Source organism: Oncorhynchus nerka, linkage group LG25, assembly GCF_034236695.1.
Source record: "Oncorhynchus nerka isolate Pitt River linkage group LG25, Oner_Uvic_2.0, whole genome shotgun sequence".
Taxonomy (NCBI): Eukaryota; Metazoa; Chordata; class Actinopteri; order Salmoniformes; family Salmonidae; genus Oncorhynchus; species Oncorhynchus nerka.
In genome coordinates, this window is record NC_088420.1 from 40,790,997 (window position 1) to 40,899,454 (window position 108,458).

Sequence of the window (108,458 nt, forward strand, 5' to 3'; positions counted from 1 at the left end):
AGTCCATTGAAGGGTCAGGGTCTTTTGGCTGGTAAGGGCAGTGAGGGGAGCGGCCATAGAACTGAAGTTGGGCAATAGAAGTTGAAGAACCCAATGAAACATTGGAGTCCCTTAATGGTGGTGGGTTTGGGCCAGTTACTGACGGCGGTGACTTTGTTCTCATCTATGCTGACCCCTCCAGGTGTCAGTACAAAGCCGAGGAAGTTTACCGAGGTTACATGGAGGTGCTCTTCAGTCTTCACATAAAAGGTTATGGTCAAGGAGCCGTTGAAGAACCTTTTGCACATGCTGTATGTGCTCCGTCAGGGAGTAAATGTCATCAATCTAGATGATGAGAAAGTGGGTTGATCATATCCTGTAAAACCTCCTTCATAAAGGATTAGAAGATGGCGGGGGCGTTCGTAAGGCATGACCAGGTATTCGTAGTGCCCTCGAGCGGTGATGAAGGCCACTTCCATTCGTCGCCTCCATGTATATGGACAAGGTTGTATACAGTTCACAGGTTGAGTTTAGTATAGATGTTGAAGGGATGCTGGGATCAGAGGAAGAGGGAAATGGTTCTTGACCGTGACGTCATTCAATACATGGACGGAGACCACAGTCCTTTTTTTCCAAAAAAGGAAGAAGCTGGACGCAGCCGGGGAAGAAGGACAAATGAAACATCAATGTAGTTCTCCATTACCTCATTTTCCATGATAGATAGGGGGTAAACACGGCCTGTGAGGACTCTCCAGGGAGTAAGTCAATAGCACAATCTTCTGGGCGATTCAGTGGCAGAGTGGAGGCCTTGATTTTGCTTAAGACATTGCAGGGTCGTGACGACAATGTGGGTGTCCGAGGATGAGAGTTGAATGGTTTCAGGGTGGAAGACTCCAATCTGGAGGGTGACGCTCTGTGTCATGTGCATGCCCAATGGCTTCCCGTCCAGGGTGTTAATCCTTAAGGAAGGGGTGACAGGTGTTAGATCAATGTCAAGCTCTTTTACTAGCTGGTGATCGATAACATTTTCTTGCTGCTCCTGAATCGGTCAAGCCCTCTACGTACTTGGTAACCCCCTTCAAGGTTATCAATACTGGGATGGAGAATTGCTTCTGGGAGATATTTAGAAATAAGGACACCCCTACCTGCATGGCAGCGGAGGGAACCTTCTCATCTCTCTGTGGGGGGCGAACAGGGCAATGCCCACAGTATAGGCAGAGCCCTTATTGGATCCGGTTTTGACGTTCGATACACGGGAGAGGAGCATGGCCCAACTGCATGGGCTCTGGAAGACTCAGACAGGATGACGAAATCATGGAAAGAGAAGGTTTCGGGTTCCTGGGTGGCAGAGTTCTTCGGCGGTGAGGTGGTCGATGGAGATATGAATGTATTGATTTAAATCCTGAAGGTGACCTCTACAGGCAAGCACGGCCTGAAGTTCCCTGTTGAGCCCTCTTCGGTAGACGGTAAGTAAAGCAGCCTCTTTCCATCAACTCCCTGCAGCCATGGTGGGGAACTCGAGGGCATACTCAGCAGCTGAATTGCGACCTTGTTGAAGTTTTATGAGGTCTCCTATAGGACGACCGGAGGGAGAGTGATCGAATACATCTTTGAAGTGTGAAAATGGGTCTCGGATCCGAGTTCTGTGCTGTTGGCAGGCCATATGGAGGTGGCCTAATCCAGGGCTTTGCCTGTGGGTAGAGACAACAAAATCCACCCTGCTCTTGTCGGTGGCGAAGTTAGTGGGGTTGTGACCAATGTATTTGCTGCGTTGGATCAGAAATCGCTGACATTTCCCAGGCGAACCGTTATATGTTCCAGACATGGGTGTGAACGAAGGAATGCTATGGGTTACGATAGCTGGCATCAGAGGAGTAGGGATAGGCTGGCAGAGAAGATGGAACATTTCCTCCATAAGCTCCTCTTGCTGGGGTAGGGCGCTGCTGTAGCTCCGCTGAATCCATTCTGTTTTTAGGTGATGTATTCTGTAATGAATACTCAGGGAGAAAAAGGTGTAGAATCTTGCGCACAGCGCGGCAGATATTTATTACGCCTTTGCAGAAGGCAGGAATTGTGGTCGCAGGCAAAGGTCAAACACAGGTAGGCAGTCAAAAACAAAACAATACCTCACAACCATACAAACAGAAAGAACTGAACTAAATAGGGAGCTGATGAGACCAGGTGAGAAAAGAACTTGTCTCTCAGGATAAATGGATGAATCACTTTTTGTCACTAAAATAAAGTATATTTCAAATGTTGGTGTACTGCCCCTTTAAATGGCAGACATTTTTACCACATAAAATATGACAATTAGTATGATTGCAAATCAACTTTTTAGTACTTATGTGGAATGTACTTTAGGAAAAAGCTGCACATTCTTGAAGGAATGTTAAGAATATGTCTGTTTTGGTCTTTCATTTTTTTTTTTGATAACACAACATGTCTAATGATGTTTTGATGAGAATCAAGTTGATATTTTGATTGTTGCTTTTTCCAAAAGTTTCTTCTTAGGGTCAAAATGACCTCAATGGTAATCCATGTGTATGAAATATGTTGGTAGTATGAGTGTTAAATCTACCAATATAGAGAAGAGCCAGGAGATACTCTCCATTCTTTTCCATCTTGTTCTGTTAGAGCTGAATGTTAACTTACACTCCTCCATCGAAACCCTTGTTTTCTGTCATTCCCTGTCCTGGTTCCAGCTGGAGTCAGTCACAGTGCTGTCATACCATTAAATCAAGCATCTCATTCATTAAAACGGATATATACAGTGCCTTTGGAAAATATTCAAACTCCTTGTCTTTTCCCACATTTTGTGACATTACAGCCTTATTTGAAAATGAATTAAATAAAACAAATTCCTCAACAATCTACACACAATACCCCACAACGACATGTTTTTAGAGATGTTTGCAAATTAAAAATACATAAAAACAGAAATACCTTACATACATAAGTATTCAGACCCTTTCCTATGAGACTTGAAATAGAGCCCAGGTGCATCATGTTTCCATTGATCATCCTTGAGCTGATTCTACAACTTGATTGGAGTTCACCTGTGGTAAACTAAATTGATTGGACATTATTGGAAAGGCACACACCTGTCTATATACTGTAAGGTCCCACAGTTGACAGTGCATGTCAGAGCAAAAACGAAGCCACGAGGTCGAAGGAATTGTCCGTAGAGCTCCGAGACAGGATTGTGTCTGCACAGATCTGGGGAAGGGTACCAAAACATTTCTGCAGCATTGAAGGTCCCCAAGAACACAGTGACCTCCATCATTCTTGAAGAAGTTTGGAACCACCAAGACTCTTCCTAGATCTGAGCAATCTAGGGAGAAGGACCTTGGTCAGGAAGGTGACCAAGAACCCGATGGTCACTCTGATAGAGCTCTAGAGTCCTCTATGGAGATGGAAGAACCTTCGAGAAGGACAACAATCTCTGCAGCACTCTACCAATAAGGCCTTTATGGTAGAGTGGCCATCAGAAGACATTCCTCAGTAAATGGCACATGACAGCTCGCTTCGAGTTTGCTAAAAGGCACCTAAAGTCTCTCTGGTCTGATGAAACCAAGATTGAACTCTTTGGCCTGAATGCCAAGCGTCACGTCTGGAGGAAACCTGGCACCATCTCTTTTCAGCGGCAGAGACTGGGAGACTAATACGGATCGAGGCAAAGATGAAAGGATCAAAGTACAGAGAGATCCTTGATTAAAACCTGCTCCAGAGCTCTTAGGACCTCAGACTGGTGATGAAGGTTCACCTTCCAACAGGACAACAACCAGAAGCACATAGCCAAGACAATGAGGAGCGGCTTCGGGACAAGTCTCTGAATGTCCTTGAGTGGCACAGACTTAAACCTGATCGAACATTTCTGAAGAGTATTGAAAAAAGCTGTGCAGCGATATTCCCCTTCCAACCTGACAGAGCATGATAGGATCTGCAGAGAAGAATGGGAAATACTCCCCAAATACAGGTGTGTCAAGTATGATGTCATACCGAAGAAGACTCAAGACTGTAATCGCTATCAAAGGTGAATCAACAAAGCACTGAGTAAAGTATTATTTTTATAAATTATCACAATTTTCTAAAAACCTTGTGGGGTATTGTGTATATGGGGAAAAAACAGTTAACCAATTTTAGAATAAGGCTGTAACCTAACAAAATGTGGAAAAGGTCAAGGGGCGTGAATACTTTCCGAAGGCACTGTATACCAATGTGTGTCTCACCAATTATGCTATTCACTTTAACTCTCATTAAAAGAGGCCCTGAAGCCACAGACCTCTGGTTTCTGGACGACCTTATAGTGTAAATTTACTGAGAATTCACAAGGAACGCTGGGAGTTGACAGTAGTATATTCACCAATCATACTATTTAGCTTGGCAATGTGACTGTTTGAGTTAATAAGTAATCATACATCAACGACACATCAACAAGTTACAGTGAATCACTTACAATCAGACCAGTGTTAATACAGTCAGTCACACATGGAAGTTTGCAGATGATCACTGATTATAAAGAATGAGATGCAATGTTTACGGGCATCACAACATAGATGTATAAAGTATATTGTATGGTACCATATATACATACGCTTCTCGCTGGGTTGAAAATATATGAGGTACTTAACCTCTTGCTCCTACCTGACACGCAGGCGTCCCATCTAGACATCTGGAAATGCAAATGTGCTACGCTAAATGCTAATAGTACTCGTTAAAACTCAAACGTTCATTAAAATACACATGCAGGGTACTGAATTAAAGCTACACTCGTTGTGAATCCAGGCAACAAGTCAGATTTTTAAAATGCTTTTTCGGCGAAAGCATGAGAAGCTATTATCTCATAGCATGTAACACCCCAAAAGACCCGCAGGGGACATAAACAAAATAATTAGCATAGTCGGCGCTACACAACGCACAAATAAAATATAAAACATTCATTACCTTTGACCATCTTCTTTGTTGGCACTCCTAGATGTCCCATAAACATCACTATTGGGTCATTTTTTTCGATTAAATCGGTCCATATATAGCCTAGATATCGATCTATGAAGACTGTGTGATCAAGGAAAAAAATAGCGTTTTATAACGTAACGTCATTTTTTTAAATGAAAAAAGTCGACGATAAACTTTCACAAAACACTTCGAAATACTTTTGTAATGCAACTTTAGGTATTAGTAAACGTTAATAAGCGATCAAATTGATCACGAGGCGATGTATATTCTATAGCTGTACGTCTGGAACGTCTGGAAATAATGGAGCTATTTCGCCTACAAAAATAATATTTTTGGAAAAAAGGAACATTTGCTATCTAACTGGGAGTCTCCTGAGTGAAAACATCCAAAGTTCTTCAAAAGTAAATTATTTAACTTGATTGCTTTTCTTATTTTCGTGAAAATGTTGCCTGCTGGTAGCAGAGCCTAGCATAGCATTATGCCATGATAAACTTACACAAATGCTTGTCTAGCGTTGGCTGTAAAGCATATTTTGAAAATCTGAGATGATATATTTCATTTGTTATTTTCATGAATAGGAACATTTTCTAGGAAGATTTATGTCCGCTGCGTTATGCTAATTAGTTTGAGGCTATGATTACGCTCCCACATGCGGGATGGGTAGTACTGTTTGGATATCTTCTTCATGGAAAGCAATGGGAGAGTGTTAAGTGCAAATTGACTCTTAAAGTTGAGGTGAACAGATATCCTTAAAATATTTCTAATAGTTGACTATTAATATATCATCTTGTTTTTCTATAGCTCAACATATGTTAACTCAAACATCTGTCCTTGTTGAAATTGAAGGCTAAAATATGTTCTGTTTTTGTAGCCTGTGTTACTAACGCTTGTGGCATTATATTTTCCATGTTTCCTCTTAGCTCCTTCAAATGTCCCATTAGTTCCACGCAGTAACAATTGTTGCGTTGTTGCCTCAAATTGGACATCATTAGACTCAGCCATGATCTCAGCTGAAAGCATTGCAGATACATTTTTTATAACGACTCTGAGTCTACTTTTTTTCATTGATCTCTTTCGCAGGCGAGGAAGCAGAAGAAAAAAGGTGACAGTATGAAAAAGCGCTGATCACTGTTGCCTTGGTGAAAAGACATCACAACAGATTTCACCTCCACCGCAACCAGAGGAAACTAAACATTAAATTCTCACCTTCATTTAAAAGGAAGTGAGTTGTGCAAAGTGAGGGAATCACTCGTTGGCGCCGTTAACATCTTCAATGGCTCTGATTGCTGTTCATTGCTCGCCTGCTGGCTGTAGTAAAAGAGTCAGGGGTGTGAGGTGGTGCCAACCAGGGTAGCAGAGCCAGGAAAGCCAGGCAGGCACTCCCTTTCACGGCTGCTCCAGGAAAACAAAGGCTCTAGCAGGAAAACTCAGAGTAAAGGGGGGTGGTGCAGTAATGAGCAATTTACAATATGTTTACTTCCCATTACTTTTGAGTGGAGCCAAGTGAGAAACCTGTTGACTAGTTTGATATGGAAAACCCAGGCCTGGCTACTGCAATGAAAACTTTCTGGCTGGACTAAACAGAAGAAAACTGGATGACTGAATGGTATAAGTGACTAGCTAAAACAAACCGTGACAATTGGCTTCTGAAGATATCCACCTTTTTAAATGGCATTGCAAGTGAAAAGATACTTTGTCAACAGACAATTTTTCACTAGCAATACTTTGGCTGTAGACACATATCTGTTCCCAAGTTTATTCAAGGTGTGGAGTTCGACAGAATATACAGTGCATTCAGAAAGTATTCAGACCCCTTGACTTTTTCCACATTTTGTTATGTTACAGCCTTATTCTAAAATGTATTTAAAAAAAATGTCCCACATCAATCTACACACACTTAACAAAGCAAAAACAGGTTAGTAGAAATTTTTGCAAATGTATTAAAAAACATAACATTTACATAAGTATTCAAGACCCTTTACTCAGTACTTTGTAGCCAGCGATTCCAGCCTACAGCCACACCTGTATTTGGGGAGTTTCTCCCATTCTTCTCTGCAGATCCTACCAAGCTCTGTCAGGTTGGATGGGGAGCGTTGTGAAACCGCTATTTTCAGGTCTCTCAAGAGATGTTAGATCTGGTTCAAGTCCACTCTGGGCCACTTAAGGACATTCAGAGACTTGGTTTTCGTTAAAGATCTCGCTGTACTTTGCTCCGTTCATCTTTCCCTCGATCCTGACTCGTCTCCCAGTGCCTGCCGCTGAAAAACATCCTCACAACATGATACTGCCACCATCATGCTTCACCGTAGGGATGGTGCCAGGTTTCCTCCAGACGTGGCACTTGGAATTCAGGCCAAAGAGTTCAATCTTGGTTTCATCAGACCAGATAATCTTGTTTCTCATGGTCAACTGTGGGACCTTATCTAGAAAGGTGTGTGACTTTCCAAATCATGTCCGATCAATTGAATTTACCACAGGTGGACTCAAATCAAGTTGTCGAAACATCTCAAGGATGATCAATGGAAACAGGATGCACCTGAGCTCAATTTCGAGTCTCATAACAAAGGGTCTGAATACTTGTAACGGCCATTGGTGGAAGAAGAGGAGGACCAAAGTGCAGCATGGTAGATGGATTATTTTGAATATGTTATTGGACAATAAACAGGTATGGCTTATTAACCTATACGGTCTGAATAATGATGATCCAAGCTTCTTTGAAAATATATATAAGAATTTATCAACTCTACAAGCAACACTAGATTCTATTATTATGGTGGGAGATTTTAATATGGTCTTAAATACCTCTATGGACCGGAAAGGAAATCACACTACAAACTATCACCCTCAAGCACTTAAGGAAATCATGAATGTCATGGATATATTGAAATGAGTGGATATATGGAGACTTAAATACCCTGAACTAGTGAAATATACATGGCGGAAGCTTTATCAAGCTAGTAGTCTTGACTACTTTCTTATGCCATTCTCTCTGGCACCAAAAGTTTTAAACGTGTTGATAGGGGACAGAATGTGGTCGGATCATCACATAATTGGAATATATATTACTCTTACAGAATTTCCACATGGGCGAGGATATTGGAAATTTAATCAAAGCCTACTAGATGATAAATTGTTTAGATCTAGGACAGAAGAATTTATAACATACTTTTTCAGACATAACATAGGTACAGCAGATCCCGTTATTGTATAGGACACTTTTAAGTGTGCCTTTAGAGGCCATGCAATTCAGTACTCCTCAATAAAACAAAAGCAATTTAGATCAAAAGAGTCCACATTAACAAAGGAAATGGAAGGACTAACAGTACAGTCAGATAGCAATAAAAATGGTACCATAGAGGCACAGAATAAGTTGGAGGAAAAACAAAAAGAAATGAAGGAACTTATTCAAGAAAGATCCAGTGTAATAGATTATAAAAATAAAGCAAACTGGATGGAATATGGGGAAAAATGCACCAAATTATTTGCAATCTTCAATATAGAAATGCTACCAAAAAAAAGTATTAAAACTTGTTACAAATGATGGAGTCACGCATGATTCACCAAATTATATTTTGAAAGAGGAAGTCAAGTACTTTAAGAATGTTTTCATTTCAGGCTCCTCCATCTCCACTAACTGAAACTAATTGTATGGATTTTTTTCCTAATAATATTGTAAAATTAACATCTGTACAGAAAGACTCATGTGAAGGCCAAATTACAGAGGAGGAACTGCTTGATGCAATTGGGGCCTTTAAGGATGGGAAAACTCTAGGGCTGGATGGCATACCAGTGGAAGTATACAAAACTTTATTTGATATTGTAACGGTTTTCTTTAGGTGAAGTAGAGGCGGACCAAAACGCAGCGTTCATGTTTTTTAATAAAGGCACTAGACATGAATAAACGAACAAAAACAATAAACGTGGAAAACCAAAAACAGCCCTATCTGGTGCAAAACACAGAGACAGGAACAATCACCCACAAACACATAGTGAAACCCAGGCTACCTAAATATGGTTCCCAATCAGAGACAATGACTAACACCTGCCTCTGATTGAGAACCATATCAGGCCAGACATAGAAATAGACAAACAAGACATCCAACATAGAATTCCCACTCAGATCACACCCTGACCAACCAAAACATAGAAACATACAAAGCAAACTATGGTCAGGGTGTGACAGATATACTCAAAGGACCATTATTAGCATGTTTTAACCACTCCTATATAAATGGTAGATTATCAGACACGCAACAAGAAGGTCTGATATCATTATTACTGAAACAGGAACCAAGTGGTATATATAAAGATCCAGTCCATTTAAAAAATTGGACACCTCTTACACTTCAGTGTTGTGATGCAAAAATCCCTGCAAAATGCTTGGCGCATAGAATTAAAAAAGTATTGTCAGATATTATTCATCCTAATCAGACAGGTTTTTTACATGGACGATACATTGGAAATAATATAAGACAAGTACTGGAAACAATAGAATACTATGAGATATCGGGGACACCAGGCCTGGTGTTCATTGCTGATTTTGAAAAGGCTATTGATAAAGTAGGACTGGAGTTTATATATAAATGCCTAGAATATTTCAATTTTGGGGAATCTCTTATAAAATGGGTTAAAGTTATGTATAGTAACCCTAGGTGTAAAATAGTAAATAATGGCTACATCTCAGAAAGTTTTAAACTCTCTAGAGTAAAACAAGGTTGTCCACTATCGGCATATCTATTTATTATTGCCATCGAAATGTTAGCTGTTAAGATTAGATCAAACAATAATATTAAGGGATTAGAAATCCGTGGCTTAAAAACTAAGGTGTCATTGTACGCTGATGATTCATGTTTTATTTTAAAACCCCAATTAGAGTCTCTCCACGGCCTCATAGAGGATCTAGATATTTTTGCTATTCTCTCTGGATTAAAACCAAATCATATAAGTGTACTATATTACATATTGGATCACAAAAAAATGCTAATTTTACATTACCATGTAGTTTACCAATAAAATGGTCTGAAGGAGAAGTGGACATACAAATCCCAAAAGAAAGAAATGATCTCACTCCAATACATTTTTATAGAAAGTTCGCAAAATTAGATAAGATCTTGCTACCATGGAACGGAAAATCCCTATCTATTTGTGAAAAAAATCACCTTGATTAACTATTTAGTCATATCACAGTTTACCTATGTGCTTATGGTTTTGCCTACACCTAGTGACCTGCTTTTCAATTATACGAACATAAAATATTCAATTTTATTTGGAACGGCAAGCCAGATCAAATTAAAAGGGTCTATTTATATAACAAATATGAATTCGGGGGGCAGAAATTATTAAATATTAAAGCATTAGACCTCTCATTAAAGGCATCAGTCATACAAAAGTTATACTTAAATCCAAACTGGTTCTCTAGTAAATTGGTACGAATGTCTCATCCTATGTTCAAGAACGGCCTTTTTCCCTTTATTCAGATTACACCGGCCCACTTTCGATCGTTTGAAAAGGAAATAATCTCCAAAAGATCTTTATATTTTAAACAGGCCTTAGAAAGTTGGTTGCAATTTCAGTTTAATCCACCTGAAAAGACAGAACAAATAATACAACAAATATTGTGGTTAAATTCAAATATACTTATTGATTAAAAAAACTGTATTTTTCGAAGAATTTAAAAAAAAAGGTATCATTTTTGTGAATGATATCATAAATAGGACTGGTGGAGTTATGTCACACATGCAGCTAACATAGACACATGGAAATGTCTGCTCTACCCAAAATTACAACCAATTAAATGCAGCATTACCACAAAAAATGGAAGAGGCAATTAGAAGGGTAAAAAAGTAAGGCACCTGTATGTCGGCCCTGTATTAAAGAACATAAATGGTTCAAGAAAAGTGTGATAAATAAAAACATATACCAATTTCATTTAAGGACAAAAACTGACAGCTGTGCCATATAAATTGCTAAATAGTTGGGAAGAGATTTTCGATGTACCCATTCCATGGCACATGGTTTATGAATTGATACGCAAAACAACGCTGGATGCAAAACTTCATATTTTTCAATTTAAATTATTATTCAAAATTATTGCAACTAAAATAATGTTATATATATGGGGGATACAATCTTCCCAGCTCTGCAGATTCTACTGTGAGGAGGCAGAGTCATTAGATCGTTTATTTTGGTATTGTCCATATGTAGCTCATTTTTGGTCACAGGTCCAGGAATGGCTGGAGAATTGCAATATTTGCCTAGAACTAACGCTGCAGAAAGCAATACTGGGTGATTTGAAAAGCCATAGTCAATCAATAATATAATAATTATTTTAGCAAAAATATATATTTTTAATTTACAATCTGTAGAAGCTATCAGAATATAAAGGTTCAAGTCGTTTGTGAAGCATCACAGCACAGTTGAAAAATATATGGCAGATAGAAATCTAAAATGGATGATGTTGAGAGATAGATGGGAGAGGTTGAATGGAGCTGAAGGGTGGGACTAATAGCAAGATAAAACATGTAGAACATACGGGGTCTGTAAAATGTATATATGTTCAGAACTTTTGTGAAATAGCACAGTTACAAATAGAAATCAAACTGGATGGACATCAGAAATAGAGGAAGGACTAAAAACAAACAAAAAATAACTATTGTAAAATAGACTGAATGTAAAATGTGTATAAGATGTATAAATTGAAGGTAAAAGCAGAAGTGTTTATTAGTTTACTCCAATTGGGGGATCGGTGGTAGGGTTAGCGGGGAATAATAATAAAGGTATTGTAAGGGTTTTCCTCCTCCTCTTCGTCTGAGGAGGAGAAGCGAGAAGAATCGGAGGACCAATGTGCAGCGTTGTAAGTGTCCATGGTTCTTTAATAACAGAAACTCAACATGAACACACTACAAAACAATAAATGTGACAAAACCCGAAAACAGTCCTATCTGGTGCAGAGAACACAGAGACAGGAAACATTCTCTATAGGGGTGCCACAGGGTTCAATCCTCGGGCCGACTCTTTTCTCTGTATATATCAATGATGTTGCTCTTGCTGCGGGCGATTCCCTGATCCACCTCTACGCAGACGACACCATTCTATATACTTCCGGCCCGTCCTTGGACACTGTGCTATCTAACCTCCAAACGAGCTTCAATGCCATACAACACTCCTTCCGTGGCCTCCAACTGCTCTTAAACGCTAGTAAAACCAAATGCATGCTTTTCAACCGATCGCTGCCTGCACCCGCACGCCCGACTAGCATCACCACCCTGGATGGTTCCGACCTTGAATATGTGGACATCTATAAGTACCTAGGTGTCTGGCTAGACTGTAAACTCTCCTTCCAGACTCATATCAAACATCTCCAATCGAAAATCAAATCAAGAGTCGGCTTTCTATTCCGCAAGCCTCCTTCACTCACGCCGCCAAACTTACCCTAGTAAAACTGACTATCCTACCGATCCTCGACTTCGGCGATGTCATCTACAAAATTGCTTCCAACACTCTACTCAGCAAACTGGATGCAGTTTATCACAGTGCCATCCGTTTTGTCACTAAAGCACCTTATACCACCCACCACTGCGACTTGTATGCTCTAGTCCGCTGGCCCTCGCTACATATTCGTCGCCAGACCCACTGGCTCCAGGTCATCTACAAGTCCATGCTAGGTAAAGCTCCGCCTTATCTCAGTTCACTGGTCACGATGGCAACACCCATCCGTAGCACGCGCTCCAGCAGGTGTATCTCACTGATCATCCCTAAAGCCAACACCTCATTTGGCCGCCTTTCGTTCCAGTTCTCTGCTGCCTGTGACTGGAACGAATTGCAAAAATCACTGAAGTTGGAGACTTTTATCTCCCTCACCAACTTCAAACATCTGCTATCTGAGCAGCTAACCGATCGCTGCAGCTGTACATAGTCTATCGGTAAATAGCCCACCCATTTTTACCTACCTCATCCCCATACTGTTTTTATTTATTTACTTTTCTGCTCTTTTGCACACCAATATCTCTACCTGTACATGACCATCTGATCATTTATCACTCCAGTGTTAATCTGCAAAATTGTAATTATTCGCCTACCTCCTCATGCCTTTTGCACACAATGTATATAGACTCCCCCTTTTTTTCCTACTGTGTTATTGACTTGTTAATTGTTTACTCCATGTGTAACTCTGTGTTGTCTGTTCACACTGCTATGCTTTATCTTGGCCAGGTCGCAGTTGCAAATGAGAACTTGTTCTCAACTAGCCTACCTGGTTAAATAAAGGTGAAATAAAAAAATAAAAAATAAAAATTCACCCACAAATCCCAACACAAAACAGGCTGCCTAAATTTTTTACATTTTATTCAAATTTTTATTTATGATTTCGTTTAGTACCTTGAGTGTGGCTGAGGTGCACCCGTGACCGGCTCGGAAATATGGTTCCCAATCAGAGACAATGACTAACACCTGCCTCTGATTGAGAACCATATCAGGCCAAACATAGAAATAGACAAACTAGACACGCAACATAGAATGCCCACCCAGCTCACGTCCTGACCAACACTAAAACAAGGAAAACACACAAGAACTATGGTCAGAAAATGACAGGTATATTCTTTAAAAAAGTATGTATGTCTATATAGGTATGTGTATATGCATGGCTATATATATGGGTATATGTATGCATGTGTGTATGGATCTATATATTTACCCCAAAAATATATGGGGGATTGGAAATGATGCAGACAATTACATTAACGGAACAAATATTCTTTCTGCAATATTTAGCTGATCCACCCCTTAAAAATAATACTTTTTTTTTTTTTAAGTGCAGGGTGGTACGTGTCCATGTTAATATTTATTTAAACTGAACATAAAACAACATAACAAGAGAATGAACGAAAACGAAACATTTCTGTCTGGTGCAGACACAGAGACAGAAAACAACTACACACAAATCATAGTGGGAACACAAGCTACGATTCTCAGAGACAACGATTGACAGCTGCCTCTGATTGGGAACCATACCAGGCCAAAAGCATAGTAGTGGAAAACATAGAAAACAAAGCATAGAATGCCCACCCCAACTCACGCCCTGACAATACTAAAATAGAGACATAAAAAAGGAGGAAATCAGGAAATGTTTTGTGTCATTACATACAGCCGGGAAGAACTATTGATATTAGAGTTGTGGTAACTCACAAGAACTACCAGCATTATGACCAGGAATACGACGTCCCTGGAACAGATCCTTTGTTCACTCTTCCAGAGCAATTTAACTTATTCCAGAGACCGACCCAAAATATCGCCGGCGGAGGAGAGGCACTCGAGGCGACCTGCTGGTTCGACTTAGGAGGCGCACACACCACCCTCCGCTTCCGAGTATATTACTCGCTAATGTTCAGTCTTTGGATAACAAAGTTGATGAGCTTAGAGCAAGGATTTCTTCCCAGAGAGACATCGGGGCCTGTAACATACTTTACTTAACGGAAACATGACTCTCTTTCGATACTCTGGCGGAGTCGGTAAAGCCAGCAGGATTCTCAGTACATCGCGCAGACAGGAATAAATATCTCTCCGGAAAGCAGAAGGGCGAAGGGGTTTGTTTAATGATTAACGACTCATGGTGTAATTCTAGACACCTACCGGAACTCAAGTCCTTTTGTTCACCCGATGTAGAATTCCTCACAATTAAATGCCAGCCATATTATCTCCCAAGATAATTATCCTCCATTATCGCCACGGCCGTTTACATCCCACCTCAAGCAGTTACCTCGAAGGCCCTCAAAGGACTTCACTGGAATTTATGGAAACCATATATCCTAAGGCTGCATTTATTGTAGCTGGGGATTTCAACGAAGCAAATCTGAGGACCAGGCTACCGAAGTTCTATCAACATATCGACTGTACTACGTGCGCTGCTAAGACTCTCGACCATTGCCATTCAATCTTCCTGAATGCTTACCAGGCCCTCCCCAACCCTTACGGCAAATCTGACCACAACTCCATCTTGCACCTCCCGTCTTATAGGCAGAAACTCAAACAGGAAGGACCCGTGCTTCAAACTATTCAACGCTGGTCTGACCAATCGGAATCCACACTTCAGGATTGTTTTGATATCGTGGACTGGAATATGTATCGGGTAGCTTGCGAAAATAATCTAGACACACACACGGATACGGTGACTGAGTTTATAAGGTAGTGTATAGGAGATGTAATACCCACTGTGACTATTTAAACCTACCCTAACCAGAAACCGTGGATAGATGGTAGCATTCACGTGAAACTGAAAGCGCGAACCACTGCATTTAACCATGTCAAGGTGACTGGTAATATGGCAGAATATAAAAAGTGTAGTTATTCACTCCGCAAGGCAATCAAACAAGCTTAACGTCAGTATAGAGATAAGGGTGAGTCATAATTCAACGACTCAACGGCTACAGACAATCACTGACTACAAAAGGAAAACCAGCTACGTCGCCGAGACCGACGTCTTGCTTCCGGACAGGCTAAACACATTCTTGCACGCTTTGAGGATAACACAGTGCCACCGACACGGCCCGCTACCATGGACTGTTGGCTCTCCTTCTCCTTGGCTGACGTGAGTAAAACATTTAAACATGTTAAGCTTTGCAAGGCTGCCGGCCCAGACAGCATTCCTAGCCGCGTCCTCAGAGCATGCGCAGACCAGCTAGCTGGTGTGTTTACAGGCATATTCAATCTCTCCCTATCCCAGTCTGCTGTCCCCACATGCTTCAAGATGGCCCCCATTGTTCCTGTACCCATGAAGGCAAAGGTTAAATGAGCTTAATGGCTTTTGCCCTATAGCACTCACCTCTGTCATCATGAAGTGCTTTGAGAGACCAGTCAAGAAACATATCTCTACCTTACCTGACACCCTAAACCCACTTCAATTTGCTTACTGCCCCAATAGAGCCACAGATGATGCAAGCGCCATCACTCTGCACACTGCCCTATCCCATCTGGACAAGAGGAATACCTATGTAAGAATGCTGTTTATTGACTATAGCTCAGCATTCAACACCATGGTACCCTCCAAGCTCATCATTAAGCTTGAGGCCCTGGGTCTGAACCCCGCCCTGTGCAACTGGGTCCTGGACTTCCTGATGGTCCGCCCCCAGGTGGTGAAGGTAGGAAACATCACTCTCCACTCTGCTGATCCTCAACACTGGGGCCCCACAAGAGTGTGTGCTCAGTCCCCTCCTGTACTCCCTGTTCACCCATGACTGCATGGCCAAGCACTCCTCCAACTCAATCATCACATTTGTAAACGACACAACAGTAGTAGGCATGATTACCAACAATGACGAGACAGCCTACACGGAGGCGGTGAGAGCTTGGGATTGTGGTGCCTGGAAAAAACCCTCACTCAACAAAACAAAGATGATGATCGTGGACTTCAGGAAACAGCAGAGGGTGCACCCCCTATCTACATCGACGGGAACACAGTGGAGAAGGTGGAAAGCTTCAAGTTCCTTGGAGTTCACATCACTGTCAAACTGAAATGGACCACATACACTGACAGTGTGGTGAAGAAGGCGCAACAGAGCCTCAAAGAAATTTGGCTTGTCATCTAAAACCCTCACAAACTTTTATAGATGCACAATTGAAAGCATCCTGTCGGGCTGTATCACCGCCTGGTACGGCAACTGCAAGGCTCTCCAGATGGTGGTGCGGTCTGCCCAACGCATTACCGGTGGCAAACTACCCTCCCTCCAGGACACCTACAGCACCCAATGTCACAGGAAGGCCAAAAAGATCATCAAGGACATCAACCACCCGAGCCACTGCCTATTCAGCCTGTTATCATCCAGAAGGCGAGGTCAGTACAGGTGCATCAAAGCTGGGACCGAGAGACTGAAAAACAGCTTCTATCTCAAGGCCATCAGACTGTTAAACAGCCATCACTAGCACATTAGAGGCTGCTGCCTATAGACATAGACTAGAAATCACTGGCCACTTTGAGCGATGGAGCACAAGTCACTTTAATGTTTACATATTTGGCATTACTCATCTCATATGTATATACTGTATTCTATACTATTCTACGGTATCTCATTCACTTAATTATGTTTACATATCTTGCATTACTCATCTCATATGTATATACTGTATTCTATACTATTCTACTGTATCTTAGTCACTCCGCTCTGACATTGCCCATATGTATATAGTCTTAATTAATTTCTACTTAGATTTGTTGAAATATTAGTTTGATATTACTTGTTAGATATTACTGCACTCTCTGAGCTAGAAGTACAAGCATTTCGCTAATCACTTGTATGTGACCAATAAACATTTGATTTGATGTGAATTTGTGTAGCAAACCAAGCCCCCAAACCCCATACTCCCATTAGTACATCACATTGAGGTAAACTGTCAATACCACTAAATAAACTCAGCTGACCTCTGCTACATGTGCAGTACAATCATTTAGAGCAGTCTCCCTGGACACATCTAACCACCTCCCTCCATCTCCACCCACAGGTTCATGATGCTGAGCCTTGAGTTCGACCACTCCTGTCGCTACGACTATGTAGAGGTGCGTGATGGTGACAGCATCAACTCTCGTGTGATTGGTCGGTTCTGTGGGAACGACAGGCCTGCTCCAATCCAGAGCTCCGGCAACTCCCTACATGTCCTGTTTGTGTCCGATGGCTATAAGAACTTTGACGGCTTCTTTGCCATCTTCCAGGAGAGCTCAGGTAGGAACAGTACATGTCTGAGAGGAAATCTATGACTCTAATGGTGACTTAAGTAGATCACTGTGGATTTTGTAGCAAAGTATGCTAATTCAATATTATTATAATTGTGGTTTAAATGGAAATGAGTTTAGAAATTTGAAAAAGCTACCTGAATGTTAACTGTTATGATAACTAAGCAGGGCACACCCTTATCAAACTCCTGCCTGGGGATACTTGCTTGGCAGCCTAACAGAGAAACCCCTTATTAATTACCAATGTAACCTGTCACTCAGTTCCTCATTCATACCCAATCACTATGAACACACACTGTAACACAGTACTGCAAGCCAGCTGTACTCATGCCAAAAATACATACTGTAGTAGGCTACGGTACATTTTTAGGGAAGGGTGTCTTTACATTTTTGGCCATATCCGCAACATAAGCTATCCACTACAAACTTTCCCACCAGTTCAATGCAATACTAAGGACACAGCAATGGTTCCTCTCCTGGTCTATATATATTACTGCTGTTATGTAGTCCATTTTACCTGTCTAAGCATCCTTCCTGCTCCGTGTGTTTTCAGCATGCAGCTCCTCCCCCTGTCTCCATGATGGAACCTGTATCCTGGACACGTCCCACTCCTACCACTGTGGCTGTCTGGCTGGCTACACTGGACAGAGGTGTGAGAATGGTGAGTACACTAACCGTTGGGTTAGCCTAGTCACAAAGGTGATGTGACATATGTTACTGATGTACGTCAGATGTAGTACAGTTAAAACAAAGACCACAGACAACAAGCATGCAGAGTATCTATGTTGGACTTCTCCCCTGACCATATCCTCAGAGTCCCATAAGTGCTAACAACAGCGAGTGAGTCACCATCACAAGGGCTCTGTGGTGTGGAGAGCTTCCAGACCAGCTGCCTTCCCTACTGGTCATCTGGCCCAGGCCAATCAGCTGCTTGTAAAAACTGTCACGTGTTGACAGATGGACCATAAACCGCTATAACCACTTGACGGAATTAGAACTTCATGAAATTACAGCTCACGATCTGAGTTTATATAAACGTCTTGGAGAGAAAGAGGGACTGAGAGAGAATGACGAGAGAGAGGGAGAGACAGTGAGGAAGAGAGACAGATAATGATAAATATTGGCAGACAGAGAATGAGTAAGCAAGGCTAAACTTAGCTAGGCTTCCCTATGGCCATCTGTATCTGGGGCAGTCACCTGGCTGCCACCCACACAATGCCAGACAGCCCCCTACCTCATCCTAATAGAGGTCCAACAGGGCCCTCTATTTCTGGAGCTCCTTCTGTTCACATCTCCACCACAACCCTGCTTCTTTATGGGTGTCTGGACACAGGCCTGGGTTTCCATACCCACCACCACACCACTACCCTTTCCTCCCCCCGGACCCAGAGAAAACAGGTTGGCCAAGAACCCTATTCATTTTTTCAGGTGGTTTTATTTTCAGGGCTACATCTGAGTCTATAAAACTAATGGTGAAACAAACCTGCCTCTATAATCTAAGCCAGCTTTTCCGTTGGATGAGAGGCGCTCATAAAACGCATGGGAGAATTGGAGGGATGGAATTCCGTCCACGTTGTTCAGCTGGTATTCCCATGAGTAGAGCTGGCCTGCTCGTTTGTGAGGTAGATTTAGGATAACACTAATGTGGTATATGTTGTGGAAACACGTGTACATTACTCCCAGTTTATCCCAGAGGCAGTTAGTTAGACAAAAAAACTGAAATGGTGGATTTGGCAGCAGCTGCACTTCGGCTCTGCAATAAGTTACCTTCATTAAACAATATTTCAAACAACCTTCTTCAGGATAACATGCTTTCAAGACTCTTTCTTGACTCTCTGTATATTTCCGATGATGCAACAGTCTATATTTTAGATGATTATTGAAACATAGTTTCTGAGGCGTTGACAGGAGTTAGTGGGTGATTAATGAGGCTTCATTAATCATAACATCCTCTGTTAGCATTCTTTAATAATGGCTATGACTCATCCCAGTAGAGACAGCCCAGTAGAAGATTGACTATACTGGGGTAGACAGACAGACACTGTGATGGGAGGACAGGGGTGTGGGCAAACACAGAGGATATGATAGACTCTCATTTGAACCCCCCCACACACACACACACACACACCTTTCATCTGTTTTTCTAAGAAAGAAAATGACTTAACAGGGTGGTGCACCTTGTCCTTCTCCACATGCGGAAGGCCAAGTGAAAGCTCCCTGTCCCGTCCCACGTGCAGCTCGACTAGAGGATGGAAATGTTGGTAGGCAGGGAGATAGTGATAATGGGGAGGGTTCCTCTGATGGTTTTGGATCACAACGCTGTCCGACCACGGCCAGAGAGGGGGAGAGAGGCTGATCCTATGACACAGTATGGTCCCAAGAGGGGATATCAAATCAAAATCAAACAAATCAAATGTTATTGGTCTCATGCACATATTTAGTAGATGTTATTGCGGGTGTAGCGAAATGCTTGTATATCCACCATTACAAAGTGATATGATGCACATAATAACAGCCCTACATATACACACCCCATGTTCACGTGTGTGAATGGGGGGGGGGGTGTACATGTGTTTGTGCAGATGTGTTTGTGCTTGGTATTTTGCTTTGTTCCTGGCCAGAGAGAGGGGAACCGATAGTGAATTACAAATTGACGTGTTCTATTTGTGTCAATCAAGTTCTCTGTTTCAAAGTCAATCATTGTCTTTATTTTTTTTAACCTTTATTTAACTAGGCAAGTCAGTTAATAGCAAATTCCTATTTACAATGACAGCCTATTAAAAAGACAAACGGGCTCCTGCTGGGACGGGGGCTGGGATTAAAAATAAAAATAAAATAAAAATATATTAGACAAAACACACATCACGACAAGAGAGAGACAACACAACACTACATAAAGAGAGACCTAAGACAACAACATAGCATGGCAGCAACACATGACAACACAGCATGGTAGCAACACAACATGACAGCAGCACAAAACAGGGTACAGACATTATTGGGCACAGAAAGGGAAAGAAGGTAGAGACAGCAATAATAACACAAAGGAGCCACAATTGTCTGAACAATTACACCCACTATTCCATTCCACACTACCAACCCAAGCCCTACGCTACCAACACACATCGTAAAAACACTTTACTGCTGTTGAAACTAAAGCTTCTTTTTACTAGGACTGTTCTATTTATTCCTCTGTATGTCGCCTTGTGAGCTGTTCAGACTTTTCCAGGCCTGCTGAAATGACCTATTAATAAGGCAGCACGATGTGGAGGCTGTATTTATACACTTCTAGCTAGTCAAAGAGGTAATTCTGAGGAGGAAGAAATGGTTTGTAAATAACGAACTGGGTTCTGAGAGCCCTTAGGCTGTAGGTGGCTATTCAGAAAGAGTTGTGGTTATACCAGACAACACAATGCTAATACCGTATCACACAGCAGTGAACACACTGAAGTGGTGTTTATGGATGGCAGAAGATTGGTGACATTATAGTGATCAGAAGACAAAACACAATGTGCTCAGAAAGCATGAGAAGGGTTGTGTGTAATTGTGTATGTATGTGTATGGGTTTGTGTGTATCCCTCTAGTTGTAGGTTGTCGGAGGCCCCCGGTACCTGTCCATGGCACCACAGAAGGGGTATTCCATAACTCAGGGGCACAAGTCATATTCAGCTGTGACCCTGGGTTCAAGCTGAGGGGGGTCCGCACAGCCGTATGCCTCCGGGATGGCACCTGGAGCGCCCCTGCCCCCCAGTGTGGTAAGAGGCCCATGAGAGAGGGGCACAGAGAGAGTGAGGCAAAGCACAATGTATGCTGAGTGTAAAAAACATTAGGAACACCTGCTCTTTCCATGACATAGACTGACCAGGTGAATCCAGATGAAAGTTATACTCTCTTATAGATGTCACTTGTTAAATCCACTTCAATCAGTGTAGATGAAGGGGAGGAGACAGGTTAAAGAAGGATTTTTAAGCATTGAGACAATTGAAACTTGTATCGTGTGTGTGTGCCATTCAGAGTGTGAATGGGCTAGACAAAATATTTAAGTGCCTTTGAATGGTGTATGGTAGTAGGTGCCAGGCGCAACGAATTGAGTGTGTCAAGAAATTGCAATGCTGCTGGGTTTTTCACACTCAACAGTTTCCCGTGTGTATCAAGAATGGTCCACCACCCAAAGGACATCCAGCTAACTTGACACAACTATGGGAAGAATTGGAGTTAACATGAGCCAGAATCCCTGTGGAACACTTTTGATACCTTGTAGAGATGATGGCCCGCTGATCTGCGGCTGTTCTGAGGGAAGAAGGGGTCCAACTCAATATAGGAAGGTGTTCCTAATGTTTGGGGCAGTCAGTGTATATTGGGGTGCTTTGTGAAAAATCAAACCTGATTCACCTTAGTGACATTAACGCTGTAGGTTTGTTTTATACAAAAACATTTGAGACATATTAACACTAAAGCAATAGTGTCTGACCACCTCAATCCCATCTCACTGAGCCTATATGACCTCTCTGTTCCTCTGCAGTGCCCATGGTGAAGTTCTGTGCCATCCCAGCCAAGCCCATCCATGGAGACCACTTCAAGGTGTACGGTCCCAATGACGTCATCCTTGCCCTGCAGTATCTGTGCTACCAGCCCTACAAGCTGAGCGGAACCCACCAGAGAACCTGTCTTCCCAACAACACCTGGAGCGGAACACCTCCCACCTGTGGCAAAGGTTAGGGTCAGAGCATGGCATGGCAGGATTCAGAGTTTGGAGACAGTGGGAACATGTTTTGACAGACATCAACAGTTGACCTATTATTATTGTAAATTAATGACTATGTACTAGGTGACCAAGCCTGCGTGAAATTGACAATATTTCACGAGTAAAATGTGTACAACCATTCAGAATCGTCAGTCAACTGTATAACAACACTTATTTACAGCCATTTAAACCCAGTAATTCACTTTGTATTCTATTCTTGTTCTTCCAGTGAATAACACACTTGCTGAATCAGGCAAAGATACAGAAAAGAACAAAGACACGGATGCAGAGAAAGACAAAGACACTGACACAGACACACATAAAGACATTGAAAAATCCAAAGACAAAGAGATAGACAATACTACGGGTATCAAGGTGGACGTGGCTGGTAAAGAGCCAGACACAGGCCTGAGGAACACGACAGTGGACATTAGAGATGGTAAAGAGAAAAACATAGACATTACTCGGGTGAATATCCCAGAAGGAAGCAAGGATAAAACGAATGACAAAGAAAAAGAAACAGGGCTAGAGAAACCTACTGGAGGTAGCAAGGATAAAGTGGACAGTAAAGAAACGGATGACATGTTAAACACAGTGGAGGGAGACAGAGAAAATGACTTGGGGAAAACCACAGAGGACACAGATGGCAGTCCAGATACGGGGGGAGACACAGACGTGCTGCAGGAGATAGGCAAGACTACAGAGATTCCTGAGATAGTGGTGGTGGTGGAAGATAAAGGACAGGAGAAGAAAGAGGAGAAGAAAGAGCAACCGGGAGATACAAGCAGTGGTCCAAACATAGTTGATCCTAACGACTTAAAACCACGGGGAGACACATTTGCCATAGATTACACTGAGATAAAACCACGGGGAGACACATTTGCCATAGATTACACTGTTACGGACGTGTTTGGCACCAATGACATAGAGCAGGGTCTGAATACAACAGTGTCTAAAGACGTTGTGAAGAGTATTATTCCAACTAGAAGTAACAACACACAGTTCACCCCATATTCATCAGGAGGTCAGGAAACCAAAATGCCTGTGGGAAAACCACGCAAAGACATAGGATCGACTAAAGACATGGGATCAACTAAAGATTCAAGAGGAGCCAAAGACACAGCGGCAAGTACAAGCAAACCTGAAGAGGAAAATGCAGGAAAAGATTCAGAAAAGCCAACTAAAGAGTCTGAGGATGAGAAGAGAGAGAACCAAATCATCAACGGTAAGACATCTTAAGTGCGTGTTGTAAAATACACTGCACCATTAAAACAGATATTATAATGACTCTCAACATCTTAGGTTTTATTTCACACTCTCTCACTCCCTTTCCATCTTTCTCACTCCTTTCCACCTTCTGCTCTCACCACCTGCCCTCTTTCCCCTCTATCTTCCCTTACACCCTCCTTCCAGAGAAGCGCTGTCCTCCTCTCCCGCAGCTCTACCATGGGTACCAGCAGGTGGTGCCAGGGATGGTGCCAGAGACGGTGGAGTTCTTCTGTAACCACTCATACGCTCTTAGTGGTGACGCCCGACGCTCCTGCCAGCCTGGCAGCTCCTGGGGGGGCGCTCAACCTCTTTGTGTGAGAGGTAGGCACTGGAATGTGTGTGTTTGTGTGTGATTGCGGGCAAGCGTGTGTGCATGCGTGTGCCTCTACTTTGTGATTATCATCTAGGAATACACTGTTGCACCTGAAAGTTAGGCGCTACTTTTAGCAGCCTCTAATCAACCCAACATTGAGAATGAGAGCAGCTCCCTGCCTGACAGTAGGTTTTAATGGGAACCCTGTGTGTGTTTTTCTGCAGCCTGCAGAGAGCCCAAGGTCTCCGAGCTGGTCAGACAGAGAGTTCTGCCTCCACAGGCTCCATTCAGGTATGTCGATTTACATTAACATATGTTACATAGCAGACAAAAATATGCACAAGATATAGTCTACATAAATACGACAGACAAAAGCATTCTCCAACACTACAGATATCTGCTTTACCTTAGCGATCATCATATCTAAAAACCACAAACATGTGCATAATCATATATCAACATCATACACACACCATAAGAGAATATTATGTATGATCCTCATTAATGCACACAACATAGCAGAAGACATGACTCTATCTTTTAATGACTGAGGCACTTTACCATGTGAAGCCCACATCAAAGTTTGCCATTTAAAAACCTAAAGGACGCTACTTAAACACACTGCTAGCCTCTTAAAGAACATTATAAACTGGGTAGTTCCAGCCCTGAATGCTGATAGGCTGAAGGCCGTGGGATATCATACCACGGGAAAGCCAAAACATTTATTTGTACTGTTCTAATTAAGTTGGTAACTAGTTCAAGGCACAAGCAATAAGGCACATCGGGGGTTTGTGGTATATATTTTTTTATTTCACCTTTATTTAACCAGGTAGGCCAATATACCACGGCTAAGGGCTATATCCAGGCACTCCGTGTTGCACCTCCTTGGGCCTTATTGCTTAATTATACACTAGTTGTTTCTGTAAAGGCATCTCCGCTGACCCCTCTCCTCTCTCCCTCTCAGGAAGACCCCTGTGCATAAGCTCTACTCCTCCTCTGGGTTCAGGAGGCTCTTCCAGTCCGCCGGCCCCACCAAAGGTCCTCCAGTGCTATCCCAGCTGCCCCAGGGTTTCCACCACCTCTACACTCACGTAACGTACGAGTGTGCCTCTCCCTTCTATCACCACTCAGGCAGTGCACGCCGCACCTGCCTCAAGACTGGCAAGTGGAGCGGGCGTCATGTCTCCTGCTCGCCAGGTGAGGACAGCAGAGCCACATTACTTGATATAAAGAAAGGTTCTTCTTGCCACTTAGGCATGCAAGAATGACACTTTCAAACCACACCCAGACACTAAACAATCAAGGAAATTGGGCTGAAAAAGTAATATTCCAGGTTGGGTATGATATGGAATTATTTTTTCATAAATTACAATATCAATTGTTGTTGTATCACTCTGGAAAGGATGATGTTTATTATCTTCCTTCCCTTTCTTTTGTCTTCTCCTCCCTGGCCACACTTTCCTGTTCTCCACCCTTGTCTCCCCATCCTTCTCTTTTCCCAGTATGTGGGAAGCATCCCACCTTTGACCCTCAGAGCCCAGCCGAGTCCCACTGGCCCTGGCTAGCCGCCATCTACCGACGCTCCACCAACATAGCAGGGACCAAGCTAGACAAGAAGGCCAGCCTGGACAAGACACTAAATATGGGGCCTGGAGCTGTACCAGGAGCAGGGGCTGGGTCCCAGGGGCAGGACGATGCCTCAGGCTGGCAGCTGGTGTGTAGCGGGGCCCTGGTGAACCAGCGGAGTGTGGTGGTGGCAGCCCACTGTGTGACTGAGCTGGGGAAGATGTACCCTCTTGATGCAGCCAAGGTCAAGGTGGTGATGGGAAAACACTACCGCAGTGACCTCCGGGAGACCAAGGGCCTGCAGCATCTTAGGGTAAGAGAGGGGTTGGATAGGTCTGAGGCGGTTGGGGGGTGTGGAGTAGGGAGTGAGATAGGGTTTGGAGAGGGCTAACTGGGTTGGTGGGTGGGGGTGGCAAGTAAGGAATGAAAGGGGTTTAAACTATATAGGCTAGGGAGACCACCTGTACTCAGTTAGTCACACACTGCACTAATCACACTGAAATACAACTATGGTGTACAGTTCATCACACATGAGGTTCTACATTTACCAGCCTTATGGGATCTATATAATACCAATGGCTGGGTGGCAGGGGTTTTAAACCTGTGTCCAATTATAATGCATCATTTTACAAACATGACATCATGTGTACCACATCTAGCCATACAGCCCCATGTCTGTTTATGTTCAGTCATTGAATAGGTTCCACTTTGACTGTAAGGAAACACCAATGTGGTTGTGATACATGACTTGTCGATTTATGGTACATACTGCACTTTATAAAGGACAGTCAATTAATGTATGAGCATATGACAGAGGAGTGTGAGTTGCCAGGTAACAAGCCCAGCTAACATCGTCCCTCAGAGAGCCAAGCTGTCACCCTGCTGTTACGTTTGGCACAGTCTCTCTCTTTTTTCTACAGCTTTTCTTTTTGTAACACCTCCTTTCTCTCTCTCTATTCTTTCTCGAAACATCCCTACTCTCTCTCTGATCATTCCCTCTTCATTCCGACCATCCCTTGTCTCACTGACCATACCTCCTTGCTTGTTTCTTACTCTGACCAGTTTATGTTATCTGTCTACCTTGTGATCATTTATTTTATGTCTCTCTAAACATCCCGCCTCTTCTCCTCCAGGTGGCCTCTATCTCTGTCCACCACAACTACGACCCCCTGGTCTTGGACTCAGACTTGGCCGTGATCAAGCTGCTGGACAAGGCTCGTATCGGGGAGAAGGTCCTGCCCCTCTGTCTGCCTGACACCCAGGGGGAAGAGGCGACCTCCAGAAAGGGGCTGGTGATGGGCTGGGCCCCCCTGCCGGACCCCCGGATTGGGGAAGGGGAGAGGGCCAGGGTGGGCGTGCAGCACCTGGCTGACGTGGTGCCCTGCGAGCAGCAGTATGCCCGTAATGGCGTGCCTGTGAGCGTTACAGACAACATGCTCTGCGGCCGCCAGCGACCCGACTATGGCCCATCTAACATCTGTCCTGCGGACACAGGGGGTATCCTGATCCTTCCCGCTCAGACAGGCTCCACCCAGGACCCCTCTCTTGCCTCTCCAGGGGGGCGGGACATGTCCAAAGGGGAGTGGCGGCTGCTGGGTTTGGTGAGTTTCGGGTATGACCAGGGAGAGTGTGACCCAGACCTGTTTACTGTGTACACACATGTGGCTAACTTCAAAGACTGGATAGAGAGCCATATGAAGTGAGATCACCAGGATGTGACCCACCCTGTATCTCTCTTTTCCTCCCTCCAACCAACTACACCTGCCTTTTTTGCCAATCTCTCTCTTCATCATTATTCCCCGTTCCTTTTATTTGCCAATGTCTTCTCCATTCTGCCTTTCCCTCCTTTCTTCTCCCACCGTGCCTCTTCTTGTCAAACACAGGCAGGGAGTGTGATCAGTAAAGAGCAGAGCAACACTGGACTGCACAGGGCGGTGCACTGATGTTAGGGTGCCCAAACACAGCCTGATCAGGTAGACCCTCCACTCTTCACAGTACTTCAGTGTTCAGGCTTTACCTTCAACTTGGTGCTACAGACTTGAAAACGACTTGAAAACCAGTTCCCTCTGGCCTCTGGGAAAACCTGGTTTTCATTGTATTCTTTGATATGTATATATATATATTATGTAATGTATTATTATTATTATGGCTCTGCACATGGCTCAAGTGATGTACATATTGTATAGAAGGACAGCAAAGCCATGTTTTTAATTAACGATATGTGGGTGTGTGTGAAGACACAGTGGTCTGATTGGAGTTGATCACGGAGAGTGGTTCTGTGAGCTTTAATCCAGTATTAATTCAAGGAGACCCATATGATTGTAATAAATAGAGATGAAAGAGAGAACCTGGCGCTTGCTATGCAAATCAGCCAGCCGTTCAGCCAGGGCCAATTCTCCAGCGAAAGCCTATGAATGAATTCAGGTCAAATATACACAAAGAAAGGCTTCAATCGAACAGCAGCAACCTGATATGTTTTTAGAACAGCTCCCTCTTACATGACTACCCAGCTAATAAAGTATGTATAATGAAGTTAATCTCTTAAGTGTTGACCCCTCTGCTAGTATCTGAAGAGAAAATGAGAGAAGTAATTGACGGAGAAACATTTAGCCACAGGGTGGATGCATCAAAACATCCATTTCTATGGAGGGATGCTCACGGCCAGAGTGACCGAGGATCCACAAACACCAAAGTTATGCTCACTTCACTTCCTCTATTACCCGTGTACTTACAATACATGTACAAAAACAACTACAGAATAAGCTCACAAGTCCAGCACACATGTTTTATGCTCATCTATCATGACTACGTTCATGATTGATTCTGTAATATATATTTTCATATAATGGGACACAATAAACACATACATATAGAAATCTCCTGGATCATTAAAACGGACATTTACCCAATCACGACTAACCGCACATATCACTATAGAAACCAGAAAATATATGTTCCAACATACATCCAAAATGTCACCTTATTCCCTACATAGTGCACTACTTTTGAGCAGAGCCCATTGTGATCTGGTCAAAATTAGTACACTCTAGGAATTGAGTGCCATTTAGTATTCACATGTGGAGAGCTTTCCTCCTCCTGAAAACAAAGGAGCTGTCGCACTGTAATAACTGATGAACCATGAGATGTTGAGTGAGTGACTCCTCAGTCTAGTCGTCTATAGGAGGACCAGCCATAGCCACATCAGACCAAGTCCACAGCCTCCTAGGTGGGCGGAGGGATCAAGCCTGTCTGGAAAGATACACGCATAGATCAAAGCACACACCAAGGGGAAATAATGTGTGTGTCCATTGTTCTCTGTATTACATATACCTTACCCGACCCTGCCCTTTCTTTCACACACTCTCTGTCTCACTCTCTTGCACATGCACACGCACACGCACACACACACACAGTCTGAAGATGTACTTCTATCATGTTGGGAGAGCTGCTGTGTCTGTGGTTGGTTGATAGGCATGAGTCATGAGTTATGAGTCATGAGGATTCTGGGAATGATAATAAGCTAGTGTTACTGGTGATACTTAGGCTGGGATGCCATCAGTATCATAGCCCTTCAAAGCTTAGGAAAAGTAATCCATCGCTGCATAGTTTTAGAACACCTACTCATTCAAGAGTTTTTCTTTATTTTTACTATTTTCTACAATGTAGAATAATAGTGAAGACCTCAAAACTATGACATAGCACATATGGAATCATGTAGTAACCAACAAAGTGTTAAACAAATCCAAATATATTTTATATTTGAGATTCTTAAAATAGCCACCCTTTGCCTTGATGACAGCTTTGCAAACTCTTGGCATTCTCTCATCCAGATTCATGACGTAGTCACCTGGAATGCATTTCAATTAACAGGTGTGCCTTCTTAAACGTTAATTTCTGGAATTGATTTCCTTCTTAACAACACTGTCATCCCAGATTTTCAAAAATATGCTTCTCAACCATAGCAAAACAAGCATTTGTGTAACAGTATTGATAGCTAGCGTTAGCATTTAGCGTTAGCATTTAGCGTTAGCATTTAGCGTTACCATTCAGCAGGCAACATTTTCACAAAAACCAGAAAACCATTCAAATAAAATAATTTACCTTTGAAGAACTTTGGATGTTTTCAATGAGGAGACTCTCAGTTAGATAGAAAATGTTCAGTTTTTCCTGAAAGATTATTTGTGCAGGAGAAATCGGTCTGTTTTCTGCGTCATGTTTGGCTACCAAAAAAAACGAAAATTCATTCATCCAAACGCCAAACTTTCTTCCACATTAACTCCATAATATCGACTGAAACATGGTAAACGTTGTTTAGAATCAATCCTCAAGGTGTTTTTCACATATCTCTTCATGATATATCATTCCTGGAAGTCTCCTCTCTGTCTCAATCACATGGATGAATGCGAGCAGCTTGGAGATTACGCAACAATTTCAACAAAGGACACCGGGCGGACACGTGGTAAATGTAGTCTCTTATGGCCAATCTTCCAATGATATGCCTACAAATACGTCACAATGCTGCAGACAACTTGGAGAAACGATAGAAAGGGCAGGCTAATTCGTGGCACTTTCACAGCCATATAAGGAGACAATGAAAAACAGAGCGTCAAAAATCCTGCTCATTTCCTGTTTGAAGTTTCATCTTGGTTTCGCCTGTACCATCAGTTCTGGGGCACGCACAGATAATATCTTTGCAGTTTTGGAAACGTCAGAGTGTTTTCATTCCAAAGCTGTCAATTATATGCATAGTCAAGCATCTTTTTGTGACAAAATATTGCGCTTAAAACGGGCACGTTTTTTTATCCAATAATGAAATAGCGCCCCCATAGGTTGAAGAGGTTAAGGAACATTTCAAGAACTTGGAAAGTTTCTTCAAGTGCCGTCGCAAAAACCATCAAGCACTATGATGAAACTGGCTCTCATGAGGACCGCAACAGAAAAGGAAGACCCAGAGTTACCTCTGCTGCGGAGGATAAGTTCATTAGAATTACCAGGCTCAGAAATGACCAGGCCAAATAAATGCTTCACAGAGTTCAAGTAACAGACACATCTCAACATCAACTGTTCAGAGGAGACTGTGTGAATCGGGCCTTCATGTTCAAATTGCTACAAAGAAATCACTACTAAAGGACACTAATAAGAAGAAGAGACTTGCTTGGGCCAAGAAACATGAGCAATGGACATTAGACCGGTGGAAATTTGTCCTAAGGTCTGGAGTCCAGATTTGAGATTTTTGGTTCCAACCGCCGTGTCTTTGTGAGATGAGGTGGGGGTGAACAGATGATCTCTGCATGTGTTTTCTCCACCGTAGAGCATGGAGGAGGAGGTGCTAGGGTGTGGGGGTGCTTTGCTGCTGACACTTAACCAGCTTCCACAGCATTCTGCAAAGATAAGCAATCCCATCTGGTTTGCGATTAGTGGGACTTGTTTTTGTTTTTCTACAGGACAATGACCCAACACACATCCAGGCTGTGTAAGGGCTATTTTACTAAGAAGGAGAGTGATGTAGTGCTGCATCAGATGACCTGACCTCCATAATCCCCCGACCTCAACCAAATTGAGATGGTATGGGATGAGACTGACCACAGAGTGAAGGAAAAGCATCCAGCAAGTGCTCAGCATATGTGGGAACTCCTTCAAGACTGTTGGAAAAGCATTCCAGGTGAAGCTGGTTGAGAGAATGCCAAGAGTTTGCAAAGCTGTTGTCAAGGCAACAGGTGGCTATTTCAAGAATCTCAAATATAAAATACATTTTGATTTGTTAAACACTTATTTGGTTACTAAATGATTCCATTTATGTTATTTCATAGTTTTGATGTCTTCACTATTATTCTACAATGTAGAAAGTATTAAAAATAAAGAAAAACCCTTGAATGAGTAGGTGTTCTAAAACATTTGACCGGTAGCATATACTGTTTGAGTTAAAAAACAATTGTGGCCTCATGACAATGTGAAATGGAAATGTCAGTGAGATCGTTGATTGCACAGGAAAATGATAGGAAGCCTCTTTGGAGGTGCTTCGACAACACCTACAATATTGCATATGCATGCTGAGAGACGGCACATCAGAGAAGGCTGATGGGAGAAGCTATAGGAGGAAGGGCTCATTGTAATGGCTGGAATAGAATACATGGAAAGTTTTCAAACACATCAAACATATCGAAACCACATGTTTGACTCCTGTTATGCAGGTGAGTGAGGACCCAAAAGCGGTTTAACAGAAACAGAGTCTTTTAATGTCAAAACACAGGGAAGACATAGATCCTCTTCAGATGTATCGATTGACAAAATAGACAACCCGCAGAGAGGGCGACAAATAAATCATAAAGTCCTCTGATCTTTACAGGAGAGTCCCCTTCTAGCAGCAGAGGAGAATAGCAGGGTTAGCGGCAACAGACTGCTGGTCTCTCCGGGTAGGCGCGGGTTGTAGAGGACAGAGGTACCTGATCACACGTAGCATCTGATGAAGATGAAGAGGCAGATTACGACAGGACGGGACAAGGGTGAAGCAAACGAGAATCTGACAAAGACAGAAGCAGAAACAGAGAGAGAAATAGAGACCTAATCAGAGGGAAAAAGGGAACAGGTGGGAGAGGGTAAACGAGGTAGTTAAAGGAGATGAGGAACAGCTGGGGGAAGGAAAGGAAGAGAAGGTAACCTAATACGACCAGCAGGGGGAAACGAAGTGAAGAGAAAGAACAGGAACAAGACATAACATGACAATACATGACAACTCCATTCCATTGATTCCATTCCAGCCATTACAATGACCCTGTCCTCCTATAGCTCTTCCCACCTGCCTCCTCTGCATCATATTGTAGAAAACCTGATGTTGGCAACAATGACATTCTGGCCATAACCTTCCCTTGGACCCTCACTGCCCTGGCAGGAACAGCCTGTACAAAGAATACTTGGAGGGAGATCGAAGTTCAATAAAACCTTCGGATGGACGGCAACCTAGAGACAATTTACTTTCTCTTGTACACAGGAACAAGATTTATGAAAGCTTTTTTGTCTCTTTTCTCCGGCTGTTTACTGGAAATGGACAAGGGCCTCATTTAGGCCTCAAATTCCCCTGAGGAGAGATCTATTCTACCCAGGCTGGAAGCAGACTCGTTCTCAGGCCCCAGTTAGCTCACTGGCCATCATCAGTAGAGTGGGCCAACACTTCAACATAACCTGACTCATCTGCTGGGAACTGGAGAATGACCCTAAGACCAGTGGAAAGCACTTGACAATACTAACAAAAGGGATGCGATGAAGGCTCTATAGTGTGTTTGCACTTAAGAGGCGGAGGGGCAAGGCGCTTGACACCTGACATACACTAAATGTCCGTTCACAGTCCAGTTTCCCAGTCAAACCCAGCTGTAGTATGGATCCCACAAGCATTGCATGTTCTTTAGAGCTCAGCTCTGATGGCTCTACACAGCAGAGCATGTGAGCCATATGACTATGGGCTCATTGTAATGGCTGGAATGGTATCAATAGAACGGAGTCAAACACATTGTATTCATGTGTTTAGTACCATTCCATTGATTCCATTCCAGCCATTATAATGAGCCTGTCTTCTTATACTGTAGCTCCTCTCACCAGCCTCTTATGCTACACTGAAAAAAAAGGTTCTTAAATGGTTCTTCCTCAGCTCTTAATTAAGGTTCTTCAAAATTCTAAAAGGTTCTTTAATTAAATGTATGGAAGATTCCTGCAGATGTGTCCATTTCAAAGCACACAGCAAATCGTTGATTTTTCAGTTAACAATTAACATTCAGTGGCGTTAAAGAACCCCAATGTTCGTGTTAATGACCAGAGTTGAACCAAAACCACACCCATCACTATCATATTTCCCAGCATGATGCAGGTAGAATTGTCATTTTTAATATCTACAGTTGAAGTCAGAAGTTTACATACACCTTAGCCAAATACATTCAAACTCAGTTTTTCACAATTCCTGATATTTAATCCTAGCAAAAATTCCCTGTCTTAGGTCAGTTAGGATCACCACTTTATTTTAAGAATGTGCAATGTCAGAATAAAAAAAATGAAAAATCAAATGTATTTATATATACATCAGCTGATATCTCAAAGTTCTGTACAGAGACCCAGCCTAAAACCCCAGATAGCAAGCTATGCAGGTGTTGAAGCACGTTGGCTAGGAAAAACTCCCTAGAAAGCCCAAAACCTAGGAAGAAACCTAGAGAGGAACCAGGCTATGAGAGGTGGCCAGTCCTCTTCTGGCTGTGCCGGGTGGAGATTATAACAGAACATGGCCAAGATGTTCAAATGTTCATAAATGACCAGCATGGTCAAATAATTGGTCTGGGACAGGTAGCACGTCTGGTGAACAGGTCAGGATTCCATAGTCGCAGGCAGAACAGTTGAATAATAGTAGAGCAAATGATTTATTTCAGCTTTGATTTCTTTCATCTCATTCCCAGCGGGTCAGAAGTTTACATACAGTCAATTAGTATTTGGTAGCATTGTCTTTAAATTGTTTAACTTGGGTCAAACGTTTCAGGAGCCTTCCACAACCTTCCCACAATACGTTGGGTGAATTTTGGCCCATTCCTCCTGACAGAGCTAGTGTAACTGAGTCAGCTTTCTAGGCTTCCTTGTTCACACATGCTTTTTCAGTTCTGCCCAAAAATGTTCTATAGAATTGAGGACAGCGATTTGTGATGGACACTCTAATACCTTGACTTTGTTGTGTCGTAGCAGAATCAACCTTTTTGCCACAACTTTGGAAGTATGTTTGAGGTCATTGTCTATTTGGAAGACCCATTTGCGACCAAGCTTCAACTTCCTGACTGATGTCTTGAGATGTTGCTTCAATATATCCATATAATTGTCCTCCCTCATGATGCCATCTATTTTGTAAGGTGCACCAGTCCCTCCTGCAGCAAAGCACCCCCACAACATGATGCTGCCACCCCCGTCCTTCACGGTTGGGATGGTGTTCTTCGGCTTGCAATCCTCCCTGTTTTTCCTCCAAACATAACGATGGTCATTATGTCCAAACAGTCCTATTTTTGTTTCATCAGACCAGAGGAAATTTCTCCAAAATGTACAATCTTTGTCCCCATGTGCAGTTGCAAGCAATAGTCTGGCTTTTCTATGGCAGTTTTGGAGCAGTGGCTTCTTCTTTCCTCCAGCATCTTCACAAGGTCCTTTGCTGTTGTTCTGGGATTGATTTTCACTTTTTGCACCAAAGTACGTGGTCCCACTATTGTTTGTACAGATGAACATGGTACCTTCAGGCGTTTGGAAATTGTTCCCAAGGATTAACCGGACTTGTGGAGGTCTACAATTGTTTTTCTGAGGTCTTGGCTGATTTCTTTTGATTTTCCCATGATGTCAAGCAAAGAGGCACTGAGTTTGAAGGTAGGCCTTGAAATACATCTACAGGTACACCTCTGTTATGCACAAAGTAGATGTCCTAACCAACTTGCCAAAACTATAGTTTGTTAACAAGACATTTGTGGAGTGCCTGAAAAATGAGTTTTAATGACTCCAACCTAAGTGTATGTAAACTTCCGACTTCAACTGTATGTTTTTGCATTGATTGCTTTATTAATCTCATGCTATTCAATTATAAATAGCATGCATTTTTCTAAACTATTCCTATCTGTTACTTGGAGTTATCGCAACCGTAGATGTATCGCAAATGTAGTCTCATTTGTTAGTTTTCCCAACCCTGGCAGTCTTTCTGAATGCAAGTTGCAGGTGAATAAAAATTCCAAAAGTTGGATATCTCCACTCTGGCTGGATTCCAATAGGACAAATTCCAATAATGTGAATTGCAAGCCTGATATGGCCTGGAAACCATTAGTTTCAGGCCACTGTGTAAGGGTAAACTAGGCCAGCAAAAAAGGCTGCATGAAATATGTATTGACTAAAATAATACAATTTGAATTGTAATATATTCACTTAGGATCTCATTTGGTGAAGGCCACAGGACAGAATATGAATGTACTTATGCAACAAGCATGTCTCTGTCACTATCAGGAATCAAGGTAAGACCCAAGTCCGGACTGTGTGAAGTAACAATGTTTATTGTAACGCCAGGGGCAGGTAAACGACAGGTCAAGGAAGGCAGGCTCAGGGTCAGTTAGAGGCAGAGTTCAATAATCCAGAGGTGGAGCACAGGTACAGGATGGCAGGCAGGCTCAGGGTCAGGCAGAGGTCAATAATCCAGAGGTGGGACAAAGGTACAGGATGGCAGGCAGGCTCAGGGTAAGGCAGAGGTCAATAACCCAGAGGTGGGACAATGGTACAGGATGGCAGGCAGAGGTCAATAATCCAGAGGTGGGACAATGGTACAGGACAGCAGGCAGGCTCAGGGTCAGGCAGAGGTCAATAATCCAGAGGTGGGACAATGGTACAGGATGGCAGGCAGGCTCAGGGTCAGGCAGAGGTCAATAATCCAGAGGTGGGACAAAGGTACAGGATGGCAGGCAGGCTCAGGGTCAGGCAGAGGTCAATAATCCAGAGGTGGGACAAAGGTACAGGATGGCAGGCAGGCTCAAGGGTAAGGCAGAGGTCAATAACCCAGAGGTTGGACAATGGTACAGGATGGCAGGCAGAGGTCAATAATCCAGAGGTGGGACAATGGTACAGGACAGCAGGCAGGCTCAGGGTCAGGCAGAGGTCAATAATCCAGAGGTGGGACAATGGTACAGGATGGCAGGCAGGCTCAGGGTCAGGCAGAGGTCAATAATCCAGAGGTGGGACAAAGGTACAGGATGGCAGGCAGGCTCGGGGTCAGGCAGAGGTCAATAATCCAGAGGTGGGACAAAGGTACAGGATGGCAGGCAGGCTCGGGGTCAGGCAGAGTGGTCAGGAGGGCGGGTACAAGGTCAGGGCAGGCAAGGGTAAAGAAGCAGGAGGATGACAAAAAGAGAGGCAGGGAAAAGACAGAAGCAGACAGGACGAACGCTGGTAAACTTGAGAAACAAGACTAACTGGCAACAGACAAACAGAAAACACAGGTATAAGTACACAGGTGATAATGGAGAAGATGGGTGACACCTGGAGGGGGTTGAGACAAGCACAAGGACAGGTGAAACAGATCAGGGCATGACAGTTACCAGTGAACAGTCATGGATGGTACTGGTAACTCTAAGTCTAGCTCAAACTGTACTGGGAAATATGCAAATAAGGCTTAAAACCCTACAGCATGGCTATTCAATTCCGGTCCTGGAGGGCCGAAAAAGATCTAGTTTGGGATTTTTGTAAGAACCATCCCATTTATGGTTCTTCAGAGACCCTAAAATGGTTCCCCTACGGCATTGCTATCAAGAACCTTATTTGGTTCTAATTTGAACCTTTATTTTTAAGAGTGTACGTGCACACGTAACACACACACACACACACACACAACACATACAAACATGCAACACAGTCATTGGCGCTCCAGGGACAGGGAATTACACAACAAAGAGATGGCTCTCTTTCCTGACAACACAGGAGAGCTGTGGCAGTAGTCTTGTGATGTTCTCAGGGTTTTGCTGTGTCCATGGAGACCATGCATTTACATTTAATCTCTTCTCAGGTGTTCTGTGATGTGTTTACCTCCCCTCGCTATATCTACCACACGACACACACACACACACACACTCAACCACCACCACCCTAGCTCCGGATCTACTCCCCCTGCCTGCTACCCCTCCCTCCCCTCTCCATCTTCACCTTCACCCTCTGCTTGGCAATGAGGGACTTTAGGTACCAAACAGAACACATACTGTACGCAGTATATTATTCAGTCAAATACTGTACATGCACAGACAAATATATTTGCACACACAAGCATAAGTACTGTATATTCACATATTACTGCACACACACGCACACACACGTTTTGTTGTGCGTTTTAAGCCCAGGATGTGATTTCACCATCATCCATATGCAGGCCTCTGATGGAGGTTCCCAGGCAGAGGCAACAATGTAACTTAGGGCTCTATTCAAGTCAAATCCCAGAAGGTCAGCTTTAAATCGTGATAGAAATTTAAAGGCAATGTTCCCAGTTCAGCAGAGGCTGCATTCACGGTAAATGCTGCGTTTGTCGGCTCAATGGGAAATTACCTTCATATTTTTATCGCAGAATCTCTAACGCTTCAGCTTTACAGATTGAATAGATACCTTAGTTTATTTGGCTTCCACCACAGCAGAAACCATGTATGGAATTCTGGAGCAGGTAACTGCTGCTCACAGAGAGGGATAGAGAGAGCGAGAGAGGCCCTGTATACCTTGAATATAAACACAGCAACAAACCAGAGGTAGACTAGAGCCTACCCTTCTACTGGTTAACAGTAATACACTCTGTACTCCTGATGTTGTTATTGGATTTAAATCACCCATTCAAAGATGAGGCTTAAGCTTATGGTTCAGTCTTGTGCTACACCCACCTCACAACACAATATCTATATCTTCCTTCCCTAACCACTACCAGAGGCATTCCCCGGGAAACGATGCCTTTATTACTCTCTAACCTACTTCCGTGATTGCCCCTCGGAGGCCACAGGCCAAAGCCCACAGGCCAAAGCCCATTAAGGCTAAGGTTACTTTTCCTTTCATTACAGAGTCATCTACACTGAGTATACAATACATAAAGAGCTCTTTCTATGACATAGACTGACCAGGTGAATGCAGGTGAAAGCTATGATGCCTTATTGATGTCACTTGTTAAATCCACTTCAATCAGTGTAGATGAAGGGGAGCAGACAGGCTAAAGGAGTTTTAAGCATTCAGGCAATTGAGACATGGATTGTGTGTGTGTGTGCCATTCAGAGGGTGAATTGGCAAGATCCAACTCAATATCAGAAAGATGTCCCCAATGTTTGGTATACTCAGTGTATATAGCTGTGTAGCCTTTAACACCCCTCCCCTTATACATACAGTACATTAAACATATAGGATATTCAACAAGTATTATACATTAGTAAAAGCAGCACAAGGAACAGTCCACCTACCTCACCCATAAAGCACTTGCGCATGAAAGAGTGAAACAGTCGACTCCTGATAAACACAATGGCTTGGGACAAAATATGTACCAGCCGTAGCTCAACTAGCTTAGAGACGGAAATGCCAATGAATATCCACCAACAAACTTTATTCTCGAGCTGGCTGAATATGTTTTCACTTTGAACTATTTCAGGTTTGATGATGAATACTACCTCCAAACTAATGGAACATTGATGGGCTCCACATTCGCTCCGAGCTATGCTAACCTTTATGTGGGTCTATTTGAAGAACGTTTGGTTAACAATGAAAATGGAAATCCATTCTTGAATAAAATCCTGAAGTGGTATTGATATTGACCACATTGTTTCCATATGGGGAAGAATGGTAGAAGAGCTGTCAGACTTTATTACATTACTCAATGACATTGACCCTAGTCTCAAATTCACTGCTTAATGTGACACTAAGCGTGTTCACTACCTCGCTATGTGGATTGAGAAATCAAATGGAACCCAAACTCTATACCGAAAAGAAACGGAGAGAAATACTATATTACAGGGGGACAGCTTTCACCCAGAGCCATTAAAAGATGACTTCAAAGAAGCCAGTTTTTCAGGCTGCGCCATTTATGCCACTCGACAGAGGTCTATCTAGAAAAAGCAGTGGAGATGCGCAATAGGTTTCTAATAAGAGGCTACCGTACAAAATGCTGGATGAAGCTCTTAATATGGCACTAGGGAAAACACGAGATGAACTCATACAAAATATACCCACTAGAGCTAAAGAATACTCAGTAATGTTCAACACCACATATATTTTGAACTCGAGCAAAGTGGGAGGGAGATGCTGTCAAGAATCACGGGCGTGTTTTATCAGCTGATGCAGCTTTGCCAGCTAAATTTAAGAACCCACAATTTACAGTATATAGGAGAGGTCGCAATTGGCCCAAGCTAACCGCCAGCCACAAAATAAAATGTATGCCCTCTTCCGAACTGTAGCTATAAATGCAGAGGCATAGTGCAACAATATGAAGTGTGAATATTTCTGCCACCCACATACAGGAAAACGGTTCCAAATAAATGGCAGTATTACGTCCAACCATGTTATCGACATGATTAAATGTTCATGTGGGCTGTGTTATAAAGGAAAAACCTCTCGTTCTCTCAAACAGAGAAATAGTGAACACAAAAGTTAAATTAGGAGAAATGACAGGGATTGTCATGTCGCAGTGGATTTTAATGACCTAAAACATGGCATTTCTACCTTTAGATTTTGTGGCATAGAGAAAGTTAAGATATCAGACAGGGGAGGTGATATAAATAGTACACTGAGCAAAAGAGATTATTTTGGGATTTTCACCCTCCAGGCATTATTCCCAAAAGGTCTTAATGATGATGCCCATGCATGTACTGTTCTAAATGTGGACATGAACTAATGTCTTGTCATTAATCATTTCAGCCTACTCTATACCAAATGATTTGATAGGGTGAAGTCCTCATTGTGGTTTTACAAACGTGTTTGATACGTTTTATATACACACTTTATTCGAATATTTATGAAATGCACATTGTTATAGTTGGTAACATGTTCCTTTTTCCTTGATTGTGGGTGGAGCAATGTCTACATAAGGGCACAAATTAAAAATACCCACAAAAGCTCTGACAACAGCCTTGAGGCCAGTACATAAAGCTTAATAAAGAACAGGGATACATTGCACCTGCAACAAAGTAAGTTCAGATGTGCAAGTGCAGTTTGAATTCAGTTGCAAATACAGTGATTTTACTGCAAATACAGTGATTTTAGAAAGTATTCAGACCCCTCAACTTTTTTCCACATTTGGTTATGTTACAGCCTTATTCTAACATTGATTTGTCACGCCCTGACCTGAGATATCTCTGTTTTCTTTATATTTTGGTTAGGTCAGGGTGTGACTAGGGTGGGTACGCTAGTTTTTGTATTGTCTAGGGTTTTTTGAATGTCTAGGTCTAAGTGATTTGTATGTCTCTGGTGGCCTGATATGGTTCCCAATCAGATGCAGCTGTTTATCGTTGTCTCTGATTGGGGATCATATTTAGTTAGCCATTTCCCTTTGGTGTTTGTGGGATCTTGTCTATGTGTAGTTGCCTGTCAGCACTTGTTTGTATAGCTTCACGTTTCGTTTTGTTATTTTGTTTGTTCAGTGTTCATTCTTTAAATAAATAAGAATGTACACATACAACGCTGCGCCTTGGTCCGATCCTTATAACGAATGTGACAGAAGATCCCACCAACAAAGGACCAAGCAGCGTGTTCAGGAGGAATGGACCTGGGAGGAGATTCTGGATGGAGCAGGACCCTGGACGCAGGCTGGGGAGTATCGCTGTCCTAAGGAGGAGATAGAGGCAGCGAAAGCAGAACAGCGATATTACGAGGAGTTGTACCAACGAGACAAGCACGAGATTCAGCCCCCAAAAAGTTTTGGGGTCGGCACACGGAGTGGTCGGCGGAGCTGAGGGCTGAACCAGAGCCAGTCAGGGAGTCAAGTGAGCAGCTCGACGCAAGATTCCGGAGAGAAGTGCTAGCATTGAGAGGTTATGCATTGATGGGCAAGGTGTCTCCAGTGTGCATTCATAGCCCAGTGCGCTCTATTCCAGCTCCCCGCATTGGCCGGGCTAGAATGGGCATCCAGCCAGGAAGGATGGTGCCGGCTCAGGGCTCCTGGTCTCCAGTACACCTCCTTGGACCCGGATATCCTACGCCGGTTCTATGCACTGTGTCTCCGGTGCATCTGCACAGCCCAGTGCGTCCTGTGCCAGCGCCCCGCATTTGCAGGGCGAAAATAAACATCCAGCCAGGACGGGTTGTGCCAGCTCTACGCTCCAGACCTCCAGTGCGTCTCCACAGTCCAGTACATCCTGTGCCTCCTCTCCGCACTCGCCCTGAGGTGCGCGTCATCAGCCCGGTACCACCTGTACCGGTCCCACGCATCAGACCTCCAGTGCGCCTCCACCGTCCAGTACGTCCTGTGCCTCCTCTCCGCACTCGCCCTGAGGTGCGTTTCATCAGCTCGGCACCACCAGTACTGGTCCTACGCATCAGGCCTCTAGTGCGCCTCCACAGGCCAGTACGTCCTGTTCCTGCTCCTCGCACTCGCCCTGAGGTGCATGTCATCAGCCCGGTACCACCAGTACCGGTACCACGCATAAGGCATCCAGTGCGCCTCCAAAATCCAGAGCTTCCGGCGACAGTTCCCAGTCCGGAACCTCCAACGGCAGTCCACAGTCCGGAACCTCCAGCGACGGTCCCCAGTCCGGGGTCTCCAGCGACGGTTCCCAGTCCAGAGCCTCCGGCGATGGTTCGGTTCTACAAAGGCGGAGGGATCAGCGTAAAGAGGGGGGGCTGCATCCAGAACCGGAGCCGCCACTGAGTGTAGATGCCCACCCGTACCCTCCCTTATAGGTTCAGGTTTGTGGCCGGAAGTCCGCACCTTTGGGGGGGGGGGGGGGGGGGTACTGTCAAGCCCTGACCTGGTTAGGTTTTTGTAGGTCTAGGTGATTTGTATGTCTATGGTGGCCTGATATGGTTGCCAATCAGAGGCAGCGTTTATCGTTGTCTCTAATTGGGGGATCATATTTAGGTAGCCATTTCCCTTTGGTGTTTGTGGGATCTTGTCTATGTATAGCTTCATGGTTCGTTTTGTTATTTTGTTAGTTTGTTCAGTGTTCATTCTTTAAATAAATAAGAATGTAAGCATACCACGCTGCACCTGTATTTGGGGAGTTTCTCCCATTCTTCTCTGCAGATCCTCTCAAGCTCTGTCAGAAAAAAAATCTGTCAATGTGCCCTTGAGCAAGGCTGTTAACCCTAATTGCTCCTGGGTTGTGGTTGATAATGGCAGATCCTTAATGTGACCCCATTCTCCAAGGGTATCTCAGGGAGAGTGGGATATGCAAAAATCTCATGTCCAATTAATACACACCTAATTATGATAACTGTCTTTTCATGCTAGGCAAGGATAATATATTCTAACTGTATTTCCACGTGCACCATTGAAGCCATGTGTAGACTGTTAGACCATAAAACTTCTTATAGCACAAGCGTGTTTATGGTACGCTGTAGTATGCCATTTTGGCTGCTGTCCAGGTGTATTTAGCACATGTCCTTTAGTCCATAGGCACCTGAGCAATGAGAAAACGGAGCAGCTGCATCCCCCCTTTCAAAATAGGGGAGCAAACATATGTTTTTGCACCCCCCACTTTTTACCAGAAAATGATCATGATCTGTTGGGTCATCTGTCATTTTCAATGGTTAGTAATGTTTTGAGCTAGTCTGTATTCAAATATATATGTCCATTTTATTGATGATATAATAATTAACAGATTGCATCAAGATGAATGGTTTTGCTTGGCTCCTGCGCGCTGCTGTTATTGTTCCTTGCAGTCAGAATGCACTAGTTGTACCACTGGTGTTTAAAATGAAAAGGCACCTGTAAAAGAAAATTGTCTTTTGTCTTTAAGAACCATGATAAGCACGGGTCTGATTACCCTTTGCTGTAGTGCAGACTACAGCCTACCAAAGGATGCACCTTAGCAGAAAACTGCATGCTCCGTAGCTGGCAGGCTGTCAATGAGTAGCTCACAAGTAGATAGTGAGAAATAATCAGTAGGCCACAGGAGGCTGCTGGGGGGAGGATGGCTTGTAATAATGCTGGAACGGCGCGAATGGAATGGCACGAAACATGCAGTACCAGTCAAAAGTTTGGACACACCTAGTTATTCAAGGGTTTTTCTTTATTTTTACTATTTTCTGCCAGCTATGACCTTTCGGTTACTGGCCCAACGCTCTAACCTCTAGGCTACCTGCCAACCTATAACCTAGGGGCGATCAAACACCCCATTGGGCCCCTAGCACTCACTCTCACATCAATTGATCATGTTTCCTTCATCATACTCCACATAGCTAAAACGACTTTGATAAAGTTTCTTCTGCACTCAACATGTCTGTGCCTATCCCACTGTCATCCACCCTTTCCTTCTTTCTGTCCATATTCATTACCACCAAACATCACTGTCTCCCCAGAGTCCTTGTAGGACCTATGAGTTATCACATAATCTACATGAGGCCACATTGTGTGTGTCTGGTAAATATGTTGTGGTTCCTGCACTTATGTTTTCCTCTATGGTCATGGGTCAGAGACGGAGGATGTGCCAGAACAATGTCGCAATAGACCATGTGGATGTTGTTGTGCTACTACTGTAATTGAATCCACATGGTAAAGTACCAATGAAATCCACCTGTCAGGAATCAGTACTGTATGTCTGTGTGAGGAACCACCAAACTGTCATACTATTTATTTATTTATTTTGTCAGTTACGAAAACAAATTCTTATTTTCAAAGACGGCCTAGGATCAGTGGGTTAACTGCCTTGTTCAGGGACAGAACGGCAGATTTTTACCTTGTCAGCTCAGGGATTCAATCTTGCAACCTTTCGGTTACTAGCCATACTATATGGCTATGATAATGACAAGTGTGACACAGTGAATCCACTGAGCTAAAGCTTTCAGGCAGTAACAAGGTAAGCTAACACGAGTCATCAGGTTTCAGGCAAGGTTACACATCGCATGTGGTTCATCCAACCACCTCTGCTACACGGCAGTCACCTTCGACCTTCTCCATCGCTCCACAATGACCGCAGCTGCTAATACATTAACTGACCGAGTCCCGATAAAGCCACCAATGTGACCGACTGAAATTGGTGACCAGCTGAATTTGAACGCTCAGTCGAATTAACCCCCCAAATACATATTATAATAATGTATAATAATGTACACCGCCTTATTGCCTAATAAGGTATACCAACTTATTGTATCCCAACAATGGGATTTACACAGGGTTTTTAGGAAACTCATATACTTCTGTAATCATCATTGAAGGTACAAAAATGTAAATAAACAGGAATGACATTTAATCTCATGGGTGGCCAGAAATAACTATCTGAAAGCCACGCCCCTACTAAACTACACCTCCAGTCTTCTGATCTGAACGGCTGGGTCATATCTCAATAACCCAGCACCAATAACCCAGCACTAATAACCCAGTATCAATAACCCAGCTGTTTCTAAAGAAAACAAATTAACTAAGTGACCCAACGCCTGCAACTCAGTAGTTGAGTCAACCAAACAACCCAGCATTTTTTAGAGTGCAACTGCCAGTTCATTCCATACCCCCAATATAGCCATTAGTGCTTGCAATAGAGAATAGTGAACTTGTTGTTAACCTGACAACGTTAACCTGACCTCATACTGACACCCCTAGAACAAACACACACACACACACACAGAGAGATACACACAGACACAGAGGAGCAAAAGCATGTGTTTCAAGAAGGTAAAAGTGTTTAAACATTAATAAAGATGGGTGGGGGCATCAAGATTGTACCGTCAACCAACGAGGATCGGCATTCAGAGAAGAAAAGGGGTGAACAGGAGGAGGGGAGGTGGGGGAAGTGAAAGCGCAAAGGAGCAAAAGGAGCAAAGTAAGGCAGAGCTCATTCAGTGGGATTGTTGAGCACAGAGCTCCTCGGATTACTGTGATAGAAATCTGTCTGTTTGATTTCTGGTGCTGCTCTCGCTCATGCCCTGGACGCACTGAAGGCTTGCATTTCAGCAGTCGAACATCTCTGAAGCGGATGCACAAGACTCGGAGAAGGGAGAAGAAGAGAGACTGAAACTTATTTTCCAATAACTCTAAGATTGAATACAAAGGTGAGAGGCAATTATTATTATGTATGCACATTACATGTTTACAGGACATATGCTTTTGGCAAAAGAGGGGAGGATAATAATAATAAAAATAAGAATAATTATTGCAGTAGGCCAATATTACATGATAAATTATAATCATGATGATCAGCACACGGTCATTCATTCTATAGGCTACCTAATTATTCTAATTCTAATTGTTATCATTTTTACAATTATTGTCACTATCATCATTATTAATATTATTATCCATGCTTCTTTACACCAACTTAAAGTAAAGTCGCAATGTGGTTAGCTATCAAAAGGTCAAAATGTTCATATACTGCAATTATAAGAGCATGGTTAGGATCAAAGTGTTGGAGCTCGCTCCTCCTGAAAACAATAGGCTGCGCTTCACATTACCGGCATGGGCAAAACAGGTGCACGTGGACACAATTTTAGGCAGCACAGCAATCTGCACTCCCTATAGACTCCAAAAAACACTTCACAATTGCTACATTGTCTTCATATTGTTTTATATCATAAATTGTTGACCTGCAACTAAAAAAGGAACAGTAGGGTAACAAAGCCCGCCCCACACCTGTAATTGTGACAAAAACCACATTATGTCACAAAACTACATTTGAACACTTTCCCTGCAGCCACTGCTCTTGCACAACTGAAAATGTTCTGTCTCATCTACATTTAAGTCACTAACAAAACAATTCTAAGGAAAAAGTTATATGTATAATCTAATTAAATTAGATCTATAAATGTTATATATATACAGTATATACCATTAGGGGAGCCTAAAGGTAAAGAACCCACTTGTTTAGCGATAAACATTTAATAAAATTTTTAATAAAGCAGTACAAATTTAAGGTGAGTGCAAGTCAATAGTATTTAAATTAGCATTGTTCAAATCATTACCCCGGTACTTGGGAAACACATCCCTTTTCCAAAAACAACATTAGAACAAAAACTTTAGCCACTTATTTCCCTTCGTAGTTTGTTTGCCTATGCATGACCATCATCCACATACCACATTTTTACCAAACTTTGCTTGTGTCAGTAACTGGACATTGGTTTTAGGGGGAGCTGGTTACCCCACGTTCCCCCAAAGGTGAGATTCAAGGTGTACTTCTGTCATAAAACACGTATCTAGTCTGCTACTGAGGAGGCAATGTTTGCAAACAGACAATGTGTGGTAATTAAATACCGATATATCTTGCATCTGGGCTTCTAATCCCGTTAATATAATTTCTCTACCAAACGGCTACGTGCCTGTGTGCCAAAGCGCACATCTTTCGCGAGCTGCATCATATCTGCTTTGCCGCAAGGCATTCCCACACGCGTGACTCTAGGTATCCTGCCAGGTCTTCTCAACGCAAGCCAGAGAGGACTACGATGAAGAGAGATCATTGTTGTTTTAGTGTTTTAGGTGTTAGCTCTTCTATTGTTCATTCAGTATCTTATCAATAGTTTACAACACAGCCATCCATATCCGTTGCGTAAATCGTAAAAAGAAACGTGTTCGGTAACATAGTTATCTTGTGGTGTCGTGTTATCAAAGTGGTTTGTTGTGAGCGATGAAGTCATTTTTCTAGTCCCAGGTCTGTTTTTATTTTAGACAGGTGCATGCTCATCAAACCATCATTTCAGTTAAATGTTCACTGTTTTCACTATTGTCAACTTCCTCTAGGAGAGTTTAAAATATTTGTTTTGGAGATATTCTCCAGATATCTAAATTCACGGTTTGTATTTAACTGATAATCTACATTTGATAAGGACCCTTATCAGTACTTACCATACTTAATCAAGCAAAAATATATATCAACTACAGTATATGCTCATCGAACATCTCATTCCAAAATCATGGGCATTAATATGGAGTTGGTTCCCCCTTTGCTGCTATAACAGCCTCCACTCTTCTGGGAAGGCTTTCCACTTGATGTTGGAACATTGCTGAGGGGCCTTGCTCCCATCAGTGAGGCCGGGCACTGATTTTGGGCAATTAGGACTGGCTCACGGTCGGCATTCTAATTCAGACCAAAGGTGTTTGATGGGGTTGAGGTCAGGGACCTGTGCAGGCCAGTCAAGTTCTTCCACACCGATCTCCACAAACTATATGGACCTTTCTGTATGGACCTTACTTTGTGCACAGGGGCAGTCTCATGCTAAAACAGGACAGGGCCTTTCCCAAACTTTTGCCACAAAGTTGGAAGCACAGAATCGTCTAGAATGCAGTGCCTTAGACCGCTGCGCCACTCGGGAGCCCCTAAAATTACAGCTGCACACAAGCCTAAGATCCCTGTGCGCAATGCCAAGCATCGGCTGGAGTGGTGGAAAGCTACTTTCCACCACTCCAGCCGATGCTTGGCATTGCGCACAGGGATCTTAGGCTTGTGTGCAGCTGTAATTTTAGGGGCTCCCGAGTGGCGCAGCGGTCTAAGGCACTGCATTTCAGTGCTAGAGGTGTCACTACAGACCCTGGTTCAATTCCAGGCTGTTTCACAACTGGCTGTGATTGGGAGACCCATAGGGCGGTGCACAATTGGCCCAGTATCGTTAGGGTTTGGCTGGGGTAGGCCATCATGGTAAATAAGAATCGGTTCTTAACTGATTTGCCTAGTTAAATAAAGGTTAAATAAACAGTTATTGTGCTGAAGTTGCTTCCAGAGGCAGTTTGAAACTCAGTAGTGAGTATTGCAACCGAGGACAGATCATTTTTACACACTACACGCTTTAGCACTCGGCAGTCCCGTTCTGTGAGCGTGTGTGGCCTACCACTTCGCAGCTGAGTGGTTGTTGCTCCTAGATTTTTCCACTTGACAATAACAGCACTTAGAGTTGACCGGGGCAGAAATTTGATGAACTGACTTGTTGGAAAGGTGACATCAAATGACAATGTCACGTTGAAAGTCACTGAGCTCTTCTACTGCCAATGTTTGTCTATGGAGATTGCATGGCTGTGTGCTCGATTTTATACACCTGTCAGCAATGGGTGTGGCTGAAATATCCGAATCCACAAATTTGAAGAGGTGTCCACATACTTTTGTATATATAGTGTAATTGATAATATAAGTTAAGGCATATGCCTTGTTATTTCACTGATGATGTTAGATTGCTCATTATGTAGCTGACCCTGTCAATATATGTAAAGGTAAAGTCACTTTTTGTCTTGACCTATACACTTCATGAATGTTTACCCTAATATTTAGTGGGCATAACATGTTCATTTTCCTTTTGTGCAATTTGCCAAATGTATACATTTTGTGAAGTTGGAAGTGGTATATATTCACCACCCCTTCCTTAAACCAATTACTTCACACCCCATACTCCCCTGCCCCCACTTCCGTCAATTACGCACGCACGCACGCACGCACACACAAACACACACACTATCGTCACCATGGAAACACACTGTCTTGGCACTTGATTGCATTCACATTATTTTCACAGCCTGTCATTTGATCAAAACCAGAGGACATGTTTCCAGATGTAACGTCAATCGCTGCTTGATTGATGGTGGTGATCGTCAAAACCAGCAGAGGGGGTGTGTCTGTCAGGACTACAGGGGCTTTGATAAGAAGACTATTAATGAATATTTCATCCTCCAGTGGGAGTCAGTCTGTAAGGACTGTGGGTGTCTGGAGTTGTATGTGATAAATGTCCTCAGGCCAGGATCTGGTGAAATGTGGCCTTGTGTAATTGGAAGGAGAATTTGGAGTGGTAAAGTAGAAAGTGTCCATGCAACTAATATGTTCTGTCCTGAGCCCGGAGGCTGCTCTCCTATACTACAGCACTCGCTGGCTGCTACCTTACATGAATGAATACACAGCAGACATTCGGGGAGAGCTTAATGTACTGTCTGCTCAAGTGCACAATATGCCATTTCATGTGTGTACTTGGACAGGGATTGGTTTGTCAACAGCCATTTACAATAATCTACATGAATGTGTTTCTGTGAGAATGACTAAAGAAGAGACTCACATTATTGTCATCATGGGAAATAGATTTGATGGAATTCCAAAATCCATGTCTTATATCCTTGTTGTTTAGTATTGTCTTTATTGGGGACTCCAGTGCAGTAGAACAGCTTGACCAACATCGACCCCAAGCCAGGTTGCTAGAGTCACGCACAGACACACACACACACTAGACACAAAGTTCAACCCTGGAGGGGTGCTGATCTACATATGTCTAAAGCCATATTTATCAGAATCTATTATCTGAAACATCTGGGAAGACATGTTAGTTTAATTATGGTACATGTCACTCAAGGTACAAGGTCTGTATATGTACTGTATGTGTGTGGCCAGAATAGCGAGTAACTGCTCAAAATAAACAAAACATACAATCTTATATGCTTTGATTGCCCTAATTGATAGATAACCTATATGTACAAAAGTATGTGGACACACAAATTAGTGCATTCGGCTATTTCAGCCACACTGGTTGCTGACAGGTGTATAAAATCAAGCACACAGCCATTCAATCTCTATAGACAAACATTGTCAGTGGAATGGCCTTACTGAAGAGCTCAGTGACTGTCAACGTGACACCGTCATAGGATGCCACCTTTCCAACAAGTTAGTTTGTCTGCCCTGCTAGAGCTGCCCTGGTCAACTGTAAGTGCTGCTATTGTGAAGCGGAAACGTCTAGAAGCAACAACGGATCAGTGGTAGGACACACAAGTTTACTGAACAGGACCGCTGAGCATGTAGCATGTAAAAACCCTCTGTTCCAAACTGCCTCTGGAAGCAACGTATGCACAAGAACTGTTCGCCAAGAGCTTCATGAAATGGGTTTCCATGGCCGAGCTGGCTAACACAAGCCTAAGATCACCATGCGCAATGCCAGCCGTCAGCTGGAGGTGTGTAAAGCTCGCCGCCATTGGACTCCGGAGCAGTGGAAACGCATTTTCTGGAGTGATGAATCACACTTCACCATCTGGCAGTCCGACAGACAAATCTGGGTTTGGCGGATGCCAGGAGAACACTACCTGCCCCAATGCATAGTGCCAACTGTAAAGTTTAGTGGAGGAGGAATAATGGTCAGGGGTTGTTTTTCATGGTTAGAGCTAGGTCCCTTTAGTTCCAGTGAAGGGAAATCTTAACGCTACAGCATACAATGTCATTCTAGACAATTATGTGCTTCCAACTGTGTGGCAACAGTTTGGGGAAGGCCCTTCCTGTCTCAGCATGACAATGCCCTGTGCACAAAGTAAGGTCCATACAGAAATGGTTTGTCGAGATCTGTGACTGGCCTGCACAGAGCCCTGACCTCTTCCCCATCGAACACCTTTAGTATGAATTGGAACGCAGACTGTGAGCCAGGCCTAATCGCCCTACATCAGTGCCCAACCTCCCGAATGCTCTTGTGGCTGAATGGGAACAAGTCCCCGCAGAAATGTTCCAACATCTAGGGGAAAGCCTTCCAGGAAGTGTGGAGGCTGTTATAGCAGCAAGGGGGGGGGGACCAACTCTATATTAATGCCCATAATGAGATGTTCGACGAGCAGATGTCCACATACTTTTGGTCATGTAGTGCATCTAATGTACACCTGTAGGATCTTAATTTGAGCCAGTTTTCTACAACAGGAAATGTGAGTTATTATATGAAATGTTTTGTAAGGATTTATACAGGGAAAATCAAATCTGACATTTCAAAGTGGAAATTAAAAACTTCTGAAGCTTTTTTAAACCTCAAATACACTAAAAGTGTAAATGTCCTGCATTACAAGAAAGATCTCATGCAACAGGGTGACTAAATGAGGATCCTACATCTGTGTAAAAATAACATACATATCTAATATAACAGGCATCCAATGACTATTTGCAAAGCTTTTCCACCCTAATTGAAAAAGTGTGTCTTCCCATGTGATGGTGTGGATGTAGGGGTGGAGGAATTCCACTGCAATATTACTGGCTGATAGAATTGGAAAGGGCCAGATGGTGGATTGGAGTTCAAAAATAAACATGAAACAAATCAAATAATTGAAACTGCCTTCACGCTGGTGCAGATGTTGTACTAGAAAGACTAGTAAACATTTACAACAATAATAGGTTATCCACATGGGGTAGACCACAAAGAGTATTTCATATATTATAATAACAGCCAGGCTTGATTGCACGGCAAAAATTACTCACGTTTTGAGTGTGTGTGTGTTTGTGTGTGTGCATGAATGCGTGTGAGGGCTTGAGAGTGAGAAATGATCCTCACAGCTCATTGTTCTGAAATATGATTTGTTCTGACACCTTGCTCTATATTGTCATCCAGATGCTTTACAGTGTAACACAATCCTCACTGGAGAATGGAGTTCAGTTAGAATGGAGGGAAGTGAAACACTTTCATTTTCCGGCAGCGGAGGAGAGAACTTTTCATTTGAGAGAGAGAAAGAGAGTGAGAGAAAGGCCGGGAGAGAGGGAACAGAGAGTGATCTATCAGGTCTTTTCTTTGGAGGAGAGAAATGGGTAGAGGGGTAATAGTAGTGGTAATGGTGGTGGGTAGATAGACAGTGGGGCACTGTGTGCTGCTGAGAGGATGAGAGACTGAGCCTATGAGGGGGTCACAGGGCAGTGCCAGCCTCCTGGACGTCAGGCATCTGTTACTTGTCACCAGGCACCCAGGCTAGGGGTAGTCAACCTCTATCTGCTGCATCTCTGAGACCCAGCTAGCACTGGAGGAGACTGCTACTGAGGAAGAAAGGGAGATGAGAGAGACAGAGAAAAAGAGATAGAGGGTGTAGAGGGCAGGGAAGAATTTAAAAAAAGAGACAGTTAAATATGCAGAATATAGGGTCAGAGGAGCGAAGGACGGAAAGCGAAGATGAGAGAGAGTGTGTGTGTGTGTGTGTGTGTGTGTGTGTGTGTGTGTGTGTGTGTGTGTGTGTGTGTGTGTGCATGTGTGTGCATGCGTGCGTGTCTTTGTGTGGCTCCATTCATAGGGCTTCACTGTGGGCTCGCTGCCATTCTGTAGCATCTAGCACTTGAGTAATCCCCCTGGGAACATACAGAAGCTGCCAAAGTACCATCCAGATCCTTCTCAAACTGTTCACAACCCTCTTCTATCCGTCTCTCCCTCTACTATCCCTTGTCTATTTCTCTGTTTCTTCCAATCCTCTCCCCTGCCTTACTCTCTGTCTCTCCCTTTTCTAGCCCCTGTCTATTGGTCTGTCTTTTCCTCTACTCTCACCTGTTTCTTGTCTCCTGTCTTTTTGCTTCATCTCCCCATCTGTTTATGCTCCTCTCGCTCCCTCTCTTCTCATCTGCTTCCCTGTCTTTCTCACTCTTTCCCCTGGTCCTTCAATTTCATCAATCAATTGCTTTTTCCTTTTTCTCCCTCCCTTTTACTCTCTCTTACTTTTTCCTTCACTACCACTTTACTTATCCTTATCTCTAGAACTCTATGCTACTACAGATGTAGGATCTTAATTTGGTCCACCCTGTTGCAAGATACATTTCCAATGCAGGAAATGTAAAACGTGTAGTGTATTTGAGATTTAAAAAGGTTCTGAAATTTGACATTTCAGACTTGATTTTCCCTTTACGAAAAATGTATCACCCCCTACACAAATGTACATTAATTATAATCCACATAATAATTCACATTTCCTGTTGCTGCAGGATTATTTTCCTTCAGAAGCAAACTGGCTCAAATTAAGATCCTACATCTGTATTCCTATCTGCTTCATATGACACATGATACTTCCTCTCTCCGCCACTGTAGTCCTCCCTGTAACTCCAGTGTTTCAGTCGTCAGTGAGCTGAGAGAGAATGAGAGCCTATTCCCATGGATAGGACAAACAAAAGCCTCCTTCCTTGCTCCCTTCCTTTCTGTTTGACTGCACCAGAACAGACACACAGGCATTCACCAGCCTGCCTACCCGCCTGCCTACCCGCCTGCCTACCCGCCTGCCTGCATGCCCATAGAGCTCCGCTGGTCAAAGCGAAAACATTTTTCTCTAATTTAGAATAACCTTTGGGTCCCTGTGCAGTGTAGTTAGTTGCAGTTGCAAGGGAAAATAATATAGTCCTGAGTGTGTTTTCATGACTGTTTGCTGTTTGCTTTTCCTCGCCTTCTCTCGGCAGTTGGAGGCTGTCTTGAATAATCAATTTCCTTAGGCTTGCTTTCAAGTGTTTGCTAGATTGTTATAAACTGTGCTTCTAGGAAAGATGAATGGCATTACAGCTCACAACTCTAAATATATTCTGATAACGTGATCTATCCCATTAACAAGCTATTTGGGTTTTATCTTCCCTGGTTTGGTGCTCAGGAGAGGGGCAAAGTACACAGGTGGACAGCTGTCACATGGACATGGTGTATTTCCTTCACTTCGACAGAAAAATACACACGTTTTCCTTGGGCATGTACACCGAGTGCGCCCCCCCCCACCCCCCCACCCTCAGAACAGCCTCAATTTGTCGAGGCATGGACTCCACAAGCATTCCACAGCGATGCTGACCTATGTTGACTCCAATGCTTACTGCGGTTGTGTCAAGTTGGCTGGATGTCCTTTGGGTGGTGAACCATGCTTGATACACACTGGAAACGGTTGAGCGTGAAAAGCTCGGCAGCGTTGCAGACACAAAATGGATCCGTCTGGAACCTACTACCATACCCGTTCAAAGGCACTTGTATCTTTTGTCTTGCCCATTCACCCTCTGAATGGCACACTAACACAATCCATGCAATTGCATCAAGGCTTAAAATACCTTCTTTAACCTGTCTCCTCCCCTTCATCTACACTGATTGAAGTGGATTTAACAAGTGTCATCAGTAAGGGATCATAGCTTTCACCTGGATTCACCTGGTCAGTCTATGTCATGGAAAGAGCAGGTGTTCTTATTAATGTTTATACACTCAGTGTATTTTATGGTAGTCTGCCTTAGCTGAACATGAGAGTAATGTTTAGTCAAATTGAAAGGCTGCCCCTTGAATTCAGTCCAACGTGCTTTCCTATTTACAGTTTGTAGGATAGCTGATAACGGCCAAAGCCAAACTAAGAGATCAATGTTAGTCTGTCATGTCCGGTACAAAAACTGAGATAGCTAGCTAAATGAATCTGTTTATGGAGTTCCAACAAACTCTTTCAGATCAAACTGTACAAGATGGACAAAATTGATACGTTTTCCTCATGTAGATGTCATAAGGTGAACGCACCAATTTGTAAGTCGCTCTGGATAAGAGCGTCTGCTAAATGACTTAAATGTAAATGTAAATGTAGATTATTTGCGTCAGACCCAACTTTGTACTGTACCTGTGTATTGGTCAATATTTCTGTTTTAGAGGAATCTCACTGCACTCTAAATGTTTTCAAGATTTCAAGTGTGCTTCTTTTGAAAGGCATCCTGTCGTCTGATTTAGATAACCACCATCTCAACGACGGAAGTCCAAGATTAGTGTTTGTATGGAGGGGTGGCGGGGGTGTGCTGGGGGCTAGTACAGGCCAGGGAAGTGTTATGGTGGTCAGCATTCCCCCCACTTTCCCAAGCGCTCTCTCCAAACCCTAAACCACCCACAATCCCCTTGGCACCCGCTCCAGCGGAATTCAGGTCAGCGGGGGGGGGGGAGTCACGAAAGGGCCCACGGAGGGGTTGGTGAAGTAGGGGTGCTGGAATGGGGTAATGGAGGGGAGGGGCACACTTTTTGTTCCCTCTCTTGGCACCAATGCCCATGCCACTGAGAACAATCCCCCATTGTGGGGCAACAAAAGAATAATCATAATTAAAGCAGAGTTAAGGAATCATTAAAACAAATGTAAGACCTCATCCAAACAATTGTCCCAATATGCACCACGTCAGGCTCCGAGCAGCCAACAGATGTACACAACATTGAGAGTGTGCATTGTTTTTGGCACTCATACTCTTTTACACATCAGCATACTCCTAAACATACATAGTCACACACTCACAAACCAAGCATGTCAGCATTTTTGTTGGTGAGTACCAGATGTTGTTGGGAATTACAGAAAATTGGTTGGAGTTTAATGTCATAAATCCAAAGCCAAGTATCTGTCTAAAAACGGATACTTTTCAACATTTACATGTTTGCATGAGGCCTCCTGGTGATGTTCAGTAGAGTGAGTGGATTTCATTGTAGACAGTAGGAACCCAGTCCCTCTTGGCCATCCTCTCTCTCTCCAGTGAATCCACTCCACTCCTTCGCAGGGAACAATGGCGGTGTCTCCACAGCCACTTGGGAGCCGTAAAAAAAATCTGCCAAGCAATATCAGAGACTTTTCTCCACCACTGTGGTCCAAGTCGGTAGCAAACGGATAGTGAAAATACACACCCTTCTCCTCCTCCATCACCCCCTCTTCATCTCTCCCCTTATTTCTCTTCCTTTCCTCCCTTTTCTCTCCCCCCAAATCCTCAATTTAGAGCCTTAATGGGCCTGTGAGGCAGGTTTGTGTGCTGCTTTGTGCAGCCCAGGGGGATCGGTGGGCATTAATGTCCCTCTTGACTATGTAAATAGCCCCCGGGCTGTGGGAGCGCAGAGCTGAACTGCCGCTGCTTAATCGCAGAGAGCTCCATCACTTTCAGACACTCCGGGAGCCAAAAGGGGGACATGCATGAGAACTTCAGCACCAAGGACAATGGCCTCACTCTGAAGAGTAACCTCGACGACCTGCGCCCACTTCCCTCTCCTTCCGGAGGACCCCCTTTTCCCTCTGTTCACCCATACCCCTCTCCCCTCGCACCTCGCTCCCCATACCCCTAATACTCCCCTATCATCCCTACCCCTCAGCCCTCAACCTTCCTCTCCTGCCCCTCCTCCCCTCCCCGCCCCCCCCCCCCCATCCCTCAGCCTATCCTCAAGCCGAGCCGATGGAGCATACAGCCATGCTTGTCCAGTGGAACACACAGCAATCCCCTTCATCGCCTGTTTGTCAGCCCCCCTTTCAGAACTAAAAGAGGAGAGAGAGTGAAAAAAAAAATGAAAAAAAGAGGAAACAATTAAAAACCTCTTGTGAACCCTGCAATATAGCGGTTTCCCAGCCCTGGGCCTGTGAACTAACTTGGAGGACTCTAAAGTGGCCCATTATTCCAGCAAGGGTGGCGTGTTCCAAGAGCGCCAGGCCTCAATGGCTGACCAACACAGATGGGGTTTTGTTCCTGGCTTCTTGGCTCACCACACCATGCACTGGTTAATTAGGACCTGCATTCATTTATCTATCTATCCATCTATCTGTGTACCTCTCCATCTGTCCACCTTCAGGAGGCCTCGTTACTCCCTCTCTGCCCAAATCGTGCACATTTCACCTGTCATTATTCAATCGATTATTAGACACATTTGGAATTGACAAGTGTATCATTGCGTGCTGCTGTGAGCACATAGCGTCTACTGTACATCAGAGTAGGGCACGGCAATGGGAGCAGTTAAATGTGTCTGCCTTCTCCCAACAACTGTTGAGTTGTGCGGGGCCCTCCAGGACAAGTATTAGCCTTCTGTGGTGTATATTCTCCTTTGTTTATGTGTTCCAAAGGAGGTGAGAACGGTTGGCTTTATGCTGGTACAACAGCAGTTAGTGCTTGATGAGAGGAATGCACAGTTTTCTACGGTATAAGCTATTGGCCTTCTTATGATAGTTGGATGGTTTGAGTGTAGATGGGGTGTGAATGGTTCTCTCAGAATCGGCTATAATGTGCAGATGTAAAGGTTATCTTCCTGATCTGTCTGTTATAAGCTCTGAGAGTTGACATGGCAGCAGTAAAAATAGATGCTATCCATGTCATTTTATTGATTGATTGATTGATTGACTGATTGTGTAGTAGCAACCACCAGGCAACCACATACATTGGGGCAAAAAAGTATTTAGGCAGCCACCAATTGTGCAAGTTCTCCCACTTAAAAAGATGAGAGAGGCCTGTAATTGTCATCATAGGTACACTTCAACTATGACAGACAAAATTAGAAGAAAAAAAATCCAGAAAATCACATTGTAGGATTTTTAATGAATTTATTTGCAAATTATGGTGGAAAATAAGTATTTGGTCACCTACAAACAAGCAAGATTTCTGGCTCTCACAGACCTGTAACTTCTTCTTTAAGAGGCTCCTCTGTCCTCCACTCGTTACCTGTATTAATGGTACCTGTTTGAACTTGTTATCAGTATAAAAGACACCTGTCCACAACCTCAAACAGTCATACTCCGAACTCCACTATGGCCAAGACCAAAGAGCTGTCAAAGGACACCAGAAACAAAAATTGTAGACCTGCACCAGACTGGGAAGACTGAATCTGCAATAGGTAAGCAGCTTGGTTTGAATAAATCAACTGTGGGAGCAATTATTAGGAAATGGAAGACATACAAGACCACTGATAATCTCCCTCAATCTGGGGCTCCACGCAAGATCTCACCCCGTGGGGTCAAAATGATCACAAGAACGGTGAGCAAAAATCCCAGAACCACACGGGGGGACCTAGTGAATTACCTGCAGAGAGCTGGGACCAAAGTAACAAAGCCTACCATCAGTAACACACTACGCCGTCAAATTCTGCAGTGCCAGATGTGTCCCCCTGCTTAAGCCAGTACATGTCCAGGCCCATCTGAAGTTAGCTAGAAAGCATTTGGATGATCCAGACGAAGATTGGGAGAATGTCAGATGAAACCAAAATATAACTCTTTGGTAAAAACTCAACTTGTCGTGTTTGGAGGACAAAGAATGCTGAGTTGCATCCAAAGAACACCATACCTACTGTGAAGCATGGGGGTGGAAACATCATGCTTTGGCAAAGCGACCAGGACGACTGATCCGTGTAAAGGAAAGAATGAATGGGGTCATGTATCGTGAGATTTTGAGTGAAAACCTCCTTCCATCAGCAAGGGCATTGAAGATGAAACATGGTTGGGTCTTTCAGCCTGACAATGATCCCAAACACACCACCCGGGCAACAAAGGAGTGGCTTCGTAAGAAGCATTTCAAGGTCCTGGAGTGGCCTAGCCAGTCTCCAGATCTCAACCCCATAGAAAATCTTTGGAGGGAATTGAAAGTCCACGTTGCCCAGCAACAGCCCCAAAACATCACTGCTCTAGAGGAGATCTGCATGGAGGAATGGGCCAAAATACCAGCAACAGTGTGTGAAAAACTTGTGAAGACTTACAGAAAACGTTTGTCCTCTGTCAATGCCAACAAAGGGTATATAACAAAGTATTGAGATAAACTTGTTATTGACCAAATACTTATTTTCCACCATAATTTGCAAATAAATTCATAAAAAATCCTACAATGTGATTTTCAGAATTTTTTAAATCTAATTTTGTCTCTCATAGTTGAAGTGTACCTATGATGAAAATTACAGGCCTCTCTCATCTTTTTAAGTGGGAGAACTTGCACAATTGGTGGCTGCCTAAATACTTTTTTGCCTTACTGTCCTTGACATGTCTCTCACAGTTAAGGACATTTCAAAACTTGTGTGGGTCTGCTGTTGCCTGGGTTTTGTGGCTTCTGTAATTAGTGGGAAGCAAATAACGTTGACGTCCTTCAATATTAATCTATTGTAATCATATCGTATTTTGCACCAACTCCCCTCCCTGGGCTTGGGCCTTTACTAATATATCTGTCTGTGTTAAAAACACCGAACTAACACTGTGAGATAAGTGTAGCTGTGTCGAACGCACAAGCAGGCCCGTAATGATGGTGAATGAAGAGACAAGACCAACTCGTCGGCGGGAAATCACTAGGGTCTTTCTGATTCAGACGTCATAGATGTTGTTTGAAATCAATTACACACTGTTTTGTTGCAGAACAACTCAAACTTTCCATAGAAGGTTGCTGTCTTTAACTCACTGAGAGTCTGGCAGTTGAGAGAAAGGCGCAGGGAATCACACAAAAGGGGATTCTTAGGCTGGGGTATTTGGGGGAATTTTAGTTTTGTGGCTCAGACCTCGATTCAAGGATATAACACACCCTTAGAGGATTCCCTGGGCGTGCATTTGGAGATTACATGTGTGAGTATCAGACACTTGATGGGAGAAATACATGTTGGTAAATGTAAGTTATTATGATGGACTCCCACTGGTAGTAGGCTAGTTGACATAAATGAGAGGGAAAAAGCTGTCCACCCCCAGCCCTCCCTCCCTCCCAACAGCATTCCATAACTGCGTGAGGCTGTAGAAATATCTACACAGTTTGACAAAACATGCAGCGAATCATGATGTGGAAAGAAAAACAATGAACCAGGGACCAGCCCCCAAGGGCATTTCACATGTTCAGCAGGCGGCAATAGGCTACCCAGTCTCCAACACATTCAATATGCCAGTAGACTGTAGATGATATGCCTATTCCTATACAGTGAGTCTTCGGGCCTCGTGCCTACTGTACGCTATAAAATCCTGTATGGTGTTTGCCATCATTGTTTTTCATGTAAAACTCCTCTGTTTTCACTGAAGGTTTTGTGCAGCCAGAGTCGGATGGGGTTCTGAAAGAACAGCAGGCGGTCGTCCCGCTCAACGTGGTTCTGAAAGGACAGCAAACGTGGCGTGCCAAAGTATGAACTGAAAAAAAGTAGTCATAAAGCACAGGCTTTTAAATGCCAAGCAAATCGTGCTTACCTGCAAGCCCTAGGGTCCCACTTCAAAAGACATTTGGTATATAAATTGTCGTTGAGTTATGTACTGTATGTCCCCAACGTTTGTTTGAATTGAGTGGAAGGCACAGTGCTAGGCTAGTCATTAGGAAAGCTGATCTGGTCCAGCTAGACTTTTTCCCATCAATGCAATAGGTTTATTAGTATGCTCTGCACTTGTTTGCTCAGAATCCAGTCCAGTGTTCCAGATTTTTTGGCAACAGGATCTTGGCTAAGAAATGTATTTCTTACCCAGGGCTATTTGTTCAGACACATCAGGACAAGCAAGCCAATGATCAGCAGCATAACTAGTGCTTATTACAGAGATGCAGATAAAATACATTGTATAAAGAGATGTATAGATTAGAGAATGAGAAAGGAAGGAAGAAAGAGAGGAGATGAGTCTTCTGAGCAAAATCTTGCTACTCCACTGACAACTCTGTCACACTCTGCTGCATCCCTGATACCAGCCCTCCTCTCCCTCCCTCCCTCCTCTCCATCCTCTCCCTCCCTCCTCTCCCTCGTTCCTCTCCCTCGCTCCTCTCCCTCCTCTCCCTCCCTCCTCTCCCTCGCTCCTCTCCCTCCCACCTCTCCCTCCCTCCTCTCCCTCCCTCCTCTCCATCCTCTCCCTCCCTCCTCTCCCTTGCTCCTCTCCCTCGCTCCTCTCCCTCCCTCCTCTCCCTCCCTCATCTCCCTCCATCCTCCCCATGGTGCTAGCTGGTATTGATCTGCATCCTGGTTTAAATGTATTATCCAACACAGACACAGTGACACATTTACACAATTAGAGAGACAAAATACAAAATGAATACTTGATGCCCTCACTGTCAACATCTATTAGCCTGGTTCTATTAGAGTTTACACGTGTTTACCAAGGATTTAAGTTTGTCACAGAACAGTATGAATGTTCAGTGCACTCTTTCCATATAGTGCTGTACAACTACTGTGGTACTTGCTGTTTAGTGAGCTTTACATTTTTTTCTTGTCGATAGATGCCATATAGTGCTTCTGTAGGTATGTATCTCTAGAGTAACGGTAGCAGTATGATATGTTGTGTCTTGAGGAATCTATAATAGAGTCTTTGGATACAGAGCAGCTGGTAGATGACAGAGACTGTCTGCACTAATGAAGCACATTCCATATGAGGTTTGTATAGACATCGCGTGTATAGTGGATATCTCTGGATGTCTCTGGGTTATTGTCAAGCCTGTATATGAACCTCAGGAGGCTGCTGAGGGGAGGACGGCTCATAAGAGTCAATCACCACCTTCCGGAGACACCTGAAACCCCACCTCTTTAAGGAATACCTAGGATAGGATAAAGTAATCCCTCTCACCCCCCCCCCCCCCCCCCCTTAAAAGATTTAGATGCACTACTGTTCCACTGGATGTCATTAGGTGAATGCACCAATTTGTAAGTCGCTCTGGATAAGAGCGTCTGCTAAATGACTTAAATGTAAATGTAATAATAATGGTTGGAACTGAGCGAATGGAATGGCATCAAACGCATGGAAATCCTGTGTTTGATGTACTTAAAACCATTCCACTTATACCCTCCAGCCATTATTACGACCCATCCTCCCCAATTAAGGTGCCACCAACCTTTTGTGATATGAACAGTTCAGCATGGAGCTGGATGTATTGACTGTGCACTAGGTATTAGCATATAGGGCTGCCAGTATATGGTGTAATGTGCCTGTCTATGTGTGTGCCTGCACTTACGTGTGTCTGTATGTCAGTGTGGAGGAATGCTGGCTGTCTGGGGTGGTGTGAAGACAAGAAAGGAGAGTCACACTCTTAGAAACAAAGGTGCTACAGTATATAGAACCTTAGAGGGTTCTTCAGCTGTCCCCATAGGAGAACCCTTTGAAGAACCCTTTTTGGTTGCAGGTAAAACCCTTTTGGTTCCAGGTAGAACCCTTTTGGGTTCCATGTAGAACCCTTTCTACAGAGGGTTTTACATGGAACCCCAAATAGTTTTATCTGGAACCAAAAAGCGTTGTTCAAAGGGTTCTCCTGTGGGGACAGCAAAAGAACCCTTTTGGGTTATATATAGCACCTTGTTTTCTAAGAGTGTGACTCTCCTAACAGCTGAAAAACCCTTTTGGAACACTGTTTTCTAAGTGTAGAACAATACCGTGGGTTGAGGAGAGTAGAGGAGAGCTATGCTGGGTCTGAAGGGTTGTTCTCAGACTGGAGTTTTTAATTAGTAAAAGCACATTCATCCTCCCTAGTCCTCTTACTTTCTCTGTGTGTGTGTGTGTGTGTGTGTGTGTGTGTGTGTGTGTGTGTGTGTGTGTGTGTGTGTGTGTGTGTATGCATGTGTATCTGCACACATGTATTTGAGAGTGTGGCCCTAGTGATGTATGAAACAGAAATTGTTTTGTAGATGCAAAAATCTAATTTCACAGGGTGAGCCTTCTAACACAGATGTCAACCTCTCCTGTAACCCTCAGACTGGATCCCTCTCAGATACAAATACACTTACAGTACATACTCCATCTCCACTTCAATTGGTTGCTTTAATCTGGCCTCTCTATGTTACACTTGAACCATCCACTCCCATTTTCCCCTTCACTCTCTTTCCATTATCGCTTACTCTCTCTCTTTCTCACCCCCTTTCTTTGTCTCCCAACACCCACACCTTCCCTCATGTTCTCCTCCTCCTCCCATCTCTATCTCCTGCCCCCTCTCTTCCTCCATCCATCCATCTATCTATCCCTCCCTCCTTTGCACCCTCCTTCACCCCCCTTCGCTCCCTCCCTCCCTCCCACCCTCTCATTCTAATAGATCAGTGCAGTGTAGCGGTGTAGGAGGGGGTGTGGTGGGCCTGCCTTCCGGATTTAATGAGCTCCTGTGGGGATCGGACTGAAGCCATCAAAAGCTGCGCTCTTCTCTTCTGTGCTCTACAGCCAGCTCTGTTAAACAGATGCGCCAGCACTAATGATAGCAGCACTGTCTCATGCAAGCGTGAACACAGGGATGGAGAAAAGTAGAGAAACGAGAGGACAGAGAGAGGCGAGAATAGAGGTGGAGAGACGCTCTAGCGTAGGAACATAGCCCCTCTCTGATTAGGCGGAGGGAACGAGGGATAGATGGAGTGGGAGAAAAGGAAAGTGCGATGAGGGAAATCTCCTAGATTCGCTGCTGGCCTTTCATTCTGCAGCATTTTCATAAAAGGGAGGGAGTTGGGGAGAGATGGAGAGAGGTGGAGGGAGGTGGAGAGGTGGAGGGATGTCTGGGAAGAGATGGAGAAAGGTGAGGAAGTGAGGGGTGGTTGGGGGAGAGGTGGAGAGCGGTGGAGGGAGATGGACAGCCCAGAAACCAAATCCCTGGGGTGTCTTTGTGAGAGCCAACAAAACCACAAGCTGACAGCAGCATCAGACCATAAAAGACTGTAAGTGAGAGAAGCGTGAGAGATGGAAATTGAGAGAATGTATTGTTCATTACGATCTATGAGTATGGAAGAGATAGAAAGAGAGAAAGCAGGGGGGAGCATAGGAGAGAGAGTAAGAGGTGGAGAGAGACTGAATAGCAGTTGGAGGGAGCGAATAGGAAAAGGGATACAAGAATAGAGGAGGAGAGGGACAGAGAGAAAAACGGAGAGATTCATTCATTCACTAATTTATTTACTCTCCCTCTCGCTCACTCATTCACTCACTAACTCATTCACTCTTACTCACCCTTAATCACTGTCTTTGTTTTTCTTACTCACTATATTAATATGGCACAGATGAATCGGATTCAGCCAGCTCTGCCAGCTCTCTCTCTCTCTCTCTCTCGTTAAAAAATGGAAGTGCCATGGCAAAGCTTTTTTACAGGACTTAGACGTATCACATTTCACAGGCCATGTCACATGACCTGAAAGAGCCATATTGACTGAAATAACTCAATGTTGAAGTGGCATCCCATGTGTGCAGATCCAGGATAATTACAATGAGGGTGATATGTTTTCTCTAAATAGTGTGTGTGTGTGTGTGTGTGTGTGTGTGTGTGTGTGTGTGTGTGTGTGTGTGTGTGTGTGTGTGTGTGTGTGTGTGTCTGTGGCCTTGGCATGAAGGAGGGAGGGGGAAAGGGGAATATGGGTACAGGGGTCACACCATGCCTGCAAGGGGGAGAGAGGAGGGGGAGGGAGAGGGGCAAGCAGCTATCCCAGTTCTTGGCTGGGATCTTGTGAAGCTCACTTCTTCTCCCTCTGAGGGACTAAAGTGGACAGTCCTCTTTGTCCAGTGCAGTAGAACAGCTTGACCAACATTGACCCCGAGCCAGGTTGTGACACACACACACACACACACACACACACACACACACACACACACACACACACACACACACACACACACACACACACACACACACACACACACACACACACACCACACACCACACACACACACAGTCCCGCTCTGGCTCTGTTAATATGAAGAGGCTGGGGGGCACAAACAGGGAGAAATGTTCAGCAGCCGAGTGTGCAATTTGGTCTGATTGGCAACTGGAGACCATTATGTAGGCAATATCAGATATTCTCTACACCACATAGTTATCAGATCTCTCTGAGCACCTCTGACACAACCATTCAGTTGTTTCCTCAACAGTGACAGTGTCTATACATGTCCAACCATCTACATGTCTTGGAGTCCATTCACCCTATCCACCCTCGTGGAATAAGTAATGAAGACTTGCTAACAACTTTCCCCTTTCCTTCACTTTGAAGAATGTATCTCCTTCTTTTTACCTATGGCATAACCTTACGTGTTTGCTAAGAGGTTAATTTAAGCATCATCTTTCACAGCCATCCAGGCTAGTGTGTGATCCCATCTCCCACTGCATGGGAAGTGGCTGGGAGGCCCCAAAGGGGTCAACAGATATCCGGGGCCTGCCTGGCCCACCTCCAGCTATCTCTACCTCACAGCCACATTGTGATGCTACAGTCATGAGAACGGGCATGGGGCCCCTCAGAGCCCACTGGGAAACTGCAGGTCATTTACATCTCCCTGGCCCTCCAGCTCTGGCACCACACACATTATAACCAGCACACTGGAGAGTTTCAAGACAAGTGTTCGAAAGCAAAAACTCTGGAGTCACAATGTAGTTAGATTCACACCAGTGCCTTGCCTTATGTGCTATACAGAAATGTCAGTGCATTGTCCTGTGTAGAGTACTGTTGTACTGTATTGTGCTGATTTTAATTGGGATAGTTCTTTGGTATGTGAGCGAGGTGGTGTGGGAAAAGCCTAGTTAAGCTGCGGTGGTTTTAAAGCTGTTGCCATAGTGTCTGGGTGTATTTGATGTTTTTTTTACACACTGTTCCTTGAGGTCTTACTTTCTTTAGTTGAAATGACAATCTAAGGTGCCTGCTACCTCCATTAATCTATCAAGTCTGTCTGTCTGTCTGTCTGTCTGTCTGTCTGTCTGTCTGTCTGTCTGTCTGTCTGTCTGTCTGTCTGTCTGTCTGTCTGTCTGTCTGTCTGTCTGTCTGTCTGTCTGTCTGTCTGTCTGTCTGTCTGTCTGTGTGTGTGTGTGTGTGTGTGTGTGTGTGTGTGTGTGTGTGTGTGTCTGCGTGTCTGCGTATGCACAGCAGCTATCGAGCCTCCTCTCTTCCCATTCTCTCTGGTGCGCGGTGCGTTGCTATGACAACTCCTATGGGTGCTGACTGCACCACAACGGACCTCTGAAAGCCAGAGCTCGGGGAACCTCCTCGCCCCGGGAAAGCAGCATAAAATTGGGATAAACGCCTTCGATTATGGGACACAATGGCCTGCCGCTCCTGAAAGATTCATTCATTCCGGAAAAAGAGAACTGTGGAGGGAGGGGTGGGGGGGAGAGAAAAGGGGGCCTCACCCCCCTCCACTCCTCTTCTCTGCTCTCCCACGGTGGGCATAGGCATGACATCAACTGCCCTCAATGGGACTGGCATTCTTGACATGCCCACTGCCCCCCTCCCACCACTCTTACCCTCCATACCGCCTCCCTCCATCTCTCCCTTTCTCGCCACTGCCAGCTTGGACTCAGCGCTTGGCCGGGCGACTTGGGGCCAACACCACTGTTTGCAGGCGAGACAAAAGCCCCTCAGAGGGAGAAGAGGGGAAGCGGAGAGCTTCACATGGTCCCAGCCAAGAGCAGGGATTGCTGCCTCCCTCCCTCTGCCCTACCCCTTATAGGCCCCAATTTTCACTTGGTGGTGGTGGTGTGACCCCAGTATCTGCGAATCCCCCTCCCCAAAATGGTCTCTTTCCTCTCCGAGCTAGAAATGTCTGAAAGAGTATGACAAGTCAAGGCATTTGGGATGAGTGATATCTCATGCCACAACCTCTGTTGGCAAGTGACGCCATTCCTCTGGCTTTTGTTGGGCTGATGGTCATTTGTCTTTGAGAGGAAATAGCTTTCCAACACATTTCCTAGATTAGAATGATGTAATAGTACTCTATACTGTAGGTTGTGAAATCCAGTGCTGATGGGAGACAGGGGACAAATCAGTATGATGACAACCCTAGAGGTATTCTCCTTCATCTGTGAAGTCAACTTTCAGTCTGAATGCAGTGATATCTGTTATTTCATAGATTGAGATTGTTTTAGATATTGTCATAACGTTACCTAAATGTATGTATGACTTCTTCGTCACGTATGAAAATGTTGATTCCGCTTTTATATCCATCGGATGGATATAGCGTTCTTGATATAGGGCTAGAATAAAAAAAGGATTACTATTCAGTACTTACTGACACATACAGTACCAGCCAAAAGTTTGAACACACCTACTCATTCAAGGGTTTTTCTTTATTTTTATTATTTATTATTTTCTACATTGTATAATAATAGTGAAGACAATAAAACTAGGAAATATCACGTGGAATCATTTACTAACCCAAAAAGTGTTAATGTCACGACTTCCGCCGAGGTCGGTCCCTCTCCTTGTTCAGGCGGCGTTCGGCGGTCGACGTCACCGGTCTTCTAGCCATCGCCGATCCACATTTCATTTTCCATTTTGTTTTGTCTTGTTTTCCCGCACACCTGGTTTCATTCCCTCATTACACGTCTTGCATATGTTTCCCCCCATGTCTGTGTGTGGAATTGTTACGTGTAAATGTATGTGTACTCCAGGCTGGTTTGCGCCGGGTTATTGTAACCCGTGTGTGTTTAGTTTTCTGAGTGCCGTGTTTTGTTCGCCTCAATAAAGGGCTCCATTTGTTACCTATTTCTGCTCTCCTCCGCCTGACTTCCCTGCAATCAGTTACGCACTACTTTACAGTTAAATAAATCAAAATACATTTTATATTTGAGATTCTTCAAAGTAGCCACCCTTTGCCTTGATGACAAATAAAGAAAAACGCTTGAATGAGTAGTTGTGTCAAAATGTTCGACTGGTACTGTACATGGCAACTATTATATTATATTTTAGAAACATACTGACATACGATATATACATAAATACATGATATATAGGATTAGGATTCCTGATCAGGAACCGTGGTGATGGGACTTAATCCCTCTATGTTGTGTATTGATCCTGATATCCATACATAAAGTTAACCACTTGTGACCTCCACATTACCAGGAACCAGAGGTTTTCTGATGCAACATTTCACCCTGAACCAGTATCGGGGATGCTGGGTGAAGTATACAGTACATTGTCTGATGACATAGCTGGACACTGCTACACGACAACGTTAAACATTGTTTCCATCCATAAAGGGACAGGCTTACAGAAGACCTGACCATCCCGTGCCATAAACTAGCTCATCTCTCCAGCAGAAGGTCTCTCAGACTCTTCCGCTGGCCCATCCAGAGGTTATGAAGCCCAGATTAGAGAGTGCTTCCTGGCTAGGACCATCCAGAGGTTATGAAGCCCAGATTAGAGAGTGCTTCCTGGCTAGGACCATCCAGAGGTTATGAAGCCCAGATTAGAGAGTGCTTCCTGGCTAGGACCATCCAGAGGTTATGAAGCCCAGATTAGAGAGTGCTTCCTGGCTAGGACCACCTAGAGGTTATGAAGCCCTGATTAGAGAATGCTTTCTGGCTAGGAAGATCCAGTAGGGAATGAATTTAAGGAATTGAGGGATTTTCACTTTGAAACTAGGCTGTTGACTCCTCCTTCTAGCCATCTGTATGGTGTGTGTGAATCTGTGTGTTAGAATGTGCATCCTTTGGACACTAGTCTGGTCCACTTCAATGGTAGTGACAGACATCAGGACTGACTGGGCAGCTCTGGTCAGTGTGGCTGGATGCTCTTGTCTTGCTGGATGCTAAAGAGGAGTTGCTGGCCTACAGTGAACTGTAGCTGAGTTTTTGGGAAGATCCATTCGTAGCCCTCAGGTTAATGTGCTGGGGTGTTATATCTTCTGACATACATATGACAGTGTCTGATGAAGCAGAAGGGATTCCACCTTGTCTTTCTATTGGCTGTCTGACTCCTTCTATAGAGCCTAGCCTGAGGCTGAAGATTATCGAACTTTGGTCAATGTACACAGCACTCATCTCGACCGCACCAGAGATGAAGTAAGTGCATTCCTGCAATACTCTGCTCATCTCTTTTAATCTCTGGCACAGAGATCCTATTGTTGATTGATGGAAGGGCATCTGTGGTCTGCTGGTGTCGCTAATGAGCAGAGAAAACCTGCACTTTTGGAACATGGAGATGTTTGAACGTGTCTAGTGCATTTTCTACAGGCAGCTTATACTCACAGACAGGGTTATTGTCATAACAGTTGATGCTAAGTGGGAAAAAAGTCAAGCCAGGAAAACCCAGAGAAATCTTTTTGCATGGGAAGATCAGACCTGTGACGTAGTGTTTTAAATCACTATGCACAATGTGAAGGTACCGTCTGTGCCTAGAAAGAGACTATAGGCCTGAAGGTGTGTTCACATGGCATTAGCCATAAAGTCATATGATCACAGATGTCTGGCCATGGTGATTTGAAATCAATTTCATTATAGAGGAACTAAACAGAAACAGAAAATGGATGTTCAGGTTTTCTACTATCCCCATGTCACCTCTCAGTTCTCACCTAGAGTGCATCAAGCCTTTGGTGGCCTAGTGAGAAGTGCACCTACCTTTTGTGATATTAGGGAAACCAATGATCTTTCCATGATTAAGAATACATCAAATCAAGGTTTATTGGTTGCATACACAGTTTAGCAGATGTTTTAACGGGTGCAGCAAAATGTTACTAGCTCCTAACAATGCAGTAAAATGTCAAACAAGTACACAAATAATAAAAATATAAAAACAAGAATAATAATCAAGAACGTCGTGACGAATCCAATTAAAATCTCAAATAGCACTGTAACAGTAATCAAAATGAAATCAACACGTATGTACACTGGAATCATTTACACAAGAAATACAAAGAATGATGTCTACAGCCGTAGATATATTGGAGTGAGCTATGTCAAGAATCCAGTATATAAATAAGTATGTGGTGTGTATAAACATTGTAGCTTGATACAAAGTACAGTAGTAACATTACAATAAGCTATAATGTACTATGTAATACAGTACTAATGTATATTATGTGTGACAATGCACACATATCGTATGTGGCATATACTGTCATATACTGAAATGGCATTTTCTTATCCTATCTGATCTGATGATACAAACTTGAAGATAGATGTGCCAAAAAATATGGATATGTGATTTTTCAGCTGAAAAATGAAATTGCCACTAATGTAGGAGAATGCATTAGTGGCTTGCTCTAATTTGCTAGTTATTCTGTTGAATCGGAAGGCTCTTGTCTGGACAGATCTTGTATCAGCTAGTACTGTGACAGGAGAACTAATGCGAGTGCCATTCATAGTTAATCATAATGTCACAACCCTCCCCACTCCCCCCTCGCCCTCGGTCTAACTATAATGAAAAGAGAGGGAAAAGGATTCAATTAACAGCAGTCATGCAGTAGATCTCTCCATACTACAAATGGATTGTTTTGTATTACGTTTCCTTCTAATTAATATGGCTTCTCCTCCGACAACCCAAAGCAATAATAACAGCTGCGATGATAGTGTGATGATAACAGATGTGTGCCTGTGCATGGTGTTTACATGTCCTTTCTGCTTTCCACACGTATGAAATAGGAAGTGAATAAGTGGGAGTCTTCGCTCCGTCTGTGTGCCTAGGAACAGGCCAGCTGTTCTATCCTATAGCCAAGGCTTAGACACATCGTTATAGAGGCTGAGAACCCCTTTCTTACATCTTCTCCTCGGCACGTGTGGTTGTGTGTGTATGTGTGTTTGCCTGTGTGTCCAATGAATGGTGTCCCATTGTGCAACACTGAACCTATAAGGTTGTTTAAAAAAATGTGTCAATACTTTGGCTTCTTCCCAAAACAAAATACAGAATCTTAGCTACGTTGCTCTCTAACTGTGTTCTGGCCGTCTTTCGCTCTACCACTGTAACAAAAAAATACTTGATGAATGATGACTAGGTTGAAGTCTCTCAATTCCGTTTAGCCATTAGTGTCCATGAGGGTAAGGATGTGAGCAACAGAGGTCTATTGAGGAGACTGGGACACCCTCTGTGTATTTGTGACTGTGGTACTGCTAACCCCAGGGGTACGGTCAAAGTTCAGAATCACTGATTCAGTTTATTTCCTCTTCGTCCTTCTCTGTAATCTATTAACTGTCATGCTTCATGAATAGGGTCAGTGTGCGCATGGTGACTGACAAAATTAAACAATCATCTCTGTGAGATAATTGCCTGATGTTTTAAAGTGAAATTCTAAAGATGTTTTTCAAACAAATTGCTGGGACAGTGGATTGTGAATGACATAATAGAGATGTATGAGAAACAAAGATGTGTCCGCCTCTCTAGTAAACCATTCCCTCTCCTTCCCAACATGTCATCGTCATCTTCCTTCACACTTGTGTGAGTGTTGTATGACAGCCACAGCTGTCCCTCCTCTCCAATTAACACAAATAGTCTCTTATTTAGTCTGCTCTAATGAGCAAACACTTCAATTTTGTAAAGCTACTTTAAAAGTCTAGTTGACGCCCAACATTTTTCCGGCACTGAGCAAATTTCAGGTCTGCTGAGCACGAACTTGAACTTTGTGAAATACTTCCAGTGCGTTTACTGTGAACACTGAGGTTGTATCCACTTTGAGTTACAGTTTCAGACAGTGGCTATTTGATCATAATGTACCACCAGAAACAATGGAGAAAATGCATCCCATAACATTTTAACTTGGAAATATCTGTTCTGTCATTCAGCCTACAGTAGCAGCCAATGTTTGGTGCTCAATGTAGGCCTATATTCCATGAGATGTTTGGAAAAAAAACATGTAGGGCTTGACATTAACCTGTTTATCCACTTGTGCTTCAGACAAAGAGGTGACTGAAAATGTTGTGTTGTTTGATGCAAGAAACCACTTCACAAAATAAAATGCATTATTGTTCCCATACCATTATTACAGACAGATAATTACTGGTCAAAAGCCCCATTTCAGTTCCTGTAGGCCAGCCATACTGAGTGGAACCTCCGGACATACGATAATGGAGAAATTGAGAAAATAAGAGGTAGAGAAGGAACATGTGAGAAAAAGAAAGGAAGAGAGATATATTGTCCAGATAAGTTCAAACTGTCAGTCAGTCTGTCTGTTACTCTTGTACCATTCCCCATCATCTCCAATAGGCCTTGTTATAGACTGCCTCCTCCACCTCTCTACATCCCCTCTTTCCCTTCCTCCCTCCATCACTCTCTCTTCCTCTACTTCTCTCAGTGAAGGCTCAGAGGGGGACCGTGGCCCACCCCTAGGGGAACCTGTGTTGTCCTCTGGGCTACTGGATACTTCAGCTGAAATCAGTTCATGGTTAAAGTCCCCCTCCCATTAACTCAGCGGGGACCACGCTGGAAAGATTGTTCTCAAGTTGGTGTTTCCCTGGCTGATTTTGGTTGTGTCTTAGAGTATGTGTCTACATTTGACTGGTTGATGTTTAGGATACATTTTCTTCACACTGAAAGTAGGGGTTCATTTCATAGCTCCTTAGAGACTATTGAAGAAGAGTGAAGGGTGATCCCGTCATCAAGAGTGACGATATAAACCCGTCATTGTTTCTATGACGTTTGTATACAGAGCATTTGATTTTATGACATGGCCATTTTATCGCTGTAAAAATAGGGTTGCATGTGTAACAGTATAACTTTATAGCGTCCCCTCGCCCATACCGGGCGCGAACCAGGGACCCTCTGCACACATCAACAACAGTCTCCCTCGCCCATAGCGGGCGCGAACCAGGGACCCTCTGCACACATCAACAACAGTCTCCCTCGCCCATACCCGGGCGCGAACCAGGGACCCTCTGCACACATCAACAACAGTCTCCCTCGCCCATACCGTGCGCGAACCAGGGACCCTCTGCACACATCAACAACAGTCTCCCTCGCCCATACCCGGGCGCGATCCAGGGACCCTCTGCACACATCAACAACAGTCTCCCTCGCCCATACCGGGCGCGAACCAGGGACCCTCTGCACACATCAACAACAGTCTCCCTCGCCCATACCGGGCGCGAACCAGGGACCCTCTGCACACATCAACAACAGTCTCCCTCGCCCATACCCGGGCGCGAACCAGGGACCCTCTGCACACATCAACAACAGTCACACTCGCCCATAACCGGGCGCGAACCAGGGACCCTCTGCACACATCAACAACAGTCACCCTCGCCCATACCCGGGCGCGAACCAGGGACCCTCTGCACACATCAACAACAGTCACCCTCGCCCATACCCGGGCGCGAACCAGGGACCCTCTGCACACATCAACAACAGTCACCCTAGCCCATACCCGGGCGCGAACCAGGGACCCTCTGCACACATCAACAACAGTCACCCTCGCCCATACCCGAGCGCGAACCAAGGACCCTCTTCACACATCAACAACAGTCACCCTCGCCCATACCCGAGCGCGAACCAGGGACCCTCTGCACACATCAACAACAGTCACCCTCGCCCATACCCGGGCGCGAACCAGGGACCCTCTGCACACATCAACAACAGTCACCCTCGCCCACACCCGGGCGCGAACCAGGGACCCTCTGCACACATCAACAACAGTCACCCTAGCCCATACCCGGGCGCGAACCAGGGACCCTCTGCACACATCAACAACAGTCTCCCTCGCCCATACCGGGCGCGAACCAGGGACCCTCTGCACACATCAACAACAGTCTCCCTCGCCCATACCCGGGCGCGATCCAGGGACCCTCTGCACACATCAACAACAGTCTCCCTCGCCCATACCGGGCGCGAACCAGGGACCCTCTGCACACATCAACAACAGTCTCCCTCGCCCATACCGGGCGCGAACCAGGGACCCTCTGCACAGATCAACAACAGTCTCCCTCGCCCATACCGGGCGCGAACCAGGGACCCTCTGCACACATCAACAACAGTCTCCCTCGCCCATACCCGGGCGCGAACCAGGGACCCTCTGCACACATCAACAACAGTCTCCCTCGCCCATACCGGGCGCGAACCAGGGACCCTCTGCACACATCAACAACAGTCTCCCTCGCCCATACCCGGGCGCGATCCAGGGACCCTCTGTACACATCAACAACAGTCTCCCTCGCCCATACCGGGCGCGAACCAGGGACCCTCTGCACACATCAACAACAGTCTCCCTCGCCCATACCGGGCGCGAACCAGGGACCCTCTGCACACATCAACAACAGTCTCCCTCGCCCATACCCGGGCGCGAACCAGGGACCCTCTGCACACATCAACAACAGTCACACTCGCCCATAACCGGGCGCGAACCAGGGACCCTCTGCACACATCAACAACAGTCACACTCGCCCATAACCGGGCGCGAACCAGGGACCCTCTGCACACATCAACAACAGTCACCCTCGCCCATACCCGGGCGCGAACCAGGGACCCTCTGCACACATCAACAACAGTCACCCTAGCCCATACCCGGGCGCGAACCAGGGACCCTCTGCACACATCAACAACAGTCACCCTCGCCCATACCCGAGCGCGAACCAGGGACCCTCTGCACACATCAACAACAGTCACCCTCGCCCATACCCGAGCGCGAACCAGGGACCCTCTGCACACATCAACAACAGTCACCCTCGCCCATACCCGGGCGCGAACCAGGGACCCTCTGCACACATCAACAACAGTCACCCTCGCCCACACCCGGGCGCGAACCAGGGACCCTCTGCACACATCAACAACAGTCACCCTAGCCCATACCCGGGCGCGAACCAGGGACCCTCTGCACACATCAACAACAGTCTCCCTCGCCCATACCGGGCGCGAACCAGGGACCCTCTGCACACATCAACAACAGTCTCCCTCGCCCATACCGGGCGCGAACCAGGGACCCTCTGCACACATCAACAACAGTCTCCCTCGCCCATACCGGGCGCGAACCAGGGACCCTCTGCACACATCAACAACAGTCACCCTCGCCCATAACCGGGCGTGAACCAGGGACCCTCTGCACACATCAACAACAGTCACCCTAGCCCATACCCGGGCGCGAACCAGGGACCCTCTGCACACATCAACAACAGTCACCCTCACCCATACCCGGGAGCGAACCAGGGACCCTCTGCACACATCAACAACAGTCACCCTCACCCATACCCGGGCGCGAACCAGGGACCCTCTGCACACATCAACAACAGTCACCCTCACCCATACCCGGGAGCGAACCAGGGACCCTCTGCACACATCAACAACAGTCACCCTCGCCCATACCCGGGCGCGAACCAGGGACCCTCTGCACACATCAACAACAGTCACCCTCGGCCATACCCGGGCGCGAACCAGGGACCCTCTGCACACATCAACAACAGTCACCCTCGCCCATACCCGGGCGCGAACCAGGGACCCTCTGCACACATCAACAACAGTCACCCTCGCCCATACCCGGGCGCGAACCAGGGACCCTCTGCACACATCAACAACAGTCACCCTCGCCCATACCCGGGCGCGAACCAGGGACCCTCTGCACACATCAACAACAGTCACCCTCGCCCATACCCGGGCGCGAACCAGGGACCCTCTGCACACATCAACAACAGTCACCCTCGAAGCATCGTTACCCATCGCTCCAAAAAAGCTGCGGCCCTTGCAGAGCAAGGGGAACCACTACTTCAAGGTCTCAGAGCAAGTGACGTCACCGATTGAAACGCTATTTAGCGCGCACCGCTAACTAAGCTAGCCGTTTCACATCCGTTACACATGTACAGTAGGTGGTACGCTGGACCAATCGATAGGCAGGTTATTCAACCCTGAACATCCAAAACAAAGGCTGAGTTGGATTGGGGATGGTTCATCTATTTTACTGTGAAGACCCAATCTATCCTCCTTCCTCACGCTCACAATATGAGGATAGTCACAAGGACATGCGTTATGATCATATAATGTACATCTATAGTTTCGCCAGACATGTGACTGATGTATCCTCTCTGAGTTGGGCATCTCCGGCGCGGCCCACGCTTGGATTGCGTCCTACCTGACAGGTCGCTCCTACCAGGTGGCGTGGCGAGAATCTGTCTCCTCACCACGCGCTCTCACCACTGGCGTCCCCCAGGGCTCTGTTCTAGGCCCTCTCCTATTCTCGCTATACACCAAGTCACTTGGCTCTGTCATAACCTCACATGGTCTCTCCTATCATTGCTATGCAGACGACACACAATTAATCTTCTCCTTTCCCCCTTCTGATGACCAGGTGGCGAATCGCATCTCTGCATGTCTGGCAGACATATCAGTGTGGATGACGGATCACCACCTCAAGCTGAACCTCGGCAAGACGGAGCTGCTCTTCCTCCCGGGGAAGGACTGCCCGTTCCATGATCTCGCCATCACGGTTGACAACTCCATTGTGTCCTCCTCCCAGAGCGCTAAGAACCTTGGCGTGATCCTGGACAACACCCTGTCGTTCTCAACTAACATTAAGGCGGTGGCCCGTTCTTGTAGGTTCATGCTCTACAACATCCGCAGAGTACGACCCTGCCTCACACAGGAAGCAGCGCAGGTCCTAATCCAGGCACTTGTCATCTCCCGTCTGGATTACTGCAACTCGCTGTTGGCTGGGCTCCCTGCCTGTGCCATTAAACCCCTACAACTCATCCAGAACGCCGCAGCCCGTCTGGTGTTCAACCTTCCCAAGTTCTCTCACGTCACCCCGTTCCTCCGCTCTCTCCACTGGCTTCCAGTTGAAGCTCGCATCCGCTACAAGACCATGGTGCTTGCCTGCGGAGCTGTGAGGGGAACGGCACCTCAGTACCTCCAGGCTCTGATCAGGCCCTACACCCAAACAAGGTCACTGCGTTCATCCACCTCTGGCCTGCTCGCCTCCCTATCACTGAGGAAGTACAGTTCCCGCGCAGCCCAGTCAAAACTGTTCGCTGCTCTGGCCCCCCAATGGTGGAACAAACTCCCTCACGACGCCAGGACAGCGGAGTCAATCACCACCTTCCGGAGACACCTGAAACCCCACCTCTTTCAGGAATACCTAGGATAGGATAAAGTAATCCTTCTCACCCCCTTAAAAGATTTAGATGCACTATTGTAAAGTGGCTGTTCCACTGGATGTCTTAAGGTGAACGCACCAATTTGTAAGTCGCTCTGGATAAGAGCGTCTGCTAAATGACTTAAATGTAAAATGTAATGTAAATGTATCAAACTGGGGGCCTGTCAAATGCAGATTATGCATGTTTAAGTAACTTTCTCTCTCTCTCTGTCTCCCTCTTTCTCTCTGACACAGTGCCAGCATCATGCCTAAGCAAGTGGAGGTGAGGATGCACGAAAGTCACCTGGAGCCCATCGAGGCCAGGCCCAGGAACAAGTGTATCAGCTGCTTCTCTTCTCTTTTCAAGAACCTGCTGCTCACGCTCACTGTACTCGGTCAGTACAATCATCAGCTGTTTTACCAAGCACAATATCACAATCTCTCTCTATATCTCTTTCCCCTCCTTCCTTTCTCCCAACCTTCTTTCCTGTGTGTGTGAGCATGTGTAATATGTACATCACAGACCACTTGGCAGAACACTCTCATAGCGGCTCCCATAGCGGCATTGATCATTAGCGATCACAGAGAGGGTTAGAGATGTAGGATGCTCCCTGCACAGGAAAACAAGTGCCCTCCTCATCCAGCAGGTGTACAGCATCAACGGGGTGAAGTTACGTTTCTGAAGCTGTGCTTGAATCAAAAACAGCTTACAGATATCAGTGAGCTTAAAAGGTTTGTATTGCAGACTGTGTTGTGAAACAGCCTCCCAGGGCCTGTGATATTTGGCAGGGATCTAGTAGCAGAGAAAGTGCTTCCTACTAGGGAGGTAGTTTGGGGTCTGGGCCTAGTTTTGTCTGGCCTGAGCAGGACAGAGGGAGACAGAGCCAGGGACAGGAACAGAGACTGACCACAGGGCCAGTGTGCAGACACAGCTACAGGGGGCAGGAGCACTCAGATGCCAGCTCTCTGGAGAATAGGGGTAGGAGGGGTTGGGAGTGGAAGGACATGGCTGGAGAGGTTGGGGTGTTGGGGGCTAGTTTAGGATACACTACCATTGAAAGGTTTGGGGTCACTTAGAAATGTCCTTGTTTTTGAAAGAAACTATATTTTTTGTCCATTAAAATAACATAACATTGATCAGAAATACAGTGAGGGTTGCTAATGTTGTAAATGACTGTTGTAGCTGGAAACAATTTTTTATGGAATATCTAAATATGCGTACAGCAACCATCACTCCTGTGTTCTAATGGCACATTGTGTTAGCTAATCCAAATGTATAATTTTAAAAGGCTATTTGATCATTAGAAAACCCTTTTGCAATTATGTTAGCACTGCTGAAAACTGTTGTCCTGATTAAAGAAGCAAAAAAACTGTCTTTCTTTAGACTAGTTGAGTGTCTGGAGCATAAGCATTTCTGTGTTTGATTACAGCCTGAAAATGGCCAGAAACAAATAACTTTCTTCTGAAACTCGTCAGTCTATTCTTGTTCTGAGAAATTAAGGCTGTTCCATGCGAGAAATTACCAAAAAACTGAAGATCTCGTACAACGCTGTGTATTACTCCCTTGACAGAACAGTGCAACTGGCTCTAGCCAGAATAGAAAGAGGAATGGGAGACACTGGTGCACAACTGAGCAAGAGGACAAGTACATTAGAGTGTCTAGTTTGAGAAACAGACGCCTCACAAGTCCTCAACTGGCAGCTTCATTAAATAGTACCCGCAAAACACCAGTCTCTACGTCAACAGTTCTATTTGTCACCAAGATGGCATAGCAGTCAGACGTCTTTTGTCCTCGTCTTGTCGTGTCCCGTATATTTATATATATTTACAACTTTCCTCGCATACATTTTTATATATATATTTTATTTTCCATAAACTCACCAAAACACTCTCCTGCAACCCGCCTCACCAATTTATATATATAAAAAAAAAAGTATTATTTACCTCAAATCTGTAATCCTCCATTCAGGCTAGCCAGAAGCTAGCCTGAAGCTAACCAGAAGGTAATCAGAAGCTAGTTAGCTTCTTTACTGGCTAATCGTTAGTATTCAGCTAACCACGGTTTGTGGTCATCAGCTATCCTTTAGCTCGAAAATCTATCGCCAGTTTTGTACGGCGCGGCTCGGACCGGAACATACCGTACCTATTTTTCTCTCCATGTCCCCGGATTTCAACCGCTAACTCTGGACATTTGTACCTGGATCTCGCAGCTAGCTAGCTGCTATCCGTGTGACTATCGGCTTACGTCGATTCCGGAGCAAACATCAATTATTCCGGAGCTAGCCAGCTGAAGAGTTCCATCAGTCACTCCTGGGCTATAATCACCTATACGGACCCGTTTTTCTGCCAACGCAGAGCCCCACTGGGCCTTCGCAACTGGACTACCGACGTTATCTACCCGAGGGAGTTATCCGGCTGGCTCCTCCGTAGCGACGTTACCTGAATGCCCATCTGCGGTCCGCTAATCGTTAGCTGTCTTATCGGCTGCTATCTGAATAGACCTATCGGACAATTTTTTTAAATTATTTTATTTTTAATTTTTTTATTGGGCCTCCTATAACTATATCTATTGGGGTTTTTTTGCGAATTGGATTGATCCCCTCTACCACACGGAACCCCACTAATCCTACCGACGGAAACGCACAAGGTGGCTAAAAACAGACCTCCATCCTATGCTAGCTTGCTACCGATGGCCCGGCTAGCTGTCTGAATCGCCGTGACCCCAACCAACCTCACTACTCACTGGACTCTTTTGATCACTCGACTAAGCATGCCTCACCTTAATGTCAATATGCCTTGTCCACTGCTGTTCTGGTTAGTGTTTATTGGCTTATTTCACTGTAGAGCCTCTAGGCCTGCTCACTATACCTTATCCAACCTATTAGTTCCACCACCCACACATCGCCTGGTTTCAATGATGTTTCTAGAGACAATATCTCTCTCATCATCACTTAATACCTAGGTTTACCTCCACTGTATTCACATCCTACCATACCTTTGTCTGTACATTATACCTTGAAGCTATTTTATCGCCCCCAGAAACCTCCTTTTACTCTCTGTTCCAGACGTTCTAGACGACCAATTCTTATTGCTTTTAGCCGTACCCTTATCCTACTCCTACTCTGATCCTCTGGCGATGTAGAGGTGAATCCAGGCCCTGCAGTGCCTAGCTCCACTCCTATTGCCCAGGCGCTTTCTTTTGATGATTTCTGTAACCGTAATAGCCTTGGTTTCATGCATGTTAACATTAGAAGCCTCCTCCCTAAGTTTGTTTTATTCACTGCTTTAGCACACTCTGATAACCCGGATGTTCTAGCTGTGTGTGAATCCTGGCTTAGGAAGACCACCAAAAATTCTGAAATTTTCATCCCAAACTACAACATTTTCAGACAAGATAGAACTGCCAAAGGGGGTGGTGTTGCAATCTACTGCAAAGATAGCCTGCAGAGTTTTGTCCTACTATCCAGGTCTGTACCCAAACAATTTGAACTTCTACTTTTAAAATCCACCTCTCTAAAAACAAGTCTCTCACCGTTGCCGCGTGATATAGACCACCCTCTGCCCCCAACTGTGCTCTGGACACCATATGTGAACTGATTGCCCCCCATCTATCAGAGCTCGTGCTGCTAGGCGACCTAAACTGGAACATGCTTAACACCTCAGCCATCCTACAATCTAAGCTTGGTGCCCTCAATCTCACACAAATTATCAATGAACCTACCAGGTACCTCCCCAAAGCCTTAAACACGGGCACCCTCATAGATATCATCCTAACCAACTTGCCCTCTAAATACAACTCTGCTGTCTTCAACCAAGATCTCAGCGATCACTGCCTCATTGCCTGCATCCGTAATGGGTCAGCGGTCCAACGACCTCCACTCATCACTGTCAAACGCTCCCTGAAACACTTCAGCGAGCAGGCCTTTCTAATCGACCTTGCCGGGGTATCCTGGAAGGATATTGATCTCATCCCATCAGTAGAGGATGCCTGTTTTTTTTATGCCTTCCTAACCATCTTAAATAAGCATGCCCCATTCAAGAAATGTAGAACCTGACTGCCCTTAACCATCGCAAAAACATCCTATGGCGTTCTGCATCCTACCAATCCTCGACTTCGGCGATGTCATTTACAAAATAGCCTCAAATACCCTACTCAACAAATTGGATGCAGTCTATCACAGTGCAATCCGTTTTGTCACCCACCATTGCGACCTGTACGCTCTCGTTGGCTGGCCCTCACTTCATACTCGTCGCCAAACCCACTGGCTCCATGTCATCTACAAGACCCTGCTAGGTAAAGTCCCCCCTTATCTCAGCTCGCTGGTCACCATAGCATCACCCACCTGTAGCACACGCTCCAGCAGGTATATCTCTCTGGTCACCCCCAAAACCAATTATTTATTTGGCTGCCTCTCCTTCCAGTTCTCTGTTGCCAATGACTGGAACGAACTACAATAATCTCTTAAACTGGAAACACTTATCTCCCTCACTAGCTTTAAGCACCAACTGTCAGAGCAGCTCACAGATTACTGCACCTGTACATAGCCCACCTATAATTTAGCCCAAACAACTACCTCTTTCCCTACTGTATTTATTTTATTTATTTATTTTGCTCCTTTGCACCCCATTATTTCTACTTTGCACATTCTTCCACTGCAAATCTACCATTCCAGTGTTTTACTTGGTATATTGTATTTACTTTGCCAACATGGCCTTTTTTTGCCTTTACCTCCCTTATCTCACCTCATTTGCTCACATGTTTATACTGTTTATACTGTATTATTGACTGTATGTTTGTTTTACTCCATGTGTAACTCTGTGTCATTGTATGTGTCGAACTGCTTTGCTTTATCTTGGCCAGGTCGCAATAGTCAATGAGAACTTGTTCTCAACTTGCCTACCTGGTTAAATAAAGGTGAAATAAAAATAAATAAATAAATAAATAAACAGTGAAGAGGCGACTCCGGGATGCTGGCCTTCTAGGCAGAGATGCAAAGGTTAAGCCATATCTCAGACTGGCCAATAAGAATAGGATAGACAAAAGAACACAGACACTGGACAGATGAATATTGGAAAAAAGTGTTATGGACAGACACATCTAAGTTTGAGGTGTTCAGATCACAAAGAAGAACATTCATGAGACGCAGACAAATTAAAAGATGCTGGAGGAGTGCTTGACGCCATCTGTCAAGCATGGTGGAGGCAATGTGATGGTCTGGGGGTGCTTTAGTGGTGGTAAAGTGGGAGATTTGTACAGGGTAAAAGGGATCTTAAAGAAGGAAAGCTTTCACTCCATTTTCCAATGCCATGCCATACCCTGTTGACAGAGCTTAATTGGAGCCAATTTCCTCCTACAACATGACAATGACCCAAAGCACAGCTCCAAACTATGCAAGAACTATTTAGGGAAGAAGCAGTCAGCTGGTAATATGTCTATAATGGAGTGGCCAGCACAGTAAACGGATCTCAACCCTATTGAGCTGTTGTGGGAGCAGCTTGACCATATGCTACATAAGTAGTGTCAAGCCAATCCAACTTGTGGGAGGTGCTTCAGGTTACCTCAACAAATTCACAACTAGAATGCAAAAGGTCTGCAAGGCTGTAATTGCTGCAAATGGACGATTCTTTGACAAAAGCTGTCACGCCCTGACCTTAGAGATCCTTTTTATGTCTCTATTTTGGTTTGGTCAGGGTGTGAGTTGGGGTGGGCATTCTATGTTTAAGTGTTCTATGTTTTCTATTTCTGTGTGTTTGGCCTGGTGTGGTTCTCAATCAGAGGCAGCTGTCTTTCGTTGTCTCTGATTGAGAACCATACTTAGGTAGCCTGTGTCTTGTGGGTAGTTGTTTTCTGTTTTTGTGTCTTCACCAGACAGAACTGTTTCATGTTGTTACATTTAGTTATTTTGTCTCAGTGTTCAGTTTTTTTTAATAAATAATCACGAACACTTCCCACGCTGGGCTTTGGTCCACACCTTCTCCTTCCAACAGCCGTTACAAAAGCAAAATTTGAAGGACACAATTATTATTTCAATTAAAAATCATTATTATATAACCTTGTCAACGTCTTAACTATATTTCCTTTTCATTTTGTAACTAATATCATGTATGTTTTCATGGAAAACAAGGACATTTCTAAGTGACCCCATCTTTTGAACGGTGGTGTACATGTAGATGGGATTTGGAGAGTGGGTTAGGGATGTTAATCAAGGTTGAGCTATGGGAAGCATTTGAGGTCAGGTGGGGTTTAGGGCACATAGTTATATAGTCAGGGCCAGGATAGGATCAGAGGAGAGTGTCATTTTTTCCCTCAGAATTCCCCTTGGTTATAGACCTCCATATACTGGAGTATAGTAAGAGTTACTATCCAACTCTGATGCTAACTGACTGTTTCCTAGAGAATCTGCCATCTCCAGAGGGAATATAGATGTTCCTCCTGCACTGTAGGAACCTATCTCTGTCTGAAGCTCCTCTCCCTTCAAAGTGATCTCCTCTTAATCCCTGATCAGACTAAATCAACCTCTTTCACACTGAGACTGTTTTATGTCCCCCATCCACCACTACCCAATGGCCCCTATACATGGCATGTAATCCACATCCACTCATAACCAGTTCCAGACTGATGAATTAATATGCAACAAGAAGCAGTGATTTAAGGCAGACCTATGGAAATGAAATATTGTTATGATCTGTCTGTCAAGGTGTGTCTAAAGGCGAAGTCAGATGCAGGAGAGCAGAGTACGATAAATAAAGCGCACTTTATTTAAATCCCAAAACGGGAGCACAACAAAACAAATGCGCTCAAAAACACGGAACAATAAAGTCAAGTCCGAAAGAACATTGTATGACATGAAAACAATTACACACAAAACATGATGGGAAACAGAGGGTTAAATATAATTAGATTGATTGGGGAAATGAAAACCAGGTGTGTATGAAAACCAGACAAGACAAATGGATATATGAAAAATGGAGCGGCGATGGCTAGAAAGCCGGTGACGTCGATCGCCGAACGCCGCCCGAACAAGGAGAGGAGCCGACTTCAGTGGAAGTCGTGACACTGTCAATCTTCTTATAGATCGCTTTTTCTCATAAGCAAGACCCATTTGGAAATCATTCTTGTTATTTCCAAACTCTCTCCACACAGAATAACAAAACGTTTTCTAAATGGAGAAAGTCCCCATGTTATCCCAGACCTTCTCACAAAGTAACCAGACAGACCACTCTAGGGTCACTTTCCAATCCTACCTGCTCTCAACTCCTTGGCTGGCCTCTGAGTTAGAGCAGGGAAGGCAATAGGTGCCTATGTTTGTTATGAACACTGCTCTCCTCTCTCTGAACTGCTCTGTCTCTGGTCTCTCTTTAGCATTGGTTCCCCTCTCGTCTTATGGTGTTTCTCTCATTCCCAGACACAGCATTTTTTTCACACCTCTTCATAGCAACTGACCCCCTCTTCCCCCTTTCGTTCTCCAGGTGTGATTCTGGGGGCTGTGTCTGGGATGCTGCTTCGTTATGCCTCTCCCATCCACCCAGACATCGTCATGGTGATTGCGTTCCCTGGAGACATCCTGATGAGGATGCTAAAGATGTTGATCCTGCCTCTCATCATCTCCAGCTTAATCACAGGTACAGTATGGTAGAGTCATGGGTTCAACAGAAGAGAGAGAACTGCTGTTTCTCCTAATATATACAGTAACTATAGACCAATATTTTATTGCCGATATAAAACATTTCGTTTTTTTAAATACAGTTTATTATTTATTAATTGCCACAGTATCAATCATCGTCTTTCACTATTAGCACTTCAAAGTAACTTAGTACACTTATTTCACACCTCTATATCAACACATATTAGATACAATAGAGGAAAAATGCAAGGCCTAAAAATGCTTGTTTTGGCTGCAGGTCTGGCTGGGCTAGATGCCAAGTCTAGCGGTCGCCTGGGCACCAGGGCAATGGTCTACTACATGTCCACCACGGTGATTGCTGCAGTGCTGGGAGTCATCCTAGTGCTGGTCATACACCCTGGAAACCCCAAGATGAAGGAGCAGCTGGGAGATGGCCAAAAGCATGATGATGTGTCCAGCCTGGATGCCTTCTTTGACCTCATCAGGAACCTGTTCCCTGAGAACCTGGTGCAGGCCTGCTTCCAACAGGTACAGTACACTAAAACACCCAGAAATATTTAACCAGGCGAGTCAATAATGGCCTGGGTGAGGCACTCCCAGAACGATTCAGTTATATGAAGAACACATTTTATCTTTGCTTCCTTAATGCTAGTTACCAAAAGTTAAGATGGATTGAGATATAAGATATTAAAGACTTGTCTGTCTTCTCTTGTCCAACCTCAGATCCAAACGGTAACTAAGAAGGTGGAGAAGGTGATTGAGGAAGACATCAATGCCACCACCACCTTGGAGGGCCTCCTGTCCAACGCCACCAAGGAGCCTGAGTTCATCATCAAGAAGTCCCTCCAGTTCAAGAGTGGCATGAACGTGTTAGGTATGGCGGCTTCTCTTTTGGACCAGGTCGCAATTGTTTCTACAACCGCCCAACTGAAAGAAACAGCACTTTTAAATTGTCTTTACTTTGTCTGAGAATAAACCCAGTGCATCGCATCATATCACACCTCAACGGAACCCTGGGTGCAGCCCATTCTGCCTCACTAACTGTGTCATATTTTTGTTCTTCGTCATAAAAATAGATTCTCCATTCACTAGGATCCTCTCTCTCCATATCTCTCTGTGAGCCCATTTACTCTACTCATTCCCAGCTGTGATTCTCTCTCCTGATTGTGTGATGCAGGAGTGATTGGCTTCTTCATTGCCTTCGGCATCTGCATGGGGAAGATGGGAGAGAGGGCCAAGCTCATGCTGGAGTTCTTCAACATCCTCAACGAGATTGTTATGAACCTGGTTATCATGATCATGTGGTAAAAGAGCTTTAGCCTTTCAAGCACATTCTGTATGAACTTGTGCTAGTCATAGACATGTGCGTCCACTTCAAGAGTGTTTGTACATCTACATTTGATAATCTGGCATATATTGTAGACGTTGACTGAGATGGATACATCTTTCTCATCAGAATGTATATATTGTTAAACCTCTCCTCTGCCCCTAGGTACTCTCCCTTCGGTATCTGCTGCCTGATCTGTGGTAAGATCATCTCCATTGATGACCTGGAGGTGGTTGCTAGGCAGCTGGGGATGTACATGGTGACTGTGATTGTGGGCTTGATCATCCACGGAGCCATCTTCCTGCCTGCCATCTACTTTGCCATTGTCAGGAAAAACCCCTACACCTTCTTCATGGGCATCTTCCAGGCCTGGATCACTGCCTTGGGGACAGCCTCCAGGCAAGGGCCACAAACATGGATGCCTCACTATTTACGCTATCTAACTGCTGTCACTGTAAATGTACAGATAACCTTATATAGAAAAGTATTAACCTCTAGCGATGAGCAATCCCGTATCCGGGAGCGTAATCATAGCCTCAAGCACATTACCATACCGCAACGTTTCCTATTCATGAAAATCGCAAATGTAATGAAATAAATATATTTGCTCTCAAGCTTAGCCTTTTGTTAATAACACTGTCATCTCAGATTTTCAAAATATGCGTTACAGCCAACGCTAGACAAGCATTTGTGTAAGTTTAGCATAGCATAATGCTATGCTAGGCTGTGCTGGCAGCAGGCAACATTTTCACAAAAACCAGAAAAGCATTCAAAAAAATAATTTACCTTTGAAGAACTTTGGATGTTTTCAATGAGGAGACTCTCAGTTAGATAGCAAATGTTCAGTTTTTCCAAAACGATTACTTGTGTAGGAGAAATCGCTCCGTTTTGTTCATCACGTTTGGCTAAGAAAAAAATCTGAAAATGCAGTCTCTACAACGCCGAACTTTTTACCAAATTAACTCCATAATATCGACAGAAACATGGCAAACGTTGTTTAGAATCAATCCTCAAGGTGTTTTTCACATATTTATTCGATGATAAATCATTCGTGGCAGCTGTGTTTCTCCTCGAGGCAAACGAAAAATACACGCAGGTGGAGATTACGCAATAATTGCAACGGAGGACCCCAAGCAGACACCTGGTAGATGTAGTCTCTTAAGGTCAATCTTCCAATGATTTGCCTACAAATACGTCACAATGCTGCAGACACCTTGGGGAAACGACAGAAAGTGTAGGCTCATTCCTGGCGCATTCACAGTCATATAAGGAGACATTGGAACACAGCGCATTCAAAATCTGGCGCACTTCCTGTATGAAATTTCATCTTGGTTTTGCCTGTAGCATTAGTTCTGTGGCACTCACAGACAATATCTTTGCAGTTTTGGAAATGTCAGAGTGTTTTCTTTCCAAAGCTGTCAATTATATGCATAGTCGAGCATCTTTTCGTGACAAAATATCTTGTTTAAAATGGGAACGTTTTTCATCCAAAAATGTTAATAGCGCCCCCTAATGCATAACTGGTTAAATCTGTCAAATCTTTCATATCTGTGCTGAATGTTGTGGAATATACTGTATGCAACAGCATTACTCTCTCCTACTGTGCCTCTGTTTGTCTCTGTCAGTGCTGGTACACTGCCTGTCACCTTCCGTTGCCTGGAGGAAAACTTGGGCATCGATAAGAGAGTCACCCGTTTCGTGCTCCCTGTCGGCGCTACCATCAACATGGACGGAACCGCCCTCTACGAGGCCGTGGCAGCCATCTTTATCGCCCAGATGAACAACATCTACCTGGATGCTGGTCAGATCGTCACTGTCAGGTAGGGACTGCCATTGAACATATTTTCTGATCAGGGTGGGAGTTTCACTGCCTACCTTCTTAATGTAAGTAATGACATAAACATGACGTTACATTTAGCGGACACTATTATTCAAAGACACGTACATTTAGCATACATAGTTATGTGTTAATGGATCATGCAGGAACTGAGCACACAATCTGTGATGCCAGTCCCAATATCCTAAGTCACTATATTATTGTTATAGTCACACCAACTCAGTCTCAAAGTGTTTCATGAAGTAGCTGTACCCATTAGCTCTGTAATTAATTAAGATAGTCCTTGGCCTTTGAACTTAATCTGTAGAGCAATTTTAACCATTAACTTCTTGCGTCGAGCCATCCCGGATCCGGTATCGTGACTACAGCCTCAAGCTCATTACCATAACGCAACGTTAACTATTCATGAAAATCGCAAATGAAATGAAATTAATCTATTTGCTCTCAAGCTTAGCCTTTTGTTAACAACACTGTCATCTCAGATTTTCAAAATATGCTTCTCAACCATTGCAAAACAAGCATTTGTGTAACAGTATTGATAGCTAACGTAGCATTTAGCGTAGCATTTAGCATTAGCATTCAGCAGGCAACATTTACACAAAAAAACAGAAAAGCATTCAAATAAAATCATTTACCTTTGAAGAACTTCAGATGTTTAAAATGAGGAGACTCTCAGATAGCAAATGTTCAGTTTTTCCTGAAAGATTATTTGTTTAGGACAAATCGCTCCGTTTTCTGCGTCACGTTTAGCTACGAAAAAACCCCTGTATCCAGGATTGTGTAAATCTATCAGCAAGCTCATTAGCATAACACAACGTTAACTATTCATGAAAATCGCAAATGAAATGAAATTAATCTATTTGCTCTCAAGCTTAGCCTTTTGTTAACAACACTGTCATCTCAGATTTTCAAAATATGCTTTTGAACCATAGCTAAACAAGCATTTGTGTAAGAGTATTGATAGCCTAGCATTGCATTAAGCCTAGCATTCAGCATGCAACATTTTCCACAAAAAACAGAAAAGTATTCAAATAAAATAATTTACCTTTGAAGAACTTCAGATGTTTTCAATGAGGAGACTCTGTTAGATAGCAAATGTTCCGTTTTTACAAAAAATATTATTTGTGTCGACTAATCGCTCCGTTTTGTTCATCGCGTTTGGGTAAGAAAAAAAAAAAAAAAGTAATTAAAACGCGAACATTTTTCCAAATTAACTCCATAATATCGACAGAAACATGGCAAACGATGTTTAGAATCAATCCTCAAGGTGTTTTTCACATATCTATCGACGATAAAATCCATCGTGGCAGTTTACTTTCAATTCTGAAGAAATGGAACGCGCATGGACCTACAGATTACGCACACAGGACACCGGGCGGGACACCAGGTAAATGTAGTCTCTTATGGTCAATCTTCCAATGATATGCCTACAAACAAGTCACAATGCTGCAGACATCTCGGGGAATAGACAGAAAGCGCAGGCTCATTCCTGGCGCATTCACAGCCATATAAGGAGACATTGGAACACAGCGCCTTCAGAATCCGGGGCATTTCCTGTATGAAACTTCATCTTGGTTTCGCCTGTTGCATTAGTTCTGGGGCACGTACAGATAATATCTTTGCAGTTTTGGAGACGTCCGAGTTGTGTCTTTCCAAGGCTGTCAATTCCATGCATAGTCGAGCATCTTTTCGTGACAAAATATTGCGCTTAAAACGGGCACGTCTTTTTATCCAACAATGACACAGCGCCCCCATAGGTTCAACAGGTTAAGTTGTTTCTCTCTTGCCTCTCTTTCTCCCCATGCAGTCTGACAGCTACCCTGGCCAGTGTTGGTGCGGCCAGTATTCCCAGTGCTGGACTGGTGACTATGCTTCTAATCCTCACTGCAGTCGGCCTGCCAACTCAGGACATCAGTCTGCTGGTTGCTGTTGACTGGCTCCTGTAAGTTGATCTGCATTGATAGTGACTCAGAACCAAGTGCATGTAGTCATATGCATTCAAGGTCAAATGAGCTTATTGTATACACTGAGTACTGTATACAAAACATCAAGGACATCTGCTCTTTCCATGACATATGACCAGGTGAATCCAGGCGAAAGTTATGATCACTTATTGATGTCACTAAATCCTCTTCAATCCGTGTAGATGAAGGGGAGGACACGGGTTAAAGAATGATTTTTAAGTTTTGTGACAATTAAGACATGGATTGTGTATGTGTGCCATTCAGAGGGTGAATGAGCAAGACAATATTTAAGTACCTTTGAACGGGGTATGGTAGTGGGTGCCAGACACACCCGTTTGTGTCAAGAACTGCAATGCTGCTGGGTTTTTCACAGTTTCCCGTGTGTATGAAGAATGTTCCACTACCCAAAGGACATTCAGCCAACTTGACACAACTGTGGGAAGCATTGGAGTCAACATGGGCCAGAATCCCTGTGGACCGCTTCCGACACCTTGAAGAGCCCATTCCCCGACAAATTTATGCTGTTCTGAGGGCGAGGGAGGGTTGAAGGGAGGAGGGGGAGCTAAGAATACTAGGAAGGTGTCCTTAATGTTTGGTACAGTCAGTGTATGTACACCATGCTTTCAATGATTGTTATTTAAATTTGTTCTACCCCTATCCAAACCATTTTGTTTTTATCTCCACACAACACAATACACCAATTCCCAACCATTCCTGTTTCCTATCCCAGGGACCGGTTCCGTACCTCGGTGAATGTGGTGGGAGACTCGTATGGCGCGGGTATCGTGTACCACCTGTCCAAGGCTGAGCTGGATGAGCTGGACGCTACACATGGCAAGTCGGGCGACATCGAGATGATGAACAAGACCTCGTCCTACTATGATGACCTCAAGAACCACCACGAAAACAACTCCAACCAGTGCGTCCAGTATGCCGCTCACAATTCAGTCGTAGTAGATGAGTGCAAGGTACAATTCACGCTTACGCATAGATACTTGTATATAGACGCCTAACATGCTGCATGCTCGAACTGCACCTTTTCTTTTCTCTCTTTCATTTTTCATGTTTGTATGATGCCACTGCAAATACTCACAGCGTTACTTTAAGAAGAACATCTGAAAAAGACCAACAAAAATACAAATGTACTGTATATATTTCAGTGTGCATTCGCTTGGAGTAGCAGCTTTTGTGTCATTTTTCTGACTAAGAATACATTCCAAACTTGCAGAAGGTATTTCTGTTCATGTAAATGCCACAAACACCTCTTGTGAAAAAATTGCAAGACAGAAAAGAGGCAACCCACAAAGTGAGACAACATCACTCACAAGTACAAGTGCAAATCCAAATCCGTGTGCTAACCAAAACTGAACAAATGTAAATGCTTTTTTCATAATGTCAAATAAAAGCAGTGCAATCTTCGCTCTGCCCTAATGCCCCCCTTAGTTCTGCCCTAATGCCCCCCTTAGCTCTGCCCTAATGCCCCCCTTAGCTCTGCCCTAATGGATCTGAGAGAGAGGAAAAACAATCTAAGCTAGGACCTCAGGACATTACATGATGAGCCCCAGCAAACCTCCACCCCCTTCACTACACATGCAGGTTTCACCCCCACATCTCTGGCCCCAAATCCCTTGTCAAATGATGGGGCTTAAGGTCTTTCCCCGGGCTGCTTCAGAGTCTGTGCTGGATTCCTCCTGCTGCTTCGGGGCATCATTTATCCATTTGTGATCAAATGAGCTTTTGTGAGGTTTATGAGAAAGATGCTGTAGCAGTGCATTCTCTTCATACTCTGTCATATCCCTTAAAATGACTTAAAGTCCTATGTCTAAATGTGTAATTTTAAAGAGAATGTAATTTGTGTTGGGATATAAATATTCAGAGAATGCGATATAGTCCTTCATTAGCATTGCATATATTGACTGAGCCCTGGCACCCTCCAGACTGGGACTGAGTGATTCTCAGTCTTTAGAGTTAAGATTCCTTTGCATTTACACACTAGCTATTCTTGCTCGTTGTAAGAAATCTGTCTTGCAAAATTGGAAGATGCAAAGTAGCTCATGCAGAATCTGAAACAGTAACACTTTGAATCCACTGTTTGAATAGATCAAGGATAGTGTTGGCTGCCATTATAATGTGGAGGAATTTGGGCTGCTTGTTTTCTAGTGCAGCAGGCCTTACTATCAAAGGGCCTACTGATGAACCCATTCATTTATTACAGGATCAAGGGTGTTGCTTAGCAACACCGAGGCCCTTGCACTCCAATGGTCAGACCAAGACAATATATTCTGACATTTTTGTATCCATCCATTAAACTAGCGAAACATGGCACAAAGGCTGTTTTCTTCCAATGGTTTCTCTCTTTATGTTCTTGTATGTCTTGGCTGTATATAAATGACCTCAAATAACATTTATCCAAAGACGCAAACCATTGTAGAACGCTTTGCAAAATAATGTGTACAGACTAAAACATAACATTGCACTCATTTTTGTTGTATTTTGTACCTTGTTTTCTTTGTATCTTTTTCTTTGTATTTAAGAAATGTTATATATGTCACTGCATGCTAAAGTTGTGATTATATGTTGATTGTTCTCAGGTCTGTAGAAAGGGTTGGTGCTCGTTGTTAAGACTTCCATGCTTCCATTAGCATGATCCTCAGTGGTTGTCCAGGGCTTCCTGATACCTTCAGAATACACGTGTCTTCTATATTATCTTACATGTTATCATTGGAGCACAGAACCTATTTTTTCTAATGATAGTTTCTTTTATCAAATTAAACCATTGCAAATGATATACCATTTTAAAGTAAAAGGCTTTAAGTATATACTTGCATGTGCAATCAAATGCAAACCAAAAGATCATAGTTGTTTTACAGTTCTTCTGGTGTCTGTGCTCAAAAGCATTAAGTCCGGAACATGAAGCATACACTGTGCCTGTTCACGCAAATGTGTGAACCTGCTGTTTAGATCTCCATGGTGATTGCTTTCAGGTAACCTTGGCCACTAACGGCTCTACTGCTGCGGCAGCCGTGGCGGAGCGCACACTTGTTGAGGAGGAACCCCGGAAAAGTGAATAAAGCCAGCACACAGAACCCCAGCTCCACAGGCTTTCTTATCTGGTGAAAAAAATGTGAACAAAAAAAAAAGAGTCATGCGAACAGAACTACTAATTGTTTTTCTTATGTATCTTTATTTTGCATTTGTATTAGTCCCTTTACAGTGTTTCTAACCATCTATCTGACTGACAGATGAATAATACTAATTAACTTATCAGTGAAACGATAACAGAGGTATGTTTTACCTGTTAGAACACTAATGTGTGCATCATAGCAAACACTTGAACAACGGACATCAAGGCTTGGGAGGGAGGGTGGGAAGAGAAAAACAAACGGTTACTTAAATTATTCCTAGAATTGTTTCTATGAGAGCACTGCCTTCAAAACAGGGGGAGGGTCAGTGTGAGGGGGAGTAACACTGCAACAACAGTCCTTCAGAGTGTGATGGTAGCTGTGAGTTTGACACTGGCAATCTGGAAGTCTAACAACAGACTGAGTGTGGGACATAATTATGCTAAACATAAGGTATGCCTGTATCAAACTCCACATTATATTTTTAGCAGCGTGTCATTACTATTATCAATGATACCACAGTAGACAGCTGTTATTTGACCCCTGGCCCCTTTTACCTCACAAGATAACCTTTTACCTATACCTGACAGAGCCCCTGTAACCTATCTGAGTGTCTTTGCTACCTGCTATTACCCACAATCCCAGGGGGAACCCCGTTGGTGATAATGTAGAATGTAGAGATAAGGCAGGGTCTGCAGACTGAGCCTTACTCCACAAGCACATGTTCTCTGAAAAGCACAAAATACAAAAGAAACATGGAACCTCTACTCCCTTTTTAATTGTTATACATTTTGTTGACTACTGTAAGGGAGAGGGACTTTTTCAATGTCGCCTCTAGTGTGAGATTATTTACTGTATCTGTGTGATTTGTGTGTGTGTGTGTGTGTGTGTGTGTGCGCGTGTGCGCGTGTGCGCGTGTGTGCGTGTGTGTGTGTGTGTGTGTGTGTGTGTGTGTGTGTGTGTGTGTGTGTGTATGGGATGGGAGTGAGAACATGACATATCTCCCCATTACTGATAAGGACCAAACAGGCATATGATAAATCAAGCCAGAAGCCTTCGAAACGCCTCCATGACACTTACAGTCATTGATATCGTCTTTTGGGGTTTCTTACTCTGCACACAATCCATTTGTAGCTAACTCCAGGTAGAAAGTGTCTCATCACTCATTTAAACTTCCAAATTAGCTATTAAGAAATTGATAAAGCTCTCTGCCCCGCAATTACTGCAACACATGAAAATCAAAAGTAAAGGTAAAATTTGTCTCCAAATACAAATATATCAATATCTTCAGTTCAGGACTGTATTTCATATTAATTAGTTCAAAGTACTAGGAAGTATTTATTATACCCATCCCAGATATTCTGAAGCTATCAATTTCATGATGTTGAGAACCAAGAGTTAATTGGGAAGTACCTAGAAATATATCTAGAACCATGATTAGTACGAAAATATAAAGCACAAATTAGGTTGTTTTAAAACAGAATACAAAAACAGAATATAAATTGAATACTGAGTCCATATAGCACAATTTCAGCTTAGAGTATAAACTAGTTATGTATGATTTTTTTTTATCCCTTTTTGACACTGATCTCTTTTCACATTCATCATTCATACTTTGAGGAACCCAATAAGGGAAACTATACTCAGGCTTTAGCACAAATTCCTTGGATTTGAAAGAGACACTTTCACAAAGTCATCAACACGTTTAGCTGCTCATGAAAGAAAATAGGCCATTGACAATTGGATATGAATGCTTGACTTTGAACACGTGGACTGTTTACCACCTTGATATTTTTAAAGAGATTTTTTGTATACTTGAACCTATATGACAGAGATAAAGTTTCCATTTACAACTATTCATAAGTAAGCTACTTTTATTAAGGGATTCTTGTTAGGAACAGCACACAAAAACTTGCCAAATTTTCCAACATTAACATTCCAGTGACTCAAACTTTCTTGGGTTCCCTTTTTGCATGAAAGCACAAACACATATTTGATCAAAGATGGTACAGAACAACCACAGAGCTTAAATTAAAGTGCAAGTTTCAACATGTTGATAACTCCCTGCACAACTAGTGTCCAGGTGGAGGTATTACATCCTTACTATTTTTTTCCAGACCCTTAGAGGGGTCTTCTTAGTGATTAAACAACTCTAACCTCTTACCACAGATGCTGACGACTGTTCTCAGAAACCCTGAATGCTGCAGCTATGTGTATCATTGGTCTCATATGGTTACTACTGTAGAGCAGTCATCTGGATGCATGGAATGTTCACTGCAGACTTCCCAACTATTAGTTAGGAGAATTCTATCCCCCTAATGGAACCTAAATGTCTAAAAAGAGAAACACACACAAAGTTAGATCACCGGCTGCTAATATTTAATGCGCGTATGTGATTGTATGAGAGATGTTTTGTGCAGGTGAGGCGTTCTGCAGGTGTGGATGTCATTTCTTTATCTGTGTCGTGTCCTGCTCTCTTGTCTTGTTTTGATCATTTTGCTCAATGACAACCTTGCCTTGAAGATGTTAACTCTAAACTGTGCAGTCAGTTTGACCGTCAGGACAATGCTGATTAAAGTAACAGTAGAAAAATGAACACTCACATTCATAGTGCAGTACACAGTCCCTTAGTTACCTTAAACACTTTCTCAGTCAGAAGATCTACGCCATGTTGCTTTTGAGCTTGTATAACTGCCATCACACACAGACACACACATGCATGCACACTTGCGCACACACACACACGCACACACACACTTACACACTTAAACCTGGAAGGTCACCGCACACATTCTTACATGCAATGAGTGAGCTGAAGAGCACAGCATTGAAACCCCCGATGACCCTAGGGCCTAACCTTTGACCTTGTGACCTTCAGTAATAAGTCCTCCAGTACGGAGAGGATGCAGACCAGTGATTCATCATGGGGATTGAGTGTTGGACCATTATTATGTTCAAACTCACTGTTTGCATGAAGTAAAACATGAGTATAATTTTTATACACCACTATCTTAAAAGCATGATATTGAAGTGCCTCCTTGCACTTTGTGTATATATTGTAGGTAACAGATATTTTTTTTGTTTGTTTTATTTGGGGGGGTGTTGACATGGTATGTAGAAATAGAAATGAATTGCTGTGACATTTTTTGTAATCCTCTAGAAAAATATAATCTATGTTCTGAATAAAAATAGATTAGTCAAAATGTATAGAAAATAATGTGCAAGAAATTGTTTTATTTTTATTTTTTAATTGCTGTTAACTAGTTGTCTCACTTAGCTGTCACACATCAATGTATAAATATATTGTTTGGTATCTAATGTAAGCGTCTTGAATGTTTGTTTCATGGAGATATGTCGCGTGCATTCCTTTTCACTGTACATAAATATATATATATATATAATTACTCTGTTCAATGGCACTGCAGAACGTTCCAGAGGATACAATGATTTTGAAGCAAACATGTTGAACTGGAAAGACAAAGCGAAAGAGGAAGGAAAGTATCTGATTAAAGAAGGGAGTCCACATGGGGTGGTGGGCTCTTTCTAATTTGGTGAGATGTGGATGTAATCATGGTTTGCAGAAGAAGAGAAAAAGATCAAATTTACCCTGTACGTACTATTAACTAATGAAACAAGCACAGCCGAGCTGTTAGTTTAGTTCATTACGACTGAAATAGCAAATCTGATCAGAATGTCAGGTGTAGTACCTGCCAAAATATATCTCCTAAGATGATCGCCCAGATCGTGGTCAAAAATGAATTATAGACTTTCTACCAGGGAACACCAACACACCTTTAGTGTCCACCATTTTGTCTTGTGCAGTATGCACTATGCTGTGGCAATTACAAGAGATGGATGTCTATACCAAACAGTCAAGGTTCACGTTTAGATTCTGCCTAAGAGTTCAACTGTAACAGTAGTGAGCCCAAGTGTCATATCCATGCACTAGCCTCTGTCGAACCAGCACTTTCAAACCACCAGCACCATTTCAATAAACCCTCCAGACACATATTGATCATTTTGCCTTTTTGCTTTTCCTAATTGTCATCACAATTGTCTGCATGCACCAACAAATCCAATATATTAAGTAAAGGATGTCAAAATGGAAATTGATTGGCACAGTATTTCTAAGAGTAGCCAGTAGATCTTTATATCTATAAGTCTGTATTCTACAGAAGTCTCTGTCTTTCTGATAGGATCATCCTGAGTATCCTGATAACCTATCTATTTGAAATGTTGTTGTTGTAATATTGATGTAAAGGGAGAGCTTATGTGGGGGGAGATAGAATATTAAAAAATAAAGGCAAAACATATATGAATTATTTTCTTTACCAGCTCTGTGGTATAAAAGTATGTTCATATCAATAAGTGTTGTACCTTTGGTGTACATATGATTATGATAACTAATAAATGTTGATTCATAACTAAATGTGGTCTGTCCTTTTATATTTTTTGATGAACACAACTTACAAGACTGAGACAAAAAATGAATATTGTACTGTATATATGCTACCTTTAAACATTCTCCCAACTATAAAGTCATGACTTTTCATGGCATACTGTACTGTACTCTGAGGGTTGACTGTCAGTTGATTGACACGCACGCACACACACACACACACACTTACTGACAAGTTATGAATAATTCACTGCAGCCTTTTGCTCTGGCTCTACTGGACTCCTGTCTCTGTGGTGCTTCTCCAATTAAAGCTCCGTAATTATGAGTGTCCTTCCCCCACATCTCCTCTGAGACAGAGAAAGAGACATAGACAGATTCATTTAGACAAAGGTGATGAATTATTATTATATTGATGAAAATGAATAAGTAGTATGGACACATTTACTTAATTTACTGTATTGCTCTGCATTTCTAGCATTAAAGACAAGCCAAACATACAACTGGAGGACAAACAGAAAACATGGATACACAGGAGTAACAATATCAACTGAATGATAGGCGAGCACACTTGGTGTAAACTGATTGACACTTCTCTATAATTCAATACACCTGCCTCACACCTAAACCAGGTTAAAGTTTAAACCTAAAACCACAGTGCAAACAACAGAAGACAAACCACCATCATGACGCACATAATACTTACAGTTTAAAGTAGGTGATGCATAGAGAAAATCTCTACAGAGAGAAAATCCCTGCTGTTGTGTATTTAAAAAATATTTAATTTCACCTTTATTTAACGAGGTAGGTTAGTTGAGAACAAGTTCTCATTTACAACTGCGACCTGGCCAAGATGAAGCAAAGCAGTGCGAGACAAACAACAACACAGAGTTACACATGGAATTAACACGCGTACAGTCAATAACATAATAGAAAAAAGAAAGTCTATATACAGTGTGTGCAAATGGCGTGAGGAGGCAAGGCAATACATAGGCCATAGTAGCAAGTAATTACAATTTAGCAAATTGACAATGTAATGATAGATGTGCAAGTAGAAATACTGGTGTGCAAAAGAGCAGAAAAGTAAATAAAAACAATATGGGGATGAGGTAGGTAGATTGGGTGGGTTATTTACAGATGAGCTATGTACAATTGCAGCGAACAGTTAGCTGCTAGGATAGCTGATGTTTAAAGTTAGTGAGGGAAATATAAGTCTCCAGTTTCAGTGATATTTGCAATTCGTTCCAGTCACTGGCAGCAGAGAACTGGAAGGAAAGGTGACCAAAGGAGGTGCTGGCTTTGGGGATAACCAGTGAGCTATACCTGCTGGAGCGCATGCTACGGGTGGGTGTTGTTATCGTGACCAGTGAGCTGAGATAAGGTGGACATTTACCTAGCAAAGACTTATAAATGACCTGGAGCCAGTGGGTCTGGCAACGAATATGTAGCGAGGGCCAGGCGATTAGAGCATACAGGTCGCAGTGGTGGGTGGTATATGGGGCTTTGGTGACAAAACAGATGGCACTGTGATAGACTGCATCCAGTTTGCTGAGTAGAGTGTTGGAGGCTATTTTGTAAATGACATCGCCGAAGTCGAGGATTGGTAGGATAGTCAGTTTTACTAGGGTATGTTTGGCGGTGTGAGTGAAGGAGGCTTTGTAGCGGAATAGGAAGCTGATTCTAGATATAATTTTGGATTGGAGATGTTTAAAATGAGTTTACAGTCTACTGTTTACAGTCTAGCCAGACACCTAGGTATTTGTAGTTGTCGACATATTCTAAGTCAGAACCATCCAGAGTCGTAATGCTAGTTGGGCGGGTGGGTGAGGGCAGGGAATGGTTGACAAGCATGCATTTAATTTTTACTAGCGTTTAAGAGCAGTTGGAGGCCACGGAAGGAGTGTTGCCCCGCCCCCCTTTCGGAAAAGCTGACCACGACTCCATTTTGTTGATCCCTGCCTACAGGCAGAAACTTAAACAAGAGGCTCCCACGCTGAGGTCTGTCCAACGCTGGTCAGACCAAGCTGACTCCACACTCCAAGACTGCTTCCATCACGTGGACTGGGACATGTTTCGTATTGCGTCAGATGAAAATATTGACGAATACGCTGATTCGGTGTGCGAGTTCATTAGAACGTGCGTCGAAGATGTCGTTCCCATAGCAACGATAAAAACATTCCCAAACCAGAAACCGTGGATTGATGGCAGCATTCGCGTGAAACTGAAAGCGCGAACCACTGCTTTTAATCAGGGCAAGGTGTCTGGTAACATGTCCGAATATAAACAATGCAGCTATTCCCTCCGCAAGGCTATTAAACAAGCTAAGCGTCAGTACAGGGACAAAGTGGAATCTCAATTCAATGGCTCAGACACAAGAGGCATGTGGCAGGGTCTACAGTCAATCACGGACTACAAGAAGAAACCCAGCCCAGTCACGGACCAGGATGTCTTGCTCCCAGGCAGACTAAATAACTTTTTTGCCCGCTTTGAGGACAATACAGTGCCACTGACACGGCCTGCAACGAAAACATGCGGTCTCTCCTTCACTGCAGCCGAGGTGAGTAAGACATTTAAACGTGTTAACCCTCGCAAGGCTGCAGGCCCAGACGGCATCCCCAGCTGCGCCCTCAGAGCATGCGCAGACCAGCTGGCCGGTGTGTTTACGGACATATTCAATCAATCCCTATACCAGTCTGCTGTTCCCACATGCTTCAAGAGGGCCACCATTGTTCCTGTTCCCAAGAAAGCTAAGGTAACTGAGCTAAACGACTACCGCCCCGTAGCACTCACTTCCGTCATCATGAAGTGCTTTGAGAGACTAGTCAAGGACCATATCACCTCCACCCTACCTGACACCCTAGACCCACTCCAATTTGCTTACCGCCCAAATAGGTCCACAGACGATGCAATCTCAACCACACTGCACACTGCCCTAACCCACCTGGACAAGAGGAATACCTATGTGAGAATGCTGTTCATCGACTACAGCTCGGCATTCAACACCATAGTACCCTCCAAGCTCGTCATCAAGCTCGAGACCCTGGGTCTCGACCCCGCCCTGTGCAACTGGGTACTGGACTTCCTGACGGGCCGCCCCCAGGTGGTGAGGGTAGGCAACAACATCTCCTCCCCGCTGATCCTCAACACGGGGCCCCACAAGGGTGCGTTCTGAGCCCTCTCCTGTACTCCCTGTTCACCCACGACTGCGTGGCCACGCACGCTCCAACTCAATCATCAAGTTTGCGGACGACACAACAGTGGTAGGCTTGATTACCAACAACGACGAGACGGCCTACAGGGAGGAGGTGAGGGCCCTCGGAGTGTGGTGTCAGGAAAATAACCTCACACTCAACGTCAACAAAACTAAGGAGATGATTGTGGACTTCAGGAAACAGCAGAGGGAACACCCCCTATCCACATCGATGGAACAGTAGTGGAGAGGGTAGCAAGTTTTAAGTTCCTCGGCATACACATCACAGACAAACTGAATTGGTCCACTCACACTGACAGCGTCGTGAAGAAGGCGCAGCAGCGCCTCTTCAACCTCAGGAGGCTGAAGAAATTCGGCTTGTCACCAAAAGCACTCACGAACTTCTACAGATGCACAATCGAGAGCATCCTGGCGGGCTGTATCACCGCCTGGTACGGCAACTGCTCCGCCCTCAACCGTAAGGCTCTCCAGAGGGTAGTGAGGTCTGCACAACGCATCACCGGGGGCAAACTACCTGCCCTCCAGGACACCTACACCACCCGATGTTACAGGAAGGCCATAAAGATCATCAAGGACATCAACCACCGAACCACTGCCTGTTCACCCCGCTATCATCCAGAAGGCGAGGTCAGTACAGGTGCATCAAAGCTGGGACTGAGAGACTGAAAAACAGCTTCTATCTCAAGGCTATCAGACTGTTAAACAGCCACCATTGAGTGGCTGCTGCCAACACACTGTCATTGACACTGACCCAACTCCAGCCACTTTAATAATGGGAATTGATGGGAAATGATGTAAATATATCACTAGCCACTTTAAACAATGCTACCTTATATAATGTTACTTACCCTACATTATTCATCTCATATGCATACGTATATACTGTACTCTACATCATCGACTGCATCCTTATGTAATACATGTATCACTAGCCACTTTAACTATGCCACTTTGTTTACTTTGTCTACATACTCATCTCATATGTATATACTGTACTCGATACCATCTACTGTATGCTGCTCTGTACCATCACTCACTCATATATCCTTATGTACATATTCTTTATCCCCTTACACTGTGTATAAGACAGTAGTTTTAGAATTGTTAGTTAGATTACTTGTTGGTTATCACTGCATTGTCGGAACTAGAAGCACAAGCATTTCGCTACACTCGCATTACCATCTGCTAACCATGTGTATGTGACAAATAAAATTTGATTTGATTTGATTTATTGTATGGCATAGAAGCTCGTTTGGAGGTTTGTTAACACAGTGTCCAAAGAACGGACAGATGTATACAGAATGGTGTCGTTTGGAGGTTTGTTGTCGTTATGGTGCGTTAGAGGAATGGATCAGACAACACAGACACAAATTCCAAATTATATCCATAATCACAGAAAAATGTCCGTTTTTATAATCAATCCTCATCCCCAGTTTTTCAAATAGCCTATTTGATAATATTCAAGACACTAGGAACTCAGGCCGCCTTTCTCTTTTGCACACAACTCACTCAGAGAGCCCCCACCTGACCACTTATGCAATGTGGTCGTTCACGCTCATTCTTCAAAATAAAAGTCTGAAACTATGTCTAAAGGCTGTTGACACCTTAGGGAAGCCATAGAAAAAGGAATCTGGTTGATATCCCTTTAAATGAGTAATAGGGATGCAAAACAACAGAGAGGTTTCAAAAACAGGGGCACTTCCTGATTGGATTTTCCTCAGGTTTTAGCCGGCAATATCAGTTCTGTTTAACTCACAGACAACATTTTGACAGTTTTGGAAACTTTAGAGTGTTTTCTATCATAATCTGTCAATTATATGCATATTCTAGCATCTGGTCCTGATAGGCCGTTTCCTTTGGGAACGTCATTTTTCCAAACATAAAAATAGTGCCCCTTGGCTTGAAGAGGTTAACTTGGCTTTCGAAGACTTTAGAAAGGCAGGGCAGGATGGACATAGGTCTATAACTGTTTGGGTCTAGTGTGTCACCCCCTTTGAAGAGGGGGATGCATTCCAATCTTTAGGGATCTTGGACGATAAGAAAGAGAGGTTGAACAGAATGGTAATAGGGGTTGCAACAGTGGCGGCGGATAACTTTAGAAAGAGAGGGTCCAGATTGTCTAGCCCAGATGATTTGTACTGGTCCACGTTTTGCAGCTCTTTCAGAACATCTGCTCTCTGGTGAAGGAGAAGCTGGGAGGCTTGGGCAAATAGCTGCGGGGGTGCGGAGCTGTTGGCCGGGGTTGGGGTTGCCAGGAGAAAAGCATGGCCAGCCGTAGCAAAAAGCTTCTTGAAATTCTCGATTATTGTGGATTTATCGGTGGTGACAGTGTTACCTAGCCTCAGTGCAGTGGGAAGCAGGGAGGAGGTGCTCTTCTTCTCCATGGACTTTACAGTGTCCAAAAACTTTTGGAGATAGAGCTACAGGATACAAATTTCTGTTTGAAAAAGCTAGTCTTTGCTTTCCTGACTGACTGCATTTACTGGTTCCTCACATCCCCGAACAGTTGTATATTGCGGGGACTATTCGATGCTATTGCAGTCCGCCACAAGATGTTTTTGTGCTGGTCGAGGGCAGTCAGGTCTGGAGTGAACCAAGAGCTATATCTGTACTTAGTTATACATTTTTTTAAAGGGGCATGCTTATTTAAGATGGCAAGGAAATTACTTTTAAAGAATGACCAGGCATCCTTGACTGACGGGATGAGGTCAATATCCTTCCAGGATACCTGGGCCAGGTCGATTAGAAAGGTGTGCTCGCAGAAGTGTTTTAGGGAGCGTTTGACAGTGATGAGGGGTGGTCACAGAGTCCCCCCCTAAGGGACCTTCTGCAGAAGATAGTGGAGCTCAGCTTCAGAGAGGACTCAGACCCTGAGGAGGGTGAGACGTTCGCCTATGTCTGTCCCAAATACGGGAACAACTTGGTATTTTTGTTCCAGGTATTCTGGATGGCACCAGATTACCTGTGCCTGGATTCCAAACCAGGCACCCTCATCCACGAGGTTTCCCACCTGTTGGGAATGGATGACATCCCCTATGGGCTCCTGACAGTAGAGCTCTATGAGTTCTGTGGAACATTGCTGGGGAGGTCCCGTTACATTACAGACGAAGATGGGAAGGGACACCATCGAGAGGTGGTGGCCCAGGTCAATGCCACCTGTCTGGAGCATGAGTTTGAGACCATTATCAACCACGTGAAGAGCAACCAGGTTGGCAGAAAACATGTGCTGTGAGGAGACCAAGAGGAACTCAGTCCATAGATTCAGATCTACAAGGCATTAACTTTAACATCAGCGTATTGGTTAGTATGACACTCTAAGAATGCTCTCTATTTTACCCAGGCATGGACGGTATGGTCTCCTATTCTAAAGAGTAATATAATATACTGTATTTTGCATAAATCACCACCAATACATCATGCCAAGTTATTCCTCTACATTTTCCAGTGACAAATAATAATGTTGATGAAGTGATGAATTCATGAACATGTTTGATGAAAAGATCATGATCATTAGAATGCAAATTACAGACGTTTCTTTGAATCTGTGTATTTCTCCAATGCTCAGTTGTACTGAGTCTGCACAGAACTGCCAGGACCTAGAATCAATAAAGACACTCAAGTTGTTTAATCCTGTATGTCTTGACATGTTCATGAAAATAGTAATCGACTCTAAACCTTCAAGTTGCATACTGGACCCTATTCCAACTAAACTACTGAAAGAGCTACTTCCTATGCTTGACCCTTCTATGTTGAACATAGTAAATGGCTCCCTATTGTTAGGATGTGTACCAAACTCACTAAAAGTGGCAATAAAAAAGCCTCGCTTGAAAAAGTCAAATCTTGTTCCGGAAAATATTTTTAAATCTATATTGAAAATCACATTCCTCTCACATTTTGTTGATAAAGCTGTTGAAGACAAATAATGTATATAAAATGTTTCAGTCTGGTTTTGGACCCCATCATAGCACTGAGACTGCACTCGTGATGGTGGTAAATTACCTTTTAATGGTGTCAGACAAAAGCACTGCATCTGTCCTCGTGCTCCTAGACCTTAGTGCTGCTTTTGACATCATCGACTATCACATTCTTTTGGAGAGATTGGAAACTCAAATTGGTCTACATGTAAGAGTTCTTACCTGGTTTAGATCTTATTTGTCGGAAATATATCAGTTTGTCTCTGTGGATGGTTTAACCTCTGACAAATGAATTGTAAGTTTTGGTGCTCCTCAAGGTTCCATTTTAGGACCACTATTGTTTTCACTATATATTCTTCTTCTGGGTGATGTCATTCGGAAACACAACATACACTTTCACTGCTATGCGGACGACACACAGCTGTACATTTTGATGAAAGATGGTGAATCCCCAAAATTGCCTACCCTGCAAGCCTGTGTTTCAGACATAAGGAAGTGGATGGAGGCAAATGTTCTACTTTTAAACCCGGACAAAAAAGATGCTAGTTCTAGGTCCCAAGAAACAAAGAGATCTGCTGTTGGATCTGACAAATAATCTTGATGGTTGTACAACTGTAACGTTTGAACATCTTGAAGAACAATCTGGACTTAACCTTTTCATGCTTGAGTTCCAAATACTTCTAACCGTTGCCCCTGCATGAGTTTATTCATGTCAGAATAATCTCACTGTTCCAAAATGTGATTGTTATGCAACAGGACAGTTACCCGCACTGCCCTCAAACCAAAGCACACTACCTGCTAATTATCAATAGGCTATGTTATGTCAGCAGCATACCACCCTGCATCTCACTGCTGGCTTGATTTTGAAGCTAAGCAGGGTTGGTCCTGGTCAGTCCATTGATGGGAGACCAGATTCGGCTGGAAGTGGTGTTGGAGGGCCAGTAGGAAGCACCCTTTCCTCTGGTCCCCCAAAATATTCCATTTCATATTGGCTAGGACATTAAATGGGTTTCCTGACTCTCTGTGGTCACTAAAAGATCCCATGGCACTTATAGTAAGAGTATGGATGTTTAATCCTGGTGTCCTGGCTAAATTCCCAATATTGCTCTCATACAATCATGGTCACTTAATCATCACCAGCTTACAATGGGCTCATTCCTCTCCCCTGTAACTATTCCCCAGGTTGTTGCTGTAAATAATCATTTGTTCTCAGTTAATTTACCTGGTAAAATTAGGTAATAATTTAAAATGTTTCAAATTATTTTCTAACAACAGTTTGAATTGAGGTGTGTTTCGCATAAGAAGTAGCCCATCTCACTCTTGCAGACAAATTATGTTTGAGGCTTTACTGAGCGGACAAACCTCTCTCTTTAACATGAGCCCTTCCCGAGTGTTTCTCCAGATCAAGTATGAAGACATTGCACATCTTTAGTCAGAACAGGTCTTGCACAAACGTTTTCCCCAGCACATTTTCTGGCTGGCGCCCACATGGCCATCATCGTTGTTTGTCTTACAAATTGGAGTAAGTGGCTTATTTTCTGTATATCGTGTTGTCACTGTGCTGTAGCATACCACATGTATGTATGGATTGTAATGTATTTACTGTTTTATTAACATGTTTTCAAGTACTGGTTACAAATAATGCATTCTGATTATTGCATAGTTTGTAATAGACACATATGATGTGTTTAAAATACTTGAATGTTGAACTGATTATGATAAGCTAATGCTAAGCTATTTGTGGCGCCATGTTTGTTGACAACATACAATGCATTCTGTTTGTCACGTTAGCGTCTGTCAGACCAAAGATGCTATAACAAGGGATAGTTCACTTGACTAACTTATGGTGTTTTCAAAACCACTGTGCACTCTGAAAAATACTAGTTAAAATCATGACGGCAAAGATCTTCAGGTCGGAAAGTCGGAGCTCTAGAAAGAGGCCAGAGTTCCCGAGTTAGAATTCGAATTGGATGACCATTCAATTTTTTCCCAGTTGTCTTGAATGCGGCATCAGATTGTAACATTAGTATCTCAGGGTTGCCAGCTCAGACCCCCCTTTCCAGGGGGTTAATTTGTATTATTTGTTCCTTCTCTTGTGTTAGCCCCCCATTTATTGATAAATCCCCAATCATAATAGTATTTCCTGCATCATATCCCCCCATGATACCTTCCCCCATTTCTACACCCCACAAACTTAAAAAAAATTTTTTTTTAAATGAACCCCCCCACAGACCCCCTAAAATGGTTTCATGCCTGTTTAACTTTTGCGCTTCGGTTAGACTAGGCAGTAGGCTTGTATTTGATGTGATGAACTGTGAGGTGAAAACATTTTATTTATTTTGTGTTTGTCAAAAACAGTAAACGACTTGTCAAGTCATGTGCTCTGGTTCTTGTATACACTGTAACAAGTATATCCACAATTTGTAATAAGCTGAAAAGTGTCTAAACTAGGTTAATATTTTTGAGACAATGAGCGCAGCCATCTATGACTTTGTTTATTTGTGTTTTATGGTGAATGGCATTCTGGTATTAGGAAGTTTTCGCTTGTCAAACATCAACAAACATGGCTGCCATCATAAAGAATTTAGCTGACACGCATTTATTTTCTAAACAACATTGTAAACTAGTCTAGCTGTTAGGTGTTTAACTTGTGTTTTGTTTTTTTGTCAGAGCAACCTGTTATTTAGACTGGTTTATGGAATGAGTTTGGCTGTGGATGTGTTCCGTGTGATGCTTGGATGATGAAGTTCGCATTTATCTTTTACAATAAAAGGTCCATTTGAAAAATAAAGTTTAAGACCTTTATTTTCCATTAGTACCAAAAATATTTAGATACTGTTCAGACGACAATGGTGTTTAGACACGTTTGTTGCGAAATTCGTTCTGTTGCTACTGTTCCAATCACGTATTTGAAATCGTACGCTGCAGGGACCACTCAACAATGATCACAAATACGTGATTGTACGCATCAAAGGGTTAATGGCCATGTACTCTTATATATTCTCAATTTAGCCACCCCTAAGAGCCTGGTTCCTCTCAAGGTTTCTGCCTAAGTTTGTGCCTTTTTTAGGGAGATTCCCTAGCCACAGTGCTTCTACATCTGCATTGCTTGCTGTTTGGGGTTTTAGGCTCGATTTCTGTATTGCACTTTGTGACATCTGCTGATGTAAAAAGGGCTTGAAATACAGTTGATTGACTGATTGATGAATCACAGTTAACCTCTATTGGGTAGGGGGCAGTATTTTAAATGTTGGATGAATGCTGTGCCCAATGTAAACTGCCTGTTATTCAGGCCCAGAAGCTAGGATATGCATGTGCATTGTAGTATTGGATAGAAAACACTCGGAAGTTTCCGAAACTGTTAAAATTATGTCTGTGAGTAAAATATAACTGATATGGCAGGCGAAAACCTGAGGAAAATCCATCCAGAAAGTGGGATTCTTTTGAATTTAGTGTTTTTCCATTGAAAGACTATCCACAATATAAATGAATGGGACCTAGATTGCAGTTCCTATGGCTTCCACTAGATGTCAACAGTCTTTAGACATTGTTTCAGGCTTTTATTCTTTATAATGAGTAAGAATGACAACATTATCTGAGTGGTCGGTTGAATGAACCAGAGATTTTTGTTCGCACGACCGGGAGCGAGCCCTCTGTTCTTTTTCCTTTATATTGAATACGCTATTGTCCGGTTGAAATATTATTGATTATAAAGACAATAGACAATAGAGGATTAATAAAAAAACATGACATATTTCAACGAACTTTACCGGTACCATTTGGATCTATTCGTCTGCCTGTTGTGACCGCCTTTGAGCCAGTGGATTACTGAACAAAACGATTTATGAATGTTTATTATGAGTCTTTCTATACTTTGAATTTCACACTCTGCAATTTCACTGGATGCTACCATCCCACCTGCCCATAGTTTTAATACTGATGCACAGAAGAATATGATAAATACTTCAGCTCAGTTAACAATGTTTTGATTTTTGTTTTATAATTTCAAAGAGAAAATGGAAAAAAAGCTTCAGAAGTCCAAAGCGGGGCTCTCTGTCCATCGTGCAGATAGGAAGAAAGAACTCCCTTGTTTCATGATTAACAACTCATGTTGTGATTGTGGTAAAGTACAGGAACTCAAGTCCTTTTGATCTCCTGATCTGGAATACCTCACCATAAAATGTCAACCGCATTACCTCCCGAGAGAATTTTCTTCGGTCATCGTCTCTGAGGTGTATATCCCCCCACACCCAAGCCGCCACCGTGACAGCTCTCAAGGAACTATAAATCAAATCAAATCAAATGTTATTTGTCACATACACATGGTTAGCAGATGTTAATTGCGAGTGTAGTGAAATGCTTGTGCTTCTAGTTCCGACAATGCAGTAATAACCAACGAGTAATTTAACCTAACAATTTCACAACAATTACCTTATACACAAGTGTAAAAGAATGAAAAAGAATATGTACATAAAAAAATATATGAATGAGTGATGGTATAGAACGGCATAGGCAAGATGCAGTAGATGGTATAGAATACAGTATATACATATGAGATGTGTAATGTAGGGTATGTAAACATATAAAAGTGGCATTGATTACAGTGGCTAGTGATACATTACATCAAGATGGCAAGATGCAGTAGATGGTATAGAGTACAGTATATACATTTGAGATGAGTAATGTAGGGTAGGTAAACATTATATGAAGTGGAATTGTTAAAAGTGGCTAGTGATACATTACATCGAGATGGCAAGGTGCAGTAGATGGTACAGAGTACAGTATAAAAAAAAATCAC

At 43.7% G+C, this 108,458-nt stretch overlaps 2 protein-coding genes across 3 annotated transcripts in view; both read left to right on the forward strand.

The window, feature by feature from the left end:
• The window catches only part of LOC115109515 (inactive serine protease PAMR1-like), a 64,889-nt gene extending 36,807 nt beyond the window's left edge, over positions 1–28,082 (forward strand). The window contains exons 5-14 of the mRNA XM_029634476.2: positions 17,425–17,642; positions 18,207–18,314; positions 21,238–21,408; positions 22,176–22,367; positions 22,627–23,622; positions 23,811–23,987; positions 24,204–24,270; positions 24,944–25,176; positions 25,482–25,858; positions 26,679–28,082. Coding sequence (XP_029490336.2) covers positions 17,425–17,642; positions 18,207–18,314; positions 21,238–21,408; positions 22,176–22,367; positions 22,627–23,622; positions 23,811–23,987; positions 24,204–24,270; positions 24,944–25,176; positions 25,482–25,858; positions 26,679–27,248 — 3,109 coding nt within the window. The 3' untranslated portion in view covers positions 27,249–28,082. The remainder of the gene's footprint in view (positions 1–17,424; positions 17,643–18,206; positions 18,315–21,237; positions 21,409–22,175; positions 22,368–22,626; positions 23,623–23,810; positions 23,988–24,203; positions 24,271–24,943; positions 25,177–25,481; positions 25,859–26,678) is intronic.
• Positions 28,083–45,005: 16,923 nt separating this feature from the next.
• Positions 45,006–93,876, forward strand: LOC115109516 (excitatory amino acid transporter 2-like). Of its 2 annotated transcripts, none has more exons than XM_029634477.2 (11): positions 45,006–45,243; positions 76,520–76,659; positions 83,735–83,887; positions 84,167–84,417; positions 84,613–84,763; positions 85,067–85,193; positions 85,382–85,615; positions 86,842–87,036; positions 88,861–88,995; positions 89,748–89,985; positions 92,002–93,876. In XM_029634477.2, the coding sequence occupies exons 2-11, from the start codon at positions 76,530–76,532 to the stop codon at positions 92,086–92,088; spliced, it is 1,701 nt and encodes a 566-aa protein (XP_029490337.1). In that variant the 5' UTR covers positions 45,006–45,243; positions 76,520–76,529; the 3' UTR covers positions 92,089–93,876. The 2 variants fall into 2 exon arrangements, with proteins under 2 accessions (XP_029490337.1, XP_029490338.1); XM_029634478.2 differs by having other exon boundaries at positions 89,748–89,936; positions 92,002–92,089.
• The last annotated feature ends 14,582 nt before the right edge of the window (positions 93,877–108,458 follow it).

Bases quoted from the DNA above. Each gene is read 5' to 3' on its own strand.
- LOC115109516 (XM_029634477.2), top strand. From the start codon at position 76,530: ATGCCTAAGCAAGTGGAGGTGAGGATGCACGAAAGTCACCTGGAGCCC. The intron at 87,037-88,860 runs GTAGGGACTGCC...CTCCCCATGCAG, and splicing joins GGTCAGATCGTCACTGTCAG to TCTGACAGCTACCCTGGCCA. The intron at 89,986-92,001 runs GTACAATTCACG...GATTGCTTTCAG, and splicing joins TCGTAGTAGATGAGTGCAAG to GTAACCTTGGCCACTAACGG.